Source organism: Schistosoma haematobium, chromosome ZW, assembly GCF_000699445.3.
Source record: "Schistosoma haematobium chromosome ZW, whole genome shotgun sequence".
In the NCBI taxonomy this organism is placed as follows: domain Eukaryota; kingdom Metazoa; phylum Platyhelminthes; class Trematoda; order Strigeidida; family Schistosomatidae; genus Schistosoma; species Schistosoma haematobium.
Genome location: NC_067195.1, coordinates 49,142,788 through 49,266,350, shown reverse-complemented (window position 1 = coordinate 49,266,350; position 123,563 = coordinate 49,142,788). Strand labels below are relative to the sequence as shown.

Here is a 123,563-nt window from a genome sequence, read left to right as displayed (position 1 = left end):
ATAGGCAAAGAAGTTGGTTATGCGATAAAATGAATTAATATACAGAAGAGCTTTCAAATTTAAGAAATGGATAACCGATTCAGAAGAAGTAAAAGCCTTTTTGCCTGATGTATATAAGGAAAAGTCTTCTATGGATATGGCAACAAGTTATAATACCACTTATGAAACTTATTGTGACATTTATATTCAATGATTTTTGTGACAACAAAATAAAGATCACGTTTTTTATTTGTTTGTCACACCTTATATGTAATCACATCTATATCCAATATCAATTGGTAAAGAAACGGACATAATTGTTCAGTTTTATATACGCACATTACCGTGATTGTTGAAAAATAAACTCTATATACACTGTCTGGTCTTCTGCTTTATTAGCTCGTTAATTGAAGATTATCATAGGCCCTCCTACACTAAGTTGGAGATTCGGCACAGATTATTATTATTAAATAATACGTTGTGTGTCAGTTAGTTAATGTTGCGGTGTCTCGAGGAATTCAGAAGGGGATCTATGAACCTGATGAGAAAATGGAACTTCATTATTTCAGCGATGTGTCTGAAATTTGGCATGGAGCAGTTGCCCACGGGTTAGTTATTTTCAGAAACCACCGTATTGTGTTTTGTTGTATATTTTGACGCACCGAACACCTGTCAAACATTTTGAGATGGTGGAGAAGATTTGTAGCTCAGGTGGATGATTTTGGTGTTTTGTTCTCTGAGCTGGATGGTTTGGTCGTGGAGCTTTCATCGTTCTTCTGAACGACATCATCAGCACAAACTTCAGATAGAAGTGAAGTGTTCGAATTTCTCCATATGTGTTTCACAGCTTGTTCTGTGCACCTCGATGTTGATTGGTTCTTGTTGACCTTAAATTTATCATTGTTTACTTCTTTGTCTTGGTTGTGTCTCCCATTGGTTTGATTTTTGTTCCTATATTTATGCATGCTCACATCAGAACATTTGGAAATCGTGACAACAGCCATCGAGATATCATGCAAACGACATAGAGAACAAAGAAGAAACACCTTAAAGAAAAAACTAATCAAGATCTCAAAACCACCCATGGAAGAAAACACAAACAACTGCGTGATCAATCTGTCAAAACAACCACTGACAAATACGGAAGAACACCTGCTCCAAAAAGGATTAAACTACAATACAAGCGACGCCTCAAAACTACAGTTCTTCGCAGCACTAGAGTCATCACTCAAAACTTCCGGAATCAGTGAAGAAACACAACAGGAAATAAGGCAAACTATAGTACCGATAACTCAACAGGTGAAAGAAAACAACCAACTGACTCCACAAGAACAAAAGGCCTTGAAAGAACTCAGAAATAGAAAAGATATTATCATAATACCAGCGGACAAGGGACGCACCACAGTAATCATGGACAAAGAAGAATACATCAACAAAGCCGAAGAACTACTCGAAGATAAGAGCACATACAAACTGATGGACACAAATCCCGTCAAAAAATTAGACAATCAAATCTCAAAGACTTTAAACAAGCTAGTCAAAGCAGGAGAAATAACAAAACAAGACCAATGGAGAATGAAATCCAGTGGACCAGTACTCCTTCGATTCTACGGTAGACCCAAAATACACAAACCAAACATTCCACTACGTCCAATAGTAGCACTCCCCGGAACGCCAACATACAATTTGTCAAAAGAAATTTCACGAATACTGAGACATCTAGTAGATTCAGCCAAACACTCCATCAAATCCCCAACACAATTCCTGGACCAAATTAAGGATATTCAAATCAACAACGACGAACTCATGATATCCTTCGACGTAACAGCACTGTTCACCTCAATTGAACCACAGCTAGCAAAAGAAACTATATCCCTGCTACTCAACAACGACACAAATCTCACCAAATACACGACACTTCAAATTAAAAGTCTACTGGGACTCATCGATTTATGCCTAACAACATATTTTCAATTCAACGACAAAATTTACGAACAAACAAAAGGGACACCAATGGGATCATCAATATCAGGACTGATCGCAGAAGCAGTGATGCAAAGACTAGAAGCCACGATATTACCAGTGATCAAGCCAAAAGTTTGGATTCGCTACGTAGACGACACCTTTGTCATCGTCAAAAAGGATGAACTGGAAAACACATACAAACTGATCAACAACGTTTTCAACGACATCAAGTTTACAATGGAACAGGAGTCAAACAACCAACTAGCATTCTTGGATATATTGATCACTAGAACCGATACAGGAAAACTGGAAACTCAAGTATATAGGAAACCGACCCATACAGATCAAATCCTCAATTACAACAGCAACAACCCAAGAGCTCACAAAATCAACTGCGTACACACATTGTTCAAGAGAGCGAGGACACACTGCAGCACACTGGCAGCACGAAAAAATGAAGAGAAATACCTGAAGGACATATTTCAAAAGAACGGCTACCCAATCAACTTCATCAAAAAGCACCAACGGCACACAGCATCAGAACCCAAATCAAGCACAAAAATCAACAAAAGGATCACCCTACCGTACATACAAGGAATATCAGAAACCGCAACGAGACTGCTGAAAACCTTCGGGATAGGTGTGGCACACAAACCAACAAAATCATTACAATCAATCCTATGCAAACCAAAAGATGAAATAACAAAGGAAAACAAATCAAACATCATCTACAAAATAAATTGTACCAACTGCGACAAACACTACATCGGACAAAGCGGAAGCCCCCTCCACCTACGCCTACATGAACACCAATTAGCAGTCAAACGCCATGATATCTCTTCACTTATATCAATACACGTGGATAACTACGGACATTCATTCGATTGGGAAAATGTCGAAATCTTAGACAGAGGAAACTCTAAAAACACCAGAGAATTTTTAGAAACTTGGCACTCAGGTCAATCAGCAATCAACAAACATATTGAAATCAATCCAATTTATCAACCAATCAGGAAAATCATGCATAAATATAGGAACAAAAATCAAACCAATGGGAGACACAACCAAGACAAAGAAGTAAACAATGATAAATTTAAGGTCAACAAGAACCAATCAACATCGAGGTGCACAGAACAACCTGTGAAACACATATGGAGAAATTCGAACACTTCACTTCTATCTGAAGTTTGTGCTGATGATGTCGTTCAGAAGAACGATGAAAGCTCCACGACCAAACCATCCAGCTCAGAGAACAAAACTCCACCAAAACCTGTCAAACATATCTTTGAACCTCTTCATTTCTTACTTGTGTTTCAGCTGATTTTGAGATCCTAAATTAAAGACTTTGACGACTGCAGTGCAGGTGATCTGTTTGAATTTTCTGGGTCCACTCTATAAATCACTAACGTTGTTGATCTCTGTCGAATGCTTTGTGGCCTACTCGAGTTAGACGGGACTAGTGTTACTGACAGCTAACGTAGGAGTCACGCCGTGCAGTCAGCACCTAACGTGGATTACTGCTTCGTCGTATCAAGGTATTATGGATCATTTGAAGACCGTAAAACACAAAGTAAGTTATTAAGGAAATATATTAGTAAGAGAGAGTACAGAAAAGACAGTGAGACCACCACTGCATGGGCCAGTCCATGGCATACGATTAACTGTTACTTTTTGGCTGTCCTTGACTTTGACAGGGACTGATGATCTTTTTGACATTCAGTGACCCAACTACCGGATGACATTTCATTGGCCCTACAACTCGACTTGGATGGGAAAGGTACAACTGTACGACCATTGGCCTTTCTTTAACTTATCCACTTGTATAACAACTGATGAACTATAAGGAAATTGAACTTAGTAGTCATACCTTTATTTTTAAAACATAAATGACTTTAACTCACCAGTCATCAACCCTGTCTTTTCTGCTAACAGTTCTTTTCTTTTTTCAGAACCGTCGAGACGCACCGCCTAAAACGCATCAATAAAACAGATAAAATCGTCCTACGTCTTTTCTAATACCTACGATATTTCAGAAGGATTTATAACTATCTCTACTAGGGGCCTGTTAAATTCGCTATCTGGCAACAATATCAAGATGCCTCAAGTAATACAATGAAGTTGAAGTTTCTGATCTACCGATTAGGCATTCAACGCATATTCATATATGGACAACTCTAGACTTTTCTTGGATTAAGTTCCAACCACCAGTTGTTCGTCACAATGCAGCTTCCATAATGAGAAACAACTTTTAGAATGAATACTTGAGTCTTAAGTGAATAGATTTAAATTCGTGTTTCAATGACCACTGTGTCTTTGATCATATCAGCCTAAACGAGCAGCTTATTACAGTGAATCCTGTTGCATTTTTAACACATTGATATTACCATTAAACTGACATGCATCACGTAATATATTGTCATCTAAGAATAAATTATTATTATCGAAACTTAACATGTACGAATCTTGTATGACATCCGTATACTATGTCTACTATAATGACTAAATCGAATAAAGTCAAATTATTAAGAATCGTATTGATAAGACCAGATAAACACAGAGTGCAAAGGCTGTTGTTCGGTCCAGTCTGTAGCGTGGTGTCGAGTTGAGGTTAACTATGAACACCGCTACCAAGAAACACGTGCCAAATAAATCAGAAGGCGTAGGTTGAACGTAACCAAAGAAATCCATAAGATCCCCGAGAAGCCAAATATCAGAAGGCAATTAATGGACCAAATCGAGATATATTCGCTGGCGATCTCGTGGCATCGAAAGGATACCGAGATCGTGCCAGGATAGAAGTTTGGTTACAGAACGTAACCGAATTCGCGCGAAGTTACAATCAAAGTGTAAGTATATGAATGGAAGCACAAAATAGCTGTCATTAGCACAGTCAAACAAAAGCACATTAAAACAAACACTGGTACAGTTGGTTATAATAATAGTTGTTTTTATTAAACCAGTCGTGTTCTCGTGATAAATGTGAGTCACTACAGGAGCCCCCAGATAGAAAGGGTTTACACTTTCGATAAATAGCGGTTTAAATCGTGGGACTGATCGGCTGACGAGCGATTGTAGGACGGAAGAATTGGCGAACAGGAAAGCAATCGTTGATCATCGAGTTGCCAACGAAGGTCTTTTTCGGAGAACGGTACCAGGAGCGATGTGCTGTATTTGTTGCTTGAGTTGGCATGCTACACGAGAGTGGTTTGTATCCAGAATCTGAAGATGGCGTTCGTACCAGAAACGCTGCAGACGTAGGACGAAACCACGTTGAGCCAAAAGACTAGAAACGACCGTAACGACCAAGTTCGAGACCAAGCGTATGCCAAGCATTCGAAACCAATATATCGACTGAGTGCGTTGACAAGAGCGTGGGTGGCCAATCCAGCTTTCGTCGAAGTTGACTGAAGTCGACGGAACCAAATGGAGATGGTCGAAGGCGTGGGCTCAGGAAACAAAAAGAAAATCAAAAAAGAGAAGAGTGTAGCATGCATGTAGCATAGGAATAGTCCTACACCGTATCGGTTGTTGACTGTGCGACTAGTTGCTGAAGCGTACGGGCAACCGTACTCGGCGACCGGAACGTGAGACGGTAGTCTCGTTCGCGTTGCGTGAGCCTGCAATCTCATCCGAAGTCAAGGGCGGCGTGGTCTGCTGATCTGGACGTGAGACTGTCGTCTCGTCCGTAGACGGTGCAGATGACGCGTGCTGTTGACTGGGACGTGAGAATGAGGTCTCAGTTGCATCTAGCGTGGGACCTGAAGAAGATTTAAGGATCCCGCTAGGTTTAATAGGTCTAGCATTGAATCTCAGGTTATCAGATAGGGCACTGTCATCGACGTGTACTGGTTTGAAACGATCAATGCTGACGATCTCGACGCGGCCATGTCGATCAACCTTGAAGGTCTTTTCGTGACGAGCGATCACGTGAAAAGGGCCTTCGTAAGGTTGTTGCCAAGGTTTGCGTACCGAATCTACTCGTATGAAAACATGTGAACAGGTAAATAACCCTCGAGGGAGAGCGATCTGTCGGTGTTGTATTCGAGTTGACACCGGAGACAGCGTTCGCATAAATGCAGACAGTCGATGGACGTAGTCTGATTTACCGAAATTAGGTCTGCTCCGTGGTGTGAAGAATTCTCCGGGCAGGCGCAATGTCGTGCCGTATAAAAGTTCAGCGGCGGAACATTGTATATCTGCCTTCAAGCTCGTTCGAATACCTAAGAGGACGAGCGATAAGGTTTCGTACCAGTTGTCGTCCTCGTGTGTTCGTAGAGCACTTTTAAGTTGACAATGAAACCGTTCAAATTAACCATTTGATGCCGGGAGGTAGACGTTAATGCGTATGCGAATGCATTCCGTACCAAACAGCCGGGTCAGCGAGGAGAATAGTTAATAGGGGAAAATTTCTCGAATAAAGCGTGGAATTCATCGTCACGCGAATAAAAAGTAACAAGAGTTCGGTACACATAAATGGGAGTCTATTATATTAATACTATTTTTATCGTTATCCGTCATGTCGAGTATATTATATATTAAAAAATATGAAAATATACGACAGACGTGGACAGATAAATCATAGACTCACCGAATTGGCTTCTTTGGAAGATTTGACCAGAGGTTGAGGCGTGTTCCGAAATACGGGTCACCAATTGTAGCGTGGTGTCGAGTTGAGGTTAACTATGAACACCGCTACCAAGAAACACGTGCCAAATAAATCAGAAGGCGTAGGTTGAACGTAACCAAAGAAATCCATAAGATCCCCGAGAAGCCAAATATCAGAAGGCAATTAATGGACCAAATCGAGATATATTCGCTGGCGATCTCGTGGCATCGAAAGGATACCGAGATCGTGCCAGGATAGAAGTTTGGTTACAGAACGTAACCGAATTCGCGCGAAGTTACAATCAAAGTGTAAGTATATGAATAGAAGCACAGTACAGTTGGTTATAATAATAATTGTTTTTATTAAACCAGTCGTGTTCTCGTGATAAATGTGAGTCACTACAAGTCCATGAAATCCAACTGACTTATCCAAACTAATCGTTTGCGACCTATATGGTAATCAACCGGATGGCTAACTATCAGTGATATATAGTTTAACAAGTAAATGGTTTAGCCAGTATTGTTTTGCCGGTGTTTTAGGCTGGTGAGTCGATAAAACGAAGAAGCCAAAAATTCTTTTCCTCGGTAATGATGCTTCACCATTCCTTCCACACAAACTGAGTACAGTCATTTTTGTTTTATCCTAAGAGAGGTGTTCACCACCTTGTCGGCTCAATTGTCTGGTTGTACTCCCAATATAGCTTTCTCCACAGGAGCAGCTGAATTCGTAGATACAGATAAATGTGGCAGAACCATGTAACTTGTACCTTAGTTGTGGAATCATCATAGGTCGGGTCGAGAACGATGGACAGTGGTTAGCTGCATCAAACGTTCTCTTCACTGGTCTGATTAGTCTATCCTGTAGTACATCACCAGACATATCACCGTTGATTTGTAGCTTCAGGAAGATGGGTTTCCTACTAGCTGTGGACTTTGTTATTTTCCTGTTTATTACATGCAAACGTTTCCACAGAAAACCTTGTAAATAACATATTTCAGTCATCATTTTATGGATAAGCTCTAGTTCCTTGTTAACAATGTCGTCTGAGCATATCTTTCAAGCTCTATTTGCAGGACATCTGATTAGGTTTCTCTTGTAATGAATGTATACACAGCTGATGAAATGTGTGTGCTGGCTTGCTGAAGAACTTTTCTTATACACATTTTTACTGATAGAACCACTTTCTTTTCTGTTCAACAAAACGTTGAGATGTAGTTTGTGATCGAGTTGCTCTTCACATGCGAATGTGATCGCAGAACTTTTGTTGTTAAAAAGCACTAAGAGTTCTTTTTTCCTAATGTTCAGATCAACGATAATGAAAGTGTCAACAATGTAACAGTAATAAAAAGTTTTAATTTTTTATATGCGTGTAAATTTTACTGTATCTTAGAGTAAAGCCTGACGAGGATTTAAATAAAAACGATATTGTTGGCTTTTGCATGTTGTTCCAATTATCAGTAACAGCATATGGCAGTCTCTGAAGCCATTAAAAGCATCCATTGACTTTCCCGCGAAGGTCATATAACGAACTTATACACAGAAGACCTCAGCAAGCTAATAAACCATCAAAGAACAAAATATATTTACTTACATGAGAAGTAATGTATCCCTAACGAATAAGGGAAGTTATTTTGCCATCTATTGTTTAAACGACTCAAGCACTAGAAATCAGACAGTCGATAATTTGAATAGACCTTGTACTAACGTATTATGAAACATTATGTAATTTAATAATTAGGAAACACGAATTTAGTTGCTTGTCGAGAGAAAAGTATTTCAAACAGGCAAATAACTCGATTCTATCATAAATAAATATCCACCCATGCAAAAAGGATTTCACATACGACAGTTTTTAATTTCTACTCTTTTTCACCTCCATGCCTGACTCCGATATTTATTCGTTCCAAATTTATTATATAAGCGGATGACTTAGTATTCAATCTTAGACTCAATAAGGCGGACAACGCGATCTGAAATGTCACACACAGATTGTTATGGGAACGATATATTTCATGTACATGTACCAACAGACAACCCATCAGAGTAATTTAGTGAACACAGTGTGGGTACTAACATACTTTCTAAATCAAGGTACGACCCGTGAACTGTATGTATATATAGTTAGTTAGTTGACAAAAAATAAAATAAATAAGTGTATAGACACATATATACTAACAACCATACAAGCATATATAAAAGTATGAAAATTGAGTAAGTACATATATTAAAGTAAGATATGGTCAATATGCTTAGCAACGACAAATATAAGGAAATTTACCCGTGAGCATGGTCACAAATAAATAAATCATACTAAACCGGGTCGTTTGTCTCATACTATCCGCCTTTTGTTATCTATCCGAACAGAAAAGTTACATAGGCACGTGGGAAGCCATCACCGTTTCCGCTATAGCGAAACAAGCTGAAGTTACAGTTTCTATTGTTGTTGTATTATCCCCAAACATTCGAATTACTTTACTTTTATATTTCTCTACTTGTAAGCCTCCGTTCGACCTATAAATTGTTACTTTACACTTTGGCTATCACAAGTTATTCTTAATTAATTAAAGACCTAGCACAGTTCGCTCTCCCTGATGCGTAGTTATGCCTGTAACGTGATTTCTAATTAGATATCTGGTCCGTATTTTACTCTATACTACTGTATGATATGAACCACAAACGTGAAATGTATGATTAGGAGTTACCTACTTGCCGGGTTATGTTCTATTCCGGCTACAGATGTTTACGGTGATCGCACAGATTCTTTTAAAAATTGCACAATACCATCCCAACTATCAGACAGACACAAGGATCACAACTGCTACATAGAGTCAATTGTCTGCCAAAAATGAAAAAAACACTACACAGATCATCAAACGTGTTAACTACCTTCGGCAAAGCTAACATGTTTACAACAAACCAATATAATTTGAAACCTTTGAAAGTCCCCACTAAATATCCTATACAAACGGGATTATGCATCTTCTTTAAAAACATCTATTTTTCCGTTCAGACCCTGATGTCGAAATGTTGGTGATATGATAACTTTTAGCTGAACAACCATACTCCATAAGCTATTTAGTATTTGATGTAATCGAATATTAATGCATATCTTCTATCTACTTAAATACATCTGCCCACTCCATTCTTATGTTTATTTTATTAGAACTATCAAATGACCAGGGCTATAGCCAATGACAGAATACACTTTAATAAAACTTGAACAAAGAACTTAATTTTTAATACAGAATCTGCAACGTTAGCAGAATGAATCCAAACTGGGAGAAATGTAGTTGAAATAAAGTGTGTATGATTGTTTTGTTTACCGTAAGAGAGAACATGGTCCGTTTTGGAAGGGAAGTGTTTGGTTTTTAAGTGAATAAAGTAATTTAAAATTGGTCACGATACATATTCAAACATCTCTGTGTGGTAAACCTGTAGTGCACACTTACGATTCAGGCGATCACATGAAATAAAAACCCACAAAACATAGACATGGAAAAGTTACGGAATAATACTCAATAGGTACTCGTACCCAGTTGAAGAAGCGGAACCTTGAAACCCTAGAATATACGATTCTATAAATGAATTTATAAAATCAACCAGGTTCCAGATTTATTTTTAAAATAAACACTGGATTTATCTATGACAATTGAAATATGTATTACGAACAAGTCATCAAATTAAAGAAATACACAACATATTTTTCTCTCAATTAAACATATCACAGCATGATGAAAGATCGAATTGCATAGCAGAGAATCCAAATAAACAAATTAGAAATGGTAGGATACAAAAATGCCTGCTGAACAACAAACAGAGAAGAAAAAAACAGCACTTTTCTCTCTTTTCCTTAAAAAATTGGGGAATAACAATTGAAAAAAGTATAACACATTTAAATCAATCATATTAATACAAATTCATGAATAAGTGTATATTTCATATTTGTATTATGAATAATCCAGTATAAAGGATTTCAAAATTTTCAGCATTAAAATAACCGCATTAATCTGAGGGAAAATCAAATATATACAAACAAACACAGGGTTCCAGAAACTCAACACAGTCAGTAGAGAAAATGCATGTGTAGACATTGGGCAATCATAAGAGATAACTAATTAGAACATTAAAATCAGCATCCGACCACCATTACAGTCACAACAGCAAAGAGCAGAAAGTAGATATTATTTGAAAAAACACTATAGGACGGATAATAGTTAGATATATAAAAAGAAACAGGGAAACACAGTTTCTTGACAAACAAAAACAAAATTTTAAGAGATGAACAAAGAAATCAGCAAGAGAGATTACACTTGAATAATTTTACAGAGAAATAAAGAGAGAAAAATTCCGATAGACATAAATATTTCTAAACAAGAATTACACAAGCAAAATGAAGTTGATGTTTGATAAATAACGGGAATGTATGTCTGCATATATGTAAGTATGTGTAATATATGTACAATATAAAACTGTTTTTACACCCAGAATTTGATTAAGAAGATGAAATTACTTCACGATTTTGTGGTGCTTGAATTAATTTTAATACATTATGACATGACTGACAAACTCGAACTGGTTTAAACAACCTTAGTCGATATATTTCACTCTCAAATCGACTACATCTATATTTATCAAAACAAATACAAGAGAAAAAAAGTGATAAAAGATATTTGTTTACGTAATAATGATTACAAATATTTGGTTTAAACGCTGAAAACTCCAACATAAATTGCGCAACTTATATCAGTATAAAATTATATATATATATACATATATACGTATATATATGACACTGATAAGTAGAGTATTGGTTGAACCAAATTATTTTATTCACCAAAAATTGTACAGGAAGTGAAAAATAACAAACCTTTGTGTTCATTACCACACAACCTTCAACAATAATAGTCATTAAGTTTAATAAACAGAAAGGGCAAAGAGTAATGACAGTCTTCAAATAAAATCTAAAATCATTAGTAAATGTTACTGATATTCAAATTGGCTGATATATCAAGAACAGTGTATGACGCTATTGTTGTGTGCTAGGTTCCAAGAGAGTTTTATGTCATATCTATTCACTACACTCCGTTAGTTTTTCTATTTTCTCTCATCGCGTTAATTTGGTATAGTAGCTTGAGCAAACGCAAATAACTATCAGGCTCTACATTGATTATGACTAAAACTGTAGTAGGAAAATAAATCTCGATTTCCTGACAAGCATTTACCTACTACAATCTGATGTAACCAAGTGGAAGGTAGTTCTCAGCCTTGAGCTACACTGGTTGCGTGAGTATAAATAACATTACCTAGCTACATTAATCCTTAGTAGACGAAATGGAGTTCGAACCTACAATTTATTGGTTAGCAGTTGAGTACATGAACAACTAAAACATAGCATTGATGATATTTTTTTTCGGACAACATACCAATTCAAATGAAATTTCAAAAATACTACAGATCAATGAGTATGGATACAAGATGAAAATAACTTTGGTCAACTTGAAAAAGTCAGTTCTATTAAAGTGTATATAATAAATCATGTTCGCAATTTTAAAGAGAATTCAAAATCAACTCACTTTGAACAAAATACTTTGCCACAATTTCGACAATGATGTTTTCTTTCAGTTAACGAGAATCGTGTTCCACAACCATCAGCTGCACAATTTGTAGCTCCTTCATCCTTAACCCATTGATCAGTCATACCGCCACGAGAATTATCTGATGGTACAGACCAAACAAATACTCGACCGATAGCATCACCAACTAGGACGGAACGATGATCTCGAGATATTGCTAAGGCTGTAATATCAGCTGGAGACTTATTATCGGAACGTTCATAAGCTGTATGCATGGTAAGTTTACTGCGAAATACTAGAACTCGAGACCATTTCTTAACATCTAAAATTATAAGAATTCCATAACAATAGAATGTTTACGATATTAAAATCATGATATTTAAATAAATGACACTGTATTAAATGGTGTAGCTTATAAATAATACAAAATACAAGTTAGTTGTACTATTATGATGAACTAAGATGAAATATTAATAATATACACAACTATCAGAATAATGAATGTTAGTTGATATTGGTGAAGTAATATTATAATTTGCATTAGCCACATAAGTCAACAAAACATGAAGTTCTAGTGAGAAGCCGTGACCAGTGGAACTAAACTGTGACGATTGCGAGGCAATGGTAGATGACCGCGAATGTTGAGCATGGATTTGTTCTATCTGTAAAATCCAAGAATTCTCTACATGATACTCAAAGAAACAATGACCATTTAGTACATTTTATAATTACTCTAATGTAACCATAGATTAGTTTAGGGCAGACTGACGATAATACGCAACACACTTCATATATGATAGTCTTTCTACATTGACAGTGTGATGAATTAAGTGATTTATTTTATTCGAAAATGTGCATGTTAACACATTGTAACTCTTAACATTCATTATTTGAGTGAGTTTAATGGAAATTGATTTAAATTTTAGGTCGTATTTGTCACAAAATGACTTTATTTAAAGTACAAACGAAAACCAGAGTGCACTTAACAGCTATTTTGTCCCGGTGTGTACCCACGATGCATCGAGTTAGTTTTGGTAATAGATTTTTATTTTTTCAATTTCAGAAATGACAGAAATATTTCAGCTCACCAAAGCTATCATGAAGAAGAAGTGAAACAATAAAGAGCTTATAAAAAGGAAATTCTGAAAGTTCATTTCATAATGGTATTTCGAATGTACTATGATTTTCTGGCCTCAAGAAAATTTAACAAGTCGTTGGTGATCCTCAGATAAATTTTAACATTTAATAAACAGGAAACAATTACCTTAAATAGTTGGCATAAGATTCTTCTTAAAGGTGGACCTCAGGGGTAATTTAGAAGAATTAGGTCTCACTAGTGACCTGTGATTGGTCAAGGATTAAAGATAGACATATACAGTCACACAAAATATATAAAACTATCCTATATGGTAAAATTTATTGAACTTAATGGCTCTCTTCTGTATCGTATCTCAATAAACCCTTGTTACAGTCAGTCTGAATCACGATCGAACGGTCGGATAATATAGTAGAGCGTACCACGCGGTCAAGTAACGTGATCTAGTAAGATGGACTATTGAATGCTAGTTCAAGAGCACCAGTCACAATGAAGTAATATCAGTTAGAAAATCCACAAAACCATCTTAGTTAATAATTGTTTCTTAAATGAAACGCACAACATTCTAGTCAAACATCTAATGCATTTTCAATTTCTCCGAGTTGAAAAAACCCATGAGACTATTTTGTCCCATCACTTTTTACTCACAATATGAAGTAAGATAAACTTACTGGAATCTTTCCGAATTATTCTCTTCGACGTTAAGTCGGTAGACAAACAAGGGGGATCAATACTGTCAGATGAATCTAATGATAAAGTCTATCAAAACAATAAAGACAAAGGAGGAAGGTTTAGGAGAAAATAATTTTTTAAAATGATAATGCAAAATGAATAATACGAAAAAATATTGAGTTATGCCTGAATTGACCATGGTAATACCTAGTTAGGTGAAATATGTGTATAGAGAAATTGAAGTTCTACTTCTAAGCTGTTCATTTAGTGGATTTTTTCTCGCTGTGGTGACGATAGTAAAATCAGCAGTTGTATACTTGTGCCAAGCCCCATATTTACTAAGATTGATTAACTGACCGAATTTTAATATATGAACTTCAATATAAAAATAAACAGATGGGTAAATAACAGAACTTTAAAGTTTGAAGATAAGTTTTGTTAAGGACTGATATCAGCTACGGAAACATTGGAAATTATAGAATATTGAACTATCGATTCTCCCAAATTTGACAGCAATTACGGACATCCTTCAGGTCTTACATATAGCGCGTTATCATCAAATCAGTGAGTTAAAAGTAAGTGGTTCATACTTACAACTCTATTTAATTTTTAGTGTACTGTGACAGTCACTCAATGCTCTCAGTGGACAAATGTCTCATATCTTCCAGCATTTTTTAACTTCACCATAATTCACATTAGAATTTCGGGAAACGATATTGAAACCAATAAACAGTGAGCACAAACTAATCTTCAGATGATGTCAGTCCCTGAAGAAAACTATCTTTTAATCAAAAATAGTTTGAAAGGCGAATGATCGTAATTGTCATCAATATGGGTTGCACCACTGTAGAGTTAGAAACTGTAAAGCTTACCGATAAATCTTTGGTTCGAGATTCATCTACAGTGTTTTCATCTGATGGATTAAAAGGGGAAATCTCCTTTTGATTACCACTATTATCAATTCGATTAGCATTCAAGGTGTTTTTGTCAACTGCATCGCTATCATTATCTGTAGAGTAGACATGTTTCAAGCACCACATTCGTACTACACCATCTGAACTACCGGTTAAAATAACATTCTCAGCATCCCAATCATAAAGCTATATTTAAAAAAAAATAAATGAAAAAAGTACCGTAACATGACATCCGATATATTAAAAAGTAAGAACAAGAATGATTCAGTATCATATTTAACACATTCACAGCCTATGGAATAGAATCACTTGGTATTGTTTTGCTTGTATCTTCCCTATTGAGGTTTAAGACTGCAATTGATCAGTCTGTTATTGGCATATGTGCATACTGTGCATATGCCTCGATATTGCCTTAATGCACACACTCTTATAAGCAAAGATGGGTTAGAAGTTTCAAGAAGATAAATTTTGTTAAGTTCACCACCTATAGAGAAATTTACTAATCGAAGGTGAATGTCATCATCATAAATCGAAAACAAATTACGAGTAGAGACACTTCGATAGGCTTCAGTTTTTATCATAGAGTAATTCGGTCATTATAGTGTTCTGGACTATCATATTTTAAAGTTTTAATCACGAGGTCTTAGTTTGATAACCAAATACCTCGATAATAAATTACTAAGGACTAAACAAACATAAAATTGATTATTACTGTGATGATCAATGAGAATCTTATTCAATTCATACAAAATGATAAACAAAATACTCTAGAGAAAATGTACATAGTTAACATAACTTACTGTACTCATACAAACACAAAGAATTTGTTTATTACGGCCAACTGGTGTATCAATTGAAGCAATTGGTTCACCATTACAATTCCACAAATATAATTGTGTACCAGCACAACTTACAATATCACCTGTAGCTTCATTGATACAAATAGCTGCAATCGGTGCAATATGATTAGGTAATTGTCTTAAAAAGCATAAACGACTTAAATCCCATAATATACAACTTCTATCACGACTTCCACTAACAATAAGATTGAATGAATCAGATGCAGTTAAGCAAGTTATAGCATCGGTATGTCCATAAAGTGTTGCACGAAGTTTAAGACGCGAATCTCCGAAAGACTGACATGCGTAGACTGATGATGATAAACCTGATACCATTCCAACACTGGAAGGATTATTTGAACTTGCCATATTATTGCCAACCTCATGAGAATTAAGCTGTGAATTAGTCGAGAAGAAAAGATATATGTTTGGGAGGTATGAAATAAATTTATGTAAATAGATTGCTTTTAACGATTAAAAGTTTTCTAAGCATAATATACATAGATTGTGCCAGAAAATGTCAAAACTATGGCAGAATACTTATGTATAATCAATTTGAAAGTCACAAAACGTTCACGAATCATCATTACACATTTTTTAATCATTTCTATCAATCTTTAAAACGAAAATTCAAGAGCTAGTCATAGAAACGTAACTGAATTAATGCATTCACTATTAGTTCTGATTAACTTCTTTTAAGAAGACGTATGACACCTAAATCTATCGAAATGACATCGAATAGAAAAGTTAATATATTTTTTTAGATCAACATACAGGAAGCAAAGTGGTTAGTTAATTTTTGTATTCGCTGAAATAGTTGTTAAAATTTCGTTTGTAAACCAGATAAAAGTTATATCCCATTAGGGATTGCCATTAAAGATGTTATCACTAAGTACATAATGTTCATTAATTTAACTTAACAAGATGAATTGATCATTTCAACAGAACAGTGAGTCGATTGAGAATTCACAAATAGTTTATATGGTGGTGTGTGCCACTGATATCGACAATTATATGTAGTATGTATCATCAATCAAAAGTTGAATGCCTGAAGGCAGAAAGTTGAGATCGGAGAGAAGAGAACGAGAACGGAGAGTGATTGGTATGGAAACGAAGGAACAACAAAGTCTGAGACAATTGATTGATATTTTGCAAATGAAGTATTTACTGTATGGGTCTCAGATTTTACCAAGATATTCTGTAATGCTGCATTAAAACATATTTGATTGCCGCCGCCTGTGTTCTCGTTCATTACAATATATTTAATTATCTACTATTATTGTCATTATATTTTCAAATGAGTGAAAATCTAATCCATAATCACAAAAAGTAATATTCTACATACATTTAAGTATATTTCTTCTGACACAATTTTGATATAAAAATGAATTTAGTTAAACTACTTCATATTTTGCTTGTTCGCTCAGTTTGGTCTTTTTATCAAGCAGATACATAAAACAACATACTATCATATTTATAAATATACATGAAGTCAAACTAATGAATTTCACATCAGCACATTAAGAGAAAAGCAGTTAATCAGTCAATTATCAGTAATGATGAAAATATCATAAATATACATTGGTTTCAGTTTCCACATCGTATCAACAGAAATAGAATTTATTAATACAAATCTCAGAGTAGTAGAACAAGTATCAGTGGTAGAAGATAACACTAAGTATAAAAGATATTATTTGAGAAGAATGAATCAGCCAAATGAAAAATATCAAATAGTTTTGAAACTCAAGACTTAAAAGAAAGCAAAAAGTGAATGTATCTGTTTCATCAAGACCCCCTTTAAGCAGTGTCATCTAAAGTCTCAAAACATTAATTATGATAATTGCGCGAATCCCTACCTGATATTTTGAATTTATTTACATGATTCAGACCAAAAATAAATGACTTCATGAACTGAAGCTACATCTCGGTTTGGTCATCCTTAACTTTTTTGAAACCTACTCATACATCATATATCCTCGTTCGTCGAGATAGACGGACGCTTAGAATACATAATACATTATCATGAACAGAAACGATTTCAGTCTTAAACAATTTGAACATATGGATTAAATCATAAACTCTAAAACCAAGTAAATTAAGATATAATTCACTGTATTTGAACCTAATAAAAAAAGCCATGAATTAGACAGAGAATAAAAATACAGTCACAAAGAAAATACATTTTAAAATTGAGAAACAGAACATATACAGGAAAAGTAATCACTTACAAACCACACACGTACTACAGTACTTAATCCAGCCGTAATAATCGTATGCCTATTTGGTGATGTACAACATAATATTTCATTTTGATCAACCATCTCAAATATACATCGTGCACGTTCATTGGCATCGAATAAAGAGCCTAAACGTAAACTCCCATCTGTAAAACCCCATGCAAGATAATGTGTATAATTTGGTGGTAAAAGACATTTATTTTGTTCAACTGCAACAACTGGTCCACCAATTAAAGTTGTAGTCGATGTTTGATAACCACCTCCGGAACTTATTCCTAAATTGCTATTCCCAGTAAAATTACCATTATCATAATTCAGATTATCTGAATTTATGTTTAAGCTAAGTAAAGGACGATTCACTGTAGCTCCTGTATTCATCATATTCATATTTGTACCGCTCGGTATAAATTGTGGATCTAACTGTACAATTTGACCAACTGCATGTTTTAATTCTAAATTATAACAAAATGAAATTTAATGGTGAGAACACTAAATGAAAAGTATATAACTGAAATGAAACTATCTATGTGAGAAAAATACGCAAAAAGAAAAACAATACACAAATTGATAAAGAAGGAATGATAAAACGTTCCTCTACCAGGTTTTCTAAACACGATGCCACAAACCAACGTCTAAGAGGCAGTGAGGTATTTACAGGTGAAATCTCTCAAGCATCTGGTCGATAGTAGAATTACTGAGGATATCTGTGAAGCGTTCTAAATCATTAACAAACAGCTAACGTTAATTTTACTATATTTCCCAGAAACAATTACTATTAAAATTTTCTAATCTGACCTATATGAACAATAGGAAAGCGAGATAAGTTTCTCTCTGTCATAATGAATGTGATCATAACCATATAACTATTTATCTCTTACACAATCTCATGAATGCTGATAAACTAATTTGAATTTGGTTCCAATTATATTAATCAATTGTGTAAATATTTATTACTTTTAATTACAGCTGAGTAATATCATATTATTGTGACTATGCTGAATGATATTTATAATCTAACCTAACGCTCCTGTGTATGACTACTTAAAGGCATGAAAATGGATCAATCTTAGTAAGGTTTAATGATAAATCCTATGTCTTATTGTTCTTATTATGATTTTCAATAATCTACCTCGTCACCAAATAAATTATATTGAAACTTTGTTTTTGTTTTCATTATTTCTGGAAATAGAACGAGTTCATCTTTTTCTAGAAATCTAGTTACTTTTACTTTGCTTTAATTTAGCTTAATTTTAGAATTCTCACAATTGATTGATCACTGAGTGGTGATCAATGTCATGCCTGTCTAGTCCTTATTAGTGCAGATCGAATGCTATCGATCATGTTGCAATGTGGCCATCAGTCTAGGTGACTCGACAGTGCGGGCACTATGTATTGAGATTTAGATGGTGGTTGGAGGTAGTCAACAGGAAACCCTGGACCCGGGTTTCGTGCTACTTGGCACTCGTCAGCAAGGTGTACCTGTAATCTTGAGGGAACTGGTGCTCCCTGGCGGATTCGATCTCGTATCACCCAGCTTCACAGTCAGAGACGTTACCACTGAGCTATCCGAGCCGCGACTGACCTCCTGTAGAACTCTCTTCAACACATGTGCATTGAATAGAGTGTATAAGATAAATGACATAGGATAATTAATGTTTACGTAAGTTAATTTAGAAAAGCGCCAAAGTAGCTTGTCTATTACGAAATACAAGTTTATGAAGTCCACGGTTCAATTCCAAAAATCACTAGTTAAAAGTCAAGTGCTCCAACTATTAAGCTTCGGTAGGATTAATCAGTAATAGTTATGTTACAATTAATTGAAATTAACTATTTCCCAAACCGAATAGGAATGAGCTATATCAGATAAACGCAGTTGATGAGTGATACAATAACTATGACTCCAAGAGGAATGGGATCATAAAGAATATTTGTCCCGAATGGATTTTATTTATTTAACAAACTCATATCATTCAACTGTCACCGTTTACATTCTCAGCTAATCTATCAATATCACCGGGAAAGATGCGTATGTAAACCGAAGAACCAGTTCTTATTCTTATCCCATACTCTAACAAGTACTATGTATACTTCTTTAACATACAAATAAGTTTACATAAATAGAAGTTCTAGTGATATATCATCGTTATCCCTCAATGGTTTAGTTTTGACACCTTTTGATTATCGTCCTTCATATCATCATTCTTTTTTAATTCAAGTAGAGTAAACTACAAGTATTCTCTAACATTTCAGAAACATTAGTCACTGGACAGATAGTAATGAGGTATAATAAATAAGAAACAAAATAACACATAACACCAGTACTCCCAACCTTCCATAATCGTCCTATTTATATGCGATTTTAGGGTAATTAAAGAATGATAGAAAGCTTCTGAAAACATGGTAGTCAAGTTAATCTGCAAAAAATAAACATATCGACATAGACGCTAACAATCAACTTGTACGGAAATGGTCAGCTAATCATATGAGCAATGATCGACACACTAAAGTGCTTAAGAGAAATTCGAAAGAAAGTTATACTGATAGGACCTCTGAAAACAACGTGTCCCAGACGAATTCGTCAGGTTTAACACTTATAGATTAATTAAATAGTTCAATTCTATAGGACTTATGAGCTTGTAGTGTTATGTCAAGCCCACATAGCTTATTCCAGCTTCCGGACATTCATCCTTCTTGAGCCACATTTTGACCTTGTTAATTATTCGCTTATCAAACTTGACTGTTTATGTAAGCGTATATGCGTATTTCTTATCATACTCATTACATGTCTGTAACTAATTTCGTTCGGCTATAAATACCGATTCACACATGGTTAAATTGAGTTGGCTCACATTCCTCCATTGTGTGTCATTTTTGTTCGCTCTTCCTTCTTTGTTTCGTCTCCCTAATTGCCTGTTCAAATCAATGAGTGCATGAAATATACATATTCAAAATCAATAATCGCATTTGGCTTTTTTAAATTCCGTTATTCGGTAACGTGGATTAAGTCGATAATTATATACGACGATAGACGACATGGGTATTTCAATAAAAATCAATCATACGATATTATTGGAGTCAGATCCCGGGCCACTAAAGTGGTGAGTTCGACGTGATCGTCCGATCTAATTGACCTCAAAATGAAGGGCCCCACTAAAAGCTAATGATGTGGTCCAGAGTAACAACGAAAGCTATGCAATTCAAATCACCCAGATCAAATGACATAACGCAACCAAAAGCTATTTTATCTTTACATAGTATACGAATCATAATTCAAATTGGATGATATTTATTTTTATTTATTTATTTGAACATATGAAATATTGGTACGAAGTAGCACCAAATACGAATATGCCACACAAGTTACTTGATTTGTATGTGGGTTGTGATACTACCCGCGTGCCCAGACCGAATAATAAACATAGAATTGTACTAATGTTCAATTAAAAAGATAAAATATAGTTTATGTACATAAAAATGGCATGATACTAAAAATTTGGTCGCTATAAATTAATCAATCGGTTTTTAATTGGATTTATACACAAATGAAAAATAAATAAACAAGTTTTATTGATATGAAAAAAAGTTGTTTGTTTTTATCACAAATAAAACTAACCTTTAATAGGTTGAAGACTAGGTCTTAAAATATCAAGATTTCGGTAGAATAATTCACATGCTAATTGACTACCAGAATTAAATCCTATTGCTGAACTAAAAAAGCGTGTAGATGGACGTGGAATAATCACACGTCGACATGGATGTGGTTTTTTAAATAATTGTTTTGGTATTTGACCAAAATTATTAATAAAACCAATTACAGCAGAACGTTTCAATGGATCATCTATAGAATAGATATCGACATTACCTTCGTAGAATAAATAATGAAAAACATTAGCTGCTTGTATTGCATGTTCACCTTGTTGTTTATAACCAAAAATTAAATCAATCCATTCATGTAAATGTGCTGATACATATTCACTCTCTAAAGCCTAAAAATAGATTATAATCGGTAAAATATTACATTTAACTAATTTTGTAATATAAAATTTATGGTAAAGTATATTTGAAAACTTAGACAAATAATATATAAGCTATTTTGTATTTGATTAAAATATCTTAGAAGTACTCAGTTGAAAAAATCGTTCTAAAAGACCAGTTTAAATGTTTCAGACCAGGTGGTTAAATCACAATCGTCTAACCATTGTTACGACGAGGAAGATGACGATGATGAATGGAGTTTAGAAGTCATTATTTCTGACGTTAACATTTAAATGGGATAAAATAAAGGCTACTAATTTATTTTTACCAATTACTGTATTTTATAGTTCTACATTTAGTTGACCTCATATGGTAACAAATTTGTAATAAAATGTCGAAAACTATTAATATCAAGCATATTGTTAATAATCGATGAAGTATCAAAATCAGTTATTTAAATACAATGTGACTGAGTGAACTTCAACTTTGAGAATAACAAAATTACCTACTACGGGAATAAGGTAGTGCACACAACTCTACCGTGCAGGGAAAACTAAAACTTTACACTTAATATACATTAAATCCTCTCAGAATTTCACAGGGTCGATTCTTGCATGAAATTCAGTATTGTAGAGTACTCGGCAAATTGATAAGAATTTCAAACAATTAAATGTAAAATATTACTTGTAAAAGTAATCAAGTTACATAGTAGTTTATCAGTTCTTAACCGGCATCATTGACTTAGCAATATGACAAACATTTCAATGAGTTATAAATAACTGTGAAACCTAGATACCTTCAATCTATGCTTCTAAAAGGTTATGTTAACATCTTTTCTAGCTTTTACCCATGTTCGACCGATGAAAATTTATATTCAAAGTAGTCTTGAAACGAAATCCTCATATTGACTATGCCATGTTTACAAATGATATCACACACAATAATCCCCAACACAAAGTAATTATTTCTCAAGGTATATACATGTGTATCAATCACTGAGACTAGTGGTTAGAAATTAGATACACCCATTTCAGTTTATCGAAGTCAAGTGGTATTATTAACATTCACTATAAAAATGTGAATCAATACTAACGGTTATCAATTATCAGAACAATCACAAAAGAAGCACGAAAAAACAGTAAATAAATAACACAATTTCGGGGATAAAAATAAACAAAACCTCAATAACGTCAAAAGAATCGATCATTCAACAAAACAAATATAATGAACATTTAGATGGAAAAGAAAAGTTAACAAGCAAACCTACTTTCGCAGACGAAAAAATAACTTTCATTAAAAAAATAAACGAGAAATAATGTTTAAGCTAATTTTAATGTAAATGACAAATGAGAGAAATTAACCAAGAAAGCTTTTCCTTGTAGAAAAAGAGAAATATGAAAAATGACATGACAAAAATGTATTCGATTTGTTGAATTCAAGATAAGTATTTCATAATACGATCAAATTCTTATTTTTATTTATTTAAACACAAAAACATTGGTACAAGGAGACACCAAATAGATGTGCGCCACATAAATCATTCGATATGTGTAAGGGCTTGAATGCTGTCCGGGTGCCCAGACCGAAGAAGGTGGTTTTCTTAGGGGGTCACACTCCGAGCCTTCAACCTAAAGGTATGATCCATAAGGCAGTGAATCATCGTAAGGAGATGCAGTCCCATGGTAGCCGGTGATCAACGATTGGTTCATACGCTATTTGTTCCCTCAGGATACTGGAGCCCATGTGCACCACTGGTTTGGAACCAGGGTTTTCCAACTCCCCTAGGTGGACACTCCGTGTCCACCAGCCCGGTTAAAGCGCCGGACTTTCGTTTTCCGTCCTTTCAATTTCGTAAACAACACTCTCGCCAGGCATTGAGCAGGACTTCCCTGGCAGTGGTTGTATGCACGTGGCCACGTGAAAGCATTTCGAGAGGGAGAGCGGATTCTACCCACTCTCGGCCGTACCAGGGCTGATATAAGAAGACAGTTAATAGTTCAATATTATTTATCTGTAAAAATTCAATGTTAAAGGTGTATTGTTGTCAGCAATGATGAAATACTGTAAATTTTAAATGAATTAGTTGTACACTCTAAACAATGAAGTAGTAAATGCATTAAGAAATAATTGTTTTAAAATAAACCAAAAAAATGTAAGGAAAATACTATTGTAGTGGAGAAGAACTCAAGTAGGGGTAACCAACTTGTTACGTAATGCGAAATAACCGAGTTCTTTTGTCAAATGTGAAAAACCATACATTAAGTACATCATTTGTAAATCTCTCATGAATTATACTTCACATCCTTCATGATTCTTCCAATTCTCAATTCCTTCATGTTTCCATCCCCGTTCTTTTCGATTCGATCTTCTTAACCGTCTGCTTACCAGGCATCCCACTTCTAATTGATGTTACATAATACTATTTAAACTCGACTATTCTGAAAATCAGATGGTTAAATCTACTGTGTATCATTTCGTTTTATTGTAAAAATAATTTTCGGAATAAAAAATTCCAGATGTATCGATTGGTAGATTTTTCTAAGAGATTTTAATAAATTTCTTGGACCTATTATAAGTAAATCACTTTGTACAAAAATATCATTAAAATACAGATAACGGACAAACACGTTAATATATATATATATGCGCTCAAACATAAACATGTTAATTTGTATATACTTACCTCACGATGAACACGTATAAATTCACGTGGATCAGACTTAGCCCATGGTGGTAATACTACATTATTCACTTCAACACCATTCTGTTTAATTCCCATTTCAAAATGATTTGAATTGATAAGAAAATCGGGTAAATAGAAAAATTCGGGTATTAATTCACGTACATCTGCCATATTATGTCGGCTTGCACTAATCCAAGTATCTCGAACACTATGAAACATTCTATCGGGTAAATCGAAATGACCACCCTTAAAAGAAAACATAATTAAGAGGATAAAAACAGTAAATTTGCAATTTTCTAATAAACTGTAAGGTTGGATTGTTCACAAAAAATATTATTTAGAGTAATGTATATTAAGATACATATACAAAGGAATTTACTCGACATTCATGCAGTAATCTGATATAAAACTGAGTAGTTAAACTTATGCAATAGCGATGTTCCCATTTTATTAGTACACATATCATTTATTTCTTAGATAAATTAGAATTAACTGAAAATTATCTTTGGAGCATTAAAACAATTTGTTTACAATCATTTCCAATCCTTTTTATAGTCAATTTGATGGAATACATAGGTGAAAACCGCCATGAAGTCGCTAATCACTAAAGTGTGTAGTCCTTACAGATGACAGTTTTATCACTTATAAGCACGGAGTCGACAAAAAAGAACCAGAACTCCTTAAGCTTCATCAATGATAAATGCTCCCAAATGCCCTGGTATGGTCGAGAATGGAGTGCGCCCGCCCTCACACTCGAAATGCTTTCACACGGCCACGCGTATACAGCCTCTGCCAGGGAAGTACTACTCACTGCCTTCTCGTGGCGGGGGTGTTGTTTACGAAAATGAGAGAACGAAAAGCGGATGTCCGGCGCTTTAACCGGATCCCAAACCAATGGTGCACATGGGCTCCAGTATCCTGAGGGAACAAATGGCGTATGAACCAACCGTTGATCACCGGCCACCATGGGACTTCATCTTCTCACGATGCGCCACTGCCTTGTAGGTCAGACCTTCAGGTCATAGGCTCGGAGTGTGGCTCCCTAAGAAAACCACCTGGTCCTTCTCGACTCACTGGCTGGGGTCCGAGAGATGGTGCGACACAGTGGCTAGAGACGTTATCAAATATAACTCAGTATAGAAGCCAGTGGAGATCCTGCTGTAACCTTCTTTTACTTTATTCATAAAAATTGGTTGTATCTTCCTTAACTGAAAGAATTCTTCTGGTTTTACCTTTCCGTTTCCCCCATTATTATTATTAACAGTAGTACACTACCTTACACCAATCTGTTCGTTATTGTTTTTTTTTTCTTTTACACTCCTTACCTTCTTTTTGTCTCTTCCCATCCTCATTGTTTTGTGTGGCACAGAAATATTTGGTGCCCTCTTATACTAATCTTTATGTGTTCAAATAAATAAAATAATAAATAAGCATCATAAAACCTGACTATAACTGACTAAATATCTGATGCTAGTAGAATATTAATTTTTTTTAAAAAATAAAGATAAACTTAACTGCTTAATTTTAATAAGTGGCAAAATTTAGGCCATGAGATGTTTAGAGAATATGTCAAAACATGTAAGAAATAATAAAAAAATGAACATTTAATGTAGGACAACATACCTGAAGCTTGAGAAAGTGTTGTGCAAAAGGCTCCATTCGAAAGAGATAAGATGCTACAATCATAGCAGATGAATAGTGTGTACCATAATGATATGGTGGTGTTTCTCCAGTAGGATCATCCCATTCTTTAAAACGACGTTGGAATTGAGCTAGACGATCAGGTGTTTGTGCACCCATCGGCTTCGATAAATCACGAAATGTCTCTGGTCTTGACAGATCTAATTCCTCAGATTCATAATCAGCAAGTACCCATGGAAATACAGGATACTGGATGAGATCATTATATGAGCGACCAGCTTGTGTATTTAAATACATTAAGTATTCGAAATTACTCAATTCTCCGTGCTACGAAATGTTTTTAAATTATAAGAAATGAAGAAAATTTGACTACTTTATTAATGGAATTATTTATTTAACCAAGAATGGTATTCGATTATCTTCAAAGTTTCGTTGTACTATGCTACTAATTTCGCTCGTAGAAAACACCCTTCCTTTAAACTAATGCTAAACAGAAATTAAAGGTTTCGTTAAAAAAAACTATGTATATGCTTGCACTTTTTTTCAAATCATTTCACTTTCTTTTCCAGATTTTGATAACTTAGGAAGAGGAATCCATTACTGTGATCGTTATTCAATAATTATTTCGTCAAATGATGTATCCATTTTGCAGAAAGCTAAATCTCACAACAAATCTATTCCACGACTTTATTCCCATTGATTAACGTTTTTCGAGCAAGAATAACAAGGATTATGAGATGAGGTAAATTTCATTTCATTTCGTGTACTCTAAATTTTCCACATATTAATCAAGTTAGATAATTATCAGCATAGGTTCGGGGAGATTGTTGAGCTGTAATTGAGATCATGAACCGATCAATGCTAGACCACTATTGAAAACTTGAAGGCCGTTTCGTCCTAGCGTGGGACGCCTAAGTAGCGTACATCCACGATAAATGTTTTACATATTAAATTATATGTATGACATGTATAAAGTCGTGCAGTTCACCAGTGAAAAATAATCATAATACCACTTTCCATATTCATACAAGTTAAATTTATAAGTGACTGAATTAGGCAACAAAGAGTATATGAAATAATCGGGTATAGGAGGCATGTGAAAATTGTTGCGACAACAGTGGACAGAATGATGAAAGTGACAGTAATTAAAAGTAATTATAATAGTCGTGATAATAACATTACTAACGATGATGATAATGGTTGGAGAGGGTACGAAAAAAAGACCAAAAAGATAAATGGTCAAACATTCCACAGAATCATGTTAAAATGATAGGACCAGTCTTCATAAGTATAAACTAGGAATGAAAAGATCGCTCACATGAACAATAAATGTTATTGTGACCAAATGAAAATAAGGTAAAACCAACAAAGGAAGTTCTAAATATTTTGATGAGAAAACAAATAAAGAAGGGAAGGTTACCAATTAAACGGTCACCATGGCAGTGCCAGGTGAACAAAATAGTTCCTGTTGTACATATAAATTGAGATGAAGACGAAATAACGTAGATTACATCATCTTGTTTCTCTCGTTTAAATTATTTACCCGTAAATTGAACTTGTGTGAATACAGAAAGTTCTATACGAACATTCCTTAGTGAACTAAGTGACTTGATATATGTTGCATAAAAAATTACATTTCAATCTTTTTAAACTTATTTAAACAAATCAATGCATATAAAATGCAGAGTACATGAGATGAAATGAATTTACTTTATCATACATTGCCTATTGTGCTTGCTTAACAAAAGTAAATCTATTCACACAAATCGAAAGAAGAAAGATTCCAATCGAGTATGCTTCGACTGTAATGTAAAGAAATATCGTAATTTAAAATGTCTGGAGAAAATTTATCAGACAACAGAGGGAATAATCATACGGTTTTTTAAAAGTGTAGTCAGTGTATGAACGACGTATATTCAACAGCTTCTTGCATCTTGGCCAATCTCAGGCCCGATGAGTGAATAGTAATCTTAATTACAAGATAATCCAATCTCACTAATGAATCTAAACAGTCTTCCTTTCAGTATTTTCACAACTTGAAATTATCATACATGTAACCACATGTTGATTTCTCTCACCCTACAATAATTTATCATCATTGAGATCATTAACCGATCAATGTTAGATTGTCATTGAAAGCATGGAAGTACTGGACGGCCGTTTTGTCCCAGTATGAGACTCCTCAGCAGCGCGCATCCAGTATCCCGCATGAAGGACTCGAACCCTGAACCTTCATGCAAATGCCTAACCTCTAAACCACTGAGCCGGTATCCAACAGTGTTAATGTCCAATCCCAACCAATCCACCATATTGCGCGACCATCTTTCATTGTCTTCGGTCGATAACTTCCTCATAACAGACTAGGTTGAACTCCACTGACCACGGCTTCTCAGCCGTTGGAAGCCGTAGTCAGTGTATGTAGTTGTATAACTTCAGAAGTTCAGAACTTATTGAAAAGGATATTCTCGACTCGTATCTATGTCATAAAAATTTTCTTATGTATTACGAATGCTAAAAAACAAAATATAGAAAAAAGGATAGTAAACTAGAAACTTACTTCCCATCGTTGGACTACTGATTTTACACCAAGTAAACTGCTGAAAAAACTTTGAGAGCTAAAAATATTGGGAGTGAAACAAAGAAGCAGAGAAAGGTTGTATTTTCAAATAAGTTTAGAAATATAATACAACTGATATCTCTCTATAAATAATGTCACTTAAAAAGTGTTCAATAAAAACATTCACTGTAAGTCACACCATTGCGTAAATTAATGATACATTTTAATAGATATTTCGGAATTTCGAATAAACATTTATTCACAAAAAATCTCATTATGTTAAGAGTTCACTAGTGAGACAGTATACTCATAGGTTTATAGAAAAAGCAAAATCATATCCGGTATATATCTAAATTACAAAAAGAGCTTGATTTAACGTAATATGCTAACACAGGTTCGTGAACTCAGTTTCCAGTCGTGTAATTAGAGAAAGGATTGACGATACAAACGAGACGCTTAAACCAAAGTAGAAATCAAATCTATCTCTACTAAACAGTTGAAAGTTAAAACTATCAGCAATTAAAATCTATCTTTAAAAATTTATGATATGCTACTAACTGATAAATACGTGTGAGATTGGAGATAGTCAACAAAAAACCATAGACGTAGGTTACGTACCGGTTCACAATCATCAATAAGGCGTACCTGCACCCTGAAGGACAAGAATCTGCATCACCCAGCATCAAGTTCTGAGAGTACGACAAGCGACTGATCTTTAAGACTGCGACATTTATGGTTGATCGGTTGCTAAGTAGCAACAAATGTCGTGTTTGTTTAGTCTACTAGTCATGATTAAATTATTTCACCCTCTCTCTATAAATATATATACCATCATTTCTTAAGAAAATGTTTTTTTAAAAAAACTATTTTTAGGATATGGGAATGCATAAAAAACTGAATAATAAGATAAATATAAAGCTTAATAAGTCGAATTCTATTGGGTTAAATAGAAATGTTGATATACATCAGTTATCCTTTAAAACGATGAAAATACTCTACGTTTAAGTGCATTTACTTCTTACTAGAAAGTATTAATTTTTATATAATAAATTTAGACGAAGTTAAACTATTACTAAACTTGTTTAAAACATTAGAACAATTGACTTAAATGAAATACATATTGAAATTTGACTAGTTTTTAAAGTATTATATTAGGTTAGTGCGAAATTACAGTAGTTGGAAACTCTTTCATATCCTAATAAAAAGAGCGTACTTTTTACTACTTTTCATTGAATATCATATATTCCATCAGCCTAGATCACGCAAATTTCAATCGAAATAATCAGTAAAATATCTATTCATAAAAATAGTAATAATTCGCTAAAACATAATTTATTTTCAAATTGTTACCACTCATACTCAATAACCCATGTGATAATAAGGACTCATATGAACAACTGGATGAGCAAATAATCAAAATATTAGTATTAAATTTATTGTAGAGAATGAATTATAGTGTTAAAACTAGATACCAAAACAAGAAATCGTAAAATTGATGAATAATAAAATTATTCGTGTTTGCTGATGAAAACATACAGAATTAAAGCTGAAAGGACACAAACGAAGATTGAGTACCTAAAAATAGACAACTAGCTATCATTGTCATACAATAGTTCCGGTGATAAAGCTTTGGAATTTGAAAAACTAGGTAATAATTCTCAAACATACAATAAAAGCATAAACATTCAAATGAAAGTGTATCTACATGACACGTTTTCGATAGAATGGAATATACATAGCCTATACTGGACTGTTGGTAGTAAATAATATAACAGTGTAAGGAATTATAATGTTAGGAAATTTACATAAAATTACGAGTTTCTAATATAAACCTAGGAGCTGGATAACAGAAGCAGATACAAGTCCATCCGATGATCGAAGGTAATAAACAGAAATGATGGAGTTATTGTACGAATTTCGTTATCAAATAGTGCACAGACAAAAATTATAAATAGTAGAAATTCACTTCTATTCTACACCATTTAAACTTTAATTAGACAAAGTGTGAGTAAATCATACTACTCCATTAACTCATCTCCTTAAACCTCATACATTATATTTAAATCGACCAGAATAATAAACAACACTACAGAAGACTAGATAGATGGTGATACTTTTTAAACAGCAGCAGTAGGTCTCAATGTACACAAAGGGAAAAGCAGGATTCTCCGATACAACACAGAATGCACCAATCCAATCAAAATTGACGGAGACGATTTGGAAGATGTAAAAACCTTTACGTATTTGGGCAGCATCATTGATGAACAGGGTGGATCTGATGCAGATGTGAAGGCGCGGATCGGCAAAGCAAGAGCAGCATATTTACAACTGAGGAACATCTGGAACTCAAAGCAACTGTCAACTAACAAAAGGTCAGGATTTTCAATACAAATGTCAAGACAGTTCTACTGTATGGAGTGGGAAATTGCAGAACTACGAAAGCCATCATCCACAAGATACAAGTGTTTATTAACAGTTGTCTATGCAAAATACTTCAGATCTGTTTTACAGACACTATCAGCAACAACCCACTACTGTGGGAGAGAACAAACCATATTTCAATGGAGGAAGAAATTCGCAAGAATTACTGGACGTGGCTTAGGACACACATTGAGGAAAGCATCGAACTGCATCATCACAATACAAGCTCTCACATGGAATCCTCAAGGTAAAAGAAGGAGAAGAGGAAGACGAAAGAACACATTACGCCGGGAAATGGAGATAGACATGAGAAAAATGAACAAGAATTGGATGGAACTAGAAAAGAAGGCCCAGGACAGAGTGGGTCGGAGAATGCTGGTCGGCGGCCTATGCTCCATTAGGAGCAACAGGTGTAAGTAAGTAAGTAAGAACCAGTTCACTTAAATCCCCATAAAACATTTCTTACTTCAACAACTTAATATTAATATAAATAAAGTAAATGTAACAGTGAAAGAAAAAAACAGTAATAAGAAATCGAATTATGTCCACCTGAAACTTGGACCAAATGAAATATCAAAAAAAGACAAACAGATGAGTATAAAGTACATTAAATAGAAAATACCTCAGAAGTTGAATAAATAGTTTACTGATCATCACAACAAATAATGTTTAGTTTAATTTGAAGTAGACGAATTACAACTGATGTCACCTCCTATTGTATTCACTAGATAATATTTATCAATAAAAAGAAATTACACTAAAAGGGCAGAAACAATATCATTTGCTTCTTGGGTCACAAGCATTATAAGCAAAGATGGATGGCGGCTAGCAGTGGAATCCAGAACGAGTGTTTCGTCCTATTTGGCACTTGTCAGCTGGATGTACCTGCACCCCAGAGTTGATGTTCACTCTGAGACTCGAACCCAGTACCGTTCGCTACAAACGCCATCGTATTATCCATTAAGCTACTGGACCCAGATAGCCACTGGCTTTTGCAATGGGTGGAGGGAGTTTTAATTCATATTTGAATTGTTTGTTTGAATCTTCCCATTGATGACTGCGACTGCGATCGATCAGTCTCTCTCCATAGCTGCTCATAATGTTTATGACTTAAGGCAATATCGAGGAAATCTGCACAGGATGCACATATACCAATGAGAGATTGATTAATTGTAATCTTAAATATATTTCAATAAGATAAAAGAAAATATACGAACTACTGATCCTACTTCAACTTACAAATACCATCTATAATAAGGTGATTTGAACGTAATTCTAAATATTCTATTCATTATTTAATACTCTGAAAGTTAAAAACACTACTTTTCGACTACCGAATTATTCTTAGTCTAACCTATCTTAACCAGTTTATCCATTATTTTTTACACATATATTTAGTCAGCTAATCTATCTGTTTACCTACTTTCAGAAACCTTTTAATCTTAAATGTGAACACAGCAAAAAAATCTAGTCTTTATCTGACAGTGAAAAAGATGAGTATAAATTTACACTTTTTTATTTTTCGTATTCAGGCTTAAGTCCGATTTATAGTATCCTTATAGTTAGTTCATGTACTTATGACTTCAAGAATGCTTATTATAATTCGGGTTATTTTAATAATGACGATCGATTAAAGCACTAGCCAGTCAATAAAAAGAAATACACAGACTAACAGTCAAAATAAGCATCAGGAAGGTAAGAATGAACGAAGTCAAAAAAATTACAACAGTAATAAAAACTAATAAGAATGAGAAAGTAACAAAACCTGAGCATAAAAAGCATGAAAAAACACTAAAACTTAAAGATTTAGAAAAAGGCAAAACAATGGGTATATATATATATATATCCATGTCGTTGAACCGATTTCTATTTATTAGTTCCTTAAGGTTTTCAACCACAAAATATTAATGTTTTGTAAACCTCCATAGAAAGCTCTGAATTGTACCATTATGTAAGGCAAAATAAGTTACATTGAACTATGTCATGTAACATAGATAGTACAAACGAATTTGAATGATTTAATTACTTTTTATGGAAATTCAATTGTTAAACATACCAAACATGATCAGATTACAGCACACACATACACATCATAAGCTTATAATCATTTTATTAATTTTATTATTTATTTGAACACATAAATATTGGTTAAAAAAAAAAAAAAGGCACCGAGTACATACACACAAGTCACTTGATTTGTGAATGGGCTTATAATCATGAGACTTTAATGAAGCTTTGAAGAAAGAAATCAAATACAGTAGACAGAAGTTTACCTAGTAATAATTACTTACTTACTTACGCCTGTTACTCCTCGTGAAGGAGCATAGGCCGCTCACCAGCATTCTCCATCCAACCCTGTCCTGGGCAATCCTTTCTAGCTCCGTCCAGTTGTAATTCATCCTTTTCATATCTGCTTCTATTATCCGACGCAATGTGTTATTTGGCCTTCCTCTTTTTCGCTTACCTTCAGGATTCCAAGTTAGGGCTTGCCTCGTGATGCAGTTTGACGATTTGCGTAATGTATGTCCTATCCATTTCCATCGTCTTTTCCTAATTTCTTCAGCTGGAAGTTGGCTTGTTCTCTCCCACAGAAGGCTATTGCTGATGGTATCCGGCCAATGGATGTTGAGTATCTTGCGTAGACAGTTATTTATAAATACTTGTACTTTCTTGATTGTGGTTGTTGTAGTTCTCCAAGTTTCAGCTCCATACAGTAGAACTATATTGACGTTGGTATTGAAGATTCTTACTTTGATATTGGTTGAAAGTTGTTTTGAGTTCCATATGTTCTTCAATTGTAGGAAAGCGGCCCTTGCTTTGCTGATCCTCGCCTTTACGTCTGCATCTGAACCTCCTTGTTCATCGATGATGCTTCCCAGGTATGTGAAGGACTCTACATCTTCCAGAGTTTCGCCATCAAGTGTGATTGGATTGCTGTTCTCCGTGTTGAATTTGAGGACCTTAGTTTTCCCTTTGTGTATGCTGAGGCTTACTGATGCAGAGACTGCTGCTACACTGGCTGTCTTCATCTGCATCTGTTCGTGTGTACGTGATAGGAGGGCTAGGTCATCTGCGAAGTCCAAATCGTCTAATTGATTCTGAGCTGTCCATTGTATTCCGTGTTTTCCTTCAGATGTCGTGGTCTTCATAATCCAGTCGACCACCAGAAGAAAGAGGAAGGGAGAGAGTAAACAGCCTTGTCTGACTCCGGTCCTTACTTGGAATGCATCTGTCAGCTGTCCTCCATGCACTACTTTGCACTGTAGTCCGTCGTATGAGTTCCGGATAATATTGACAATCTTCTCAGGAACTCCGTAGTGTCGAAGAAGTTTCCATAATGTCTTCCTATCTGCACTGTCGAATGCCTTTTCATAATCAATGAAGTTGATGTATAGTGATGAGTTCCACTCAACTGATTGTTCGACGATGATCCGTAGTGTTGCAATTTGGTCTGTGAACGACCTATCCTTACGGAATCCAGCTTGTTGATCTCGAAGTTGGGCGTCTACTGCATCCTTCATCCGGTTCAGCAACAATCTGTTGAAGACTTTCCCTGGTATTGACAGTAGTGTTATGCCTCTGTAGTTTTCACATTTGCTCAGATCTCCTTTCTTTGGAATCTTGACGAGGTGTCCTTCTTTCCAGTCCATCGGCACTTGTTCCTCCTCCCAAATCTTTTTGAATAGAAGATAAAGCATGCTTGTGGTTGCTTCGATGTCTGATTTCAGTGCTTCAGCTGGTATGTTGTCGGGTCCCGCTACCTAGTAATAATTGCTAAACTAATAAAATTAATCACCTCGAGGGATGTCGATAAGTAACTATAAAAATCAGTTAACTAATGTGGTCATAAACAACTACATAACAAATGAGAAATTTAAGCAAATAGATTGACCATATATATTATTTAGTACGTCAAAATGGAGTATAAATGAATTATGATAAATTGAATCATGAGCACTGCTAGCATACAGTTTGATAAATATTGTATGCTAAATGAATAGTTCATTCAGCATCCAATAAATAGAATCTCTTACACACCATGTATTCTCCATTATATTATTATTCTAATTCTACATAGATTGATTTGATCAAGCATGAAAAAAGTTAACTCAAGAATGGATTCGACTTCAAATGATAGTATCGAGCTTTAGTTTACTTTCTAATAGAAAATAGCTTTATCAGTAGTAAGAATTATAAATAAATCATACATTTTATTAATATTACCACAACTATTTACAGAATAATCAGAAAATAATATTCAAATTGGAAATGTTGAACAAAACTACACTAATATAACAATAAAATGTTCAATAAAAAGCATTCGATGAAATCGAAAAAGCGGAATGATGAAACATAAACTGCGATAAAATAAAACTTAGTTTTTATTGGCAAAGTCACAACCTTACGAGATCAGAGACTTTTTAATGCATTGGCTTAATAATTTCCCCAGTCACAGAAAATGAATCATTAAAATAAACTTATATACGACGGATGTTCTTCCAGTCATAAATGGTGTATTAAGAAGTGTTTTCTGTCTTTTTCTGTTTGTAACTTATGTGAACGATAACTGTAATTGTTTTTGCATATGTAAGCTTTTTCTGTAAGGAGATGATCTTAAGACAGTATAATCATTATCTCCTCATGAGCTAAACCATGCATAAAAGTATATTAGTATGGACCTCAATAAAGAATTTGAAACTTAGCACTCCCAAATGTGAATAGAAATACTTTCGCGACCCATTTATCAATTTTAACTTTACCATAAACAGAATGGTGATATCTAGGTTTAATGCAGCTTTAGATTTGGCACTTGGACATTTCAATAATTTATTTTTCTCAGGACACGTTTCAATGACTTCTGGGCTGTATACCATATAACATCTATAACAATAACTAACCTACTTTGATTTAAAAATTACGTCTCCAAATATCGGTACGATAGTGCACTTTTATTATAAGCAGAATAAGCATACGTCGAAGTCCGTCCGACAACAAATCCAAATGCAAAACGTTTGAAGTTGACCCTTTAAGAAAGCATAGACTTGAAAGAAATCTAATCTTTTGCTTCAAAATCCCTAATAAACTACCTTTTACATTCACTGTTGCAATCAGATATGCAGAAATACCTAGGTATGGAATTTGAAACTCACAAGTTAAAATGTTTTATGCTAAGTTTTCTATCTATACAAATTACTTTATTATTCAATTTTTGAGACTCTGGAATACTTTACTGAAATCTGCCCACAAAATCAAATCACTAGCATCATTTTTATGCTTCATTGGTGATTATCTTTATTCCGATACCGTCTTAAAACTGCTTAAACCAGTGACGACATTTCACTTTATTAGTGAAATTATAGGAATACTAAATGTTCTATTATTGTTATTATTGAGCAAAATTATTAACCCTCTTTGTTTGCACATATTTTACACATACATAAGCCCTGGTTAATTTGATTGATTTAAGTAATATCTACCTAAATCGGTAGATTATAAAACAACTTAGCACTTGTATAAAGACGAACATATTCCAGTAATTTTTGATGCTGTTGCTCTGTGTTCTCTATTTCAATTTTTTTCATTCTAGTTGTAGATGACTACAATTACTCTGTAATGTCACTGGAAATGACTTTCGATACAGTATTAGTACATCAATAGGATGCCTTGATCTCTAAACTAAGAATTGATGATTCCCATCTGCTAACTCACATTCCTTATGATAAATGCCCTTCTAAAATATTGATTAAGCACATCCTTTCACACAACTTAGCATTATATACCTTCACTTTACCTATAACCATGCTTGTTGAATAAATCAAACTATATCTGTAAATTGAAATCCACTGTATAATTATGCTCAGAATATAATGAGAATTTCACTTAATATATGCAGACCCTAGAGTGACTAAAACGTCAACCAATAGATTCCTGTCTTACTAATCAATAACATATATAAAAAAGAAATTACTATCAACGATAAAATATGAAGAGAAGTTGCATTTTCCAGACCATTTGACTGTAAATCAGTTGAATCAAAGTACTTTACAGATATACAAGCAACTGTAAGAGAAGTAGGAAACATTAGTAGCAGTAACATCCCATTCAGAAGTCTATATTCAACAATAAATACTCTCAACTCTCTTTATAGAGTACTTTTTAACGAAAAAAACAAAAACAAAGCAAAAGGGTTATTGTCGGATTACCTTTTCTGTTGATTGAAATCAGAATTTGCAGATGCTGCATTTTGAAAGCTAATGAACAAAAAATAAATTAAAATGTATAATAAAATCAGATTAATTGTTAATATATTTATTCAGTGTAGCAACAGTTTCAATGGAAAATTATGACAAATATATTGTTCAAGCCAATTTCAAGTCCCACTGTTTATTTGATGACAGCTGGTAATAAAACTCAATAGTAAAAGTGTAATGGACGCTACTCACAAGAATGTTTGTAAATAGTGTGTAGTGGAACGTTGCATCAAAATCGCAACAATTGTGAAAACTTCCAGAGCATTGAAAGTATAGCGTTAGCAGAACATTTAGAGACCAGACGAGAAGACAATTCAGAGGGTAGAACATCCCGAAAGGTGAAAATAGACAATTTAAGGCTATGTATATGTATTATGTAAATATTAAGTAACTTCTCTCAAGAAACACACATTCCTTCTGCTTGTTGTCTCGCTTTACAACAATGGTAGAGAAATGTAAAGAGCTAAGAGTTAGTTAAATGTTTTCACTGTTTAAATCGTTACTTGCTTATTACAGGCAAACACAGTAATTCAAGATTTGTAAAGAAGAATATGTATATTAATAAATCAATCAATCAGATGACACGTAAAAATAAGAAAAAGTGGAAAAAGTTTTTATCATAATCTGAATGTCACACATTTTTCGATTTACTTAACGAACAGTTTTTAATTTAATAGTCATGCAAAAAGGTAATGACTTTCCGAAATAATCATTCCAAATAAATAAATAAATAAATGAACAAATCTACAATTACATATTTTAAAAAAGAAAAATAGATTTATTTTTAACTATAAGTAAAACATAAATAATTTGAAAGCAATGTATCTATAATACCATTGAAGTGATACAGTTAAGGAAAAATTGAACTACTGAGTGGATGAGTATTTCATTGTAGATTACGATGAAAATTACTTTTGACTTGTAATAAATAGTTTATAAAACCATGTGCTAACTAGTTTAACTAGTAAAAGACTGAACAATAAGTAAGTTAGGCATAGGGTAATAGGTAAAGAAAGCAAATCAGTTGATCAGATGGTAGAGAACCTTCATTAACGGAGGCAGTTGAGACACATATTAAATACACTCAACCATCACTAAACTCGACACGCGATGTTTAATAATTTAAGTCTAGAGTGGAAGAAAGAGGTAATCAAATTAAAAAGGTGATTTATGTAGATGAAGTTATTAATCATTAATCTGATCAATGCTGGTGAATGCAGGCCACCTGGTTGAGCTTAATGAGATAATCGCGATCAGCGTTTGAAGTCGTTGGTTAATATGGCTTACAATAGGACATAAGAACCCAAAAGCATTCACTGTCTATCTTGTTCTAGATCTTTAGTCCCAATACTCCTTCGTAAATACTTTGTCATTCCAAACTACATTCTCAATGTTGAATCCTTCTCATTATGTTACTGGATTATTTCGACTCCTTTATTACTTAACCTTAGATTTATTTCGTTTTATTATTGTGGCATGGTAGTAAAAAAAGGAATATTGACGTTTTACTACGTAATCACAAACTATCAAAATTAACCAAATCAGCTATTAGACGAGAAATTACAGGACATATGGAATTGAAGATGGCAATAAACGATAATATACCTCAGTATCACAGCAAAGAACCAGCAGACTTCGCTACGAGACGCAAAGCCCTTGGAGCTTCAACCTGTAAAGGCATTCATAAGAAATCCCTTCTTATAATGAGGTATTGGTCCAGTAATCTCCAAGTTTTTATCAGTTACGTAGCTGATATTAGTATATGGAATGCATTACCTAGAAATTACATAAAACCATTCATAAAAACACTAAACTAAACGCACTAAGTATTCACTTACCATTCATAAACTTTATTTTGTAAACCTTTACTAAATGCCAGCAAAAAATTACGCCCATCCGAATTAAACACTTCTAATGCGATTGGATGAAGTAAATAACGTCGTTTGTGTACTTCTTGAATATTTTCATATGGAAATTTGAAATATCTGTAATTAAAAACAAAACAAACGACTGCATTAACACACAAACATACAAGACTGATAATCGAAATATAGACAGTGATGATTTTTAGGGTTAAAATAGACTGTAAAAAACTATTCAATGATTTATATTTATTAAAATAAATAGTTCAGTGTCAGTGCATTAATTACACTGAACTGATAAACCGGGTAATAAATGTTTTTAGGTTAACATATCCAAATGATATTACACACAGAGTTAAGTGTTTAATTTATAAAGATGAAAAAGAAATTAGTGTTCGTTAAACCAGTGGAGCCCAATCTGTGTCGAGTAGAGACACAGTTGCGCAAGATCATGGATCAATTGAAGTTAGACATTAATACCCTTAAATGCTGACTCAGTGGTCTAGAGGTTAAGCGTTCACGTGCAAGACCGAAAGTCCTGGGTCCGAGTCCCTCATGCGGGATCGTGGATGCGCACAGCTGAGTCGCATACTAAAATGAAACGGCCGTTCAGTGCTTCCAGGTTCTCAATGGTGGTCTAGCTTAGATCGACTCATGAATTCAACTATTAAAAAACTAAGTCTTATCAGTTCATTGTTATTTAGTTTCATAATTAGGAATTATTACCATATAAAAAGTGGAAAGAGCTAAAAAGGTAAAATTTTACAAAGATTAAAAGAGAGAAACAAAAAAGTCAACATCCATTTATTTGAAGAATTATCATAGAATATCTAATATCCACAAAACCAATGCTCGAAAGGGAACAAAAAAGGTTAACAAAATTCGTACATAATACAAAATTTAATCTTTATCCAATCCGTTCACTGAAACATTATTTTAAACTAATGACATTTTCAATAAATTTTGCCGTCTGAGAAAATATCATGTGCTATATTTATAAAATGTATTTTTTTACTGAAAAATAACCTCTGAACGTGAAAAGAACATTTGATTCCATGTTTATGGGAGAGTTTGTAAACAAATTGATGGTCGTTTGTGTAATGGGGAATCTTTTCAAGATTATCCTAGTTTGAAAGTTGTAAAGCTAACTATGATATAAAGTAAGCAATTCTACTTTCTACAAATATTATTTAGCATTCCAATTACGGAAAACGGTCGAAATTAAGTCTACTAGTGTTTTGCAACTTTTCTTGTTCAAACATCAATGAAACACATAAACTTGTTGTTTGAATACATTAATAACAAGGAAAATTGAGTTTCCAGGAAAGAAAGAGTAAATAATAATATACATAGCATGCTGAGAGAAGAAATCAAAGATAAGTGAAAATAACAAAAGATGTTTTTTGTGGCATTAGTAAGCTGAATTTTTAAGTACTAACATTTACTTCACGTGGCTTACTCATTCACTAAATCACGAGCTTCCGTCTAATACATAGATAATCGTCACATCTTTCACCCATAAATTATTGTGATTTGAATATGAGCCTTGCTTGCTAATTTTGTTTTATATATATATATAATTGTTATTCACACCCCCTTTTGAGTTAGGACAACACATTTTATTCTGATTCGGAAATGTAGTTTTTCCACTAAAGTCGTTTTTTCGTCCCCCGAATAATCGGTGACCATTTGGTGATCGGCCCACAAGGCCAAATTGGTCACAACCGAACTCGCGCACCCAGTCTCCAGGTTACGCCAAGTAGGTTAGACTATCAAAGACGTTAACTAGTTTCGTGACAACTTTTCTGTATATCTAATGCCTGGACTGGTGGGCAAACAAAGGACATAACAAAGCAATATATTCAAACAGTGAATTGAAACTCGTAATGTACACATCAAGATTTTTGAAATGATGCATCGAGTAAAATGCTAGGTTGCAGAACAGTCGACAGGGTTTTCAATGTACCAAAAAAAGACCAAGGTTTATGCATGTCCGATAGTGAAAAATAGATTATCTAGGCTAGCCCCAACTCTGTGTAATCATCGATTCAACTGTTTCTGTGTAAAGCGTTATGTAGGCCAACGTTCTAGAAATTGATCTTCCCATCCTCGTAAAAACGTTTTAGAGCATAGAAAATTGTAAACAATTTGATCCCACTGCCCATGTCCTACAGTGAAAAATCAATCATTCTCAATAATCCACCTTCTTCACAGTAACCAACCCATAGCAATCACGCTCCCATTCTGTTAAATGGGAGAAGAAATAGCCATCCAGGTTATAGGGAATAATAAAAACAAGAATAACGCCTACTTTCATAACTCTGTCTAACTCAGCTATTATTATTTTCCCTAAACATTTGAATAATGTATTTGGCATTCATTTCATTTTTAATGTCTCTTACTTAATTCATATTATTTATACATGATATCATCCCTGATCGAACAAAGGTATTGATTACTTCTGTCACCCTACATTACTGATATGAAGATTCCCATTACTGTTACAACTTTATTTGATTTACGACCGGAATTAAGCATAAGTTACATACTTATCAAAACATTAGGAAACGTATTCACTTTAAAACACTAAATTCATATTTTGCATTTATAATAATTTATTTGCCCTAAACATATTTATTCCCTTAGACCAATAGTTTGAATTTCCACATGTAAAACCTGATGTAAATTTATTGAAGAGAATGTTCATCGTTCACGAATTTGTGGATCTGTAAATTAATTTATAACTAATGAAATATGGAAAACGCTTCTTAATTAGGACACATTTTATTAAAGAGCAAACATATGTTGTTGTTCGCTTCACACTGATACTTGGTCACAAACATAATCGAAACAGAAAGATCTTAATAATAACACAATAGTGAATCTTGTAGAACTAAAGTTGAATCAAGTACCGAAAATGTAATTACACTCACCAAAAGGTAATTCAATCATTTACTTTTCTTGAACTGCCTAACAAGTTATAGTCATTGAATATTAGTTAACTAAAGCCTTAATTTTCTTAACTACTAAACGATTTCGGATATCTCATTGTAGTCAATCAAGTAAGTAAGTAATATCATCACGTAATGCCGTCATTTAAATATTTAAGACCAAATGAAAATAAACTAGGTTCCTTATCTGATTTATTTGAACACATAGAAACTAGTACAAAGGGGCAAAGACTACATATGTGCCACACAAGTCACTTGATTTGTGTATAGGCTGCCCGGACGCCCAGACCGAAGTAGGTGAATTTCTTAAGAGGTCACACTCGGGAACCTTCGACCTAAAGATTTGATCCACAAGGCAGTGGATCAACATAAGGAGATGTAGTCCCATGGTGGCCAGTGATCAACAATTGGTTCATACGCCATTTTCTCCTCAGGATCTTAGGGTCCATGTGCAGCACCTGTTTGGAATCGAGGTTTTTCAACTCCCCTAGGTGGATCCTCAGTATCCACTAACCTGGTTAAAACACCGGACATTCACTTTTCGTCCTTTCAATTTCGTAAACAACACCCCCGGCGCGTGAAGGCAGTGAGTAAAACTTCTTTGGCAGTAGCTGTATACGAGTGGTCATGTGAGAGCATTTCGAGAGAGCTGACTCTCCCTACCCTCGGTCGTACCAGGGCACTTGGAGGAGTTCCTTATCTACTTCTCAATGTTCAACGTGTGTGAGTTATAAAGTATTTTTGAAGATTTATTCGTTCATTTATTAGATGAAAATGGTATGTAAGTGCACAATTGTCGCTGAAGATTTTATTTCAAGTTCTAACTTTCAGTTTAATTGCTTTTTCATTCAGCAAGTTAAGATGATCTGGTTGCACATTATTGTGCTCATAGAAGATATGTGTAAACAGCTTTCGATGATCGGAATGAAAACTCTAGTGAAAAACCATTCTTTATATGCAGCAATAACCCATTGATCGGACCAAAAACGAAAATGCTAGATATTTCAATTTTATTGAACATTGAAAAAAGATAATCTCAGACAAATCTAATCAATAAGCCACATTTGAATAGAAGCATATCAGCTACAAACCATAATGAAATTCATTGAAAGCATGGAAAAAGAAAACAACTTGATTTAGTAAAATAAATAAATCAAATTAGAAACTTACTGTTTTCCAGCTATTTGACTAACAGCTCCGGAACTCCATAAATCTGTTGAACTCATATTTACACGTGTAAAAGATGATCGAGTCAAAGTATTATTATTATTGCTTTTTTTTGTTGCCACAGTACCAACTAAAGCACATGGTACAATTGGCTCATGAATAATATTTGATGGTAAGGAATCGATTGCAACTATTTCACGTGTATTTATCAACGTATAACCATCAATAACATAGAAATGAGCTTTACCAAATAATAATAAACCTTCATATATATCTAAACCTAATATACGTGCACAACGATACATAACATGTAATCTTTCACCAGGTTCCAATAAACGCAAGATAGCTTCATGACCAGCTAATTTATCTTCATTAGTACCAATAAAATTATTCATAGGATTTGGTATATCCTTTATAACATTTTGATAAGTATTAGTAGTATTGGTAGCATTACTGCTAGTAGTGGTATTATTATGTATATTGATATTTGAAGTATCTTTTATTAAATGTGACTGCTGCTGATGTTTAGTATTTAGATTTGACGAACAACGAATATCGTCAGATTGATCTAATTGTTGTTTAGATGATGACGATGATGATGATGAATCGACATCATCAACAATATCACAATATGAATTGAATTCATCCGGTTCTTCAACAAATGATTGGGTTGAAATAGTCACTAATTCGTCAAGATCATCATTTCTACGCAGATGTGGATCAACGCATACAGAATTTCGTGTTGAACGAATTAATGAAACTGTTTCTTGTAATGATACTGAGGACGAGAAGAAGAAGATAGAGGAGGAAGGAAGAAATAAACGGAAATAAACAAGAACTGTTCGATTATACGTTGATAATAAAAATAATAATAAATAATCCCTACATTACAAATCAAAGATGTTTAAAGATAAATTAAAGCAGTTATTCGATATAAATGCTTTGTAAATTGTAAATGTTTAGCCAATCCACTTAAGAGTTAACAGAACGAACCATGAAGAACACAAAATGGTTAATCAAGTTGAAATTATATAGTGTGTAAATATATTCTAAAATGGTGGAGATTTGTAGCTCAGGTCAGTCAGTCAGTCAGTCAGCTACAACGTAGCTCAGGTGAATGATTTTGGTGGAGTTCCGTTCTCTGAGATGGAGGATTTGGTCGTGGAGCTTTCATCGTTCATCTGAACGACATCATCAGCACAAACGTCTACCTGAAGTTTGTGCTACTGTGTAGTCAGTTACACGATGCAAATTATGTTATATAAGTATCGGAATAAGAACAACAATAAAACAATAGAAAATAGATCTACAATCTCATTTCGTTTTCTCATTGGACACTAGATTACAAGAAACTCAAAGATAAATAGGCGTTTGTTTCATGATCATTGGATCCTAAAGCCAATAAGCAGAACAGTTAATAAGCTGGTACAATAAATAAATGCTCTTATAAATTATCTAACCGATCATGAAAAATCAAAAGAAATGTATTCTATTTTTGCAGATATGACAATAACCATGTTCATACTGAAATGGAGGTATTTTTCTAAAATAAACTTATCCTGTCAACTTTGCTTAGCAAATAACTGACAAGAAAAAAACCTCAAAATATAACGAATAACATTTTTGTTAACAGCAATAAATTTGGAAAGAAAAACAGCTAATCAATCACGTACTTCAGAAAAAAAGAGCAGATATTAAAATCTTGTAATTAGAGAGAGTTAAACTATCTACTTCTAGTTTTAATTTCAAGATTGTCTTAATCTGAGGCTTGCGGTATTGATGTTTATTGCCTTTCGTAGTAGATGTAAGTGCATTGTGTGCACTTGCTGGGTCATTGAATTACCTTTTCTTTTGTTCTTGTTTTTTCTAGACTTCACATTACTCTGCATAGCACGTGAAGTAACTATTCGTTAGACGCCAACTGCTACAGTAATAAATTATCTATACTTACTGAGTACAAATATAATTTTGTGATTATAGTACAAAAAGTTATAATTGGCTCAAATTTATAAACTGACTGATTCAGAATGAAAAATGAATATCACTTGTTAGTGTAATAATTCTGTCTTTTTACATACTTTAATATAATTATATCATTCAGGTATTACATAACTACATACTTAGTTTACATGTTTATATTTTAAACTTTGACTAGAAAACTCTGACGAAGAGCAACTTTAAAGAAAAGGTAAAAGCTTGTTAACCAGTAATAATAGATGAACATTCTTTGAATAGCAAAAACTGATGATGATCTTGATCTATAATGCAAGTACGTGTTCCCAGATGGTATGATTTCTCACCTTGAACTTACAACCGACTGTTTTTTTATAAGCAGAAGATAATCAATCAAGTTTAACGGAGAAACAGAATAATAAAATAAATGACAGTCACGTAATGCGTGATATATATATAACTCACATTCCAAACTCTCTGGATCCAACGACTGACTTAATTCGGTAAATTCAGAATCTGGTGTTACTGTTGTACAACAGTTCAAACTATCGTCATCATCTGTATGTTTTTGTTGTTGATCAATATCAGTTGAAACGGGGCCATCAAAACACGATTCACTAGGCTGTGATGTTTGGCTTGTTGCATTATTGTCTGCCTCCTCTAAAATTTCAATGATTTCTTCCAGTTTCATAGATTTGCTAAGTTGTAACCATGTCGTTAAAGGACCGTAATCTTCATGAAGTAAACTTTTTGACTTGTAATTAAGGAAATAAAGTTTACTATCACGACTACGTGGTTTTCGCGTTTTGGTTAGCGTTGATGTATACGGATGATACTTCTGCAAAGAAATAAAACACTGACAAAAATTCTGTAGGCGGAAAAAAAAACAGTTCAACAACACGATAAGAATTTGAAACAATTAACTTTGAAACTAAACCAATTACCAGTGATTTCATGAATCCATACAATAACACTTAAAATTGTACTACATAAAAAGTTTAAATCATGAAATAACACGAGAAAAAAACAACTTTAAACAGTGAAATAACCAAATATCACTTGAACACACGACATCAGGTCTAGATCTTGTGATCTTTCAAGCGCCAGTCTTCTGAAATTTCAGTCTTCAGTTACAACATAGGACCAGGCACATATATACATCGGTCCAAGTTGCCATACCTCATTAGCACAACACGATTAACACCGGATTCATAAAGTAGTTAATTCAATGGTGATAATATATAAAAGAAAGATTGCATATAAGGACACAGTACAGGAAGAAAGAATTAGTTCGTAGAAAAAAAGATATGAAGTGGTTTTAATCTCTTAGTTTAAAGGAACACAAATAGTGTGTACACCGACGCCACTGAGATCGATTCTGAGACATGTCACCAAGAGTCTCCAACTATTGGTTACGATAGTCACACGGACCCCAACCAAGTAGTCCACATCTACTAAAATGGCTCAGACTAGAGGTTAGTGACTTCAAGCACTGATACCACATTTTGGTTTGGCCGAACCTAACTTTTTCCCAACCATCTTCAACACCGGTTAGCATTGCACGTCGTGGTAATCGGTGTTCGGGCATGCGTAACACGTGACCCAACCATCTCAGTCGATGAAGATTCACAACCTCATCAACTGATTTACCATCGTTCCCTAATACCCTGTGTCTAACCTCGCTATTACTTACCCGGTGATCGCAGCAGATGCCAGAAATATTACTAAGACATCTGTGGTCAAATATTAGTAACTTAAGAGTATCTTCTACTCTTAATGGCCATGTTTCGCAGCCGTAAAGTAGAACGGAACGAACTGCTGCGCAGTATACTCGTCTTTTATTGATAGACGGATATCTCGCCTTCCCCAAAGGTGACGTAAGTTGGCAAAAGCCAAACGAGCTTTTCGAATCCGTGCAGATTTCGTCAGACACCAACCCATTAGGGATGGTCAAACTTCCAAGATAAGTAAAGTTGTCAACGCGTTCGACTACTTCACTCCCTATCCTTACTTCAGGTGTTAACACAGACCAGTTCTGAAGCAACATCTTGCATTTAGAGGGAGAGAAACGTACCCCAAACATTCTGGCATCGTTCCTCAGTGTTACCAAAAGATTCTGTATTTTACCAGCGTCTTCACCAAACAGGACTATATCATCTGCGTATTCTAAGTCGATAAGAAGACCTCCTGGTGGGAGATCAATACCCGAGAATTCAGTCGACAAGAATGTTATTTCCATCAGTAGGTCTGTGATGAAGTTGAACAAAAATGGAGAAAGTGGACAGCCTTGACGGATAGCACTTGAGGTTGCAAACGTAGATGACAGTTCGACAAAGGTTCTCACTAGACTAGTAGTGTTCGAGTAAAGAGCCTTTACAAGGTTTATGTACTTCTGATGTACACCTTTTAATGACAGACACTGCCACAGAATCTCGCGGTCTACCGAGTCAAATGCTGCTTTTAAGGCAAGGAAGACCACCATTGTCGAACGCCGATAAGTATGCCTGTGTTCTAGAACCTGACGAACGGTGAATATGTGGTCAATGCAGCCACAACCAGGTCTGAAACCAGCCTGATTTTCACGTGTTTGCAGTTCACGAGTCTTAGTTAGGCACCCGATAATTATTGCTTCTGAAGTTTACCAAAACCAAGTATCAGAAACCTGATTTGTTTGTTCAAAAGGACATTGTTTTTTTCTTTGCGGTCACAAACATTTTTTAATTACACCAGAAAATTTTGTTCAATTCTTTCTTCATTGAAATACATCATTACGTCTTTTTATTACGAACAGTAATCTTGTTTTAATTAACTAAGTTCTATTCACTTTATTATTATCTATTATTAGAGTTTAATCATTATATGAAACACTAGTTCTTAGGCTTTTGGGCTCTTGTTGCAATCAATGTTGTAGAATGTCCTTTTATGTAAGATATGCATTTACAATATTTTATTCAGTCTATAAAGTTTATTTACACCTTTGCTATAACTATGCTGGTGTGTAATCAAAGCAACTACCAAAGAAACTCTTTTATGTATGTAATTTGAACCCATTTTTTTAATTATCACTTTAAATATTACAGGTAGTAAACAGCCGACGACAAATAAACGAAATAAAATGAATTCATATTATTTTGCTAAAGAATTTTCCTCTTGCTTTCTTTAATATGAATAAACAGTCAACATTAGTGCTTAGTAATGATAAGTTAAGAAAAACGTCCCATAAATTAAACTGTTGAATATATTATTGTACGATAACAAACAATAATTGCAAGCAACTGAAGGCGACGACTTAAACTGACTCTGACCTCGTACTTTAAAATACTAAATTACCTGTCGTTTACATTCACCGTTTTAATCCAGTATGCAGAATCACCGAGTTATTACCGTTCGTAACTCTTTATCAGAAGTCAAACTGTTTCCTCCTAAATCTACCGGTTATATGAATTACTGTGTAAATAAATCTTCGAGGCTTTGAAATGATTTAATACAATATATCCGTGGAACGAGATCATTATTATCGTCGGCCATCAGACACAAAAACGACTACAGCTTTTTTATCAATAACGATAAATCTTGAGGGCATGAAAATAGATATCAAAATAACGGTGATTAGTTTGAGTGTCATTCATATATGTGATCAAATGTCTACGCGTACTTTTTTTTCTCCAAATATATGAAGATATGACGTGTTTAGAAGCAAATTATCTCAGTCTGTAACTACATTCGGACTTGAACCTAAACTATTGATAGCGTGATTACTAGAGCTCATTGTTATTAAAAACATAGTGCACAAGTAATTGACTTTAATATCCATTTTAAGCAACCAATTACATCAATTTTCAAATTATCAATTTTATTGGGGTGACAGTTTTAACGTTTGAACCCCTTTACCTAGCTGTCTTCAAAAATAATTCGCATTTACATTTAATCCACTCTGGACATACTAATTTGTTATCCAGAATGGTATGATTCACATTGTTATGCTTATCTTTGTTTTTATCTAATCTTTCAACTTGTCTAGTTGACCTATATATTTATGTATACCATAGCTTTAGCGAACTTCATAGCATTCCCTAGAATTTTTCTAAATCAACTTCAGAATGAAATATTAGTCAAAAATGATCAATTTCAATATGTATATGCTCAGAAAGATTATTTTTGATGTGAACTTTATCAAAGGTTATTTTACAACATGATGTCAAATGTTGAATAATAATAAATAAATAAATAAACAACACTTCAACATAACACTAAAATCAGCTTTATGAAGTGTTCATATTCAATAATATATGCATGTACATGGAAAAAATTGTGTACATCAAACGGGTTGATCATATGATTCCATCTATCATGATAATTAACGAACTGAATTTTTGAATATCATTCTGTATTATTAAGAAAACGTTAATTCTGAGTTGTTTTAGAGAGTTTGATACTTCTCCAGTTAATTGATACAGTGGTACATATTAAGTGAATTTGAATAAAAAAAAAACCTCAAGCTATGAATGGTATTCCATCAAATATGTCGCTAAGTTAACATCAACGTCAACTACTAGAAATGTTCACTTTTTTAACAAATTTTTCCGATTGTCTTACTACATACAATGTAATCTATCAATTTTAAACAGAAATATTTCAATTTATTGATCACTCGATACCGCTGAATATCATAATGATTTTAATCATTTTCATCCTTGAATTGCTTCCTTAAATATTCTCCATCATTGTTATAGATACCTTTAACGTTTGATAATGATATCAAATAATATATCGCTATGCCGAAAATAGTATCATTTCTTGACTTGAAAACTAATTAGGAGTATCCAGTCGGTTACACACGGACATTGATGACAAAAAGAGATGAGTAAAGTGTTATAATAATAATAATAATAATAATAATAATAATAATAATAATACGATTTCCTTTATTCAATACTTTGAATTTTGCCACTACGATGAACTTTCAACTTCGCTTGTAGCCTCGCTAGGAGATAGCAACTACACTCCGTAAAAAAACAGATACTAACCAGAGGAAGGAAGTCCCAGAACCAATTACGTAGTATTGCAACAAGTGTTTACGTAATATGCATTTATACATTGTGATTATTAAGAAATAAACTTAATAAATCTAATACCAATAGTCATTTTCAATAGCGAAATCATCCTAACAGTTCAGCTGCTGCGACTATCTTTGTTTTTATCCATACCATATATAATGTATGATACACGAACTAGTTGCATCTCACTTCTTCAGAGAATAGATCAGAAGGAAAATGAGTCAGCAACTGTGATGCTTTCGTTTCAGTTTTTTTAATATTTAACGTTGCAACAACCTGTAAAGCTTTTTACTTGAAAAATGTGAGCCAATGAAGTTACTAACTATAATTGTTCGATTAAAACAACTATAAACCAAGAAGTTTGGCTGCAATATTTGTAATTAGAAAATAGGAGACCGAAACGTTCAGGTTTGTCTTCCTAATCAGGAAACAGCTGATAAATTCATTGAAACTGTTAAACAACAAGTATTGATCATAAAGTAAACATTACTTACATCACTATTTGGAGAACGAAGCAATAGACGCGTTAAATAACTTGGTAAGTAAGGATAACGTAAATTGAATGATTTATTCAAAATCATACGCTTTCTCATTCTTAAAGGACCTTCAGTTGGGTCTAGTTCCCATTTAGCTAAAGGATCCGGTGTAACTCTGCCCCATAGACCACGTTCTCTTGTCAGTTCATTTTCAATTTTTTCCCATTCAATTTCAAGATGACGCTGATTAAAGGATAAATTCTGAAAACAAAATAAATGTTAATTTTATGTGATACGATATATATCAAGGTAAAAAAAAAACAGATATCTGGAAACCGCACACACATATATAACTGTCAGCGAGTAACCTTTAATTCAGTGGACAAAAAGTTTACTTTTAATGTGTGATTGTGGAGATTGATAGAATTGAAGTTTACAGCACAGACAGATTTTAGTTACAAAAATTAAAGACCAGAAAGTCTTGGGTTCTAACGTCGACAGAATTGTGCATCGACATTGATGTGAGGACCCAATTTCATAAATCCCCTATTTAATCAAGTCTAAAAATAACCTGACATATCCGTGCGAAATTTGATTAATTGATTACTTATTCTAGAAAATAACGATAATAAGACTACAATCAGTTATTTATGTCGTTAGATGGACATTTTTCGAAAAGTTCAACAGTATCACGCTCGTCACGAAATATTAGTCTTGGGTTCATTCCTGTATAGATTCATCATTATGAATTGAAGACGAGTATAAAACTGCATACGAAAATAGACCTCTCGAAAAAAGTTGTTGATGAACCTTACTTTTATTGCCGTTACATTGATATTTTCACTATCGTTGGTTTGAACATTTGTTGTTAAAAAGCACTAAGAGTTCTTTTTTCCCAAAGTTCTGCGATCACATTCGCATGTGAAGAGCAACTCGATCACAAACTACATCTCCTCAACGTTTTGTTGAACAGAAAAGAAAGTGGTTCTATCAGTAAAAATGTGTATAAGAAAAGTTCTTCAGCAAGCCAGCACACACATTTCATCAGCTGTGTATACATTCATTACAAGAGAAACCTAATCAGATGTCCTGCAAATAGAGCTTGAAAGATATGCTCAGACGACATTGTTAACAAGGAACTAGAGCTTATCCATAAAATGATGACTGAAATATGTTATTTACAAGGTTTTCTGTGGAAACGTTTGCATGTAATAAACAGGAAAATAACAAAGTCCACAGCTAGTAGGAAACCCATCTTCCTGAAGCTACAAATCAACGGTGATATGTCTGGTGATGTACTACAGGATAGACTAATCAGACCAGTGAAGAGAACGTTTGATGCAGCTAACCACTGTCCATCGTTCTCGACCCGACCTATGATGATTCCACAACTAAGGTACAAGTTACATGGTTCTGCCACATTTATCTGTATCTACGAATTCAGCTGCTCCTGTGGAGAAAGCTATATTGGGAGTACAACCAGACAATTGAGCCGACAAGGTGGTGAACACCTCCCATCGTGGTTAGGAAGGAGTATCGTCAAAACAATACGCAGCTCTGTTCTACCACACCTGATCAATAGCAGTCATGTAGTAGATAGAAAAATGTCATTAAAGTGGCTTATCGTTTTCTAACTAGTTCTCCTTGCAGGGTTCCATTCGTCCCTCAAACATAATAGAAGCTATAGGAATTCGAGTTAACAATCCCATTCATCGTATTCATAAGAAATTCGTAACATCTTTATCTATTCCTTGGTTTAATTAACCTTAATAAACGATTTTATTTGTTATTATTTTACAAAATCTTTGTTCGTTTATTTTTCTTTAACCTCTACGTTTTTCAAATATACGCCTAACTGTCCAACTATTTGAACGCTTTTTATCACGTAATCCTATAGTCATTATGGATGTTATTTCAGGATCTATATTTTTCAAGTCATTGACCTATTTCCCATCATGAAACATGAACTCAAGCCTTTGCTATTCTTATCACAACTAATACACCTGTCATCATTCTATCGATTTGTACATTTTACTTATTATGTTTATTTGTGTAATCTATTCCACGGTTATCACTGACTTAGAATTGCTTTGATTGGTTTAATAATTTCGTATATACATATAAATATTGCTGTATATTAGACTAAAGCCTGATGAGGATCTGATTAAAAACAATATTGTTCTCTTAAATCTGTTGTTCTAATTAACGATATGGGGAATCCTAGCAGTTTAGAAACACTTCAGTGAAAATCTCGAGTAATGAAAAATACGAAACGTACAAATTAACTTGAAATTCTAAAACAACTTACTTGATAAAATTGTGTTTTTTGTTGATCAAGTAGTTCGTGAATGAAATTTAGTTGATTCGGAGCCCATAATTGTATAGCCTATAAAACAAAACAATGTTAAACGGTTTTCAAGAAACGAAAACATATCAACAATTAAGAAAGGTCGGTTCAGCAAAGAGTTCGTTTTTCGGCGAATTCATTTTCAAAGCTGTACAATCGCAAATCATATATACCAAATTTTTAGGATGATAGTAATTACAATAGTAGTGACAATAAAATTCTGTTAAACATTGTAACAGAAAGGTAGAAAAGTGTTCCTGATATAAAAAATAGTGTTTCAATACCTTTGTTGATTGTCAATCCACAATTATTTGAGAATAAAATCGTAAGACTTTTAATTATTATACATCTCCCTTTCATTCCAATACCAATAATCTGAAAATTACTAATAAATATATAGATGCAGTTAAAAAAATTAACACTAACAGCTTGTTTCAGACCCCTTGTCAATTTTGAGAATATAGAAGTGCATGTCAACGCCCGACTTTAGTGGCGTTTTCTGGTCCTTAAGATAGCATTCGACTCTGTTGACTGATGTTTAGTGGGTATGCGTCATTAAATGAAATAAAAAAATAGAATAAAAACTTTGTGAAAGCTCTCTAAGAGAAAACTATTGGTCAAGTCAGAGCCTAAGAAAAATTGTTAAATTGATGTAGCTACTGACAAAATGCTTAGTCTGATGAATGCCCTGAATAACAATGAAAGTATGTTTGAGATATGCTTCGCTCCCTCGAAATACAGGAAAGGTCTAGAGTAGTTGAGTGACATGGCTCATAATCAGTCACAAGGGTGTACACCCGTTCATTTTTTTATCTGGAACACGAGTATCAATGTTTGTCCATATACACCTCTTTATTCTATCCTTTCAAACTTTATTCTTAGTATTTAGTCTTCCTCACCATGATCGCTACTACAATTAGTTCAACTCTTTCACTAATCATCGTGTAAATTAAGTATTGTTATGCTGATATGGTCTGACAAATTGAGCTAAAGTAGATTGGTCCCAGACTCTTAGTTTATTACAACAGGCTGAATAATTAAAGTATGCAATGTCGTAAAAAGAAGTAACCATGACAACCGAAAAAGTTAACAATAGATTGACTTCCAATTTTAAGTTTATTTGTAATTCATTTTTTTCTCGTCAATGTTAAATGATAAAATATCATAGCGTCTTCTCAACAATAATGTTCAACCTTTATTGACATTTGCTTGAGATTAATTTGAGAAAATCCTATTTGTACAACCCTTGAATAAATGGAAAGCTCTTTTCCTACTGAAAGTTTATAGACTGAAAAAAGTACTGTTTTTATACTCTTATTAATTTTCTGCTGGAAATACCGGGTGAGTAATAGTGAGGTTAGACACAGGGTATTAGGGAACGATGGTAAATCAGTTGATGAGGTTGTGAATCTTCATCGACTGAGATGGTTGGGTCACGTGTTACGCATGCCCGAACACCGATTACCACGACGTGCAATGCTAACCGGTGTTGAAGATGGTTGGGAAAAAGTTAGGTTCGGCCAAACCAAAATGTGGTATCAGTGCTTGAAGTCACTAACCTCTAGTCTGAGCCATTTTAGTAGATGTGGACTACTTGGTTGGGGTCCGTGTGACTATCGTAACCAATAGTTGGAGACTCTTGGTGACATGTCTCAGAATCGATCTCAGTGGCGTCGGTGTACACACTATTTGTGTTCCTTTAAACTAAGAGATTAAAACCACTTCATATCTTTTTTTCTACGAACTAATTCTTTCTTCCTGTACTGTGTCCTTATATGCAATCTTTCTTTTATATATTATCACCATTGAATTAACTACTTTATGAATCCGGTGTTAATCGTGTTGTGCTAATGAGGTATGGCAACTTGGACCGATGTATATATGTGCCTGGTCCTATGTTGTAACTAACTGGCTGACTGACTCTTATTAATTTCATAAATACAAATTTTCATACTGACTAATCAGTATACAGTGTTAAAGGTTATTTATTCATTCAATAAATAAATAGATAAATAACTATAATACTAATTAAGTGGTTCATTCACTGCTTTCATTGAAAGGCTTTCAAAGAAAATACTTTGTGAATACATCAGCTTCAGCATTCTATAATAAATCTCAAAACAATTTATTCATTTAACAAATATTGATGATTGGTGAATATTTACTGGAAAAAGAAAACACAGATCTTGAAAATCCAACATAATTTTTAGATCAAATTTAGTCAAGATAATAAAATGTTTGGATAAAGTTAATGACAAATCGAAACGATTGATAAATGTAAATTTACTAGTTAGTCATGAACTAATGATCTAAATGAAACAGAAAAATCATAAAATCAACAGAAATAATAATTACCTCCACAGCATTTTCTTGAATCATTCGGAAACCAGTACCATTAGGTTGACTCAAATAGTTAATTTGTATATTATTATTGACAAGTGATGTATTTGTATTCATGTTGGATCTAGATATTTGTTCATTCATATTAGTTTGGTTGGTCAGAGAACCTGAATGAGAACTAGAGCCTAGTTTAAACACATTTCCTGAAACTTTACTCAATTTCATTGAAATTTGGTGTTGTAATCCTGATGAGGTTGAAGCAGATCCGGTAGTCGTTGTTGCAACAGATGTAGGTGGAAAATTTTCCTGTTTTATCATATTTAAAACATAAAATGGAGTACCAGGAATACGACCCCATAAATTGTTAGAAGAAATACCACCTAATCCTGCCGCTTCACAATCAACATGTTGTGCCCAAGCAATTAAACATGGACCTTCAAGGATTGTAGTCCAATCATTAAGTGAAGGTACAGATAAACCACTAATTAATGGAGCTTCTGGGACAAGTTTTGCAAGTACCTATGTAAGCAATCAAAACACACGAAAAAAATAAAGACTGAATGCACTTAAAAGGTTCCTAGGTTCACAAATAATTTAACACAAAAACTATCTGAAATTTTTCAATGATAAATTCATACCTTAAAAAATTTACCCAAACTAATTAATTAGCTGAAGATTCAATAAGAGATTATTGATAATAAACACTTTTAATGAATCGATTATATTGAATAAACAGTAAACACTATAAACAATCAAAACATACTTCTGAGATATTTTAATGTATATAAAAAAATAAAATTGAATATAAGCGATAATATGGTGGTGTGTTCAGCTAATTTAATGAGTCATTTGTTTAAAATAAAATATAGAACATTTATATGCGATTCAACGAAAATCTGAAACACAAATGGATTAAAACAAAATAAATTTTAAGTTTTATTTCGATATGAACTGGTGTGGACAATAAAGTTGTCAATATTTTCAAATGAAATGTGATCCGTCTCAGTCGGCATATGTGGATCCTGGGTGAACTGCCTCATTATAACCATTGGGGCACCGGTTGGTGCGGAATAGATAGAATGTGACTAACAGTGGAATCCGCGACGTGCGTTTTGTCTTCTTTAGGACCAGTCAGCTGAATGTATCTGTATCCCAGATTCGATGTTCATTCCGGGACTCGAACTCAATACCGTCTATTCCAAACCTCATCACGTTAACCCATGAGCTACTGAGTCAATGCGCCTCAAACAGAACGAAATATGTGTACTAGATCCCATCGACTTTTAACCTATCAATATGCTGCTACTCAAAGTTAAATGAAAGTCGAGACTCAAATTGTTAACCAGTTAGTAAAGATGTACAATGACGTGTAGACAATCTAGTACCTTATAAACAGAATCTAAGCAAGACTTGAAGCCACCAGTCCACCTCTTCCTCTCGTTAGTCTTATTGTATAACCTTAAGGTTGAACAAATATGCATTTCATTCGATGATATTCCTACTGCATTATTAAAAAGTACATTCAAATTTATCAGTTTCTCCGAAGAAAATTATTTTACATTGTTAACCACCACTTCTAAAAGACTAATTGACCGGATTCGAACAACCTGAAAAAGAAATCCATAGTTCTAACCTTAATCTCATGAAGATATATATTACTCACTAGCTCTACTTTCAACATTAAAACACAGCCGAACTCATTCGCAATCATATTTTCTCTTTCTTGATATAAAATGAATTTCATTAGTTCCTATTCAGAAAGGGATTATTATTACAATTAATACTTGATACCATACCCAATGAGAAAGCTGTAATTAACGTGAATTAGATGTCTACGTGATCACGTTCCGGCTTTTGAAATGATCTGTACTACATTCAAGCACATTAGTAAAAAATATTAAAACTGAAATACTGATAAGATCAGTCTGAACAAACCCAAGTAAACTAAAATGTATATTCTGAATTTCTTCCCTGACTACTATTTAAAAAGTGTTATATTTAGTCAAATCGTTAATAATCTATCATTGTTGTTCATTTTTTAAATATGATTTACGTTATTCCATTTCGTCCAGTAAGATAATTTTACAACTAACTCGAATAGTATTACCATTTTAATGAAGTAATAATCAACTGTAAAATTTCATTAAAATATGACCAAGATCTGATTGATTTAAAATTGTAGTGCCTTAGCAAATAAAAGCAGCCAAAAAAAACTGAAATACATTAATTAAAGATAATATAAAACAAATCTCTTATCATTTCAATCTGTCATTTTAATTTACATAAACATGTAAACCAATAAGTAACTTGAAAACTGTGCGTGGATATTGATCTAAATTTTATGTTTCCATAGTCGAATTTAGTCGTTTTCATGGGTTTTTTTCTCTTTAAAAAAATATCCGTTTGCCTACTACAATAAGAAACCAAATTCTTTTTTTAAAAAAAGGAAAGAGTACGATAGAATGAATTGAGCTTACTGATTTTTTAGCTAAATAACATTTCGACCAAAGTTTTAAAGCAGTTAGAACAATTTCTTTTGTATAATTACCAATTATTTGGTCAGACTGTTGTCTATTATTTACATTTGAAGATTTTGAATAATTCAAAGTAGTACTTGTACTGTCATTAGGTAATTCATTATTGTCTAAGTGAAAATTTGTGAATTGTTTATTTACTGATGTTGTTATTGTAGATGATGAGGATAGTTGTTGTTTTGATGCTGGAATTACGGTATTATTCTCTGTTCCCGTTGTCACATTTGATAAAGATAAGATTGTATCGTCAAAATTATTGTCTAATTCATCAAATCCAAATGTCGTATGATAATAATTAACAGAAGACGATTCAATTGAAAGATTATTATTATCATTATCATTACTATTATTATTTGAACTATCATGATCAGTTTTTGTACATGAAGTAATTGAAGAAATTTGACTCAGGGTCGAAGATTTATTAATCACTGATGTTGAATTATTTGAATAATCTGTCACATTGCCTAAACTTTCATCGTGTTCATCATTTAAGTGTATAAGTTGAATTAACAAGTGAACTAAACACGCTGGAAATTCAATATCTTCATTGACTGAATTAAATATCAATGGAATGTGCTCATGACAATATGTAGCAGTAGGCCGAAGTTGATCAATCTCAATATAACCACGATTAATATCTAGATTCAATTCTTCTATAGGATTAATATTTAATATATTATTACTAGTACATTGTACTGAAGTATTATTTAATCGGTTCAATAAATTAATTATTTGTAACTGATCAGCATTTGTAAGAATCGGCCGAGATAATTGATAAAGTATAGTACGATTTAAACTACGATATAATGAATGGATTGTGAATTTACTAGCCAATAAGTTGTTGTGATTATTACTGACTGAATGATGTTCAAGTTTATTAGTTTCTGCCGTCGTTGTAGATGAAGAAACAATTGTGGTAGACTGATCTGGCCAATAAGTGATAAGATGGATCAAAAAGTCTATGACATGATTTACTTCTTTATTAAAACAACCCTGAGTAGATCATAACGAAACAGATAATGAAAAGGATAAAAATTGTACACAGTGGGAGATTTTTTAATTTTTTTAATATACATAAATAGTTTTAATGGTTACAAACGAATAACACCCCAAAATTCATCTGAGCAAAATATCAGTATCATAATAAGGAATGCAAATAATACCCATCTTTCCAGAAGTGATAAATATAATGGGTTCATTTAAGACCGCGAACCGACCTAAGACAACCAGAACACACCTGAAAGCAGTGAGCACCTACAACCCCACCACAGGAGAACGAACCTTGAACCGTCGAGTCTCACGCAAAAAGAGCTCAGTCTTTAGACGATTGAGCCGGGATCCAATATTGTAAATCCCTATCTTCAATTATATATTTTCGGTGGGTTAAAGACTAACACCCAGCACAGTTGAAGTACACTGGTCACAGCTTCTCACAAATTTACACGTCAGGTTTAGTAACATATACTCAATGTAAAAAACCTAATGAATTTTAGTAAGAAATTATTATTAAATAAGTATGAACCGACGGAACTTGTCATAAATACTATCTGATTTATTGAAATGGAATTTTATATGACGAAATATTTCAGACAGATAAATATTCTAATTAGTGTGAAAGCTCAAAACATTTTTATATTTCTTCCAGATTTATTGTTTACTAATTCTTATTAAAGCAATAATAATGTAAACTCGTTTCATATATTTATTACCATTTTTTCTAGATTATAAGCGGTTGACGAGAATCGACCATTTGCCTGAAACGCCATGGAGTTCTGGATTCCATTGCTAGCTACCATCCACCTTTGCTTATAATGCTCGTAACTTAAGGTAATATCGAGGCAAACTGTACAGGATGTACATATGCCGATAAGAGACTGATCAATGGAAATCCTAAACATCAATGAATACATCCAAACAACCGATACAAAAATGAATTAGGAAATTAGTGAGACTATAATTAGTGGATGATCTTTGAAAGATGCTCAAGTGACTTTGAGAATGATTTTCGTCATGATCTGACATCAGTCAAAATGCCATTTTGGCAAATGGGTGAATAAATTTCGCGCCAAAATCAGAGACTTGTTACCCTAAATCTGATTGGTTCGTTAATAAATTCTAGTCACACCAAGAAATTTAGGCATTTTGAATACTATAAAAAGGTATTTCTGTCTCTGTTTTTACGTGATATAAGATAGAGGTGTTATATCCTAGTGAAGATTAAATCACGAGTAACTTCCGAGAGCTATTAATGGACTAATATTATATATATTCCTATCGTATGACAGTTCAGTAACCAAATTATGTATATCGATATTCCTCTTATTATAGGCCTATAGATTAATATTATACGATTTACTGTTCTTATGTTCAGTTTATTGATTACTGTCTCCCACATTCACAGCCACTTTTTGTCTTGGTCTTGTATAAATGTGATTTCTTATTTTATGGTATGATGAGGTCTATTTGGCTGGTATATACACTATGTTTAAAATAAACGATTAGCATAGTGGGAGTTGTTACTGGAGTTCTGGACTCAACTGAACAGGTTAGGGTAATAGAGGACCAATAAGGATACTGGGCTGTTCAGAACGGTCGAACGTCATTGGTTTAGCACAGTACTACGATTGAATAAGTTGTATTTCAATTGGCGAATAAATCACGTGATAACTAAATGGGCTTAAAGCCTCAACAAAAGGTTATTCTACTTTGAAGTCCATGCAAAAACTAAAAAGTCAATTTCTCAATCTTGATTAACTCATTCCTAAACTATACTTTTACCTCATAATGTTATAAATATGAACAATTGTCAGATGTAGATTATTACCGTTTCTCTTATGATGGCTGACGTAATAGCTAGGCAACGATTAAAAATCACAAAATATGAATAATAGAATAACATAACATTTTACTTTATCAAAAATAAACTGAACGAAGAAAGTAATTAATATGAATAAATGAATAAAAACTCAATAGGATTAGGTCAGATGAATTTAAAACTACCTGCCACAACTTATCAACAATACGTGCAGAAAAATATATTAAGTTAGCTGGAATATATTCAATATTTCCATTGGGTCCAACACATAATGATTCATCATTTAGTATATCTGTCGCTAAGAAATGATCCATTAAACTGCATAAAATCAGTGTTTGTAAAGTTTGATGTTGCTTTGAATTACACTGATCAGACCATGCCTGATTACATGAGTCGAAAAAAATGGAAATTAGTGTTAATAAACAGGACAATAGAATAACAAATACAGAAAGTAAAAAAGGCAGATCCAAAATAATTATGTTTAGTGTTTATACGTCGACCAAGTAGTCGATGATATTACCATTAGCTATCCAACATGCACGCTCCTTCTAATTATATCCCGATGGTTCGTTTACATATACTGAAATCCTGCTCTTATCCCGTATTGTATGCTTAGCAATTAACGGTGATATAGCCGTTGAGGTATTCAATCTCCGAACAAAAAGCTTTAGGTTACAACATCACTAACTTAACCATTTGATTTGAGGAGCTGGGTAATGTACCCACTAGCCCCCGTACCTAGAATTTGAATAAAAATCAGATATATGAATCTGTATTTAGCTAGTGAGTTAGTTACACATTTCACTCAAATGACCAAATAATATAGTATTGTTAACCCTAGGCAGTGTAGAATGCTTCATTATCCTCGTCAAGTTGACGCTAATAGGAAAAGATATGTGAATAAGCAATAGACAGCTTTTTTTAATTATCCTTCACTATTTTGTGTATCTGCTGAAAACATATTCGAAATATGTCATATGAATGTTCCAGCGAATCATGAGACGTGCAATGTTCAAAACTACTCATGATTGACGTGTGCCTATAAAAGAACTTAGTAAAGACATTTAACATCGGGATGAAGATATTTACTAACACAAAGTTATAAATACAAAATCCTTTATTTCTTGCCAGTAGGAAGCCTATCACAATGCACTTTTTCTTATGATTACATCAATATTTAATAAAATTCTTGAACATGACCATAAACAGATGTTAATGATTGATTACTCATTGAGTAGTGACTGATGTCGTTTTAATCTAGTCCTTCTTAATCTGGATCGAATTCCATAGATCAACATACAATGTCGCCACTTATCTAGGTTATTCGACATCGAGTGTATTATGTTGAGATGTTACGTGGTCGGAAATGTTCAGTAGGAATCCTAGTCCAACGTTTCGTGCTAGTTGTCAAAGGTTAGTAAGGTGTACTAGCAACTCCATCGGCAAACATGAAAATGGTCACAATTATACGATAAGACAGTTGTAAATATCTCAATCTTACAAAACGTCGATCGCTCCTCTAATATCTCAGTGGTCACATCTCAGAATGCGAAGGTGGATTCGAATATCACTAAGAGTATCAGTTCGCCTAACATTGCAGCCACGCCATGCTGACGAGTTTCAAGCATTACGATACTGAGGTTACAGTTTCCTGTCGACTACTTTCCAACCACCTAACAGAAACAGATATTCATCAAACTTAGTGAGATATGAAAAACCTGAGATTATCACTTCGACAAGATGATAATGACAACTGCCAAAACTTGATAAGATATATATAATAAATAAGCTATCAAAGTCCACTCAAAAGAATCTCAGCTACATTTGTGTTAATACATACACTTGGTTTTAAATAATCCAGAATAAAAATGTCATAGGAACACATTTCTAGCACACTAAAGAAAACTAGACAAAATTAGTAAGCTGAAACAAAAATAATTCGCCTACACATACAAACAAACAAATGATAGTATTGCATATACAAAACTTACTTCTAAAATTATATCCACTATATGTGTAGGCTGTAGAAATGATGGATGTAAGGTAAAACTATCGGATACAATTAATTTAATAAAATCTAATATGATTTGATAGATTGAATTTTTTGACGATTGTATCGATGATGATGAAAATGATAATAATTGATCGACAAGATTTTTATGACTTGACAACTAAAAGAAAAAATTGGTAAACAAAATAATGACACTAATATCAATATTTATTGATCAAATATATGATTTTTTTCTTGAAGGAAATATTAAAAACATGAACCTACAAACTTATTACTAAGAGAGATATGAACGACCTCAGGGTTATGGATGAGGGCATTACTGGAAAGTTCTGAAATTAAGATGATACCGTTGACCAGTGTTACTAGATTTTCAATCGTTCTTTAACTTGTGACAACCGCTATGATAATAAATATCTTTAAATTAGTTTATCTAAAACAAGCACGATTACTGAATGCATTGCCACGATAGTATAGTTAGATAAGAGCTTCTTTATCCTAGTAATGTTGTGGCTGGTAGTAAAATCTAAGATGTATGTTTGATTTTGAGACTGGCCAGCTCGATGATTCTGTATCCCCTATGTACCACTTCAAACATACTTGACTATTAAATGATGGGCGGAGAAATATTGCATAACTATCTATAGTGCAAGAAACGAATATTATCCAAATATTCTCAAACCATACCATATAAAACGTCCTGCTATTAATTTGCCCTCAAATAATTTAGAGTATTTGGTAAAACATAAGCTCAATGTCTTCAACAGTCAAAAAGGATATTTGACCTAAAATGAGAGACAGGTAAATAGTATTTCAATTGGATTGATTAAACGGACTAGTTGTAATAACAGCCTGATTATAACATGTGCACCCAAGGATACTGTGTAAGTGGGTGCCTATTATAAAAACAAGCCAATGATGTACATATTACAGATATATATGCTTTTGTGGTAGTGTGGTATTCATTCTAGGCTCTCCTTGGTTAATATACTACGACTATATAAAAATATAGATCAGATTTTTACCAGGTTTCGATCGTTATCGTACTGATGCATTTACGTTTATCGTATATGGTTCACGAAAATTCAGCATTTATAATAGGAAGGATCGAAAAGTTCTAAAGATTCTGAAAACTGAGAATTCTTACTATGACAGTTAGATAGTTAAATATAACATAGTAAAACTCATATTCATTCTTGATTTTGTATCTAATATACAATTTATATGTATCTTACCTTGAATGATAACCGACGCTTATAAACAAATTTCTGAGGTTGCATTAAAGACATTAACTCGTACATAAATTTAACGCTCTCTCACAAAAAAGCATTCAGTTTAAAATGTACTATCGTATGAATAAACAACTGTTTTGTCAAACCAACGCAACACAAATAATTCACTTAAACACAATTAACGAATTAGTTTGGTGAGAATGAATTCAAATTCACATAGTTTATGTAATCAAATAGATTGTCACTGAAATTAGTGAAATACAAATACTATTAACAAGTACACTACTAGTAGTTAATTAAACAAGTACTTGTTGTTGTACTTAATGATTTTCATTGATTTTTACATAATAAGTAGATCCAGTACCTTTTGTCAACAATACTTTTATGAAGAAAAGAAAATTAAAGCTATACATTTCACTATATATAAAAACGAACAACATTGATTTCTTTCATTGTTAGTCTTGAAAAAGGTTTAGAAATATGATTTCAAGTTACTGGATTATTTTATGGCTTGTTTTCTTTTCTTGTTCTTTACTTCAGTTCAAATAGTCGTGATTCTGTAATACATATTTACACACGACAATTTTGTAGTTTTTCAATGTCGTTCTTATAATTTTAAATAAATACATATTTTAGGATATCTTTGTACAATAAGATTATAAAAATACGTTATATACATAAGAATATCTAGGTTATTACAGTTATTGATATATACATATATGTAAGGTGGATGGATCTAGTCAACAGAAATCTATGGATTACGGCTTCTTAAAAAGCTGCACTCGTCACCGAGGTGCATCTCCAATCCTGAGGGGCATATTGCACTAAGTACTAGATAAACGTGACATAGAATACTACTAAATGATCCACAATCGTAATTATAATTAACAACTAGGACAAAGACTTGTTATAATCAATGTTGTAGAATGTTCTTTTACATAAGATATGCATTTACAATATTTTATTCAGTCTATAAAATTTATTTACACCTTTGCTATAACTATGCTGATGTGTGATCAAAGCAACTTCTAAAGAAACTCTTTTATGTATGTAATTTGAACTCATTTTTTAATTATCACTTTAAATATTACAGGTAGTAAACATCTGACGATAAATAAACGAAGTAAAATGAATTCATACTACTTTGCTAAACTTTGTTCTTGCTTCCTTCAAGATGATAAAGAGAACCATGTGAATAAGGGCAAGAAATATTTTAAAAAATAACTAACAAACCAAATTCCAAACCAAAACTTACTGAACGTTTTAAAGGACTGGAATATGCAGATGGATCATTGTTGGTATTTGTAAAAGGAATAAGTAATCCAATTAAATTAATTAATAGACCTGGTGTTGTGAAAACTAATCGAATTGCCGGTTTCGAGTGATATAGATAAATCATAAATTTAAGCATAATGACAGCAGATTCTATGTTCTCTAATGGATTATGAGTTTTACTCTCTACAAGATTAGTGAATTCTGCTATTTTTAAACCCTGCAACGATTCAGGCTGAAAAGAGATTAAAATGGAAACAGGAAAGATACCAGAACAATAAGTACTTTTCAGTTAACAACGAGAAAATATTTAACCTTAAATATTTCATTCGAAGAAATTGAGTAAAATAAAGTCTTCCTATAAAAAACTTGAAATGTTCAAAATTTAAAACGTAACATGGAAAATGGACGCTGCATGCATAGTGACGACTGACTGGGTTATTAACATAATTACACAAGAAACAAGAATTGTTTAATATTTAGCCAGTGAGTTATTGTCTATCTCTTAGTACATAAATATGTAAATAGTTTTTTAAATGAAGCTTTGATCCACATATATGAAAGTTGCCTGGCATTAAAAATAATTAAGCACAATGTGTAACAAACTGATGATGACTGCGCTGTAGATGAACACTTGGGAACTAAAGAAAGAATGAATTCATGATACTATTTCCTTTCAATAAACCAGCTTTGATACTATTAATGATAAATACTTTAAATTTAATATATTTTTATTATAGAGTAATAATTATTTTCCAGTTAAATAAAAATAATGAGTACCTGATAAATTAACAAACGAATAAGCTGCAAGATAAGTGTACCAGCTTCAGGGCATACGGACTGGCTTGAATTTTGATTGACAATAGATCCTGTTAAATTATTGCCTACAAATGTAGATGGTATTGACGACATCAATGAATGAGACATAAATGATGTATTTACATTTCCATTCCTTGAAGGAAGTACAGGTGATTTTGACATCATTGTATTAATATTTGGAGTATGATATGCATTACCTGAACGATTTCCACTAGATTTAACAACATTAGAAGATGAAATGAATGATGGAGAACGAGTTGAACGATTAGTTTTAACTGGTGAACCAACAGAATTTACTACCTCATGTTTTATTATTGTAGGTGAGATACAATTGTTTTCACAAGCAATGAAGGAATAAAATGTATCGAAATCAAACTAGAAATACAATGAAATAGAAAAAAGAAGAACAAAAGTATAAATAAAATGAATGAATACCAAGAGAGATATAAAGAAAAAATGATGGCTATGTAAATATTATCAGAAAAATAAAATTCATTTGTCAATAATTAATTTCACAGACTGATACAAACAAAAATAACACATCGTACGATATTTAGAATAGTTTTATCTTCCATAGTCATTTATTATGTACCCCATCGACTTCAATATCACTTCGCATTGCCAATATGCAAGATAAATATTGAAATAAATTTAAGCCAACTTCCATGGGGAAATAAATTTGATCATTATATTAATAGTTAGAGTAAAATGTAATAAAAGGTCATAGACTTTTTTAAACAACAGCTTCGAACATAACAACCATCAAAATAGATATAAAAAGGTTAATCATCATGAATACTATGGCATAATAAAATGATTTTTGTGGAATTTTGTTATCTGAGCTGGATGGTTTGACAGTGGAGCTTTCATAGTTCTTCTGAGCGACATCATTAATACAAATCTCAAGTAGAGATGGAGTTTTCAAATTTCTTCACATATGACTCCCAGCTTTGTCCTGTAGACCTTGATCTTGATTGGTTATTGTTGACTTTTAACCTGTCATGGTTTACTTCTATATTTTGAACACTCCATTTCTACTTGAAATCTGTACTGATGATTTCGTTCAGAAGAACGACGAAAGTTCCACGACCAAACCATCCAGCTCAGAGAACAAAACTCCACAACAACCATTCACCTGAGCTACAAATCTTTTCCATCGTCCTAAAATGATTTAACATTTATCGAAATTGTAAACTACTTTATCAGATAACAAAAAGACATCATTATTACAGATATTTAACTTTAAGTCAGACCTACAAACAGAGATGATGATGGCTAGCAGTGGAATCCATGCCAACAAAAGATTGATCAACTTTAGTCCTAAACATCAATGGGATGATTTAAACAACCAATACAAAAACGGATTTAAGGCAGAACTGTTTTCAGAACGTGATCTTGTGAAGACATAAGACAAAAATTCAAAAAATCCACAATATATGCACAATCATAATGGTTAAGCCATTTTACTGATCAAGTACGATTACCAAGTAGATTTTAAAAGAAATAACTTTGATATTGCTTATTAATCATAGGGAATTAATCTAAACAAATAAATAACTCTACCTATAAAAACAAACGAAAATGCAATTATACATATCACAACGAACTAGTATACAAACAAACTACAATATTAACATAATGTACCTTTGAAAACAAGAGCTAATGTTAAGTAACTCTCCATAATTTTTTTGATATAAAGTAGCTTAAATAATCATGTATTTGACGTGAGGTGAGGTAATTGAACTATCATTGAATGAATAGAGATCATTTACCTTCAACAAATATGTATTATCTTGTTAACACTGTATAAAAAGGAAATATCAGGTCATTTTGTACAGTTCTCACTACTAATCTATCAACAGAATTCATACAACTTCAAATACTTAATCGGATAAGTGTGATCCTGACTAAGTAAATACATGAAGTTGCTACTATAAAAAACAATATAAGATTAATTGTCGAATTTATTCTCTCAATGTTTATACTAAGAAGCAGATATTTAAGAGAAAAACCACTAGACGTGTAACTTTTCACAAGAAAGAACCATCATAACATTTGAAGTTGGTTACATTCCTTCGTTCATATTAAATTACCAGTAGTTATTCAAATGGATACAACTAATTTTCCTCAGCTAGATATCACATTTTCTCCATAATTTTATCTGATTGTTTATTTGTCTAACAAACTATTAAAATAATTGATTACGTAACAGTAGTAGTTATAAATAGTTCAACAAGCGAAAACAAATATTCATAGACAAAATATTATAAACATTGTACGCTATTTATGCTTTTACCTTTACATCTTTTGGCATACATCGTACTGGAATTTTTAATAGTAAAGCAAATAGGAATAAGAATGTTTCAATTAAATTTAAATGATACGGCAGTAATATTTGCAGCATAGTGAATCCTGGTTGTTGACATGTGGATAATTTCAGATCACGGAGTGCCGCAGTATAACGAAGTGGAGGTTTACGTTTTATTAAACTTTTGGAATTATCTAATAAAAAAAGAGAAAAGTAAAACGACTTATTAAACAGTAGAATGTAGAACACATTAAAATTGATTAACGAAGAAAATAGTGTAATAGAAAGCAAGTTGGATTCATATAAATATATATTAAATTTTATGAAGTCATTGATTACTGTGTCCTAAAATGTTTGATGAAAATGATAGTGCGAACCAAATGAACCACTAGTGTACTTATGACTTTGATTTGTTTAAAACTGATCATACATCATCCTACAAGAATCACTAATTACTTCTCTGAAACCTTAAACATATTTTTATTTATTTAACCCTAGTTTGTTATATTAGGTATGTAATTGTGAATAATGGATAGAACACAAAAAATTTCGATCCAGTTGATTGGTCAACATTATTTAGTCATTCAAGTAACAAATAACTTCAACAACAGTATCAACCATATTTGTGTTACACTTTATCTAAAATAACATACCAATTAACAGACCATGCCGTTTCTTTAATAAAATCTCACATCCACGTAACCATCGTCCAGCAGGACATCCTAGTCGAAAAGCAATTATACAATCATTTTCTAAACATTTTTGAAGATTATTTGTAGTGGGCAATGATTCATTGAATGAAGAATCAGAATTTGTTTCCATGTGTGTTAGGATAAATGATAAATTTTGTTGTAATACCGTAGAATTTGAAGTGATTGAATGACCAGGATTTAAAATTATTAATAATAATAAATGTAATGCATAGGAAATAGTAGACGAATGTATATTTGGGCGTAACAGTAAATAGAACCAATCAAAACCCACTGCTCCTAATAATTCACTACAAAATCTAAAAGAAAAAAAGTAAAATAAATTGGAAAAGTACAAAAAACAAAGTTATCGGTAGGTTGTATTTGTTACAAACAGGTTATAGTTGGGATGGGACTAATGAGGTCCTATACTTGAACGTAACAGTTTTCCAATGATTCATGATTTTCAATAGTACGCTAAAAGAGGTCAGTCCGAGATGAACACTACATACAAAAGTCAACAGTATTTTAAACATGAACACAACAAAATTCGTAAAAAGATGAATTAACGAAAAAGCCTACTGCAACTATTTAATGAACTCAATATGAATTCTTAACTGTGAACTTGGTTTTGTAGTGATAAACACTTCAGATATATTATACATTTACTTTTAAAACACTCATGTGAATAATTTTTAGCCTGGTTAGTTAAAAGTGAACAAAAACCTAAATAAACAAATCGTATAAAAAGATCATCTGGTCAAATGACCATGACTAAAGGATTTTTCTAAATACCAGGTCAATATTGACAACAATTTTTGAAAGAAGTGAGGATAAGGAATTCATTTACATCAAAATTATTAGCATAATACAGATTCAAGCCAAATTTATTCATTTCAGAGAAAATACGTACAATCTATATTTGTACAGTAAAAATGAGGAAGAAAAGTTTAGCAATGTCACAACTAACTATAATACAATAAACTTACAATAATCTGCTTTAAATCATTTATTAACTATACACATAAAATTATCTTCAAAAACTATGATCATAACAACTAGCATTTTATAGTCGAATTCAATCCGTCACACTGAAAACCATTCCAAAATATTCTATTAATTATTCATGAATGTATAATTATACAACTAATTAATATTACTAAATAGAACATATCTTACGGATACAGAAATTTCTTAGCTGTTATTCCTTGTCTTAATATGATCAAATTTTCATCGTCAAAAGTAGTAAAATAATAATAAAATACTACAGTTATACATTATTCGTTTTTGTAATTATGATTTCGCATTGACAATGCCATTTGTTTTTACTATGAACATTATGCACAAAAGTAGTTGGATGTATTTAATGTTAAAAAAAGGATGAGGATAAACTCCATTATCACTCACAATTTTGACAGTGCAATTGGCAAGCAACCAAAATGAGGCGCGAACTATTTACACTATCTTAATTCATGATGCATGACCTGTTTCCTTGTCTGTCATTTTTACTGGCTCACATAAAAAATGTAAAGTGTTCTACAGCGAAGATATAACTCCATCAGGTTACAGACATGCCGAAAGTAGTGCATTTAGTCATAATGGATGAAACGTTACAACATAGCAAAATTCATACCTCCAATTAATTCTGTAATACAAATTATTCCAAAATATCCACTACAACTCAGTGGTTAAATAAACGAAAACATAACCGTAATTACTGATCACGAAATACCTAGATGACTTGATAACGTGGAATTTATTCCCAACTAAAAAAAAGCCAGGCAGGTATTATGTGCTCTATTACATTAAAAAACATTATAGAGATTATGAGCAAAGACAAATTATGGCTAGCAGTGGAATCCAGGACGCGCGTTTCGTCCCATTTGGGATGCGTCACCTGGATGTATCGCAAAGTTTGAATTCACCCCATTGCACAAGCTAATGGTTATCAGGACTAAGTAGCTAAGTGCATAACGCGATGGAGTTTGAGGTGAATAGTACTGATTTCGAGTCCAAAAGTGGACATCAACTCTGGAATGAAGATACATCCAGCTGATGAATCCCAGATGGGACGCAACGCGCATCCTGGATTCCACTGCTAGCTACCATCCATCTTTACCTATAATGCTTGTGAACTGCTTGCAATATCAAGGCAATCTGCACAGCATGAACATACGTCAATAAGAGACTGATCAATTTCAGTCCTAAACATTAATGGGAAGATTTAAACAAACAACACAAAACGGATTATAGAGATTTTTAATTAAGCTAAGCAAAATAGGCATATATATGAAATCAGTATTATGCAGCATTTAGATAGTAAGAGCTATCCGTAGTAATCAATAATAAATTATTACTTGAACCTACAAAGCGTAATACAATAACTTCCATCGGTTTCAAAAATTCAGACTGTTGCATTTTTTCTTTGTCTTTTGAAGCAAAACCTAGAATCACCGAGTAATTTGATTTTTATATCAGAACGAGGATTGAAAGAAATGGTAATTCCCAAGACTAATTTATGATTTTTATTATTATAAACATTGTTTTCGCATAATTATTTTCATGGTGTGATATAGTTTTATCTATTTGTATTAAAACTAAGTCCATTTCAAGTATAATGTAGAGGAGGTTGGCTGCTGACTTCTGAACTCAAGGGCAGGTCAAAGAGAAGCTACAGAATCGTGAACCAATAGGAACTGCCTGTTGACCCAAAATTAATGTTGCTGGTCAAACATGTATCGGCAAAATCCGAGACACTAAACCGTAGAGTAAATCAAGAACGTGAAATAGGTCAAACTAGAATCACGGTTCAGATTGCTGATTTGTCACATGATATAGGTCAGAGATCACCAAGACATAATAGTATTAACTAAATTTTCTTTGATTAAAGTGATATAGAATACAACAATAATTAGTAATTTAAACGTCAGATCATTAACAAGGGTTTGATTCTTGACTTTGTTGATATTAAGGACTGAATTTTACAAATATTTATTTTGTCTCAATGTGATCATCAACACTGGGACGGAAGCACATCAAATTAGCAAACCTCAAACAGCAAGTAATGTTTGTACTGGATTGCGCTGCTAGCTACAATCAATTTATTACAAATTATTCGATGTCATATACGAGTATTTGAACAAACTGTTAACTAACACATTACCGCCACTTATTGGATGTTTATAAACCAATTAATTAAATAGTTTTCATAGGCTGAATGATATCGGTTACTAATATGAACAATATTTATTACATATGCAGCTTTCTCACTAAATTCTTACTATATAAAATTCACTTGACTTACTATTTGATGATATACTATTTAAAAAAAACATTTAACCAGTATACACATGATAAACACTATGAATATAGTACATTTTTTGCATTAATATTGTTGAATCAATATTTACTGACGAATTTTGATTAGGACTAGATATATTGCCTTTAATGTCTTGTTCTAATCCTTAAATAATAAAAATACTATCAATGTCTTATTTATTTATTTTTTATTAGAATCACCCGATGAACTATCGCGAATAATTGATTAATAGGCAAATATCGAAATTGAAACCACCTAATTCATATTTTGAACAAAATAATATAAATCAAATATCCATATACGTATATTCATTTTTTATTTTCCCCTAAATCAAACCGACATCACCTTGGTTTACTGAAGTTACTAACCAATTTTTATAATACTATTTCCTTTTCTTTAATATCGAGGTATCCACCTTATATGAATGCGATATTTTGTCTCTTTGTGATTACTTAGTTTCTGGCATTATCCATCCAGGATAAAGTTAATGCTGATATTAATGTACAATTTGTGTTTTTTTTTTCCATTGTATAACTGCTATTTCGCGATTTTGTTTGGATTCAATACCTTTTGATTGGACTACCTTGAGTTAATTGATTGGAACTGTTCCATTTTTTGATTTGAGTGCACTTCCCGTTTGTTGAAAACACTTAGTATGCTTGACAATATTGATTATTCATATTTGAGTGAAATAAAATGGACTATCCAATAAGGTAGAGTAGTGTTCTTTCCTTGCAAGAAACATCATTATTCTTTGACAACCTAATTGTATCCGGGTTTCACAAATAAACATTAACCATACAACCCATTTCCTGAAACTATACAGCCACACATTTTCTAAGGAATCGTTGTTTCTTGTTACATTAACTGATGTACATCACTAACTAGAAAATTAGCCTGTATAGACTGCGATTCGAGAACTCGAGCATATCTGGATGCTAATATGTACATAAATACTTAAAATTAATTCAACTTCATTCTATATTTATTCAAAATTTAAGCATTTACCTCTTACAATGAAAATGAAAGTAACACTATCCAAATATATGCGACACAAAATAGTCACAGAAATGATGCTATGATTAAATTTATTAGTAAATGAAAAAATATGCCTTCTTCATAAAGTATAAAATAAATTAATGCATTCAACAAGCACTTGGGTATAAGCCACACTCTAAATACGGAGGCTAATAATACGTCCCATTTGCCAAGAGCAAAGTAGGTCAAGCAGAGTTTGAACCTAGAAACTAATGCCTAGAGATCATACACTTTGATCATTGAGCATAAGTTACAACATTCACTAAAAAGAAAATAAGTAAAAAGTAAACGAATGCTTTCGTTAGTTTACTTAAACTTGTAAAAGTGCTGCCCCTACTATACATTGATACAATAATCTTACCTTTCATTTATGCCATTCTTTTCTGTAATCAGATGAGTCAGTGATTCCAAACAACGATTTCTCAAGATGATAAGATATCGTAACAATTCAGTAGATACTGTGAAAAGAAAGGTAGGGAAAATATATAACTTCAATTAAAATACAACAGGTAGATTAATGACAATCTCAAAATGATTAGATTAATAAAATTGCAACACTAAACAAAGAATAGGTAACTGTCTTATACAGTCTGAACCAGCTGTGTTAGTCTATTGATGAATCAGTCAGTCATAAGCGACGAGAAACTTGGAATGTGTACATTGATTCAAGTTCCCATTTAATGTGATCTAAAGTACTCTCTGACATGTATGCTCGATTGTCACTTCCCGGTCCCTCATGACATGGAGGGATAATCATTGTTCGGATGTTTGAAAAGTAAATTAGACTAGTAGGCGTTTACCACCGGCAACCGTAATCTGCGAGGCAAGGGTAAAATGTAGTATTTTTAGAGCCAGCTTGTTCTAACCACCACCACCCATTCGAATGTGGGAAAAAAGAATCACTGTACATACTAGTCGTCTAAAAGAAACATCTTAATGCCATTGCACCTCAATACAGTCAGCAGTACAGAGTTACTTTCGATTTTTAAGTTCCTGCTTCTAACCTCCCTTTTCCCCGACCGACCTCGCTAACATGGTAGGAATTTAGAAACGACTGTTCCAGCCAATATGCTTCGATCGAGTGGGCAAAACAGGCTATCCCGGCCACCAAGTCCTGGTAATAACTTGGACCATGTACTGATTTGAATATCATAGGAAGCTTCTTCTATTTAGCGAACATCTCTTGCTGACAATTGTAATTAGGTTTGATGACTTTAGCAAATTACTCTGAACTGTTCAATATAAATATGATTAATCAGTTAAAAGTAAGAAAAAATATTATAATTATAATGTAAACTTTGTACACTTCTTGTAGTGATGATAATATATCCAAAACACTCTCTCTTCTTACAATATAATATAATACAATATAGTCATTTTAGAAAGCCACCAAGTATACTACTATCAACTCTACGTTTTAACATTTAATCAAAGAAATGTTATGTAACATTTGCGCAGTGAAATAAAATCACCTTTAAAACTACATTTATAAATCAAACAGACAAGAATTAGACATAGCCTTCGACCTAAAGATCTAATCCACAAGGCAGTGGAGCAACGTCAGGAGATGCGGTCCCATGGTAGCCGATGATCAACAATTGGTTCATACACCATTTGTTTCTCCAGAATCCTGGAGCCCTTGAGCACCAATGGTTTGGAATCAGGGTTTTCCAACTCGCCTACGTATACACTACGTGTTCACCAACCCGTTTAAAGCGACAGACATTCGCTTCTTTTCCTCTAAACTTCGTAAACAACACTCCCGCCGCGAGAAGGCAATGAGTAGAGATAATGATAATTTCTTATTTAAAAAATTGACCGCTGCATAGTGAAAATAATAACGGCAAAAATGAACAAATATCCAAAAAGTTATATACAATAGATAGAACAATAACGAAGGTTAGATAAGTAAGGAAAGACAGAAAGAAATTATAGTGAAATATTAATGAATATGCTTTACACACCATATTGATTAACGACAGTTTTACAAGTTGTGTAGACACATATACAAGCATCACTGTGGGGTTATGAAGATTGTTAGGTTTTTGATTGAGATCATGGAATCCCGCGTGCGGGATCGTGGACACGCACAGTTGAAGAGTCCAATGCTATGACACAACGGCCGTCCAGTCCTTTTAGGTTTTCGATGGTGGTCCAACATTCATTGTTTCATGATCTCAATCAAAACCATCTACAAGCATTGGATTGTTACTTTTATCGTTTTACTCAAACAAAGCATGTTCAACTAACTTATTTGTACAAAAAAAAGGTGAGAAAGTGACCATTAGGAGTTTGTTGGTTTAATATGGTTTAACAATTAAAAGCTGTCATGTGTAATATCTGACCGTGAACATCGTTTAACAGAACATTTAGGCTAGTTTATTATGCAATTTTCATCAACATAATCTGACACTTCAATGAGATACATTTCACAGAGGCAGAGACTGAAAAAAAAACAGCTTACAATATAACACTTGTACATGTTGATAAGAAGCAGGTTGATGATAAATTATAATACTGATAAAAACAGCTCAGTAAAATTACATCAGCACTAAACAACTAGACAATGAGCAATTAACTATAGATATGTATCCTACAGGTCATTCGCTGCCTGAATACTGTGAAGCTGGGTGACATAGGAGTATCAGTTCCCTAAATATTAAAGTAAGCCTTGTTAAAAAGTCACATATAGAGCATAACCTAGTTCCACAGTTTACAATCAACTACCTCCCAACCACCTGATCATTGAAACTGAATTAAACAATGTGAGAAATCTCATGATGAATTTATTTGTTTACTGCAAAGAGAAAAAAACAAAAACACTTACGCATAGGTATCCCATCAGAACCATCAGTATTTGATGTTTGTATGTAGGATTGATCAAGAGAAATAAACGTTTCATTTGTTTGTGAATTAGTCGGTAAAGTCCAAACAATTAATTGACAAAATCTAATGAGAAAAATAATGAGTGTTGTTATATATAAATGGTGTTTATTTTGGTGTAGTTTTAAAAGTTTTTAATCTTACAAATGTAGACAAAAGGCCATTCGAACAGCGTATAAATGTTAAAAATCGACCACGGCTTATGTACATTTGAGGTCCATAAATTATTGTCGTATAACTACACTTATCATCGACTTTAACGAATTTTCTCCGAAAGAATTTGCGAAAAAAAAACCAAAAATTATCAGGTATTACAAACGCTTTATTGAATCCGGAAAAAAAGCGTATTTGTACTCGAGAAACAAACTTCTTTAGCGAAATTTCCGTAACAAGAATAAAATGAGAAAATAGACTACCAAACTTGAAAAGTTCATAAACTTTATAAAAATCATATAAACAGCTGACAGAACAATAAAACTTCCACTCTGTTTTAGTTAACTAGAAGAAATCAACTTTTAAAAACTGAGGAAAAATTATAATCAATGTGCATAAAAACAAGTAGTCAATCTGAATGTGCCCATCTACGAACACTTAATCTCATTCAAAGTATTATCTTTGAAATAAGTTATTTTTACATTCATATAGGATCCACTTCTAAGTGCATTTTAAAAAACACTTAGAACTATTTCGTAATTAAAAATTTAAACTATTAATTTGAATATACACTAGACAATTTGAAACATATTTGAAACCTTGAAATATACAAAGAATGTTCATGTACCGCATTAATCTGTTGGAATGTAGATACTAAAAAGAAGATTAATATGCCTGATTAAAAATAACTAAACGTAGAAAGTATAATTTGATTTAAGAAAAAAAGGATACTAGATATTTTTACTTAATAATCTAACATAATCCTAGTGAAACATACTACTAATATTAGCAAATATCTAAAAATAATTGAGCATATGTTAGCGATAACAGCATGACTAAATATTTATTCACTAAATAATATTCACATTTCGTTAGAAAAACAATAAAACATGAGGGGTAATAATGTGTGTTCTAGAAAAATCCTAAAAATGATTCCTTACAACTTAGTTGCACGGTAGGTAATATATGGTTCCCAACGCCATCACACAAATTAACACTGAATAGTTGTGAAAAAAAATCTAAGGAATACATACAAACGAACAGTTTTTAGACTGAATATAATGATCAGATAGAATCGATTTATTTAAATAACTTTCAAATATGATCTTTTTTTATTAATTACAGTAATCTATTTCTATAGATCGTGACTTCCTATATTGATTTAATCCACAGATTTTCAGATTTCATGTAATATCGATAGGTATGTAGTACCTTAAAGGCTAAGAAGTTCCCTAATTAAAAAACAATCATTCTCTCATAGCTTTTTCACAGTTTCATTCAAATGTGAATAACCGCTTTAACGATAAGTACAATTTGTACTTTGTTACCGAACTGAATCATTATTTTAACAGAACACCTTGTTGGGACTGATATTCAGAGAATAACAACCTTTCTAAAAATGAAAGAAACTGGATTTTACCACTAATGTTTATAATTGTCAATGAATGTCTTATTTTCAAACATTAGATGGCTTTGAATAAAGTGAATAATTGTCATCTTAAAAAAGTAATAACTATTAGCTGATATGTAATTACTTATACATGGCAGGAAATAGTCAACGATTGGCTACATTTTAATTTTCTTAACATATCATTATATTGAATTCTTTTTTAAAGAAACTTTCACAGGCATATCTCTTTCTCACTCAAGATAACCAATATAGAGTTATATGATAGATATATTTGGTTATATTCCTTTGTTTTTTTCTCGTTATTGTGAGTCCTATATGATAGATTATGTTCTTATCATCAGAAAATATAAATCACTGTTCGCTCATATTTACTCTACACGGTCACTGTTATTCTCCTTATGGGTTCTGAAGTATATATATATATATGTATAAAGTGCAACCTGGTAGCACGATTCTTCACTTTCCCGTATATCCGCTACTCTATTCGTTATCAAAGAAATAACTTATAATCATACAAAATTGGCTAAATATTTGCACATAAATGGAAGATTTGATTGAATAATAAAAATTCGGTCAATTAGCTTAATAGATTTGTTTTCTGAAGTATGTTTGTGGTGTATGTTACTAATATCAACAGACATAAGTAGTATACAACACCAATCAGGAGTGGAAAACCTGGCAACAGAAGACTAAGAAAATCGAGTTGAAGAGAATAGAAAGAAAATTATAAAGGAATTGTGAACTTAAAAAATCATACAGAATATGAAATACAAATGGTGGAAATTTGTAAATGAAGTATTCAATGTACGTTCTTATATTTTACCAAGATACTCTAATTTCGTATGAAAATGCATTGGTCGTCCCAACCTGTGTTCTGGTTCACAGCATGTTCAATCGGGATTTATGGATTATTTCCATGAGTACAATATCTGTTCAGTTGTGACTACAATGTTGCCTCAAACCAATTTTTCCGTTATAACACCTGTGATCGAATATTTCATGAACGATTTTCCCATAGGAATAGTAGAATGATACATCTCGCTCCGAGTATACTTAAACTTTTTTCGAATGAGTAGTTTGTCGAGATCCGTACAGCTTAAGGATTGTTTTAATCACTAATTTATACCAGTTGAGAGTTTTTTAGTGATTTATTAATTGATGTCAATATGTCATGCAAACTAACTTCAACATTATTTTACTGTAAACCATGTCATGAAATAGCAAACTTCCGAAAATAATAAATCTTTTTTGAACCAATGGTGTATATAACACTTTATCATATGAAATTAAACCATTCCATTTTCACATAAATTTTAGTTGAATGACATGCAAATTTTCCAGCCTTGTACTAACATGTAGCTTGTCTGGACATGTCTGATTTATCAAAAACTCAGTAATAATATAATTACCACTAACAACTCATGTACATTTCACAGACGAGACTAAAAACTGAGACGAAACACACTTTCAAAAATTGCAGCCCTATATACTATCGAAATATACTAAAATTCAACTAAATTGGACAGTAGAGAATGAGAGTAATAATATGCAGAACATTTTCGAATTCCTAGGACGTCTTTAATCATGAAATGAAAATTTGCTAGTGATATTGAAGTAAACGAGAACACAAGTGGGGACAATCGAATGTATTTGAAAACAAAATTACAGAATATCCCATTAAAATCTGAGAACCATACAGTAAATTTTTCATTTGCAAAATGTCAATCAATTGTCTCAAACCTGACTGTTCCTTCGGCAAATAATAATCAATTGTCCCAGACTTCATTGTTCTTCCGATTCCACACCAAACATTCTTTGTTCTTGTTCTCTTCCCTTCGATCTCCTTAACCTGTCTCCAGGCATCTCACTTTCGATTGATACTACATACTACTTATATCTGTCGAGATCAGTAGGCACACCACAAGATGGATGAGAAAATACATATGTGTACAATATTTTACAGTGACATTAGATAATATCAAGCTCTAGTAGGTGATCGGTGCGATAATATATGTTCGAATCCCACGCTTCACAATATCCCAGTTTTTTTAGTGATAAACAATTGGTATATCTACAGCTAAACAGAGTTGAAACCATACAGGAAGACTGGAAAAGAATTGATGATTTTCCATGCATATGCCAATAACGCAATTTTCAAACCACTAGACCATATGCACACAGTAGGTTGTTCCTGATGGTGTTTGGCCATCATCAACAACCGGTTGTGACAGAAAACAAATCAGCTTCCAGCTGAAGAGGAAATTATACAAAGACGCTGGAGGTGAAAAGAACACATATTGCAGAAATCATCAAAGTGCATTACAAAACGAGCCCTAACACGGAATCCTGAAGGCTAAAGGAGAAGAAGCAAATCAAAAAATAGATTGAACCGGAAATTGGAGGCAAACATCAAAGGAATAAACAGCACTTGACAAGAACTGGAAAGGAGAGTGCATGACAGACTTTAATGGAGAAGCCTAATCAGATGCCTGTGCTCCATGACGGTTGACAAGCATAAGTAGGTAATACTAATAACACGTTTAAGAGCATACTAATGATTATTCTCCAGAAACTAGTACTAAAAGATATAACAACTAACTAACACAGAGAACTGCATATCAACAAACAGACACACAGGCATACATTTGGAGGGATCAATATTTACTTTGAGAAGTAGGATACAGTTAAACCTTATTACGAATTATCATGTGGGGAAGGGAGAAATCAGGTTGCTACAGAACCCATGACATTGAAGTGCAAGACTATATTGTATCATATACACGATCTATAATTTATTCTAAAGTTCATTAACTAAATTTAACACCGAAAAAAAGAAACAAAATCGATTCCAAATAACCAAATAAAAATTACAATAAAACAGATAATCAATAATAATAATAATAATAATAATTTTTTCTTTAATATTTTACCGTAAAAACCATTTTGACGACGCATATGTTGATAAACATAATTGTATAAATGAAAGACATGAATTAATGAAATTCACTCGGCCAACTACATCAATTACTAAATGACGTCTATGATTTCCTTGTGTCCAATTTGAATGTGCATTCATTAATAGATAAATAACACGATCAAAGATGACATTCCATATAGGATGAATTATCTAAAAGTTTTATTTGTATAAATGAATAAAGAAAAAAAACATCAAAGATGAATTTATGAGTAAAACATTTAATTTATATGCTACACGTATAACCTTTTTAATAACTTGTTAAACAGAAGATCAGTTAATTAGGATCAAATGTTTAGTCATCATTAGCTTTCTTTTTCCAATTCGCTTCTACATTAGCAAATACATTCAGTCAGACAAAAAATTATACTTACCAAATGATTAAAATAGTGTGACGTATTCAACAAAATCATTCACAGATGTGATTTTATTTTATTATTCTCTAGTGTCGTACAATATTACATACGTATACATAGTATACGAATCGCTGAATCCTATACTAGGATGAAACAGTTGCCCCGTGCTTGTTAAGATTTTAACAGTTGGCTAATGAAGACTATTTCATGATGCAGACAACAAACTCCAACAATCACTCCGAACGCATCATACTTATTCAATATAAAATGATGTAACAATAATAAATGAAACAAAATTATCCAGGTATAATTTACAAAGTAGGTACTCATTAGATGGTAGTTCATGTGCATCATAGTCGAACCAAAGGATAAATCAATTTAAATTTGGCTAATTTCCTTTTTTTTTTTTATACAAAAATCAACCATTTTTTAAAAATCTTGAAGGTGTAAAGTAAGAAACGGGCGTTTATATTACAAGCATATACATTGGGACATAGAAAATGATGTATGCGTTCTACAATTTATGAGCATACATTACTAACAAATTACAGTTCAAAGTTTCCAACGTCTATAATAATCTTATTTTTAAAGGACATATTGCCAACGTTTTAAAGATGTTTAAAACAACTAGTAAGCAAAATTGAGGTTTTCAAAATATTTTTCTGAAAGAATTGTTATTAAACGACTCAAAACTTATATTTTTATTCAGGATTAAAAGTTCATTGTCTTGTGAAATTTTAAATCATTCCTCGTGTTAAAAGTAACTTAACACTTACATAAACCACAATAAAACAACCTTGACCTTGGTCTCATCATATGATCTTGGCTCACAAATGTCTACAGATATTACGTTACTCAATATACCAGTCCTCGAAAATTTGTTCAAACCTAATTTTGTTTAATCCAATAATAACAAAACAAGGAACTCTACTGAAAACCCTTAAACACCATACCATCTATTACAAATAATAGATTTCAACTGTCTTTCGATTCTATCAACAAGTTTTTTTAATTAGGCTACGAATGTAGCTGATGAAAATCTACGAAATTTAAATGAATTTATGCTATTCTACTTGAGATACTCTTAGTCAATAGAGATTTTTCCAAGCGAAAATTGCCGACTAATGTGACAAAATTGCAAAGTTGATTGTGTAAACATCAATACCGATCTAACACTTTTTTACATATGATAAAAAATGGTTTCATAATGACATTGATTTTTTAAAAATAGATCATGAAAACGCACAGAATAAGCATATGAATATGAATATGAATATATATATATATATATATATATATATATATAATGAATAAAAGCTTATGTTGGAAAGCTAAAAGTAACAGTATATCAGTTAATCACTTTATATACACAATTTCAAAAAGTTTTGTCAGAAATTTATATTTATAGCACAGCTCTACAATCCATAAATCAAATATTTTAGTCCATTCAATGTGTAACCAATTTCACTGTATGGGAGGACATCTGATTGATGAATATCAAATCACAAAAACACCGATTGATAATGTTGGCTAATATAAGAAGTGAGTGGATAAAAGTAAAGACTACTTCAAACTATGAATCAGTCCATAAAATTAATGGGTTCCGTTGATCTGTATAAAAAAACGTGTAACCTTCTTTATAAGCAAAGATAGATGGTGGCTAACCGTGGAATCCAGGACGCACTTTTCGTCCAGTAGCTAAATGGACAACGCGATGGCGTTTGAAGCGAACGGTAATGGGCTCGAGTCCCAGAGTGAACATCAACTTGGGATGCAGGTACGTCCAACTGACGAGTCCCAAATAGGACGAAACGTGCACCCTGGATTCCACGGTTAGCCACCATCTATCTTTGCTTATAAACCTTGTTACTTGAGGCAATAGCGAGGCAGTCCGCACAGGATGCATGATGCATATATGCTAGCGAGAGAGTGATCAGTTGCAGTTCTACACAACAATGAGAAGATACAAGTAAATAATAACAAATGAGTGTAACCTTCTTCCTGCAATTTCTCAAGATAATATACATCAGTGTTTGGTTTCAGATTCTGAAAATTAGAATATGTCAAAAGTAAACATTCATTTTCGTCCATCTTTCTACAGATCTTGTTAATCAGGTTATTTTAAATATACTAGTTATACTACTAATCGTATAAATGCAATTTTGTTCTTGTTAAAACATTTATTGTTACAGTTCTTATCGGTATTTTCTTTCGATGAAGATGAGGCATGTCAATAAACTGAGACAAAAGAAATTTGTTGGGAATGCTATGTTGTTGATTAGAGTTGTTTTTCCATTCTACTTGAAGAAATAATCAAATGGACCGAATAGTGAATATAATAAAATTCTAGAACACTTAAATTAACTCATTCATCAAGTAATTGGGTATGAAGGATAATGATACTACCCGGTCCCCCAAAACGAAGTGAATAGAGCGGGTTTCGAGAGAGAAGTTTAGTGACTGAAAGTTAAACCCCCTAATTACTAAGCCACTGCTCTAAAGTATTATTTTATCTCTAATAATATAACTGTTTTCAAATGACAGTTAGATCGAATTTTGAACAATTATTATATACAATCACTTTATTTCAGCGAATAAAGAAATCAACTACACACTTGAACATATCAGAAACGAGAACACATAAAAACAGAATAAACAAACATCAAAAGAATAGCTTACCAATTCAGACTTATCATTACTCCCTGTAGTCGAATTTATTACATCACTTGATGAATTGTTATTATTATTATTACCATTAGTATTATCATTATGTGGTAGATCTGATTTTGGTAATGGATTTGGTAATAGCTCAATTAAATGCGATATAAGACTAGCTACTAATTGATAATCATCTTCGATAAAATGTGTTCTCTCATCATAACGTTGCTGTTGTTCGTGCTGGTGGTGAACGATTAATTCATTATTAATTGTTTGTCCATTTATCAATGCACTACGTCGAATACGAATATCTGCATCGTTAGTTAATTCACGTTCAATACGCCATAAATCAAGATCACAGACTAAATCTTCAAAAGCTGGATAATCAACAGAGGGATATGTCTGAAAATTTTAAATAAAAAGTACACGAACGATAAATTGCAAACAATTATTACCATCATTTAAAACAATCGTTTAGTGGCAATCAATGAAATTCAGGACTAAATGGTAATATAGATTCAACTCCCTCAGAATGCAAATATGCCAAGAGAAACTGGTCAGTTGTACACTCCGACGAAAACAACAACAGGAAGATTCAAACACTAAAACACATCAATTATTATTGTTTTTAATAAGAATTAAAACACGAAAAATAATTTGCAATGGAATATTATATGACACTTAGATATTTTGTGAATCCTCTACAACTGCATACGAACTAGTGTTTTGGTAATACATATTGACAGAGGTTCGCAAAAATGAAATTTATAAAAAAAAGCGACAATAAACATACAAAATACAGTAGATGTATATACAGTTAGTTTTTTATGTGTCAATTAAGGTGAACATTCTAGAAGAACAATTTTAAAAAGCATAAAGGCACAAATCATTGGAAAACTGATGGCACAAGTGAAATTCTAACAATTACAAAAACAGATTAGGAGAGTAAAATGAACAAAGCTTAGGTAAGATACTAAAATAAAAAGAGTTTATAGTCTGGGAGCATAGAAGTGAATGTTACGCAACAAAGAGTTGGTAACACTCGGAAAGGGTGAAAACCATTTTATCTGATTAAAATTCAATAAAAACTCAGAAACCTCTAAAAAGGGAATGGTTATGTATCACACTCTGACTACGTAATTAATATTTTACTAACTAAACTCAGCATCCTTCCACAAGTTTCTAGAATAATAGGGTTATCCATAAACCCTCAAATACTCTTGGTCATGATACACAAAGTAACATAAAAGCGAAGCTATTGCCCTTACTTTGTATCTTCCTCCACGATTCCCGGCTCAACTGTACCAGAGGTTCAGAGATCCCGGAAGCAGCCAGGAAGTTATTATCAAGTGCTCTAGTACCAGATATCATCAAGTGTTTGAAACTAAAGTCACTAAGACATTGTGAGACTGGCAAAAATACCCCTTTGAATCTAGGGAACTGATTTCATTCCTCAGAGACCGATGGTTGTACTGAAAAGCAGTATGTATTAAGATGTTTGTTTATTGACTATTTTGAACGATATTGAGATGTCGACATCGTGTACACTAATAAGTAGACGACGGGCAATTATATTGTTGAAAACTGTTGACCTGTTAGTTTCGATTGCCATAGAAAATGATAACTCCTTATTTTTTGTTTTTCAAAAGTATATGTTTCGGTATGTACATGTAAACCAGTAAATATGACGAGAGTTCATATGAAGCGTGTATTTGTTATTTTTCACCAGTACCAATGGGGGATTTGTTTAATAAAATGAAAATATAGCAGCGGTATAGGTCTTTTAAAATGTAGATCTTAGTTCAGAATCAACTATACCAGCTATTTCATCACTTCTCAAGCCAGGTATCAAAAGGACAGGCTTTTTCTCGGCCGAAGAATATTCTTTTATATCGCATCTTCTAATAATTTTTGTGGACAATAATTGTTCAGCAAAAACTCAGTTGTATGGTTAGTTATCCTTTCACACTTTCCCCTGAAAATCATTTCTTTATAATGGATCTTTGTTACTATTCTTAAATTTTTACAAGCTCTGGAAAATCTATACGAAAGACAGATTACTTTTTTACTGCAGATAACTACTTCAAATAAGCACTAAACTACGTTTATACACAAATAAACAAATAAATAAATAAATTATACACAAAATTTAATAACGTTCAAACAATAATCGACTTACCAGTGATATAGGAGATTTATCGGTCCATGAATTCATATTCAATGCTAAACTGAGAATAGAGTCCAAGATTCTAGTAGTAAGTAGATGACGTTTACGACGCAATAAAACAGCATATATCTATAAAATAAAGAATAATCATAAAACCCGAACAATTGTACATATTGATATGATAGAGAATATTTGTAGTTTAGGACGAGGATTTCAGTAGCATCAGGTTTTCTGAGCTGGATGGTATAGTCGTGAAACACAATTAAACCAACCATCAAAGAGAAAAATTGTGCAACTATACTTACTTGATAACCACTAGTTCGTAACATTTCAATCGATGCAGCTGTATTACATTTGATCAATGTACAGGCTGCTTTATTCGATGCATACAATGTTTCAACATCTTGTGCCATAGCAATTAATGCTAAACTAATTCGCATTCCTTCACCACCTGTTACACAATGAACTAGACGACAAACGGGACTTGGAGTAAATGTACGAACACCTTGATATCCAACAAGTACAGCACCAAGTGGTCTAGCTGAACCATTCAAATGTAAGGCTGAATTACGTAAAATACGTATAGGTGTTGCATTCTCTTTAGGTGATAAATAAAACTAAATAGGAAATAAAAATCAGAAAACAAAACAATTAAAAATTATTCGCCATAATAAAAGTAATAATAATAAATATGTTGTCTTCTTTGACAGTATAACCGAAAATAGAAAAGTATTACCATTTTTAAAAATAACAGGGGCTAATATGTGTAGAGCAAATAATTAACATATGCGTAAAAAGATAATTATGTACGTGAACTCAGTGAATAGATAATACGATTCCAATAGTGTAAGTAGTGCATTATCAACTATAGATCATAAACTTGAAATCGTTTTTCCTGTTTTTAGCTCAACAGTTCATTTATTACAGTTATATACACCAAATACAATTCACTAAGTAATAAAAAATTGAAGATTGATATCTTCTAGTCTTATTTATACAATTTGTTACTATTAAATACAAGGATATTTTGTCATTTATAGAAATGTCAATAATATCAACAATACTCAGACAACTCATTTACCAAGTATAAATAATTACGTAATCCGGTTACAGCCACATATTTGCGTGATGACTAATGATGTTAACCAACTCTGCATAGACCGAAGTACGTGCAACCCGATTTGAATCTGTGAACTAATGATTAAATGTTTGCAAGCATTAATCATGTTATCACTTCTATGAAAGTATTCAACATACATGGATTATTTATTCACGTGAAGAGCTGAGTAGTAAGATGATTTCGTACTAACTGTCTATAGTAGATTATAATCAATTAGTTTAAAAAGCATCGAATATTATTTAGAAAAGAAATTCCACAAAAGGAATAATTAAAATGATTAACAACTGAATTAAAAGCAAAATCCATGTGAACTCATAATTCATTCAAAAGTTTATCTCAAAACAACGGTCTCATAATTGTTCCAATTGACTGCTTATCGCCCCTCACAAAAAAAAACAAATAAGTTCTAGTGGGAGCAGTTCAACTATTATACCACAACAAGCCAGGTATTAAAAGGACGGGCTTTTTCTCGACCGAAAAATATTCTTTTATATCGCATCTCCTAATAATTTTTGTGGACAATAATTGTTCAGCAAAAACTCAGTTGCTAAACAAAGAAAAGAAATTTATACGAATATTCGTCAAGATTAGAACGAGTAGTCTGACAAAAATTGGGCGCCGAGTATAGAAAAGCCATTATATGTGAAAATTATATTTGAAATAATCTCAGAGATTGAAATTTAAAGTAATTCCAACATTTCGTTCAGCAAACTTGTCTGAACTTCTTCAGAGTAACAATCAAAATCACCAAAGAAATATATAGCATTTAACAATCAAGTCAGATCAAATATATACTATGTTAACCTAATCATATTTGGATGTTGACTTCAGTAAATAGGATAGCATGAGTCAGTTAAATGCAAATCACGTGAAAAGAAAGAAAAAGGAACGAAATTGTTATATCCTGACGAAGAATAAATGAATGGTAACTGCTAAGAACTATTTGTAGGCTGTTATCACGTATATTTTTGGATAACTATTAAGTGACTATATTATGTGTATATTCATATTCCTTTTATTATAAGCTTTCATTTGATTTATTGACTACTATTATATGATTTACCATTCTTAACATATCCTCAATCTATTAATTACAGGATCTCACACTCACAGCCGCTTTTGATCTGATCTCGTATAATTGTTATTTTCTATTTTATGGTATGGTGCGGTCTGGTTTCCATGTATGAACACTACGTATGTCTAAGATATTATTCATACACTGGAAGCTGAGATTGTGTTCTGGACTCGAACGGATAGAGCTAGACGAGAAGAACCAATAAGGAATCTGAGTTGAATCTAGGCTGTTTTCACTGGTTGACGCGTCATTGGTTTGGCACAGTGCCAAGGTCATAAAAGTCGGTACTCTATTGGCAATCTTACCACGTGATAATTAATAGGGAAAAAGACATAAAAGAAAAAATAAATACAAACTAACACTTGGAATGGCCATTAGTAGTTCAGTAGTATAATGAAAAGATTTGAGATCTGATTGATTGGAGGACAAACTAACGATTACATTTTATATATTATTTTATAAAGAGAAAATTAAATACGAGGATTAGACGAAGACAAAGTACGTTCTTACTAGTAACAGAGGGAAAGTAACCGAAGAAAAAAACAGGATAATACAACTAATGAAACAAAAGTTATGGTAGGGAGTCATTTACTTCAACAATTTAAGGAAATAAGAATTAATAGGTCTGGACCATTTTAATCAAATTTATTTCATCTACAGTTTACAAAGACAGACAATAAATAATTAATCAAATTAAATCTGATTAACGAGGTTATTACCACTCGTTTAAATACAAATAAAGCAAAAGAACGAATAAAAAGAAAATCACGTGCTATGATTTAATTCGGTGAAAAACAATCAATCTATGGATAAATTGAAGTTGTTCACTTCGGTTCAATTAACGAAGCAAACGAGATTCCTCTTTTAAGAATGAACAATACTAGCAAACAATGATTAAATATCTTAGGCGATTGGAGTTAGAAGTCAGGATACCCTGTACCTGCGTTCCGAATTAGTAAGGTGTGTCTATGACCTCAAGGTGAATAAAATCCCTTATAGGCTTCGAACCCATGCCATTCAGCTTGAAGGTCTGAGACGTTATCACTGTGGTATTCGGGTGGCAACTGACCTCCTATAAGACAGATATTTACAACTGATCACTGGGTAGTGACTGATATCATGTTTGACTAATCGTTTAGTGAATCAAGTTTCAATTAATTATATTTGTAAAGTATTTAACACAATAAATCCCCTATGATAAATTTGGATAATGTTATGAGAAGTTGAAGTTTGACAGAATTAAGTGATATACTTGCGCAATACATTTCAAACAATCTTGTTAGGAAGATTTATACATGAAAAAATTAAATGGTCAACTAGACAAATCTGAAGGTAAGGGTAAACAAAGATAATAATAAAGCGCACAATATGAAAACTACGATGGATAATAAATCAGTATTACCAAGGCAGGTTAAGGGGAAGACCAAATTGTTGTCTAGTTGACCTTTCATTATTTTATATATAAATTTTTTAACAAGTATGTGTGGTCAGATTGTTCGAAATGTATTGCGCAAATATAGCACGTAATTCTGATAAACTTTGTTTTCTCGTCGTGTCATAAAGTATAAAATTTACTCAAAAAACTAACGTTAATTTTGACACAAACTTTGAAAGGAAACTGAAGGTAAGGATAACTGTGTACAATATGCAGTCACACAGTACTGAGTTCCATCCACAAAAGTCATAACTGTTCAACACATACAGAAATGAAAAAGCTCTGAAGAAATTTGTAGTCTTAAACTACAGATCTACTTAAGTTTGAAAACCATTGAAAACTAGGAACCAATGAACATATGTTTTATTTTAGTATGGGACTATTCAGGAACGAGTATCCACGACAGTATCAGAGGTCAAATCCTAGATCTTCATACTTCCACCCCAAGTACTTAACATCTACACTATTGAGTTGGTAGACAATTGTTCATCTTCCTAACCTCAATGTAATAATTCCCAATATTTAATAGATACTAAAATTATAACAGATTTTGATGAAAAATAGATAAATATAGACATGTTTTTTTGTATAAACTCACTTGTCGTGCTATCGCTTTGGCATCACACTGATTATAAACTTTACGAATTCTGCTTAACGTAAGAGTTGATATATTACAAGCATATATTCCAAAGACAAGTTTATCTTCTGAAAATAACGGAAAATTTGACTCATCCACATCTGGTCGTACAAATGCTTTTTTGTAGAAAACAAATTGAGAAACAAAGGAATAAAATATGAATAAACAAGTTGAAAAATGAATTTCTGATAAAAACAAATAGATAATATAATCTGTTCAATAATTTATCACAAACTAGTCTTTATTCTAAATAGTATTAAAATTACTGTCGAATCGAATGTCCTACTTCCTAAACTATCTAAAGTTGATCATAGAATTATTACTTAGTGGTCCAAAAAGTAATATGAACGTTATGAAACTTGAATAACAAGCTTTGATTTTATCTCTGTTGGAGTTGTAAAAGCATCCACACTTTTCAAGAATCCTTAAAAAAATGCAGCTGTCTAGTATTACCTGGCGAAAATGAAAAATAGCTAGACGTTTGATATTGTAAATTTTTATGTAGTGAAAAAGAACTCAGGTATGACGAGCCAATTTATTGTTTCATGAAAAACCATATACTAGCTTTGTAAAATATGAAAATTATACATTAAATACATTAGTTGCAAATCTTCATCCAGTTGTCTTTTACATACTTCATTATTCTTCCAATCCTGTTGTTATTCCGATTGCGCTTCCTTTTCTTTCCTCTCCTCCTTATCTCAATCTTCTGCTGGTAAGCATTTCACTTCCGATTCCTGCAACATATTACGTATATCTGTCAGCATAAGTAGCGCACACCACAGACGTATATCCCGTTAACCTCTAGACTAAATACTAACTAAACTTTAATTTCCAATCATACTTGTCCAATTCGTTATATAAATAAGATTTAAACATTTTAGTTATGATTAGACGACTGAATTATATATATTCGTATATATTTAATATGAAATACGATACTTACATGGCATCGAAGGTATGGCTTGAAAACTACCCATATAGTTTGGTCCAAGTTTAGTCATGACAGCAATACGATTAGCTGTTAATGGTTCTTCAATAAAATGAAATGGTCCTATCTTCCATAACAGTTTGCTAGATCTACGCATAGAGGCAGGTGTACCAACAAAACCGCATAGTGATGAAGGCATAATATTACGTCCAAGTGCACTCGACGCTGAAGACGCCCCGATATAAGTGACCTGGAAGGGATATAATTGAGATTAAATTACATACATGTAAAACTGACGAGAATATTGAAAACACTGCACTATAATATATATGTGTATTTAGAAAAATAAAATAAAATGAACCGATCAAAAGTCATACATCTAGTATGTACGATGATTCAATAACATATGCACGAGTATAGGAATAAGGTATGGTGGACAAACGGATAAACCATTGAACTACAGTTTAGCATTCGTACTGATACAATATGGGTCGTCTTAACTATCTTTCAATTCCAATACCTGACAATTTGTAACGACTAATATTCAGTAAATAGAATCTCCGGTGCATTTTATCTTCTTTTTCTACCTGATCGAGGTGGTAAACAATTGACAGAATAGGTTAGCACCAATGGTAAGCCATAGATTATATTAGAAATAATTCTTAACTTTTCGCCAAATAACTACCAGATAAACAGACCTTAATGGTCAAAGCCCAGTAGGTATGCATTTCGTGTGATCATGCGACTCGATAGTTATATGGATTAATTTTCAGGTCCGAAGATTGGGTACATATTCGTCCTATCTCCTCAAAAGTTATGGCAACTTTTAAACCAACTGATATGATTCCAATAATTATTGTGTTTACTAAATAAATGCATACACTTTGATCTCGTCTACACAGAATTCATATGTAAGTAGTAGTGGGAAGTTTGAAAATGAAATATTAAAAAAATCTAACATCCATGTTTATTCGATGAAATCTAGATTATTCAAGCTGAAAATTATGTTAGATTTTCACTAATCACCTTTCCCTTCAATTAACTAATATATTATCTTAAAACCTTTATTTACATTTCTTATTTGTATTGCATTAAGAAGACTTGAAAGATAAAGTAATAAAATTTGAGAATCAATCGATCACAGCCTATGATGAAAATCCCTTTTAAAATTAATTTTTCCTGAGACCAGAACTGTCAAATTAAAATAGTGAAAATTAGTCCATATTACAAAAGACCAAAAAAAATTAAAAAACTGAGTACCCACTTTTTACAAAGAAAACCAATATCCAACTTACTCGACGACTTCCAATAAAATGACCATCTAGATATAAACTACATGAACTAGTTTTGATCATTCCAGCACGATTAAATACCACTACAACATGACGCCAAACATCTAAAGGCCAGTCATTAGAACTATTTGGTGGGAAACCACATGGGAACACTGCGCATGTACCAGTTGCAATCGCATTTTTCATATTTGAATCTGATTCGATAGTTGTGAACTGATCTGTGTTACTATTATTGTTATTATTGCTATTAGTCAACAAGGTAGAACAATCTATATCTAGATCACAAGACTGACCTATATATTTTTTTTAAACAAAAAAGGAGAATCAACGTATAATGTAAGAGACTTTGTAAAAATGGAATGTAATCACACTAATTGATGGATAAGGTGTTATTTTATTAACAATAATAAGAACGCAATTAAAATACCTCTCTATAAAACTAAGCAATAATACACTGACTTCTCTATTTTAAATAAACTGTTGTCAAAATAATAGAAAATGCTCGTTACATAATAGACTACACATTTTCTATAGTAATTTATATGATACATTACATTATTATGTCTAATAGTTTGTAGTAGGCAATCAGTCATAAATGAGTGAATAAAAAAACACAATTCATTTATACGAACTATAGTAAATTAAGTAAAGTTCAGATCAACAAATTTAATAGCTGAAACTAATTGCGAATAACAATAAAAAAATAAACTATCTAAACTAACTATAGATTTTTATGACATAAAATTAAGGATTAGAAACAAAATATTCAGAAAAAAATCTTTTTTCTAGTTAGTTACCTGGTTGTAAAAGTCGTTCTTGAGTGGAAACAACTAAATAATGATTGATTGGATGTATATAGATTCGTAGAAATACTAATTGATCATTGACACTCTGAACTCCTCGTACAAGTGTCAATAAATGTACAGCTTGTGGTTGTTGAAATGATTGTTTCATAGAATCAATATCATAAGAATTAGTTGTTACACTATCAAATTGTGATACGGAAACCCATGCAGAATATGTAAATCCACAGGATGGAGGAAATGAGCGTTCTCCTGTAAGTATTAAATAAATTATTCAATAACAATACGTGTGCATAATAATCTAGATAGTCAAACTCAATTACGATATAATGTTATTTAGTAAGAGTAATCATCTTATCAAGTACTACAACGTTCAGTAAAGTATGCGACTTACCGGCTACTCATTAAGATATTTTATATTAGCGCTTGGTAGTAATATTTCTTAACAGGGATGTCAAACTACTGATATCTCTACATTAGACATTTAGTGTGGTGAATTTATCGACAACTAACATTTGAGATCATTGAAACAAGTGAACCTTATCAATAGTAACTTTCGTGATTTTCATTAAGCTTTTTAATAAATGTGACCTAATATTCTTATTTCTTCCTTGGAATTAGGATATTCCCTAAAATTTTTTGACTGATTAGCTCCGAGAATTCAGAAGACACAGCTTTGTTAGTATCTTTAACCACTAGTTACCTCGATGGATGATGTTGGGTAGTGAACGAGTAAGTTATAAGAAAGGCAAGAGTGATTAATTCAAGACATGACATCAAGTCATTGACTATTGGAATAAGATGAGTGAGTAGGTAAAGGCTAATTGGTTGGGATCTTTCTGGTGATTGTAATCAATGGTTGGAGACGTTGGATGACATGTTTTGTAATCCGTAATAATGACATTGATAAACTTACTCTTTTTCTTCCCTTACTACCTGAGTTTTAAAATTACGTTATATTATTCTAGTCCGTGAATTGGCTTTTTCTTTTCGAATCACACTATTTAGTCTTTATTACTTATACTACTCTGACATTTGTCTTGATAATTTAATTGCACTGTATTGATATGGTGTGGCAACTTGAAACGATGGACATAATGTTACAAGTCTTTTTTATCTTCACACTGTTGCGGAAGCACTAATATCAAATAAAATTGGTGAGTAAAACACCTACAAATGAAGATCGTGACAATTTTAAAAAGGGACAAACGCCCTCTACTGCTCGATAGTTGACCACATCAATCTATCCAAAGACTCACCTGGCCCAACACCCCCTCCTGCATTCATATCATTCATCGAACTATTAGCTGAATTCCCTAAAGAATTAGCGGAAACAGCTCCGCATAAATGTGCAACTGAAGATGATCCTTGTGGTGCAATTGATGGTAGAAATAAACAACCAAATCCTTCAGTAGACATATTGAATTCAACGAATGGGGGTGATATAGATAGACCAATTTCTGAATTCATTGGTGAACTTGATCGGACACTAGAATAATTAATACGTGAATCACGTCGGATAATTTGTTTATTAAATTCTACATGAGATGGTGTTGACATAGCTATGAGACATTTAATCTGACTTAATGTCAATGGATTTAAACGAAATGATAAAGATTTGGATCGTAAAATTTTTGCTTCATCTGATAAACTAAATAATGAATTCAATAAATTATTATTTTCAGCAGGATAAATTAGACTGGCATCTAACTTTGACAATGTGTCAGAAAGTCGAAGAAATTCACTAGAAAAAAGAAACAGAAGAAGCACAAAAACAAATAATAAATAGGTATAAAGTTTTCAAAATCCAGATTAAGTATTATAATAAGGTAACGGTGAAAAACTATTCATATAGCTAACGTTTACAACTGATTGATCGCTGATTAGTGACCAATATAATATTCGTCTAGTCTTTAGTGCTGACTAACTTCAATATATTGGGCTTCAATGTGACCACTAGTGTGCATGACTCAACATCGCGCGAACTATTCTGAGACTTCAAAAGGTTGGAATTAGTTAGCATGAAACTTGGATTTAGGTTTCGTGCTAGTTGACACTCATCAGCAAGATGTACTATAGACGGTCATGAGTAGCTTAGTGGCAAGGTCGCAGACTGTGAAACAGATTGACCCAGGTTTGAATCCCACACTCAGCGTTAGTTTCTTCAACATTGCATATACTTTTTGCTAACGAGTGCCACCTAGCACGAAACCTATGTTCGAAGCTTGTATTTCCAAGGGATAAATAGTACAACCGGAATGGTAAGTTCATCTATTTCCAATTTTGTTAAGCAAATTTATGAAAAATCTAGATCCCAGTAAGAAAAGATTCATAAAAAAAAGACTTGATTACTAGTAGATTCAAATGGAACGTAGCTATGAAATAATGTTTAAGGTATTCTTAATAATTGAATTAAAGTTACATTCCATGTAATATTTTAATCCAAAAGCTTACAATGAATAAAATAAATCTTAACACTAAAATTAAGACTGGTTTATTTTATAAACAATTGAAATCCGAACAAATCCTAGACATGTATGCCATATTATTAAGGTGATTTACATTCCAATCATGCTTCGTGTTATGAACTGTTGAAAAGATCTAGATCAAGGAACTGAAAACAATTTATTTTTCCAATTAGAAAATCAAGTGAAATACAATATTAACAGTAAAGTATAATTCAGTCGATCAGTAAACAAATTTTGTAGTGAAATATATATACTAAGCACTTAAATCATTAACTATTGTTTATTTCTAAACACAGTTAAGTTTCATAAAGAGTAAACCAGAGATTTAATCCCAAACACGCTTACGGTATATCAAACAATAATAAACCTTGCCAAGAATTCCAGCAGGCATAAACGAGACCAAATTTTTTAAGATAGTCCCCCTTCTTGAAGTAAAACTAATTGAGAACTAATGAAATTAAAACAAAAAGCATCTGAAGTGAACTGTTACTTTTTCTGTTTGCAAATCCCGAGTAGCACACATTTCTTAGCCTAACCCCACTCCTTCTAAGATAAAGTGAAACAGCTCTCCAGAAATACGAAGCTTTTAACGTAATTTCCTACTTAATGAAACTTCAGTCATATTGGAATTAATTTCAATTTGATTGTCTGTCAACAGTATACTATATAATAACGACTAAATAGTCAATTAGGTTAATGATTAACTATACAATTTACTCTGCTGAATAAAAATAATGAATTCACTGATAATACAAGATACTACATATGTATTTAATGGTACACAATTTACTGTTAAGAAATATATATGTACAGCCTAGTCCGGCATTAAAATCTTAACTAAAAATTATAGGAATAGTGACGAACATACCGAAGATCATTAGGAGTTAAAGCCTGAATGGCTAAGCATTCAAAAAGGCCACGAATTTGATCGTGTAATGGATGATTATCATTGGCTAATGGTTTGCGAAATAAATTAAGAATTTCACGAGGCATATACACATTACACATTAATTGTTGATTACGTTCACTGTGTAACAAATCAGTGATTACAGTTAATAAACAACTCTACAAGAAAAGATATGGGAAAATAATATACAGTGAAAAATAAATATGGTGGGATCGATCCCTCAAACCAATTAAAATGAATTATTAAACAAAAAGTATTCATTTAAATGAAGTTTTCTTTCTTTTAAGCACGAAATAAAATCAACCGGAAAACTATTGAAACCCACGAAGTGATAGATTGACAATACGTTTTGGTTTAGAACGATTTCGCCAATCAACCCATAACTATGATTGTCAACGACATGGAATCCAAGAACTACTAATATCTTTTATCGAATACTATTTCAATGAACTGTTTTGAATTTAATTGTTTAGATGTTCTAAATTTAGTCAATTAATGGTAATGGTGTAATATTCACTCATTGTTATGATTAAGTAAATGACTTACTAGTATCGGCTAAGTTAGAGATTTCTACTGGAACTTGAAGAAATTTATCCCTAACTTAGTTATCTGAGTTTATAGCTGGAAACAGACAGTACACATGCACAAGGATACTGATGTTATAAATAAGATTAAGTCAGATGAATACATCCTTTTATTATTGTTGTGAAACAATGGACATTAGGAGTGTTGTAAATTTAGTAATTATTTTATATTATATAATTATTAGATAACTGGATTATTATATCTGTTTCCCGTATTCTGAGTTTCCATTGAACCTACTAATTATTATACGTTATATTATTCCATAATTATGGTTAATTAATTATATACCGTTTGCTCAGTTCTCTCTGTTACAGTATGATAGTAAGGGATTTATTTAAGATGAGTTCCGGTCCGATAATTCATGTATATAAACTAATGTGTTTGAGATAAATATACTTCCTGAAATATAATAATAAAAGCCTTTCGCCAGTGTTCTCTTAGTCAAACTCAATACTGGGAAAGAAGTGTATACCAGTTGAACGATAGGAGTTCAGACTACCTCAGCCTCAACTCGACGTTAGTCGTGATAATTGAAGTGCATCATCGGTCACAGTTTAGGATGCTACTTTATAGACGAATTAGAACACACAGGATGGAGGAACATTACACAATTCGGTGGGAATATAATTTATGGACGACCTTCGAGCGACACTAAAGTGACCTTGATAGTGCCTACCTAATAACTAGGACCTAATGAGGGTTATAAACCTGTGTGAGGAATTAGAATTATGATTTACAGTTGATAGTTAGGGTTAGGAATTACATTTAGGGTTTTCATCACGAAATGACATCAGCCAAAAAGATGGGTGAATTTCGCGCCGAAATCCGAGACCTGTAATCTTATACCTGATTGGTTCGTCCATAAACTATAGTCTCGCCCACAATTCTTATTGGTGGGTCATCTCTAGATATCGATTAATTCCCTACGCATTACAATTATGAACAAAACCAATGAAACAAGTAAGAAACGATGAAACTAAGGTACTCAAGATTGCTTTCTTTGATATCCATGAATAGAGTGAACATAAATTCATAAAATATGTACAATACAGAAAATCAGTTTGCAACTCTTATACATAACAATAGATATTACTAGTCCAAATGACGTATCTTAAACAACAAATCTGTTTATCTACTAAAGCATAGTTAGTATTACTTTAAAATAAATTCATTATTAATTGCATGTGAATTTGACGTGAAGAGTACACTGAGAACGCTTTACGAAACGCTGTTTTTTGATATACTACTCATTGACTTTGGATTTTCGTTGCCAAAACTTTCCAAAATCAATCCACAAGTCATTTTCAGTGAAATCTCACAAGACTAATTTACATAGATCCCGAAAGATCAGCAAGTGAAATAAATGAAACATCTAACACTCCTCAGTTTATATTGATCAGTAGACAAACGATAACGATTCGAAACCCCCACCACCACCATCTCCCAAATCAATAACTGAATAACAGTAAAAATATGTCAAGCTATCGAACATTTTTAAATGATAATGAACTGATAAAAAATAACACGGAATAACCCAGACAGACAAAATAAACCCACCTGAAAATCAATACACAGATCATAATCATCATCATCCGACGATGGATGATAAAATTCGTTATTTAAATATTCACTTAAATCAGCAATAAGTTTTAAGAGACTAATAACTGCATCTGGATGTATAATGAGAATGTCTGTTACATTCGATGTTGTGTTATTATTGTTATTATTATTATTAATAGGTAATTTAGTAGTCCCAACAGTATTATCGTTATTCCCAACAGTTGCAGTGAGAGTTGTATCACTATTATTAGGATGGAGAGTCGAAAAATCCACATTTTTATCCAATAAAATTGAACGGACAGAATCTCTGGAGCAGTTTTCGCAGAAAAAATGGACGTAGAAAACAACGACAGAAAAAGACAAAACAGAAGTAAAGCGGCTTTATGATAATGCTAAAAATATATACAATAATCCAAAGCATTCTAAAAAAAACTAAGTGCTAATTAGCAAAGTTCAAGGCCAATCGCTCACATCTTAGACCCATAATTTCCCCAAAATGTTAGTGTTTGTTGATGCCTAACTTGTCAACAAAGTATAAAGTAGTTGAATCCATTTATCTACTCGTTACCTGAATAGATTAATCACCCTACAGTGAGTCAACCGACAAGATCCTAACGTAGATACAAAAGGCTCGTTTGAAATTTGTTAACATACATCATCTATGTTGCAAGTGAGACATATGATATGCCATTAAAAAATGAGAAAACCATATAACAATCTTCATAATGTTCTACAACTGTGAAACATAATAACTTAAAGTAACATAAATATGTCGCAACAGATATTCAATTACAAGTCTTTTATACAATACGAGTGTTGTGGGTAAACAATGTTGATGTTAATGAGTAAAGTTGGTAAGTCAGTTAATGTGGTTTGTGAACCTGCGACAACAATGGTAAATGAGACATGTGTTAAATATTCAGTTCACGGGTCACCCCGATATGCTACGATAACTATAGCGGGATTTAAACGTAATAAAAGTTAATAATAAACAAACACATTATATCAGATTATGAAACGATCAACTACTGACTCAAGAAATATAGAAAAATGAAGAACAACTAACTAAGAAAAACCAGAGACAGACAAATAAGGCATAACTATTTTTTTCGTTCTTCCTATTTGATGGAATATTTTGCTTAACTTTCATCAGTTGCGTAACCTTATAAACTATTGAACTTGGAAGACTATCAGTGGCGACTTCAACGATCTGTCTGAGAAAAGGAAGCGATGAAATATTTACTGTCAGATGATCGAAGAAAATATCTAAAGCAAGCTCTGAATCTGAAGTTTTTTTCAAAACAACCATTCCAACATTTAAAAAATCAAAATCAAATAACAAACTACACTAATTAAATTCAAAATGGATAGTCATCTTATGCTAACTTACCGATCATAGGCATCGATTGCTAAATCATAAAAATATCTAAAAATAAGACACCATTCAACAATTCGTCTAGGTAGATTAACAACGATATCAGGGGAGGATTTATTCATATCAAGATAACTGTCTAAAGTGTTATTCTCGTTCTTGTTATGTTCCATTTTTATCTTATTCAAAGATGTTTGTACTGAAGAAGAGGATAATAACAATGATTCCATTAATTTAAGATTCATAAATAAAGCATATAAATATTTCGATCTTATACTTCTTGTTTGGTGATATATTGAATCATTGAACCCATTCATTAGTTCATTTATGTTGATAGATATGAATTGATTATATGAATTAATATGGAATGTACCAATTTGTTGTTTATTTGAACTAAGAGACAGAATTGCATCAGTTAAAGTCGTATATTGAATCTACAGATTAAAAATAATGAAAGATAACTGAAGATAAAATGTTGAATTGTTAAAACTGAATATAATGGTATAAATACTCATAGTATGCTAATAATAAGCGTACATTAATAATGCCATAAAATTTACATTATATATATAATACCTATGTTCATTTTTGTATTGGTTGCTTGAATCTTCCAATTGATGTTTATGGTTGCAATTGATCAGTCTTATATTGGCAATATGTGCATCCTGTGAGGATTGCCTTAATATTGCCAGTAAGTCAAAAGCGCGTTTCATTCTATTTGGGACTCGTCACCTGTAAATGGATATGTTCACCCTGGCACTTTACTGAGGACCTGACACACATGACATTGATCACCAACCAGTGATCAATAAATTGTAAATACATCTCAGTCCTACAGGAGGTCAGTCGCGGCCCGGATAACCCAGTGGTAACGTTTCTGATTGTGAAGCTGAGTGACACGGGATCGCTCCCGTCAGGGAGCATCAATTCACTCAAGACTACAGGTACACCTTGCTGACAAGTGCCAAATAGCACCCAATCTAGGTCCAGGGTTTTCTGTCGACTACCTCTAACCACCATCTTATCTCAACGTAGTGCACGCAATGTCGAGTCACCTAGACTAGTGCCCACATTGCAACTTTATCGATAGGATTCGACCTGCGCTAGGAAGGACCGGACACATATGGCATTGATCACCACCCAATGATCAATCAACTGCGACTACTTTTCGCAGATTATTAGAAATGGTTTCAATATGAATAGTCGAACTGACAATTTTGGTCCTGATTAATAACTCAACAACAACAAATGATGGACAAGATTAAATGCGAAAAAAAGTAAAGGTCAACAATTACGACAAAAATAGAAATAATAAACTCCCTCATTACTCTAAATAACTTTTATCCAGCTAAGATTCTACTGTTTAGTTAACTTTTAATTCAATCATAATAAAAATAAACTAGAAATCACAGAATGTCGACATCTGCCTATATATATTCGAGTTTATCTTACCTCAGTCACAAAATAATGAGCGTTGGATGGTTCAAATTTCATAGCAATTCCCAAATTGCAAAAGATAGATTTAATCAAAAGAAATAACTGAGGATATGTTAGACTTGACAAAAATGTTTTACGCGATAAATGAGAATGTTGATGTTGGGGACTAGATTCTGTAGATGAGATTACATGTTTCGCTGGTGATGATGATTCTTTCTTGGATAATTGAAAGGAATTGACAGTTGATGTAAATAAGTTTAAACAACCTTCTAAATAAATTAATTCTTGCATCACATAGACAAATCCATTCAGTTTACGAAAAACTGTTCTGCATCTATGTGATTCACGTAAAACTCGACAAAACGAACATAAAATCTGAAATATATTTACAATAAAACAAATTTGATAACATTTCTATCAAAAAATTCATCTTTTGTAACGTTTTAATTAATATGAAATACAATACTAATTGGGTTTTAATTGGAATCATGAGCCGATCAGTGTTAGACTACCATTGAAAACCTGGAAGCACAGGACGACCATTTTTTCTTACTAAGGGACTCCTCAAAAGTATGTATCCACGATTCCGTACTCATGATTCGAACCCAGAACCTTCGGTCTCGCGCGTATGGATTGGTTGAAGTTAGACATTAACACCGTTGGAGGCCGGATCAGTGATCTGGAAGTTAAGCGTTCTCACGCGAGACCAAAGATTCTGGTTTCGATCCCCACGTGTGGGATCGTGGACGCGCACTGCCGAGGAGTTTCATACTAGAACGGAACGGCGGTCTAATGCTTCCAGGTTTTTAAAAGTGGTCTAATATTGATTGATCCATGACCTCAATTAAAGCTCAACAACCTCCACAACCTTATACTGATCATTCTAATTGGAATTGTAACCAGTTATACAATTGCTACATTTTACTCTGCCTATCATTCGGAATTTTAAGAACCAAATCCCATTATTTCAAAATACTTTAAGATATGAGTGAACGGTAAACGAAGTTGATAAAACTGGGAACTATTAAATAGGTTATTACATCTCATTCTAATAAACGACATTTTTATGGATAACTTAAACCTAGTATACGACTATCAATCAGTTCTAAACCAGTGCTTCTAGAGTACAAAATGTTTTGTCTTTTATGAGGTAGTTGGTGGTCGATATTAGGAAGTTGCATACACACATACCACAACAACAACAACAAAACAAAATAACTTCAATTGACTTCAAGATTATATCAACTCCTCTTTCTTTATTCCTTGTATTTAAAGCTTACAGGATTCGTATTTTTAAAAAAATACTATTTTAGACTTTCTGCTTGCAAACATGCATCAAAATAACATACACCTAATCTGGACTAGAAGTAGACTTCTTCCAATATATTTTAAAATAAAGCTATTGTGAGTGTCCATTACTGAAGAGTTTTACACTAGGATCAAAAAGCTAATCATCACTTCTTAGTTCTTCAACTGGTGTCAGACAGAAATAAAATTATCTTCATATCAACAATATATCGACTGTTAGTACAAAAAAAAACAGATAAACATATCTGCATCATATTGTTAAACAAAAAGAAACTTCAAAAGATTATAAGGGGTATCAATTTTTACAGTAGATCTATTTCAATAAAAATTTATATTGCAGTGTACGACAATAAATTTTCAGTGATACTAGTGCTTGCAATAGTCAACTTCCATGATTCAATTGCAATTCCATATCCCGTCGCTGTATTTGATTCGGTCCAGAAGACTTGAGCTTCATTAAACGAAAGCTAGCTTAAACCCAATTTAACGAACCTACCTTTATATAAATTAAAAACGAACAGGTTCTGGCACAAAATAATCATTGTTAAAGAAGCCATAATTATTTACTACTTTGCATATGAACATAAATGGGGCTTTGCATTCTATAAGTGAGAGTTATAGTAGTAATATATACTACTTACATTAATTTTTAAATCAGCATAAGCATGATGCATATTTTCTAATAAATTTGGCATAAGCTCTTCTCCACCATTATTAAGCATTAATTCTTCATAAATCATCAACGCAGATGAACGTAAAGGAATGATATGTTTTTTAGCGTTTGTATGTAGTATACGATTTAGCAAGCAATTAGTAGCGCCTAAACGAATAAATACGTCACCATTTTGTACATGTGAAGTAACGGTACATTGTAAAAATTCAAAAAGATAGTCGCTAATCTCTTTGAGTAATTCCAATGAACCTAGAAGTAAGAATAGATTTGTTTTTGTTTTAGAAACAGTAAAATAGAAAAAGAAAACAAATATGAAACTTGACACTAAAAAGTATACAATAGTTTTATAGACAGGGATTTTAGCATTATAGGACCTATAAATACATTTTCTTAAGATGATTCCCTCTACTGCCTTATGATTCCCTGATAAGTTGATCTACACATACAAAAACGATCAATGTTAAGGCTGATGATTAAAAATTCCGCCCTGAGAGTTACCTAGGTCAATAACAACTACTGATTGGAATACGACCAGAGGTACTCAACCCAAGATACGACATCAAGTTTTGACGGTTGGAACAAAATGTGTAAGCAGATGCAGACTAGTTGTTTGGGATCCTTGATATCTTCATATCGCTATGATAATATATTGTGGCAAAGTGAACCGATGCATGTATGTGTCAGATTCTATACAGATTATGACTGAGAATAATTATCAGGTATATCTACAAATTGATTTGGAAATTTAAGATATTCGTCAGTAAGAGGTTGTAGAAATTGTTTACTTTCATTGAAATCATGAGCCAATCTACGTAAGACCAAGATTGAGAACGCAGAAGCACTGGGTGGCCATTTCTTCCTAGTGTATGATTCAGTAGTGCACATCTACGTCCCCACATGTAGAAATCGAACCCAGGATCCAAGGTTCATGCGCAAGACCAGAGGTCCTGGGTTAGATTCCCATATGCAGTGTCGTGGATGCAGACTGCTGAGGAGTCCCGCTCGAGGACAAAATGCAGTCCAGTGCTTCTAGGTGGTCTTAGATCGGCTCATGATTTCAATGAAAAGCAAATATATTCTCCAAAAAGTTAATATGTCATTAGATGAATCCTTTATCTAATTCAAACCGATTTGCATTGGAACGAGGTAGCTGAATAGTTAATGCGATAAAGTATGAGTGATTATGTCTGTGTTAAGCAGTATTATAGGCAAACAAAAATAACTCGATGACAATACCAACGTTTTCAAAAGCTCTTCAACCATGATGTCAATCAATAACGTAAACTAGCAACACATATAATATCTAACTACAATAGCTACCTAAGTCTCCATGAATCTTTTTAGATTGTTTATGCTACCACCTTGAACTACTATTATTGTTACTTATATGACTGATTCATTATTGTTTCAATTTCAATTTCAACAGTTTGTCTAGTCTATTAACAACCACCTAAAAATACACCATGTGGTTAATTATATCATGAAATCGTGTTTATTTTTGTTCTGATATTGAATAGGACTTATATTTATGACAATTTATGCTAGTAAATTGAATTATTCTATCCACTTTTCTCTTGTGAGACCAGATTTTATAAAACTACCCGTTATTTATGACGACAGTTTTGTTGATTCATTTTAGGTCATGTAATTGTAGTTGCAAGAATTTTAAGAATCCTAATTTTACAAACTATTTATAAACACTAATACACAACAGATATTTGATGTTTCAGTAAATGTTAATTCAAATGCATTAATTGTCCAAAAAAAAGAACAATAACGAACAGAATAAAGTAAGGCAGCGTAATAATAATAATAATAATAATAATAATAATAATAATAATAATAATAATGGGCGAAACGAAAAGGTACAACCAAAAGAATTCTTTCAGTTAAGGAAGACACAACCACTTTTTAGGAAATAAAAGAAGGCTACAGCAGGATCGCCACTGGCTTCTATTCTGAGCCATATCTGATAACGTCTCAAGCCACTGTGTTGCACCATCTCTCGGACCACAGCCAGGGAGTCGAGAAGGACCAACAGAAGTCAGTCCTTTGCATACAGTAACTACCTCTCCTCTTTTTCCAACAAGTTCCAGAGTCGGCAAATAATGCTCGACGTGGAATTCTCTGGGATGACATATCCAAGTCACTGAAGTCGGTGTTTCAAGATGGTGACACCAATTGCATTATGGTCTCTGTGCCCGAACACACGATGCCGAACCTCTGTATTACCAACATGGTGTTGCCACTGGATGTCAGCAATCCTTCGGAGACAGCGATGACCAAACACAGAGAGTCGTCTAACATCCTCAACTCGGAGAGGCTAGGTTTCACAAGCATAGAGCAAAACTGCTCTCACCGACGCCTTGTAGATTCGACCTTTTACAGCCAGACTAACATCAAGAAGGCGCCAAAGATGGCCCAGATTGGCATAAGCCGCTCTGGCTTTCACTATGCCTGAATTGATCTCATCACTCACACTACCACCAGCACTTATACAGCTACCTAGATACACGAACATCTCGACTACTTCTATCTGCTCACCATCCAGGGTGAGTACAGGATTGGAATCCTGCCAGTCTTGTAGAAGTACTTTGCACTTCGAAGGTGTAAAGAACATACCATACCTACGGACACTGATTGCCAACTGATTAAGTGCGGATTGCATGGCTTGGGCATTATCGCACAATAAGACAATATCATCCGCATACTCAAGGTCGAGAAGTCTTTCTCCAGGCAACAGATCCACACCACCACTACTTACACCCATCAGAGCTGTTTCCAGAATATCTTCGACGGCAAGATTGAAAAGGGATGGTGAGATTGGGCAACCCTGCCTAACTCTACTTCGTGAATGGAACAATGGAGAAAGGTGGTTGTATGCCCTCACTCTACCTGAGGTGTTTGTATATAGGGCTTTTAGGATGTTAATAAACTTCTCAGGCACACCCTTCTTCAATAGACAATCCCAGAGAACAGTCCTGTCCAACGAATCGAAGGCAGCCCTGATGTCAAGAAACACTACGATTGTTGGCCTTTGATAAGTATGACGGTGTTCTAACATTTGGCGGAGGGTGAAGATATGATCAATACATCCTCGACCAGAACGAAAACCAGTCTCCTCCTTGCGAGTCAATCTTTCTCGGGTTTTGAACAAACCACGAAGTATGACTTATCCCCCGATAGTTGTTACAGGAACGACGTGAACCTCTTCTAAAGACAGAGACAACTATCGACTCATTCCATGATGTTGGAACACTCTCTAGTTCCCAGGCATCTATAAACAACACAGTCAGTTCCTTAGCCAGAAAGTCACCACCATCTTTAAAATGGGCCGGAGGTAAGTCATCTGGGCCAGGTCATTTGTAACGCTCCAAGGGTTGAAGTTCCTTGCGGACTTCCGCCTCATTTGGTGGATCAATGGTCACCGGCCATGGAGGGCAGGACAGTCCGACCGATGTTGCCGGAGCAGCAGGCCAGTTGAACTGTCCTTCGAAGAGTTCTGCCCATCGTCCAAGACGTCGATGGATGTTAGTGATTGGTATCCCGTCATCCTCACAGATTGTTTCGCTCACACCAGACTTCTTGCTGCTAGTGGCTCGGATGAGTTGGAAGAGCTTCCGGTAGTTACCAAATGCAGCTGCTGCTTCCAGCTCATTAGCACGCTTCGACCACCAGGCTTCTCCGTCCTTACACAAGCTTTGCCCGATTTCATTACGTAACATCCTTCGTTTGTGGTCAAACTCACGGTCAGCCTAAGTACACTGACGGGCATCGATGAATTGTAAGGAACTAGAAGAAACCCAGTGCTTATAAGCGAGACGTTTCGCGAAGCCGCAAGCGACTTTTCTCGCCATTTTCATGGCGTCATGAGGTTGCAACCAATGTTCGTCTATACTTTCCTGTGGAATGGTAGCTAGCCTAGAAGCTAGCTCGGTTCGATAATTACTAGCAACAGAAATTGCAATCAGCTTGCTGACATCAATCCTTTAGTGACGATCACTTCGTTGACCACTGAAAAGTAAGATAAGATTGGCGCAGACCAGGGCATGATCCGAGTCCAGATAGATACTCCAGAAGGAGCAGCAGTCTTGTACACAACCACGCCAGTGATAGCTGATCGCGATGTGGTCAATCTGAGTCCAGGCTTGAGATGCAGAGGGAGGACGCCAGGTGGCACATCGGCGATGACTGTGCCGAAAGTTAGTGCTAGTCAGAAATAGGTTGTGGTCTGTTCACAGTTGCAGTAGACGCTCACCGTTATCTGTCCTGCGACCAACAAGTCCCCATCGGCCACCTAAACGACTCTCTTCTGTGCCTAGACGCCCGACCTGAGCATTCAAGTCTCCGGCTAGTACTACAATATCTGTCGAACGCACTTTCTGGAGAAGAACAGATAACTGTTGGTAGAATTCATCCTTGATTGCATCCGGGCTGCAATCTGTCAGGACATAGGCGGAGATGACGAAAACACATCGTTTCTCACGTCGATTTCTCACTTTGATGGAACTTTCTAATGTAACAGCACATAACCGAATGTTAATGTGGATCCAGTCGACTAGTGCTGACTCAGATCTAGCGCTTAGTGAGACACCAACGCCAGCAAGACCAGACGAACATGCCACAGGGTTCCCGGATAAACGCACATAAAACAAGCTTTTTGAAGCGACAGATGGAGAGCGAATTTGTAGTACTTCACCAAAGTCTTGAATACGGGTCTCAGATAGACAACAAAAGTCGATATTAAGACTTTCTAAAGACATAGCGAGCCCTATCTGTTGTCTGACCTGCATAAGTGTGCGAACGTTGAAGGCAGCCAGTTTGAATGATGCACATGGTTTTAGAAAAACTGCTTAAGTATTCGTAATCGGCGGTAGCATACAATTTTCAACCAGGCAGTGACTCGAAAACGTTTAGATAGAACCGAGTTTCCACCATAAGCGAGTTGCTGTATAAGTCGAAAAATAAGAATACATAAAGTGGGAATAAAAGAGAATGAATAAATGACGTAGTAAATAATAATAATAATGTGGGTTGTTTGACTGTAAATCGAAGCGAGAATAGAGTTTTCAATAAATACCATCATTTTCATTATCATTATATTTTTGTGTGGGCTGTGATACTACCCGGGTGCCCGGACCGAAGCAGGTGATTTTCTTAGGGGGCCACACCCCGAGCCTTTGACCTAAAGGTCTGACCCACAAGGCAGTGGAACATCGTGAGAAGATGAAGTCCCATGGTAGCAGGTGACCAACGACTGGTTCATACGCCATTTGTTCCCGCAGGATACTGGAACCCATGTGCATCATTGGTTTGGGATCCGGTTTAAGCGCCGGACATTCGCTTCTCGTCCTCTCATTTTCGTAAACAACACCCCCGCCACGGGAAGGCAGTGAGTAGGACTTCCCTGGCAGAGGCTGTATACGCGTGGCCATTTGAAAACATTTCGAGAGGGGGGAGGGCCCACACCACTTTCGGCAATACCAGGGCATTTGAGGGCTCATTTCAATAAGCCTCAAGTTAAATGTACTTTAGTCAACGAAGACCCAGGTACGGTAAACCAATTTATTGTTTCATGAAAAACCATATAGTAGCTTTGTAAAACATGAAAATTAAAAATTAAATATATTATTTGCAAATCTTCATCCAGTTGTCTTTTACATACTTCATCATTCTTCCAATCCTGTTGTTATTCCGATTGCGCTTCGTTTTCTCTTCTCCTTATCTCAATCTTCTGCTGGTAGGCATTCCACTTCCAATTCGTGCTACATACTACTTATGTTTGTCCGCATAAATAGTGCGAACCATATAACTACTAGTTTTACAAAATGGAAGATTTTAAGCATATATATTCATTGGAAACCTATGAAACAATTCTATCACTCAATGTCATTTACATAAATAACACCATGTGTTGGCCACGACCAACAATATTAATGATTAACATATAATTCAATGTTTAGTAATTCCTCAATTCTGAAAAGTAATCTGACTAATATAAAATCATAAAGAAAACCGCCTACAAATCAAAACAAAATTGACAAAATAATCCGTTGAAACTATACTTTGATAGAATGAATTGATCATTTTGAAGAACTGATGTAAAACTGAGCGCAAAGTAAAACAAAAAAACATGTATGCCAACTTATGCAAATCTCAAGAAAATTGATACGATTCCATATGTTACCTGTAAAATTATTAGTTTTGTTAATAATCTATAAACAAAAATATTTTAACATTTCAGTAAATAGATTTAAGTCACACAAGTAAACAACAAAAACACTATTCTAAATCTTTGTACATCCCGAATAACAATAACAGTTGAAATTGAACAAATTATGTCTTAAAACTATTGTTTAATTATTTCATGTAACTAATAAGTGATTGTTCAAAAAAAAGATTAAGTATTTGAAATATACTCAGTTAGACTCTACAACTAACATGTAAAACACACTGACTATCATTTGCAATGAACAAATACTATAAAGTAAACAACCTACAAAAGATACAAGTAGGTTTGAAAATGAATCATGAATGCGAATAGTTGATTGGCTAAACAAATATATCGATCGAATATATATTTAATGATATTTAATACTTAATCCTAATACGTTATATCTTATCTATTATTAACAATAAACATAATCAAATCGAAAGGACCAAGTATTTTACTTACAAAAATATCAAGAACTAGTAAACACATGTACAGAATAAAAAAAATTAAAAGAAATAATTTTTGTAAAAAGAAACCTACATGAGGCACTAGAAGTTGTAGAAGGGTTACAAAAAGTTTCCACTTTATCAATCAAATAATTTAATAGATCTATGCTCAATTCAATTAATCCAACATCATGAAATACATCCTTAAAAACTGGACTGATTCGTAGAAGTTGAATAAAGTGACGATAGGCAATAACCAGAGAAGGGGATAAACTGAAAAGTAAACAGAAATGAACAAAATAAATCAGAATACAACCTATTTTTACTGATAATATTGGAAGTAAAACCATCACGGAATTTGATACCGATAGGAATATTTTATTTTCCAACTATCATAACTGAGTATATGATACTTCTGAGAGAAAAGAACAGTCTCGACCCTGAGATGTAGATGAATATTCCCTGGAAACTTCACGATAAAAACTGTGGTTTTTTTTAAAGATTAAATGGACTACGAAGTAACAGAACATTCCCAAAGCGTGCCAAAATACACTAAATGAGTATTGATTAATCATCTCTTCAATTCAAATGATTTTGTTTTGGCGCTTTATTATAACTAAGGTTTTTACAAGCTTTATAGTAAAATATGTATACTAAAACACCGTACATGTAATGAGGCTGATAACGCAACTTGGCTGCTTGAACCTCAGTGGGTGGACCGAGTTTCGAATTCATGACTAGTTAACTGAATATCGAATCTCCAAACCAACGAGCCGCAACTGTGGAACATGTGTTTTTATTTTGCAACACTTTATGTACCAAAAATATTGAGCAGAGTAACTTCTGTTTTGCGTTACAATGTAAATCAGAGATCCACAGTTTATCACATTCGTGACTATGTGATGTTATTTGTTCCAATCCAACCTTATATATTCATTTCACCACTATCAACACAGCTTTTATAACAAATGGAACGAATCATCAACAAATCGACTTCAGTTGGTTTAACATACTTTTGAGAAGTGTTTATTTTTAAGTCTTTCTGTTACAACTAATATAACGAAACGCTAAAACAACAAAGGTTAATCCATCCAAAGAGTTATGTTGTCTTTCAGTTACCTAATGATGACCACTAACTCAGTACCAAAACGATAGCCATCAATTATTCTTTACCGAAAAATATTTTTAAGCTTATATAAATAATTCAATACAAAATGAATATGTTGATAAAGTTTTACACACACAGCCAATAGTAGGGTAGAAGTACTCGAAATTCACAGATCAACCAAATGGTTTAACCACTAAACATTAGAATAAACATCTGTCAATCATGCTTGCTTTATCAATATAACAGAAATTTTAAAATTACTCCAAAATCTAGACATAATTTCAGCCTCCAATCGTATTCCCATGAAATAAACAATAAAATGGGTAGCTAATCAAATATTCACTAACTTAAATAGTTTCATTTGAACGACAATACTACTGATTTCTTTCATGAATACATAGTGTAATTTGTTCACTAGTGCTTCAAGTAAATCAAAATAGGCCTCCTGATATGAAAAAAAGAAGGAAAACGAGTGATTGTGAATTTTTAAAAATATTAATGTTACAGGCAAATGTAAACATAATCATTTATGAATAGCTATTTATAGAGTGTTTTTTGCATGAATCCTTAAGAAAACTATTAATAAAAGAAAGACTAAAGTTGGTAATAGCCAACATTTATCAAAATAAAATAAAAGAAGATAAACGAACTTGATATTTTAAGCATTCAAATGATAGTAAAGTATCATTAATCTTATCGCTACTTATTGACATTGTAGAGAATGTTATCAATGAACTTATTCTTTAAAAAAACTGGTTAAGCGAAAGTAAATATTTATCATTTTAATAGAATAGTAAACCTTTAATGTAAACTGGTTCACAATGATAAAGACTGTGCTTAGTAATTCATCATGAAATCTTATGACAATATCTCAAGGTAAGAAGATTGCTTGTTAGTAAAACTTGACTTCATATTTCGATTCAAGTGAGATTACTTCTAGTTAAAATAAGCTAATGATAATATTGCCTAAAACGACAATGAAAGCTTTGCAATTAAAACCATTAAGGAATACAGCAACACTAAAATAAAATAATTTGCCCAAATAAAATTGCCAATTTAAACAAATAACATAAGCTTGATGTTCGTAACAAAATGAAACAATAAATCAGATGCAATTATTTGAAAAGTTCTACTTATTTACACATGTATCATCCGCGTGCATATCACATATACAGAGTAATTCATAAGAAAGTCATAATTATTGATAGAAATTCCTAACCTGGATTTCATATGATTTTTCAAATATTTTTTTGGCAAAGACAACCAATATATTTTGTTGTTCTAAAATGAAATAATTTGCCAAATCCTGAAGAAAAATTGACTGGACTGTCTTCAAAACTAGTAAACTAAGATGATTTGTTGAAGATCTGTTGAACAGAGATTGTAATACATCAAATGCATACATGTTACGCACACTTTTTCTGGCTATGATGAAATCAGAAAACACAATAAATTATTTATTCAGTGAAGCATTTATGTATTTATTTTCTGAATATCAATCTGAATAACTTAAGTACGCCAATGAAACGAAATAAAAATCCAATTTCTTAACGATTAGCCTAGCAATGAGTAGAGACTATACAGGTGAAGAATCAAATGATATATGAGATGACTTTTTTCCTATCACTACAATATTATGAACTTAATCCTCATAATTAATACTTATTACATACAAAATACATGAGACCCACTTCATATGTACATCAAATCTATTCGTAAATAAGTGATGAGGCCGAAAAATAAGAATATATCAGTAGATAATGCCAAAATAATACTTAGATGTAAATTAGTCGTCAAAACAAAGAGGATATCAAACGGTTAGTTGGTCATATGTAAATTATAAACCGGCAAATGAATCGGTTTAAGTTGCTACACTACATTAATATAGAGAGATAAAATTGCCAAGACTAATCCCAGAGTAGTAGAAGTAGTAACATCAATATTAGTAGTAGAAAACACTAGGCCTAAACAACAATTCGAGAATGAATTCGCGGAATAAAAAGCATAAGGACTTTAGAACAGAGTGAATTTATCTGTGCCATCGTAATCGATTATGAGCCATGTCATCCAATCTACAAACAGTGGTTATCAAAATCGCCCAGACCCCGACCGGATAATCTGCATCCACCAACATGGCCTAGTCCAATAGTTAACAACCAACCTACTCCAGCTCACTGTGGGTTGCGGTAGGTGGTGGCTGGGCATACGTAATACATATCCCAACTACTTCGGTCGGTGAAGCGTTATTACCTTATCAACAGATTTTTCATTTCTATCTCAGCGTTGCTTCCTCAGTGGTCTCAACATATGCAAGCAATATACTGATGACCAACCTACGAATATATATATAATATTAAGTAATACATATGAAGTTACTGAGTGTCAAGTAACTTGGTTTCTGTAATATGACAGAATAAATCTAAAAGCAGTTGACTAAAGTCTAAAAATATTCAGTTATCAGCTGAAGTCATCTACAATTATAGCTAATTCATAAATATGAGTAAAATTAATCTCCCCAGTTGAAAACTAGTTTGAAAGTGCCTTTTTACAGTCCAAATGATGAAATTCTCTAAATAAATGAACATATTAGTGGAAGATGTGAATAACGAATTTTGTAGAGATCAATTTAGATCAACATAAAAAAAAATGATAAGCAAGTGTTTTCATACAGTTAAATCGAATGTAAACCTTATCTACGTGTGACAAAAAAATAATAAAGCAGATAGAACAGGAACCTATGTTCCTTAAATTAAATATATGGCTACTATTAGTTTTGAACGCTCGGCAGAAATCCATCAGGTAACAACCATGAAAAAGAGAAACTAGCATTAAATTTTGAGTACAATTCTTAATTAGGTATTGTAGATAAACATGGTATTGTGTACAGTTAAATACTTTTATACGAGAAACTTTAAATACAGAAACCACAGAATATACCTTCGGTTTTCGGCATATAAATGTGAAACCCTGGAATTTTGTGGATTTGTTCTCCAGCCCCTGCCTTAGGACGAAGTTCTACTGGGCCACATATCGCCAGATGACCAACAAGAGCCACAAGAGTTTTTAAGGAGTTTTCGGAGTCTGGACATCGATTTTCCTCAAGTCTAATTAAAAGAAATAAACAAAACAAAGAACTTAAAGTATTTAAGATGATTTGGATATGTATTACACGCTAAATTTAAAGTAACTATGTGTAGTAGATTTCATGATTAGAACAGAAACTGTAACTTCTTGCCTTAAAACCTACAACTAATTACAATATATAACACAAAAAATTACACTTTAGACAAGCGAAGTTTTATTTGGAGAAAACGGACATTGAACTCTCTCAACAAAAGTTCTACAACAACCCAAAAATGAGTTTACTTTAAAGCATTCAATCTTTCTTACTGGAGTTGAAAAAGCCGTTATTAATGTTATATATGCTCTATTACCAAACACAATAATTGTCCGAATACCAAACTAAAACCATCCAAGAAAGCATTTCGCAAAATTCAAAACAAAAATAATAATAATAAAGTTTATGTCGATTAAAGCAGCGATTGTATCAAAATCTCACAGTAATGTAGATTTTTAAAAAAATATGGGGTCCATACACTCGTATCCTTCAAGCCTAAACAAACAATACCAACACAAACTTGAAAAAACTGCAAATAACAATTAACTTAGTTCCGATTTCAATTGACCTGTTTTTACAATCCTCTTCTTGTGATTCTTAAACGCACCTATTGATCCTTTTTCCCGACCACTTTGGTAAAAATACTGTCAGCACTGTCTTCAAGAGCACACGTTCACACAGGCTTTTGCGATCTAGAAGCCTTGAAGTGCAGACAATATGCAGAAAATCATGATTTAGTTGAGAATATTTTTTTCGATTTCCACTCTAATATATTTAGCACTTTATGAAAATTCATTTGTTGCAAAACCACTGTGAAGGATTTGTCAGAGAACAAAAACAAATTCACAAAAGACATCAAAATATATTGAGGTGACAAACAAAGATACATATTGAAAGGGGCTTATTAAATAATAGGAACAACTTAATAAAATGTCTTTTTCCAAAAAAGTAACTTACTTGAGACAGAAGTCGCTAAGTACAAGGTATCCATTATTGCTTCGGAAATCATCCAAAAGAATCTGGTCATCAGTAGATGATTCTCGAACAACATGAAGCAGTGAGACAAAACTATTCACAAAATCTTTCGAACCTGACTTGCTTTCAGAGAGATTCTTGAGACTGTGACAAATACATTCCGAGTCTGAAACCAGAATAATATCGTAACATTTTTGAACTGCTTAGAGTACACTAGATGAAATTTCATACTACAAAAATCGAAACACTGAAACAGTTGAATACATATAATACTCATGATGGAATTTGCATCAATTTTGTCACAAGACACTTCACAGTCTAATTACATTCTGCTTTCACTTGAAAGCCTATCAGAATTTAACAAAATATGTCTTATCATTATTTGTTTCGTATAATATCGAGAGGTATTTTAATGGATTTGAACTTGGAATTGATTTGTTTGTGAGTGAGACAAACTTTTATTGCGTGCATAAAACTAAATTTTAGCTCTCATAATTCAGTGTTTGCTTAAGAACTCAAACCGCATGAGGTATACCTTTAAGGATTATTTAGTATAGAATTAAGCACTAGGTAACTCACCGTGTATGCACTTTGTTACAACAGGAGTCAGAGAATTCTGAGCAATTGTAGACAATACCACAGTGGCTGTCACTCGCCAACAGGCATTATGAGGTGCGCACCAGTCTGTTAGAGCATTGAAAAGATGACATAAAGCATCTTTACGAGCCAATTCCTCGGCTACTACGGGATACAAACAGAGCCGCTGAAGTAGCTGAACAATAATCACAAAACATCAAGAAAACTAGAACCTAGTTAGTTGTAAAACAATAATTAACAATGTGCACACTTGTAAGACAATGTAAAAGCTTACATAGGAATGAGGTGCTAACAGTTGCGACTTTTCAACTAAGAGAAAAGTATGAACGGAAATCAAACATAAACCGTGCTAGTATTTTAATACCGTACAAAGAACGAGTCATCTTAACAAGAATCTATAAACACTAGGTTTTGCCTTGCTGATGGCCCCAGTCCGAAATCTTAAACTCCCAAGACGGTTAAGATCAGTTAGACTTAAAGAGTTGATAAAGTATATCAGACTGACTGTATCTAGCCTTTTTACAAAGCTAGCAGGCGGAAAATAATTATACACGGAAATCAAATACAGTTTAAACAATTAAAATGAGACTAGTAATAAACTTTCAATCAATATTCATTAAGGCCTTGAAGGGAGAATTATTGTATGCTGGTTTGTGAAACTGCACACAAATGGAAAAGATGTACCGAAGACCTTAAAAGGAGTGAGGGTCGTGCGAGATTTGAGAATTACAATTAATATTTTAGACAACAGTAAGAGAAACCTATATTCCTCATAAATCTATACATATTTCTTTTATTGCGTTCACTTATCTTAAGTACCCGGAAAATATTATCTCCAAAGGCATATATTAGAAGTATAGTTGTTCCCAAAAACGTGAATTTATGTTAATCATGACGTACTTCTCGAAACTTTGTATGGAATGTACACCGAGTGGAATATTTCTCAGGAAGATCAAGAAATATGTACAAGCATTTGACCAATGTAGATGGTACTGAAGCGGCTGTCATGCATTCAATTAAACTAGTATGTCCAGTGCTCATTAAATTTAAAGAGTTTAGTAGATATGACCCTTTATTGGTAATTACAGCGTGTTCATAGTCAGTAACTTCGAGACAGTCCCCAACGTTCTCATCTGGCTCAAGAAATTGGGCAATAGTAAGGCCTCCTTCCTCTAAAAAAAAGGTGAAACAAACAAGAATTATAGTACCTGAAGACTTGTTCGCCGCTCTGGCCTTAATTTCACGCACAAACAATTGCGAGACACGTGCACAAAATATATGTATATCTGGGAATTTATCAACAAAGTCGACGGGTTGGGCATCGTGAAAAACCTAAACTACAATGGAACTAAAAGGAAACAGGTAACCTTGCAGAAGTATGGAAGTGTGTTATATAAAATAGTATCCTTATCGTCATTGTTTTGAGCTTGTACGTACTGATTGAACAATGATAGCAGTCTGCGACAGTCAAAAGATATAGGTGAGCAGGTTTCTCTGTTAACACTTTTCGTCAAATGCCTCCTCATGAAGTTCATGACCCGAATCCTGTTTATATACTCACTAACCAAACCATACAGTAAGAACCAAATGACCTCCAAAAGCTGGATTAAGCGCCTAAAAACCACAATCCAAATAGCGTAATATAAACTATCCACAATCCATTACATCTGTAACGTTAGTTATTAGACAGATTTATTTATTTTAGCAAGTGCAACATAGTTCTGCAATGCCTGGTGTTAGATGTTCAGTATAAGCAAATTCTGAATAGCATTTGGAAACAAATGGAAAAGATTTTCCGGGAAAAAATCAGATGGAGAATCCTGGTGGGAGGCTTATGCTCCTCCACGAGAGGTAACAGGAGTAAGTTGGTTAGAGTTGCTAGAGCCAATAGATATATTGTTACTGAAACGTCTACTGGTTTGCTATAATATAGAACTACATGTCTAGAAGAGGAGTGTAAAGATTAAATTAGCTTATTCACTCCTTGAAGATGAGAGAAAAGAAATGTCGTGCAAACACAACAAAAATGAATCAGTTACCAAAAAGGTTGATATTCAACAAATTTTATGTCGTAGGAAGTTTAGATAGATGGTTGACCGTGATAATTGAGATAAAACCCAATGTAACAGTTTCCATGTATGGATGTGCTCATATATCTGCGAAGAACCTCTCGGCCTGCATTTCACATGACATCCCTTTTTTACTTTAAACATAACGCCTTTTATTTTGTTCTCTTTATTCACTAGCATTGTGTTCATCTTTCAGTATGTTTGCAATTGTTATTGTGCTGTCTACAGATTTGATACTTCGAACAACTCATTTACGTCACAACGACTTATTTCACTTTCCTTTCGCTTAAAATTATATTTCAGGGGCCCACATAGTTAACAGCCGCAGTCTTTATTGCTCTTTCTTGATTCCACTAATTTGACCCGTTTGTGTGGAACAGAATCATTTTCCCACTTGTAAGGAGCATCTAATGTCGTTGACAAACAACGAACAGTATAATTCTCCCACGTCTTGGGTTGTGATAATCTTATAACTGTTTTCGAATCTTTTCAGATGGTCAAACTGACGTTACTTGACTGATGTAAGTTGAGATTTACCAAGAGTTGTTATAATTACCCCGTGTTCTTTGAAAGAAATATTGTTTTCATATATTTTATTTATTATTGTACCTACATTTTCTATGGCAGTACTTCTTACGTAATGTTGTGCATGTTCTTCTATTCTATCGCACAAACTTTGCTGACCGCCATTGTCCTTCGGTCTATTTGGAGCCAAAGAGAGTCACTGATGAAGAGGCCAATGGCACAGATATATTGTTATTATAGGAATTCCCACAATTCTGAACTTCACAACCGCTTCAATGAAAAGACTTCATGCGCTATCACAACTATTAGTACTTAGACATAATCCTGATATTGAAGACAAACACTGTGCTCTGACTGGTTTATCACAGCTGGTTGACGTCAAGAAAAGCTAACGTTTGTCATCAAGTAAATTGTATAGAGCCAGCACTTGTGGCAGCTTGACTTCAGCCCATCTACATGGTGATCTCCTTAATTTATTCTCTGAAAATGTAAACTAATCTTGTAAGACCCCACTTCAGAATTTGTTAAGGAAAGTGGATAGCCTGATACCAAGCATAGTAGTCCAGGTTGTGGAGTTGTTGGGTTATGGTCTACTATGATATTAGTACTGCTCTAATAATGGACCTCAGCCTGAAATTGTAGAGTTATCATGATATAACTGCTTAATCTATATGATCTTACGTGGAAGTCACATCACTGTCTACACTGACTCATCTTTTCGTAACGATTACCAATATATGATGGAGAACACATTCAGACTGGAAATGGAATAATATATTTATTATGAGTAAAAGACAAAAGGTAATATTCAACAGGAACGACGCCTGCAAGGCCGAGCCATGCCGTTCGGCCAACTCGGATTAATTCCATTGATTGTTCCCGCCTTCTTCGTCGTTGGGTTTTACTCCGCGCTAAATGTCGAATATCTATTTCTCCAACTGTCTCATGTTGAGCTTTGAGGATTGTGTAGTTATAGCCCAATGCCACTACAGAGTCACTGAATTATGCAGGTTCAACCTAAAGTACATACTTGAAGTCAATACGCCAATGCGATCAATAAATTGGTAGGATTAGGAGTAATAGTTAGACAGTATGATTTAACTCATTACACTGATTATAGTTTTAAACCCACCACGTCCTAGGTGACATCGAGTTACCAAACGACTGCCAGACAAAATGTCTAATTTAACTTCGAACAGTTCTATCTCCTGAACACAATACCGCTTAAAAAATTGTGGTCAATGTAAAAGCACCCCTCACTTCAAGATTTTTCATGGCTTATGTCCTGTAGATAAACTAAATATGGTTCCTAAACCCGACTTTATGCTTCTAGATGCATTAAATCTACCTGATACAGCCAGCCATACTACCCGAACTCTCTACTATAAGTAGAAAATTTATAATACATGAGTGAACCTTCTTGCGATGTAAGGAATTTCATTGGCAAACCATGCTTCCGTAGCATATTATAAACTGCCCATTACATAACCTTCATGAGCCTTGAGTGAACAGGTACTTTCGTGAGATTTATAGGCGTATTAAGGCAGTCTACTTTGAAACTTGAAGTGATGCTGTGGTTGTATTTATTACTAATCACACGATCTTTGAAGCTGAACACATAATTACCGAAATCTACATTCAATGTGCAGCACTCAGAGGATGCGCGAAATGCTGAGCGCGGGAATACAGGGTTATAAAAGTGGCGTAGCTCGGCCATGCAGGCGTGGTCACTGTGTGACATATTCCTTTTCATATTATACGTACTAACCCTAGCCCAAACGTGTTCTTCAGAACAGCTAAACATCGTATTGTTGACTAACACCATAGGACATAACAGTATATAAAATGATGTGACCTCCACTTAAGATCTTATATATTAGGTGGTCAATCGTGACAAATTTACAATTTTGGGATTAAGTTTATCGCTCTAATAACCAAGATAAGTGTACTAATATCGAACTAGATCATAATCCTACACTGATGAGCCTGACTAAAGAAATGGAGCCTGCTATCAATTCTCATATTCACTTTGGCTTAATAGATTGATTTTTACTTATTTTAACCCACTGCTCTGTTAGTTTATTGATTAGTGCTCACCTGTATTTTATCATGATATTGGTTAGTACTCGTAACCCCCTATTCTGTATTTAGGGCAATCAATAAAAATAGGTTGCGCAGTGTTCATCTGCTCTGTACCACTCTTCTGTCTCAAGTTTTTTTACTGCTATATGTTCTACTTGTGAAAGATAAAAGTAATATAATACATTCAGTATATAGACACTTACTTGAGACGAAGACAATAACGGTAGTAGTGACACATTTTACAAAACTGTCGTCATATGACGCTCAACAACAGAAGCATCCAAGGTACTTCCTTGTATTTATGAGTGGACCGATCTGGATAAATATTCTCATTTTAAGCGGTCTGTTATGGGAGTCACTACAGTTTCGCTGTCATTCTTAGTAAAGTGTAAATTAATCTTATAGGTCGATGTCACTGCTGTCTTACATGTAATCTGTCAATAAAATTAATCGCTGATATGTTAGAGTGAGGAGGAATAAAATAAAAACAGATCATTACCACCTCCTCCACGATTCCTCTCAACTTCAGTTGTTAGGAACTAGTTACATTATGGTGTACACAGAATCTTATACTGTTCATTTTCTACTTCTGATGCTTAAACACACAAACGAAAATGAAAATCAAGTAACTCCAGTTACTAGACTTATGCGCTTCAACACTTTGTAGTGACAACGGGCCCTAATCACACAATCCACGAGACACCTGGGAAAAGATATTCAACATCCAACGCGGAGAAAAACCCAATGATGGAGTAAGCGGGATGAATTTAATTGAATCTAATCGGGTGGCATGGCTTGCAGGCGTTGTCATTCTGTATGACTAGTTTTTACTCATATCAAATATATTATTCTATCTCCAGTCTGAATGTGTTCTCCATCATATATTGGTAATTGTTACGATACGATGAACCAGTGTAGACAATGGTGTGAAATCCACGTAAGACCTTATAGATTAGGTAGTCATATCACGACAAATCTACAATTTTAGGATTAGGTCTATTATTAAAGCAGCACTAATAACGAAGTATACCATAATTCTATTACTTCCTTCCACTAAGGTTATTATATTGACCAAAACGAACTTTGGTACAACCAAGTATACTAGATTAAAGATGTGTAGTAATTACCTTCGTCTGAATGGAAGTCTAACAGAAAATAGTTTACTATAGACAATTAAGACTATAAACCCAAAAGGCAAACTATAGGCCAATAATACTTACCTAAAAAAGAAACGACATTATTTCGGGATGGAAGACTCCAGTCATTTAGGCTTCAAAACACACCCTACAGCACGACTACCAGAACTAAACCTAGTCTCAAACCGTACTTCATTATTCACCGACGGTCTACTTTGAAACAATCTTCACTATTATTAGGTATTCTACAACTTGAAATATCATTCCAGCATGCAATGCATGTATTCAATGTAATGTAGCCTGGCAAAAGTAATACAAATTGTAGTCACAGCGACCAGCACAACAAAATTTGATTTTTAATAAAAAATAACATGATAATGTGATAAATTCACTGACTACATAAGTGTAAGCATGACCGTTATTGAAGCCCCTGATACAATTAGTTGACTTGTCAACCTTGTGTTTATTTCTACTTATGAAAAGCAAGGTCCGTATCAAATCTCTCTCCACGACCTCCAATGGCTCCGCCAAATGGGGGCATTCCGTATTTGAAGTCATTACAGCTAGTGGAGCGTGTATCAGCTTGCATCAATTTGTAGTCTTCGCACAATTAAATGGTCTGTCGACATCTAAAAACCTAAGGGGTTGCATAAACTTATTTAAGCTGAATCATCTCTCTTCTGTAGAAGTTGCATTTATGTCGGGAGCTGTCGATCAAAAATCTAACGCTATACCCGCATCGTTGAAGACCGTGTTGCATTGCAAAAATAACGAAATATTGGTAAATACAATGACATGCAGTTCTAGGGACTATTTACTTACGTAAGTGGGAAACTTTCTGTCGCTACTGGTGAAGCTTCGAGTTATCGAAATGTTTCGGTTGACACTAGTGAATATTTTGGGCGGCTGATGCTAATAAAACTTCTTTTATTTTGAGATGATTTCCGGAAGAGACTTAACGAACTTCAATTCGTAAGTTAAACGCAATTCTGTAACTTTGTAAACCAAACACACTCACTACATTTATATGGAAAGAGAAGATTAGTGCGTTTTGACATTATTGAATGTTTACAGTAATGTTGTGCTTTTGTAGTCGTTCAAAGACAATCCAGATGCTGGTGATGAAATTCTCTATCCGGACGTGCAATCAAACAGTCATCTACACACGTGTGTACGAAGTTGCTACCGTGAAAAACGTAATCGATAAATCTATGGAAAGTTTGTGTAGTACTTCTCAAAAGCATGCGCAAAAATGTTTTGGGGCCAAAAAGGGTGATGATAGCGATTTTAAGAATGTCATAAGCAACCACGGGAATTTAGTTACACGCTTTAACCAAATCGGTCTTTTCAAAAACCGGTCGTAGCTTTCAAGATACCTGTCAAATCGTAAATTTGCAGCAAAGGATTACAACGGGGAGTAATTTTCTTAGTAAATTGCCGATGGTCTCCATTTCAACGCCAATTATTACTGGTCATTTTAGAGACCGTGTGC

The 123,563-nt window shown here is 33.3% G+C and overlaps 1 protein-coding gene across 1 annotated transcript; it reads right to left on the bottom strand.

Moving 5' to 3' along the window:
* Positions 1-9,076: 9,076 nt before the first annotated feature.
* Positions 9,077-117,874, bottom strand: WDFY3 (WD repeat and FYVE domain-containing protein 3). The gene is made up of 49 exons (XM_051208673.1): positions 117,627-117,874; positions 117,468-117,591; positions 117,160-117,431; positions 116,242-116,434; positions 115,645-115,828; positions 114,507-114,673; positions 112,789-112,994; positions 111,917-112,014; positions 110,556-110,734; positions 103,770-104,050; positions 101,836-102,195; positions 100,402-100,817; positions 99,009-99,318; positions 96,828-97,024; positions 94,751-95,235; positions 93,486-93,743; positions 92,692-92,981; positions 91,412-91,646; positions 90,427-90,581; positions 86,504-86,815; positions 86,211-86,327; positions 84,053-84,433; positions 80,974-81,170; positions 76,424-76,545; positions 73,958-74,054; positions 69,204-69,559; positions 68,539-68,744; positions 66,204-66,617; positions 65,407-65,658; positions 62,903-63,082; positions 61,097-61,291; positions 58,040-59,089; positions 55,578-56,081; positions 53,184-53,261; positions 50,894-51,136; positions 45,808-46,180; positions 43,393-44,167; positions 39,248-39,394; positions 37,362-37,409; positions 28,738-28,795; positions 26,163-26,507; positions 24,540-24,785; positions 21,495-21,867; positions 17,873-18,333; positions 15,606-16,040; positions 14,764-14,991; positions 13,891-13,978; positions 12,124-12,445; positions 9,077-11,172 (listed from the first exon to the last, which is right to left on the bottom strand). Exons 3-49 carry the CDS (start codon positions 117,265-117,267, stop codon positions 11,043-11,045), a joined length of 12,855 nt encoding a protein of 4,284 aa, XP_051071719.1. The 5' UTR covers positions 117,268-117,431; positions 117,468-117,591; positions 117,627-117,874; the 3' UTR covers positions 9,077-11,042.
* Positions 117,875-123,563: the final 5,689 nt, after the last annotated feature.

What these genes read in the sequence shown, in the direction of transcription:
- WDFY3 (XM_051208673.1), bottom strand. Translation starts at nt 117,267, where the DNA reads ATGACAGCCGCTTCAGTACCATCTACATTGGTCAAATGCTTGTACATA. An exon ending in AGTCAAATAGCTGGAAAACA is followed by an intron (nt 39,395 to 43,392) that starts GTAAGTTTCTAA and finishes TTTTAATTACAG; the next exon opens with ATATTTCAAATTTCCATATG. An exon ending in CAAAATAAAGTTTATGAATG is followed by an intron (nt 37,410 to 39,247) that starts GTAAGTGAATAC and finishes TTTGTTCATTAG; the next exon opens with CTTTCAAAATGCAGCATCTG.